General features: G+C 43.7%; 2 protein-coding genes across 2 annotated transcripts; one reads left to right on the forward strand and one right to left on the reverse strand.

The window, feature by feature from the left end:
- Positions 1–16,687: 16,687 nt before the first annotated feature.
- Positions 16,688–88,121, reverse strand: LOC130356050 (RH-like protein). Its single transcript, XM_056557072.1, has 10 exons — positions 87,983–88,121; positions 47,301–47,487; positions 42,665–42,815; positions 40,075–40,228; positions 37,697–37,863; positions 31,858–31,995; positions 28,532–28,659; positions 22,726–22,805; positions 18,571–18,644; positions 16,688–17,899 (listed from the first exon to the last, which is right to left on the reverse strand). Exons 1-10 carry the CDS (start codon positions 88,119–88,121, stop codon positions 17,873–17,875), a joined length of 1,245 nt encoding a protein of 414 aa, XP_056413047.1. The 3' UTR covers positions 16,688–17,872.
- Positions 88,122–109,047: 20,926 nt separating this feature from the next.
- LOC130356049 (uncharacterized) lies at positions 109,048–122,179 on the forward strand. The gene is made up of 2 exons (XM_056557071.1): positions 109,048–109,302; positions 119,089–122,179. Exon 2 carries the CDS (start codon positions 119,094–119,096, stop codon positions 121,323–121,325), a length of 2,232 nt encoding a protein of 743 aa, XP_056413046.1. The 5' UTR covers positions 109,048–109,302; positions 119,089–119,093; the 3' UTR covers positions 121,326–122,179.
- The last annotated feature ends 22,000 nt before the right edge of the window (positions 122,180–144,179 follow it).

Raw genomic sequence — 144,179 nt, forward strand, 5'->3', positions numbered from 1 at the left:
AAGTGAAAACTTAGCCTTAAGGAATCCCATATAGCCTCTCCTGATAGGTATATTGTCAGAGATCTCACAAACATCCACGCTATATACAGGGACTTCTATGCTGACCTGTATGATCTGCCCAGTGTATGTAAGGTAGATGGGGCTGCTTCTCTTTAGAAAGCTGATCCTCCCCGATTGCGACCACTTAGCAAGAGGTCTTAAATAATAGCGATTGTTAAATCTCTCACGTTGAGAAAGGCCCAGGGCCCTGACTGCTTCTTAGCCCTCTATTGGTCTTCCACCTCACTGATCTTTATAATAACATCATGGATAACTCGGTAAATTTTAAACTGCTCACCAAAACTATGGATGATAGGCATCAGACTGTGTTACATTAGTTTGGCATTTTATTCAGTTTAATATTTGAACATTAAAAAAAACAAAGAGCCATACATTGTCATAATTACATGCTTGACATTAACCTTGTTAAAGGGAATTTTGTTGGCTTATCCTTAGATTGGCCATCAATGTTAAAACTCCTAAAAAAAAACTTTTATTATATATTTAAAAAAAATACACTCAACATGGAGGAAAACAAAACTGCAGTAAAAACTTAAAGTAATCAAACATATGGGGGGTGGGTAGCTTTACTAACATAAACACCAGTTTCAAGGTATAATTTTTTTTCAACTTTTTAGCCAGTTTACACACACCAATTACCAATTTTTGCAACTTTTAAAGGGGTACTCCAGTGGAAAACAGATTTGTAAATTAATTAAATAATCTTAATCCTTTTAGTACTTTTTAGCAGCTGTATGCTACAGAGGAAATTCTTTACTTTTTGAATTTCTTTTCTGTCTGACCACAGTGCTCTCTGCTGACACCTCTGTCCGTGTCAGGAACTGTCCAGAGTAGCACAGGTTTGCTATGGGGATTTCCTCCGGCTCTGGGCAGTTCCTGATGCGGGCATCAGGTGTCAGCAGAGAGCACTGTGGACAAGACAAAAAGGAAATAAAAAAAATTAAGATTTTCCTCTGTAGCAAACAGCTGCTAAAAAGTACTGAAAGGATTAAGATTTTTTTAATAGAAGTAATTTACAAATCTTAAAATGAGGTGCAGCTCACAACAGAAGGACCGAGGCAGTTAAAGCTAAAGCCGGACCCCACCGACAACAATAATATAAAATAATGAAAACCTATAGCTTATGCCTCTAGGACCTCACCAATGGTGCATAATGGTGTGGACAAAGATAGATATAACAGCGTTTACTCGGAAATTGTTTTTTAATTCAGATTATAAAATATATAATATAATATATAAATATGTAAAACAGTAACAAAATATCACATTACACTGGCACTATCTAATGAAAATCTCACTGGGCCCTAGTGAGATATCCAAAATATAAAAAAGATATATGAATAAATTGATGTTCTAATGAGTCCATAAATCTGCAGATAAAAAAAATAAAAATAAAATAAATCCGCAAAAGGTGTAGATAGATGTTTGGGTTTATGGCAAAATGAATGTAACATAAAGTCAATTAAAAAGTTGATGAATGGATGATACAGAGTATCTCTCACCACTGCTTCTGGCTTGATGAATTATGATGGATGAGTCACAGCCTTATGTTCCTCGTGTGCCCCAATAGGTGGAGGGGGGCACAAGTTGGTATGTCTCCCTTAGCAGCCCCGTTGGCAGGGGGGCGCAAATGGATGTTGCGTACCGTGAGCTCCGATGGCGGAGGAACATGCAGCAGTTTCAGCTCTGGGGACCTCGTTCGCTGACCGGCTTACTACAGATGGCACTGGTCTGGCACTCCGGCAGGAGTGTCAGTCGGCTCGGGTGCGACAACGTTGAGAGATACTCTGTATCATCCATTCATCAACTTTTTTATTGACTTTATGTTACATTCATTTTGCCACAAACCCAAACATCTTTCTACACCTTTTTTGGATTTATTTAATTTTAATTTTTTTTATCTGCAGATTTATGGACTCATTAGAACATCAATTTATTCATATATCTTTTTTTATATTTTGGATATCTCACTAGGGCCCAGTGAGATTTTCATTAGATAAGTGCCAGTGTAGTGTGATATTTTGTTACTGTTTTACATATTTATATATTATATTATATTATATATTTTATAATCTGAATTAAAAAACAATTTCCGAGTAAACGCTGTTACATCTATCATTGCCCACACCATTATGCACCATTGGTGTTACGCCTAGCGCTCCGGGTCCCCGCTCCTCCCCGGAGCGCTCACGGCGTCTTTCTCCCTGCAGCGCTCCGGTCGGTCCCGCTGACCGGGAGCGCTGCACTGTCTTGGCCGTTGGGGATGCGATTCGCACAGCGGGACGCGCCCGCTCGCGAATCGCATCCCAGGTCACTTACCCGTCCCGGTCCCCTGCTGTCATGTGCTGGCGCGCGCGGCTCCGCTCTCTAGGGCGCGCGCGCGCCAGCTCTCTGAGACTTAAAGGGCCAGTGCACCAATGATTGGTGCCTGGCCCAATTAGCTTAATTGGTTCCCACCTGTTCCCTGGCTATATCTAGTCTCCTTCCTTGCACTCCCTTGCCGGATCTTGTTGCCTTGTGCCAGTGAAAGCGTTTAGTGTGTCCAAAGCCTGTGTCCTGAACTTCTGCTACCCATCCTGACTACGAACCTTGCCGCCTGCCCCCGACCTTCTGCTACGTCTGACCTTGCCTCTGCCTAGTCCTTCTGTCCCACGCCTTCTCAGCAGTCAGCGAGGTAGAGCCGTTGCTAGTGGATACGACCTGGTTGCTACTGCCGCAGCAAGACCATCCCGCTTTGCGGCGGGCTCTGGTGAAAACCAGTAGCCTCTTAGAACCGGTCCACTAGCACGGTCCCCGCCAATCCCTCGCTGACACAGAGGATCCACTACCTGCCAGCCGGAATCGTGACAGTAGATCCGGCCATGGATCCCGCTGAGGTGCCGCTGCCAAGTCTCGCTGACCTTACCACGGTGGTCGCTCAGCAATCGCAGCAGATTGCCCAACAAGGACAGCAGCTGTCGCAGTTGACCGCCACGTTACAGCAACTTCTGCCTCTGCTACAGCAGCAACCATCTCCTCCGCCAGCTCCTGCACCTCCTCCGCAGCGAGTGGCCGCTCCTAGCCTCCGCTTGTCCCTGCCGGACAAATTTGATGGGGACTCCAGACTCTGCCGTGGATTTTTGTCTCAGTGTTCCCTGCATATGGAGATGATGTCGGACTTGTTTCCTTCAGAACGGTCTAAGGTGGCGTTCGTAGTAAGCCTTCTCTCAGGAAAGGCCTTGTCTTGGGCCACACCGCTCTGGGACCGCAATGATCCTGCCACAGTCCAGGCCTTCTTCACTGAACTCCGGAGTGTCTTCGAGGAGCCAGCCCGAGCTTCTTCTGCCGAGACTGCCCTGTTGAACCTGGTCCAGGGTAATTCTTCCGTTGGCGAGTATGCCGTACAATTCCGTACTCTTGCTTCGGAACTATCCTGGAATAACGAGGCTCTCTGCGCGACCTTTAAAAAAGGCCTATCCAGTCGCATCAAGGATGTGCTGGCCGCACGAGAGATTCCTGCCAATCTGCAAGAACTCATCCATCTAGCTACCCGCATTGACATGCGTTTTTCTGAGCGACACCAAGAGCTCCGCCAGGAAAAAGACTTAGATCTCTGGGCACCTCTCCCACAGTATCCGTTGCAATCTACGCCTGGGCCTCCCGCCGAGGAGGCCATGCAAGTGGATAAGTCTCGCCTGACCCAGGAAGAGAGGAATCGCCGCAGGGAAGAAAATCTCTGTCTTTACTGTGCCAGTACCGAGCATTTCTTGGTGGATTGCCCTATCCGTCCTCCACGCCTGGGAAACGCACGCACGCACCCAGCTCACGTGGGTGTGGCGTCTCTTGGTTCCAAGTCTGCTCCTCCACGTCTCACGGTACCCGTGCGGATTTCTTCTTCAGCCAGCTCCTCCCTCTCAGCCGTGGCCTGCTTGGACTCCGGTGCCTCAGGAAATTTTATTTTGGAGTCATTTGTTAATAAATTCAGCATCCCGGTGACCCGTCTCGTCAAGCCGCTCTACATTTCCGCGGTCAACGGAGCCAGATTGGACTGCACCGTGCGTTACCGCACTGAGCCCCTCCTCATGTCTATTGGACCCCACCTTGAGAGGATTGAATTTTTCATTCTCCCCAACTGTACCTCTGAGGTTCTCCTCGGTCTGCCTTGGCTCCGGCTTCATTCCCCCACCATTGATTGGACCACCGGGGAGATCAGGAACTGGGACTCTGCCTGCCACAGGAAGTGCCTCTCCCCCCCTCCCAGTCCCGTCAGGCAAGCCTCTGTGCCACCCCATGGCCCCCGTCCTGGTGTCACACTGCCCCGTGCCAGGTCTCGCCCTCTGCCCTCCCTCCCCATTCCCACTCCTGCTGTACTGCCTGCCGTTGAGGAAACCCTCCATTCTTTCCCGGTGTCCTCATCCCAGGGGAGGCAGTTACTGGACAAAAAGAAGGGGAGACCTAAGGGGGGGGGTACTGTTACGCCTAGCGCTCCGGGTCCCCGCTCCTCCCCGGAGCGCTCACGGCGTCTTTCTCCCTGCAGCGCTCCGGTCGGTCCCGCTGACCGGGAGCGCTGCACTGTCTTGGCCGTTGGGGATGCGATTCGCACAGCGGGACGCGCCCGCTCGCGAATCGCATCCCAGGTCACTTACCCGTCCCGGTCCCCTGCTGTCATGTGCTGGCGCGCGCGGCTCCGCTCTCTAGGGCGCGCGCGCGCCAGCTCTCTGAGACTTAAAGGGCCAGTGCACCAATGATTGGTGCCTGGCCCAATTAGCTTAATTGGTTCCCACCTGTTCCCTGGCTATATCTAGTCTCCTTCCTTGCACTCCCTTGCCGGATCTTGTTGCCTTGTGCCAGTGAAAGCGTTTAGTGTGTCCAAAGCCTGTGTCCTGAACTTCTGCTACCCATCCTGACTACGAACCTTGCCGCCTGCCCCCGACCTTCTGCTACGTCTGACCTTGCCTCTGCCTAGTCCTTCTGTCCCACGCCTTCTCAGCAGTCAGCGAGGTAGAGCCGTTGCTAGTGGATACGACCTGGTTGCTACTGCCGCAGCAAGACCATCCCGCTTTGCGGCGGGCTCTGGTGAAAACCAGTAGCCTCTTAGAACCGGTCCACTAGCACGGTCCCCGCCAATCCCTCGCTGACACAGAGGATCCACTACCTGCCAGCCGGAATCGTGACAATTGGTGAGGTCCTAGAGGCATAAGCTATAGGTTTTCATTAATTTACAAATCTGTTTACCTTTCTGGCACCAGTTGATTTAAAAAAATTAAATTTCCACCGGAGTACCCCTTTTAGCCAGTTTACGCTCACTTTGTGGTGGAGCTCAGAAAAGAGGACATGGCCTCTCACATTTACTATCAGCACATTTAGTATAATTTATGTCAAAGACTGGCATAAATTATAGCTGTAATCTTCCACAGCTCATAACTGGTGTAGATGTCAGACTGGTGGATAAAAATTCACAGATCTGCAAAATTAGCTTTGAGGAATGTGCCTCCTAATAAAATTTGAGCAGCTTGCATTACAATACTCTGCCTTCTGTTATACAACTTTTTTGTACTCACTTCTGTCCATTCTATCAGACTCCAGTCTGAAACAGAGAGGAGGGGGTTACAGAGCAGCCTGCAGTCTTTGGATGACGATACCCAGCACAGCATAGCAGACAAAGGCTAAGTTTCTACTTGTTTTTTTGTCCTTTTTTTTTTGGTTTGGAAAAATTGCCTGAAAAAACGCCAGTGCAATTTCCTGCGTCTGGCGCTTTTTCTGCCGTTCCTTCTGGCGTTTTTCATTTGTGCGGAAATTGCATTTTTGGCCCCTTTGGCATTTTTTTTTTTTTTTTGTACCTAAAAATGTGTTGGGTACCAAAAAAAAGGAAGCAGTAGTGATGGAAAGAAAATGTATTTAACGAACCTTATATTTTTTTATAACAAAATTGTAATACATTTTTAATAAAGTGGGTGTGTTTAACTTTTTTTCTCTCTTTTTTGACATTTCTTAGGTAGTACTACTACTCCCAGCATGGGACACACTGTTCCATGATGGGAGTAGCAGTACCTGTACTAATAGACATATCGCCCGATGCGATCGTCCATAATATAGCAGAGATGTGGAGCAGCTCTATACAGCGCTCGCATCTCTGCTCTCTACTCCGGCCAGTGATCTGAATAGAACATCATTCATATTTTCCACCCAGAGTGGTGATTGGCAGGATGGTTACAGCCAATCACCGCTCTCAGAGGGAAATATGAATGAGTGATGTTCTATTCACATCACTGGAAGAACAAAGTACAGAGCAGAGATGTGAGCGCTGTTCTTTCCTTAACTACAGGTAATACTACTCCTATCATGGAGCATGCTCTGCTCCATGTTGGGAGCTGTAGTTCCTGCAGTTTAGAAAAGATCACAGTGGATGTCACTCCTGAAACCCGCTGTGATCCTCCTGTATAATTTATAGATGCGGCCAGCCGCTCTTCTATGGTGCCCTATACTGACGTATATATACACCTATTCGTATTTCCCACAGAGAGTTGTGATTGTCTGGAACCTTCTGGAAATATGAATGGATATATATACGTCAGTGCAAGGGACCATAGAAGAGAGGCCGGCCGCATCTATACATTATACAGGAGGATTGCAACGGAACCTGGGGAATCTGTAAATTATTGCAGGTACTACTACTCCCATTATGGAACAGTGTGCGTTTCATGCTGGAAATAGTAGTACCACCTAAAAAATAAAGAATAAAAAGTGAAAAACACACACACTACATTTTTATTATTGTCGGCTATATTTTTAGTGCCCTGCCTGCCCACTTAAATTGATCCCTGTTTAACCCCTTAAGGACTCAGGGTTTTTCAGTTTTTGCACTTTCGTTTTTTCCTCCTTACCTTTTAAAAATCATAACCCTTTCAATTTTCCACCTAAAAATCCATATTATGGCTTATTTTTTGCGTCACCAATTCTACTTTGCAGTGACATTAGTCATTTTACCAAAAAATTCACGGCAAAACGGGAAAAAAAATCATTGTGCGGCAAAATCGAAGAAAAAACGCCATTTTGTAACTTTTGGGGGCTTCCGTTTCTATGCAGTGCATATTTCAGTAAAAATTACACCTTATCATTATTCTGTAGGTCCATACGGTTAAAATGATACCCTACTTATATAGGTTTGATTTTGTCGGACTTCTGGAAAAAATCATAACTACATGCAGGAAAATGTATATGTTACGCCGAGCGCTCCGGGTCCCCGCTCCTCCCCGGAGCGCTCGCTTCACTCCCTCCGCTGCAGCGCTCCGGTCACGTCCTCTGACCCGGGGCGCTGCGATCCTGCTGCCAGCCGGGATGCGATTCGCGATGCGGGTAGCGCCCGCTCGCGATGCGCACCCCGGCTCCCCTACCTGACTCGCTCCCCGTCTGTTCTGTCCCGGCGCGCGCGGCCCCGCTCCCTAGGGCGCGCGCGCGCCGGGTCTCTGCGATTTAAAGGGCCACTGCGCCGCTGATTGGCGCAGTGGTTCCAATTAGTGTTTTCACCTGTGCACTTCCCTATATTACCTCACTTCCCTTGCACTCCCTTGCCGGATCTTGTTGCCTTAGTGCCAGTGAAAGCGTTCCTTGTGTGTTCCTTGCCTGTGTTTCCAGACCTTCTGCCGTTGCCCCTGACTACGATCCTTGCTGCCTGCCCCGACCTTCTGCTACGTCCGACCTTGCTTCTGCCTACTCCCTTGTACCGCGCCTATCTTCAGCAGCCAGAGAGGTGAGCCGTTGCTAGTGGATACGACCTGGTCACTACCGCCGCAGCAAGACCATCCCGCTTTGCGGCGGGCTCTGGTGAAAACCAGTAGTGGCTTAGAACCGGTCCACTAGCACGGTCCACGCCAATCCCTCTCTGGCACAGAGGGTCCACTACCTGCCAGCCGGCATCGTGACAGTAGATCCGGCCATGGATCCCGCTGAAGTTCCTCTGCCAGTTGTCGCTGACCTCACCACGGTGGTCGCCCAGCAGTCACAACAGATAGCGCAACAAGGCCAACAGCTGTCTCAACTGACCGTTATGCTACAACAGTTGCTACCACAGCTTCAGCAGTCATCTCCTCCGCCAGCTCCTGCACCTCCTCCGCAGCGAGTGGCCGCTCCTGGGATACGCTTATCCTTGCCGGATAAATTTGATGGGGACTCTAAGTTTTGCCGTGGCTTTCTTTCCCAGTGTTCCCTGCATCTGGAGATGATGTCGGACCTGTTTCCCACTGAAAGGTCTAAGGTGGCTTTCGTAGTCAGTCTTCTGTCCGGAAAAGCCCTGTCATGGGCCACACCGCTCTGGGACCGCAATGACCCCATCACTGCCTCTGTACACTCCTTCTTCTCGGAAATCCGAAGTGTCTTTGAGGAACCTGCCCGAGCCTCTTCTGCTGAGACTGCCCTGTTGAACCTGGTCCAGGGTAATTCTTCCGTTGGCGAGTATGCCGTACAATTCCGTACACTTGCTTCAGAATTGTCCTGGAATAATGAGGCCCTCTGCGCGACCTTCAAAAAAGGCCTATCCAGCAACATTAAAGATGTTCTGGCCGCACGAGAAATTCCTGCTAATCTACATGAACTTATTCACCTAGCCACTCGCATTGACATGCGTTTTTCTGAAAGGCGTCAGGAACTCCGCCAAGATATGGACTCTGTTCGCACGAGGCGTTTCGTCTCCTCGGCTCCTCTCTCCTCTGGTCCCCTGCAATCTGTTCCTGTGCCTCCCGCCGTGGAGGCTATGCAGGTCGACCGGTCTCGCCTGACACCTCAAGAGAGGACACGACGCCGTATGGAGAACCTCTGCCTGTACTGTGCTAGTACCGAACACTTCCTGAGGGATTGTCCTATCCGTCCTCCCCGCCTGGAAAGACGTACGCTGACTCCGCACAAAGGTGAGACAGTCCTTGATGTCTACTCTGCTTCTCCACGTCTTACTGTGCCTGTGCGGATGTCTGCCTCTGCCTTCTCCTTCTCTACTGTGGCCTTCTTGGACTCTGGATCTGCAGGAAATTTTATTTTGGCCTCTCTCGTCAACAGGTTCAACATCCCAGTGACCAGTCTCGCCAGACCCCTCTACATCAATTGTGTAAATAATGAAAGATTGGACTGTACCATACGTTTCCGCACGGAGCCCCTTCTTATGAGCATCGGTTCTCATCATGAGAGGATTGAACTTTTGGTCCTCCCCAATTGCACCTCGGAGATTCTCCTTGGACTTCCCTGGCTTCAACTTCATTCCCCAACCCTGGATTGGTCCACTGGGGAGATCAAGAGTTGGGGGTCCTCTTGTTCCAAGAACTGTCTAAAACCGGTTCCCAGTAACCCTTGCCGTAACTCTGTGGTTCCTCCAGTAACCGGTCTCCCTAAGGCCTATATGGACTTCGCGGATGTTTTCTGCAAAAAACAAGCTGAGACTCTACCTCCTCACAGGCCTTATGATTGCCCTATCGACCTCCTCCCGGGTACTACTCCACCCCGGGGCAGAATTTATCCTCTCTCTGCCCCAGAGACTCTTGCCATGTCCGAATACGTCCAGGAGAATCTAAAAAAGGGCTTTATCCGTAAATCCTCCTCTCCTGCCGGAGCCGGATTTTTCTTTGTGTCCAAAAAAGATGGCTCCCTACGTCCTTGCATTGACTACCGCGGTCTTAATAAAATCACGGTTAAGAACCGCTACCCCTTACCCCTCATCTCTGAACTCTTTGATCGCCTCCAAGGTGCCCACATCTTCACTAAATTGGACTTAAGAGGCGCCTATAACCTCATCCGCATCAGAGAGGGGGACGAGTGGAAAACGGCATTTAACACCAGAGATGGACACTTTGAGTATCTGGTCATGCCCTTTGGACTGTGCAATGCTCCTGCCGTCTTCCAAGACTTTGTCAATGAAATTTTTCGTGATTTGTTATACTCCTGTGTTGTGGTATATCTGGACGATATCCTAATTTTTTCTGCCAATCTAGAAGAACACCGCCAGCATGTCCGTATGGTTCTTCAGAGACTTCGTGACAACCAACTCTATGCCAAAATTGAGAAATGTCTGTTTGAATGCCAATCTCTTCCTTTTCTAGGATATTTGGTCTCTGGCCAGGGACTACAGATGGATCCAGACAAACTCTCTGCCGTCTTAAATTGGCCACGCCCCTCCGGACTCCGTGCTATCCAACGCTTTTTGGGGTTCGCCAATTATTACAGGCAATTTATTCCACATTTTTCTACCATTGTGGCTCCTATCGTGGCTTTAACCAAGAAAAATGCTGATCCCAAGTCCTGGCCTCCTCAAGCAGAAGACTCCTTTAAACGACTCAAGTCTGCCTTTTCTTCGGCTCCCGTGCTCTCCAGACCTGACCCTTCCAAACCCTTCCTATTGGAGGTTGATGCCTCCTCAGTAGGAGCTGGAGCTGTTCTTCTACAAAAAAATCCTTCCGGGCATGCTGTCACTTGTGGTTTTTTCTCTAGGACCTTCTCTCCAGCGGAGAGGAACTACTCCATCGGGGATCGAGAGCTTCTAGCCATTAAATTAGCACTTGAGGAATGGAGGCATCTGCTGGAGGGATCAAGATTTCCTGTTATTATCTACACCGACCACAAGAACCTCTCCTACCTCCAGTCGGCCCAACGGCTGAATCCTCGCCAGGCCCGGTGGTCTCTGTTCTTTGCCCGATTTAATTTTGAGATTCACTTTCGTCCTGCCGATAAGAACATTAGGGCCGATGCTCTCTCTCGTTCCTCGGATGCCTCAGAAGTTGATCTCCCTCCGCAACACATCATTCCACCTGACTGCCTGATCTCCACTTCTCCTGCCTCCATCAGGCAGACTCCTCCAGGAAAGACCTTTGTTTCTCCACGCCAACGCCTCGGAATCCTCAAATGGGGTCACTCCTCCCATCTCGCAGGTCATGCGGGCATCAAGAAATCTGTGCAACTCATCTCCCGCTTCTATTGGTGGCCGACTCTGGAGACGGATGTTGGGGACTTTGTGCGAGCCTGCACTATCTGTGCCCGGGATAAGACTCCTCGCCAGAAGCCCGCTGGTTTTCTTCATCCTCTGCCTGTCCCCGAACAGCCTTGGTCTCTGATTGGTATGGATTTTATTACTGATTTACCCCCTTCCCGTGGCAACACCGTTATTTGGGTGGTCGTTGATCGATTCTCCAAAATGGCACATTTCATCCCTCTTCCTGGTCTTCCTTCTGCGCCTCAGTTGGCTAAACAATTTTTTGTACACATTTTTCGTCTTCACGGGTTGCCTACGCAGATTGTCTCGGATAGAGGGGTCCAATTCGTGTCTAAATTCTGGAGGGCTCTCTGTAAACAACTCAAGATTAAATTAAATTTTTCCTCTGCATATCATCCCCAGTCCAATGGACAAGTAGAAAGAATTAACCAGATCCTGGGTGATTATTTGCGACATTTTGTTTCCTCCCGCCAGGATGACTGGGCAGATCTCCTTCCATGGGCCGAATTTTCGTATAACTTCAGGGTCTCTGAATCTTCCTCCAAATCCCCATTTTTCGTGGTGTACGGCCGTCACCCTCTTCCCCCCCTCCCTACCCCCTTGCCCTCTGGTCTGCCCGCTGTGGATGAAATTTCTCGTGACCTTTCCATTATATGGAGAGAGACCCAAAATTCTCTCTTACAGGCTTCTTCACGCATGAAGAGGTTCGCGGATAAGAAAAGAAGAGCTCCCCCCGTCTTTTCCCCTGGAGACAAGGTATGGCTCTCCGCTAAATATGTCCGCTTCCGTGTCCCTAGCTACAAGTTGGGACCACGCTATCTTGGTCCTTTCAAAATTTTGTGTCAAATTAATCCTGTCTCTTATAAACTTCTTCTTCCTCCTTCTCTTCGTATCCCTAATGCCTTTCACGTCTCTCTTCTCAAACCACTCATCCTCAACCGTTTTTCTCCCAAAACTGTTCCTCCCACTCCTGTTTCCGGCTCCTCGGACGTCTTCTCGGTCAAGGAAATTTTGGCTGCCAAAAAGGTCAGAGGAAAAAATTTTTTTTTAGTAGACTGGGAGGGTTGTGGTCCTGAAGAGAGATCCTGGGAACCTGAGGACAACATCCTTGACAAAAGTCTGCTCCTCAGGTTCTCAGGCTCCAAGAAGAGGGGGAGACCCAAGGGGGGGGGTACTGTTACGCCGAGCGCTCCGGGTCCCCGCTCCTCCCCGGAGCGCTCGCTTCACTCCCTCCGCTGCAGCGCTCCGGTCACGTCCTCTGACCCGGGGCGCTGCGATCCTGCTGCCAGCCGGGATGCGATTCGCGATGCGGGTAGCGCCCGCTCGCGATGCGCACCCCGGCTCCCCTACCTGACTCGCTCCCCGTCTGTTCTGTCCCGGCGCGCGCGGCCCCGCTCCCTAGGGCGCGCGCGCGCCGGGTCTCTGCGATTTAAAGGGCCACTGCGCCGCTGATTGGCGCAGTGGTTCCAATTAGTGTTTTCACCTGTGCACTTCCCTATATTACCTCACTTCCCTTGCACTCCCTTGCCGGATCTTGTTGCCTTAGTGCCAGTGAAAGCGTTCCTTGTGTGTTCCTTGCCTGTGTTTCCAGACCTTCTGCCGTTGCCCCTGACTACGATCCTTGCTGCCTGCCCCGACCTTCTGCTACGTCCGACCTTGCTTCTGCCTACTCCCTTGTACCGCGCCTATCTTCAGCAGCCAGAGAGGTGAGCCGTTGCTAGTGGATACGACCTGGTCACTACCGCCGCAGCAAGACCATCCCGCTTTGCGGCGGGCTCTGGTGAAAACCAGTAGTGGCTTAGAACCGGTCCACTAGCACGGTCCACGCCAATCCCTCTCTGGCACAGAGGGTCCACTACCTGCCAGCCGGCATCGTGACAGTATATGTTTAAAAATGTCATCTTCTGACCCCTATAACTTTTTATTTTTGCACGTACAGGATGGTATGAGGAATAATTTTTTGCACCGTGATCTGAAGTTTTTATCGGTACGGTTTTTGTTTTGATCGGACTTTTTGATCGCTTTTTATTCATTTTTTAATGGTATAAAAAGTGATCAAAAGTATGCTATTTTGGACTCTGGAATTTTTTTGCGCGTACGCCATTGACCGTGCAGTTTAATTAGTGATATAGTTTTAAACTTCGGACATTTACACACGCGGCAATAACACATATGTTTATTTTTTTTTAATTTACACTGTTTTATTTTTTTTATGGGAAAAGGGGGGTGATTCAAACTTTTATTGGGAAGGGGTTAAATGACCTTTATTAACACTTTTTTTAACTTTTTTTTTGCAGTGTTATAGGTTCCACAGGGACCTATAACACTGCACACACTCACTGATCTCTCATGCTGATCACTGGCGTGTATTAACACACCTGGGATCAGCATTATCGGCGCTTGACTGCTCCTGCCTGGATCTCAGGCACGGAGCAGTCAGTCGTCGATTGGACACCGAGGAGGCAGGTAAGGGCCCTCCCGGTGTCCTGTAAGCTGTTAGGGACGTCGCGATTTCACCGCGGTGGTCCCGAACAGCCCGACTGACTAGCCGGGATACTTTCACTTTCACTTTAGAAGCGGTGGTCAGCTTTGACCGCCGCTTCTAAAGGGTTAATACCGCACATTGCCGCGATCGGCGATGTGTGGTATTAGCCGCGGGTCCCAGCCGTTGATGAGCGCCGGAACCGACGCGATGTGATGCGGGGTCGCGCTGCGCTTCATATCGCGGGAGCCGGCGCAGGACGTAAATATACGTCCTGCGTCGTTAAGGGGTTAAAAATGTATAAAAATGTTGTTATAAACTACTGTATCTTTTTTATAAATATTTTTTAATGGTACCCTACGAAAGTTTATTAAAAAAGGTATCTCCATCACTTTTGATCGCTAAAGTCCAAAAGAGAATAAAAACCGCCTGAAAAAATGCCAAAGTTAAAACCCACATGGCGTTTTTCTTGGCGTTTTTTTTTTACTCCCATAGACTTCTATGAGAGAAAAATGCCAGTGGCTCAAAATGCTGCGATTTTGCAAAACTGCCAAGGAGCTGAAAAACGCCAAAAAAGAGTGAAAAAATGCCAAAAGGATTAAAAACGCCAAACTGAAAAACACCAGGTGGCAAAAGAATTTTGCGATTTCTCATTGATTTACAGCTAACATCTGGCCGCAGCGTTTTTTGGCCGAAAAAACGCCATGCGGCAGAATTGTAGAAATGTAGCCTAAGGAGGAAGTGAATGCATAGAGAGTGAGGGCTGGCTCAGTGCTTTCCACAGACATGCCCCTTCCTGAGTAGTGGATGTAAAAATGAGTGAGCAGCAGAACTGAGAGATTTCGGAGCCAAATACAGAACACACAAAACATATAGACACATAAAAAATACATGTAAAGCATTTTCATGACTTAGTGAGTGATATATATGCATTTCTTTTCTGTGATATGACAGGTACGCTTTACGACTGGCATGTAAAAAACCCCATTATCCCCTTAACGATGCAGGACGTAAATGTACGTCATGGTGATGTGGTACATAACGCACCAGGATGTACATTTACGTCCTGAGCATAACCGCGGGCATCGGAGTGATGCCGGCATCATGCGCGGCAACTCCCGGCTGTGCATCGCAGCCAGGGACCCGCCGGTAATGGCGGACACCCGCGATCCCGCGGATGTCCGCCATTAACCCCCCAGATGCCGTGATCAATACCGATCACGGCATCTGCAGGATCGCGGTCACTTAACAGGATGATCGGATCGCTCGCAGCGCTGCCGCGTCCATCCGATCATCCTGCACGGTAGACGGAGGTCCCCTCACCTGCCTCTGCTGTCTTCCGGGAGTCTTCTGCTCTGATCTGCCTTCCCGCAGACCAGAGCAGAAGATGACCGATAACCCTGATCAGTGCTGTGTCCTATACATAGCACTGAACAGGATTAGCAATCGAGTGATTGCTTTAAATAGTCCCCTATGGGGACTATTAAAGTGTAAAAATAAAAGTAAAAAAAGTAGAAAAATAAAGTAAAAAAAATTTAAAAAACCCCCTCCCCCAATAAAAACATAAATTGTCCCATTTTCCCTATTTTACCCCCAAAAAGTGTAAACAAATTATTTTATATACATATTTGGTATCACCGCGTGCGTAAATATCCAAACTATTAAAATAAAATGTAAATGATCGTAAAGAAAAAAAAAGTCCAAAATAGCTGCTTTTTTAAAACATTTTATTCCCAAAAAAATTAATAAAAAATTTAATAAAAGTTTTGTATAAGCAAATATGGTATTAATAAAAAGTACAGATCACGGTGCCAAAAATGAGCCCTCATACCACCGCTTATACGGAAAAATGAAAAAGTTATAGGTCTTCAAAATAGGGGGATTTTAAACGTACTAATTTGGTTAAAAAGTTTGCGATTTTTTTTAAGCGCAACAGTAATAGAAAGTTTTATTATCATGGGTATCATTTTAATCGTATTTACCCAGAGAATAAAAAACACATGTCATTTTTACCATTAATTGTACGGCGTGAAAACAAAACCTTCCAAAATTTGCAAAATTGCGTTTTCTTTTTAATTTCCCCACATAAATAGTGTTTTTTGGTTGCGCCATACATTTTATGATAAAGTGAGTGATGGCATTACAACGGACAACTGATCGCGCAAAAAACAAGCCCTCATACTAGTCTATGGATGAAAATATAAAAGAGTTATGATTTTTTGAAGGGGAGGAGGAAAAAACGAAAACGTAAAAATAAAATTGTCTGAGTCCTTAAGGTCAAAATGGGCTTCGTCCTTAAGGGGTTATATAGAATTTAAAACAAACTGTGTAAAAAAAATAAAAACACTTTATTAACAAGACATTACAACATATTAGTAGTACTACTGTTGCTATTTAGTTATACTTGAGCTTGGCCACAATGTGGTACCATGATTCTGATATGGTAAGTTGTATAGATTTTTTTTTACCAATGGATGCAGGTAAAGTTTATTTGGACTGTCAAGTACAAGCTATACTTTTTTTAAGCAAAAAACACCAATGTGACTAAAAGATTGTTCACACCCTGAAATGAACCTTATTTCTTTTTTCAGATTTAACAAATAAAAATACAGCTGTAGCTGCATTTCCTACAACTGTAACAAAGATGCCATTTTTTTTTTTTTTGCCATCGCCCTATATGAAAATATCCTGGCCAAGACACTCAAAGCACATGCACCATTCATATAGGAACATCCCACATTACAAATGTCACAATTTGGGAATTTTTTTTTTTTCAGACACTGTTAAAGGGTACCTCTCATCAAAAAAACTTTGACATATTATATATTAATGTATGCAGAATAACTTTACAATTGCATGTTATTAAAAAATATGCTTCTTTCTATTTAATTTTCCACTTTGAAGAAATGACCACTAGGGGTCTCCCTACCAGTCATGGCAGCAAGCATTTCAGACTCATGCTGGAGTCCTAAACACTACGAGCTGCCAGTCTGCTTTGTTCACAAAGGAGAACACTCAGAGCTGCCAGCCTGCTTTGTTCACAGCCTGTTTGGCTGTGAACAAAGCAGGCTGGCATCTCTGAGTGTTAAGGACTCCAGCATGAGTCAGAAATGCTTGCTGACAGGACTGATTGGGAAAAATACAATAGAAAGAAGCATATTTTTCATTAACATGCTATTGGAAAGTTATTAAACATTCATTAATCTAAAATATATCAAAAGTTTATTTGATGAGAGGTACCCTTTAACATGACCTATAGGCTGATATTGCCTGTTTTCTAAGGTCAGCAGAGGAGGGGGATATAATGACAGCTCTATTGTACTGTTCGATGCCCAGATAAGTACAGCTAGCTGTACTCTCTGTCTTCCTGGAGACTGTAAAGATCAGACATTTCTCTGAACATATATTGATTTGTTACAGCTGCCATAAAGCACAAACACCCTTCGGCACCTTGTATATAGACTGAACAGAACAGAAGTGTGTGTCTCTAGTATGACAGCCATTAGGGTTGTTTTTTTCCTTTTTTTTTTTTTTTTTTATAAAAACATTAAAGGGGTATTCCAGGATTTTTTTTTTATTTGAATATGCTACAGGAGCTGTAAAGTTAGTGTAGTTCATAATATAGTGTCTGTACCTGTGTGTGACGGTTTTCTCACAAATCTTATGTGAATTTCACCTCAATATTTATTTTTACCAGCATACAAAATGACTGTTGTCTCAGATTTTTCCCAGATTGCAATGCAGCCGAGACCTGACTCACTAGTCAGCTGATGACAGGGAGCCTGTCTGCTTCAATGGGGGAGGGATCGCTTGGTGGGAGAGAGATCAATCTGCAACTAATGCAACAGCTGTAGACACCCTAATTGAAAACCATAGGTCTTTTGAATGGATGCAGCTCACTTATGTTTCAGTGGGTGGGGTGGCTGATGTGTGGGAGGGAGGAAAATGGAATTATGGGATTTTTAGGCAAAAAAGAAAACTCAAAATGGAAATACCAGTTCACATAAAGCTAGCCACAGTGTTATGGTAGCCATTTAGCCCCAAGACAAGCGCAGATCCTGCCAGGTACTTACTAAACTCACCTTATGGTGGATAACCCCTTAAATTAAACATAAAAAAATGTCTCTTCTATACGCACACATTCAGTGATTAAACCTAAATATAAATACATAATACATTTTCATTAATAAACTTATTTGGTAAAAATATTTTCGTTAACCTAAAAATGAATCACAAAAAATGCCTACAAAGTGTATTCCACATTAGAACCCATGTCTCCATGTTATTTTAACTCCAGCAGATGCAATAATGATGATATATTATGAATAGAGATTTAAATAAGTTGATCAGGTAGACAGCTGTCAAATCATCGATTGTCCTTGTCAGATATGAGAGTCCACATGGGGGAACTGCAAGAAAACAATAAAAGTATGGTAGAATTGTTAGGGAATATATATTGTGCACAAAACATAACATATAGAAATAAAAACAAACCCATAATAGCAGTCAACTACATACTGGACTTAACTCCTTAAGGATACAGGCCATTTATGCCTTGAGGGCACAGCCAATTTTAATTTTTGCATTTATGTTTTTCCTCACCTTTTAAGAGCCATATTTTTTTTATTCACATAGAGTCATACGAGGGTTTGTTTTTTGCACAACCAATTGTACTTTGTAATGACACCTTTTATTTTACTCTAAAAATTATTATTAGTGGAGTAAAAAAATTTTTTCAAACTCAGCCCCTAGACGTTTTATCCCCCATTCAGTGGCTGGACCCCCTGCGATCTCCAGCCTGGCACCCCAGCATTCTGAATATTTATGTACAGAATGCCGGTTTTGGGCGGCCGTGGTCGTGACATCACACCCCCTCTATTCATGTCTATGTGAGGGGGTCTGACAGCTGTGGTCGAACGGTGTATAAGATAAAGCTTCCAATATACTTTGTCCCAACCGTATTCTTTACAAACAGTATGGTAGTTCTTGTATTTTGTATTGTGACACAAATAAAACACTAGCTACATTTGTTAATAAAAAAGGATAACCCCTTTAATTAACTACTTCTTTTATAACTTACCACCCAATATGGTTGATCATGAAAGAAATGCCATTTCTTGGGGGGCATCAGTAGCTTACATTTAAGCAGAAGACCTGTATCAGAATAAAATACAAAATAAATTTGTATAATCTAGAAATAAAGTGTATGCATAATGTTGATGGTTAATATATATATATATATATATATATATATATATATATATATATATATGCATAATGTTGATGGCAGATAGCAAAGGACCACATTTGTTTTGAATTTGGAGCAACAAGGCTAGGCTGTAAATTAAAAATAAATAACATATTTCTTTTTGCCGTGTTTAAATTCTGGTTTAGACAAAAGTGTCTATACACATGTAGATTGTAAGGCCTTGTGGCAGGGCCTTCTCTCTCTCTCTATCAGTCTGTCATTTACGATGTGTCACATTTATGGAACAAAGGGCGCTATGAGGGTACGGGCACACATGTATACACAGTGTGTTTCTCGCTGGCAGCATGAAATACACTGTGCATTTTGCTATGAGCAGACACACAGGGCTTCCACACTGTAAGTTTCAGAGGTCGGCCCAGAGCGCCATTGTGGGGTGCAAACTTGCGTCCTATGCAGCTCAGTGTTTTCTCCTCTCCTCAGCTCTCCAAAGAATGCCAAAGATACAGCCGAGGGGAAGGCAGAGCAGGGGTGTGTAACTCTGAGCCCTGACGCACGCAAGTTTGCACACACTTCCTCACACAGCCTTCATTGTACAACAGCCTAGGACGCAAGTTTGCATCTCACATACACACTCCATCAGCTCTGAGCAGCTTCATTGTACAGCAGCTCTGAGGGTGTTAATACAGTGGTGTTCATGTCATTGTGTAAAGGCTGCTCATGGCTCGGAGCTGAGGGAATGTATGCAAACCTGCATCCTAGTACAATAAAGGCTGCTCGGGGCTCAGAGCTGAGGGACAGTGGCTACCGTAGTGAAGTCTGCTTGGGCTGAGGTGCAAACTTGCGTCCTAGTACAATAAAGGCTGCTCAGGGCTCCCAGAACTTCCTCTTAGCCAATCATGGCAGCTGTTCCACTGCCATTCTCTGCCTTTCCTTGGCTAGATCTTTGGCATTCTTTGAAGAGCCAAAAGGGAGAAGTGAACGCAGAGCTGCATAGGACGAAAGTTTGCATCTCACACTGTCATGACTGTGACGCACAAGGCCTCCAAACCTTTCTGCACACACAGGGCTCGGCAGGGACGCCTTGTGTGTCTGCTCATAGCAAAATGTGCAGTGTATTTCTTGCTGCCTGGCGTATTATTAAAATTAAATGACAGTAATATAAGTATCTAAAGAGCATGATATCAGCTCACTCCTGTATGCGCCCGGACTGGATTTGGACAAATCCACATAAAAAGCAAGCAAAAGAGAAGATGTCCAGCGCTGACTCTTGAACAAAAGAACTTCTTTATTGATTAAAAATCATGGTTGCCATGGGATACAACAAGGATTCATGCAGCTGTGTATGACTAAGGCCCTGCGGGCCGAAACGCGTCACGCTGCATGAATCTTTGTTGTATCCCATAGCAACCATGATTTTTAATCAATAAAGAAGTTCCTTTGTTCAAGAGTCAGCGCTGGACATCTTCTCTTTTGCATAGTAATATAAGTAGACTTATTTCGCAGACACAACTTAATGTACCAAGGGGTGTAAAAACTACTCACAGTTGAGATGTTGTCTTCATTCTATGGTTTATTCATTTCTTTAGTCATGGTTCAATACAAGTTTTTTTTTGGCATAGCAATGCCTTTGCTGAAGGTGTTACAGACCCGGACACTATTCTGTCTGAACGCAATATTTGGAGGAAACCTCCACTTATTAATGCGTGATGGGAGGTTCCCCGAAACGTTGTGTCTCAACAATTTTTCACACCCCAAAACATTAATAGAGTGTTTGATAGAACTCTGTCCAAGTGGTTTAACCTCAAAGCACACAATACATTGCTTACGAAGCAGACACGATGTTACACATTTTATTCCATATTTGCCTTTACAGTGGTTTAGACTAAATAAAAATTCTTCCTAGATGAAATATCTTCCCTGAATGAAATATCTTTTGCCTAACTATTGGCTTTCTACATTCCAGATGACAAAAGTCTTTCATTGGTTCGCTAAAATGGTCATTCTTTTTTTCTAATGTGTATATGCAAAATAAACCAGAAGTATCATGCATGACAAGACCTTGTGTTGGTTATTTATGTTGCCCAGACATGTCACTGCTGAGACTCACAAAGATTGTTATTTATAAACCCTGGCTGGTTGCCAAATGGGACCTTTTCGCTGCATAGACTTGTATAGCAAAAAGGTCCGATTTTATTGACAGTCGGGAGTTAGGTGCAGATCTCAGGAGTGAGTGCGATCCAAACTTTTAACATATCTGGGCTTTAGGCAACATGTCAAAAGTTTTAATTTCAATAATAGTAATGCTTTAAAGGGGTACTCCGCCCCTAGAAATCTTATCCCTTATCCAAAGGATAGGTGATAAGATGTCTGAATGCGGGTGTCCCAGCCGCTGGGGACCCCCGGGATCTTGGCTGCAGCACCCTCTGTTATTACTGCACAGAGCAAACTCGCTCTGTGCGTAATGACGGGCAATACAGGGGTTGTAACATCGTGACATCATGGCTCCGCCCCTCGTGAAGTCACGGCCCACCTCCTCAATACAGGTCTATGGAAGGTGGCGTGGTGGCGTCACGCCCCCTCCCATAGACTTCCATTAAGGGGGCGGGCGGTGACGTCACGAGGGGCGTAGCTGTGACATCACGATGCTCCGGCCCCTGTATCACGCATCATTATGCACAGAGCGAGTTTGCTCTGTGCAGTAATGACAGAGGGGTGCTGCAGCCAAGATCCCGGGGGTCCCCAGCAGCGGGACCTGCGATATGACTCTTATCCCCTATCCTTTGGGTAGGGGATAAGATGTCTAGGGGCAGAGTACCCCTTTAAGTTTACTTCATTGGCAGCTATGTCCAAAGTTGCAACCATATTATCTGTTAAGATAAGCCATTTTGACCTCAGATGTGTCAACAATAGGGAGAAGGTGGCTTAAATGAAATAAAATCATACAACCATAAGGCAAATGGCTATGGGAAGAATTTAACATTGATATATGCTGTCTATTTTGCTTTAAAGGGGTACTCCGGGGAACTAAACCCATAGCCCATCCTTTCCCTCTCACCAACCTATTTATCTGTCTAAATATCATTCATTAGCTATATAGAGCAGTTTCTCTCTTTCAGCTGTCACTTACATGTAGGGAGTGAGAGAAAGACTTTCTTATCAGATTCATCTTGTCTTTGTGCAAAGCCCTCACTGAGATTAGCCCCCACCCTCCTGGAATACAAACCCCACGTGATTTCTGTCTTCACTACACCTCCCCTCTCTCTCCCCTCCCTGTGTGAGGATCTTGCCATGAGAAAAACAACCCAGTGTTTGCTGAACACATAACGCTGCTCTTTGCCTGATGTAGATCTAATCACTGACTGCTGCCATTCAGAGCATAGCATGATTTATTGCTGGGGGGGGGGGGGGGGAGGATAGTTTGAAAGAAAATACATTTACAGTGTGTTTTTTTCATCAATACAGCATGCACACAGATAGTAAAAGCAATTGGCTGCCAGCCATTACAGAGAGCTGCACTGACTGCTGGGAGTTGTAGTATGGGCTGCAAGCAAGAAAAAATAATATTCAGGAAGCAACAGGGGCCACAGGAGCTGGCACAATTACATGGATAACTACAGGGGCAAAGGTCAGGTATTGTGGTGGCTTTGAGGCATTTTTATTTTTCTTAACTTCCCCAGAGCACCCCTTTAAATTGTCACACAATTTTAAGCAGCCCACAAACTGCAAAAATTTGCAACTCTTTAAAAAAGTATGCCACTATCACTGACTTTCACACGGTCTCTATTATGTTCTGAATTACATGTGACTTTTCAAGTTTTACTGCAAAAAAGTTGCATTCTGATGTCACACAGGGCATGGCTTGTTTTTAAGCTTAAAGGGGTATTCTGACCAAACACATCTTATCACCTATCCAAAGGTCTGATTGCAAGGGGCCCGCTTCTGCTGATACATTTGCCCTTTAGGTTTTGGCCAAAGACATTAATAGCTAAAGTGTAAAAAATTGTCTAGAATGAATATTCTACTGACCTGTAAGAATTCCACCACCTAGACTTAGTGTCAATGTTAGAAGAATACAACCAACACCAACAAGTGCTTGGAAGCTTGATCTGTAGAAAAAGGGTAGAAGAGCTACCTTACACATCAGTCAACAAACCCCTTCCATTTTGAGTTTTTATTTGAGATTATAGGTCTATGTTTAATAACAGCTCACCCATGTGTAGCAACATACCATAACTCAAAGTTTTTGTTAACATTGGTAATTGTATTGAACACAATGAAATTTGAGGAACTAGATTGAAATATCAGGTTGAAGAAAATAGAAGACCCTGCCTGCAATTCACTGACACAGTTAGATAGCTGGTAGGGCAAAGAGACACATGATACCTTTTATATATCTGTCTGTGCTTTCAAAACATAGAAAAATACTTTTACTCTCTGGTGCCAAGTGTCAAAGAGGTGTTTCCAAATCTCTAAAGTGCTGAGGGCTGGAACCATGGCCACTTTAACAATAGGAGCAATTGGTGCACCTGCATGAGACCCACTAATTTCTTGGCCCACTGACAGCTGCGGCATGGCTTTCAATTTTATCTACGTGCATTAGACACCTTTGTAATTTTAATAAATGTTTTTATCTATTGATATGAAATAAAGACTATATATTTTATGGTACGGTCTTTTCCTTAGTGTTTTTTTTCTCAGTATATAGGCTATATGGAAGTAATAATCTCATTAATTTTAGACATATTTCATTTCATGCGCCGGTCTAAAGTAAACCCCTTCCCACCCAGTGTAGTAAAGGCGTAAATTGTAATACAGTGGTCCCTCAACATACGATGGTAATTCGTTCCAAACGACCCATCGTTTGTCGAATCCATCGTATGTTGAGGGATTCATGCAATGTAAAAAGTGCATCTAATACTCACCTGTCCCCACTGCTCCGGACCGTGTCCTCACCGCTCCCGATGCTGTCCCAGGGGCTCCCGATGCTGTCCCACTGCTCCGGCGTCTTCTTCAGGATCCTCCGGCTTCTTCCGCATCTTCTCCGGTGTCCGGGCCTCGCTTTCTGGTGACGTTATTACGTTGCTGCGCCGGGACGGCGTGCACACGATGTAATAACGCCGCCGGAAAGCGAGGCCCGGACCCCGGAGAAGATGCAGAAGACGCCGGAGGACCGCGAAGTGGACCCGGAGCAGCGGGGATAGGTAAGTGAACCTGTCTAGGATGCTTAAACTGCTATCCGACAGCAGCTTAAGCATTTTGCGCTGTCGGATAGCAGTTAATGCGATGGCCCCGACATATAAAAGCATCGTATGTCGATGCTGACATCGACATGCGATGGCCTCTGAGAGGTCATCGTATGTCGATTTGATCATATGTCGGGGCCATCGCATGTCGTGGGGGTTACTGTACATTTATTGGGGTGGAGTGGCCACGCCCCCTTCAGGCAAAGCCATGACGAGCCCTGTCCTCTTGGTGAACACTGTGCAGATCAAGCAAAATGTAAAAAAGTATTTTGTGCAGAAATGTGTGACATTTTTCAGGCCTTTGTCTGGCACAGACTTAAATAGATGTCCCCCTAAAACTTAAACTAACATTATCACTGTAGGTCCCATACAGTCATGGCCGTAAATGTTGGCACTCCTGACATTTTTCTAGAAAATGAAGTATTTCTCACAGATAAGGATTGCAGTAACACATGTTTTACTATACACATGTTTATTCCCTTTGTGTGTATTGGAACTAAACAAAAAAAGGGAGGAAAAAAAGCAAATTGACATAATGACACACCAAACTCCAAAAATGGGCTGTATAAAATTATTGGCACCTTTCAAAATTGTGGAAAAATTAGATTGTTTCAAGCATGTGATGCTCCTTTAAACTCACCTGGGTCAAGTAACAGGTGGGGGCAATATAAAAATCCCACCTGAAAGCAGATAAAAAGGAGAGGAGTTCACCTAGTCTTTGCATTGTGTGTCTGTGTGTGCCACACTAAGCATGGACAACAGAAAGAGGAGAAGATAACTGTCTGAGAACTTGAGAACCAAAATTGTGGAAAAATATCAACAATATTAAGGTTACAAGTCCATCTCCAGAGATCTAGATTTGCCTTTGTCCACAGTGCGCAACATTATCAAGAAGTTTGCAACCCATGGCATTGTAGCTAATCTCCCTGGGCATGGACGGAAGAGAAAAATTGATGAAAGGTGTCAACGCAGGATAGTACGGATGGTGGATAAGCAGCCCCAAACAAGTTCCAAGGATAGTCAAGCTGTCCTGCAGGCTCAGGGAGCATCAGTGTCAGCACGAACTATTCATCAACATTTAAATGAAATGGCAGGAGACCCAGGAGGATCCCACTGCTGACACAGAGATATAAAAAAGCAAGACTACATTTTGCCAAAATGAACTTGAGTAAGCCAAAATCCTTCTGGGAAAACGTCTTGTGGACAGATGAGACCAAGATAGAGCTTTTTGGTAAAGCACATCATTCTACTGTTTACCGAAAACAGAATGAGGCCTACAAAGAAAAGAACACAGTACCTACAGTTAAATATGGTGGAGGTTCAATGATGTTTTGGGGTTGTTTGCTGCCTCTGGCACTGGGTGCCTTGAATGTGTGCAAGGCATCATGAAATCCGAGGATTGCCAAAGGATTTTGGGTTGTACTGTACAGCACAGTGTCAGAAAATTGGGTTTGCGTCAAAGATCTTGGGTCTTCCAGAAGGGCAATGACCCCAAACATATACATCAAAAAGCACCTAGAAATGGATGACAACAAAGTGCTGGAGAGTTCTGAAGTGGCCAGCAATGAGTTTAGATCTAAATCCCATTGAACACCTGTGGAGAGATCTTAAAATTGCTGTTGGGAAAAGGAGCAGTTTGCAAAGGAGGAGTGGTCCAACATTCTGGCTGAGAGATGTAAGAAGCTTATTGATGGTTATAGGAGGCGACTGATATTAGTTATTTTTTCTAAAGGGTGTGCAACCAAACATTAGGTTAACCCCTTAAAGGAGATGTCCGGTGCTCACTTTTCTTATTTTATCCGTTCCGGGCTGAAAAATAAAAGAAAACACATTTTCTCTTACCTGCCTAGGCTCCCCCGGTGCTTCAGTACAGGTGTTCGGTCCCCGGGCTGTATTCTTCTTACTTCTTGTTAGCCCGACACGTCACACGGAGCTTCAACCTATCACCGGCCGCAGCGATGTCCCGCCTCGGCCAGTGATAGACTGAAGCTCCGTGTGACGTTCCGGGCTAACAGGAAGAAAGAAGAATACAGCCCGGGGACCGAACGCCTGTACCGGAGCACCGGGGGAGCGTAGGCAGGCAAGAGAAAGCTTCTTTTCTTTTTTTTTGCAGCCCGGAACGGATACAATAAGAAACAACCAGTGTGTCTCCAGCTGTTGCAAAAGTACAACTCCCAGCATGCACGGTCTGTCAGTACATGCTGGGAGTTGTAGTTTTGAAACAGCTGGAGGTTTGCCCCCCCCCCCCCATGTGAACGTACAGGGTACATTCACACGGGCAGGCTTACAGTAAGTTTCCTGCTTCAAGTTTGGGCTGCGGCAAATTTTTCACTGCAGCGCAAACTCCTAGCGGGAAACTCACCGTAACACGCCAGTGCGAATGTACCCTAAAAACACTACACTACACTACACTAACACATAATAAAGGGTAAAACACTACATATACATATATACTGTCCCCCCCAATAAAAATGAAAAATGTATTGTATGGCAGTGTTTCCAAAACGGTGCCCCGAGCTGTTGCAAAACAACAACTCCCAGCATTTATGGACAGCCACTGACTGTCAGGCATGCTGGGAATTTAGCAACAGCTGGAGGCACCCTGTTTGGGAATCACTGGCGTAGAATACCCCTATGGCCACCCCTATGCAATCCCTAATTTAGTCCTCAAATGCGCATGGAGCTCTCTCACTTCGGAGCCCTAAGGAAACAGTTTAGGGCCACATATGAGGTATCTCCATACTCGGGAGAAATTGCACTACAAATTTGGGGGGGCTTTTTCTCCTTTTACCCCTTATGAAAAGGAAAAGTTGGGGTCTACACCAGCTTGTTAGTGTAAAAAAATTAAAAAAATTTACACTAACATGCTGGTGTTGCCCCATACTTTTTATTTTCACAAGCATTAAAAGGAAAAAAAGACCCCTAAAATTTGTAACGCAATTTCTCCTGAGTACAGAAATACCCCATACGTGAGCGTAAAATGCTCTGCGGACGCACAACAAGGCTCAGGAATGAGAGCGCACCATGTGCATTTGAGGCCAAAAATGGTGATTTGCACAGGGGTGGCCGATTTTACAGCGGTTCTGACATTAACGCAAAAAAATAAATACCCACATGTGACCCCATTCTGGAAACTACACCCCTCACGTAATATAATAAGGGGTACAATAAGCATTTATGCCCCACAGGGGTCTGGCAGATTTTTGGAACAGTGGTCCGTGAAAATGAAAAATTTAATTTTTCATTTGCACAGCCCACTGTTCCAAAGATCTGTCAAACGCCAGTGGTGTGTAAATACTCACTGCACACCTTATTAAATTCTGTGAGGGGTGTAGTTTCCAAAATAGGGTCACATGTGGGGGGGTCCACTGTTCTGGCACTACAGGGGCTTTGTAATGTGACATGCCCCCCAAAAACCATTTAGGAAAAACTCACTCTCCAAAATCCCACTGACGCTCCTTCCCTTCTGAGCCCTCTACTGCGCCCGCCGAACACTTGACATACACATATGAAGTATTTTCTTACTCGAGAGAAATTGGGCTACACATTTTAGGAAGATTTCTCTCCTTTTACCCCTTGTAAAAATTCAATAACTGGGTCTACAAGAACATGCGAGTGTAAAAAATGAAGATTTTGAATTTTCTCCTTCAATTTGCTGCTATTCCTGTGAAACACCTAAAGGGTTAACAAACCTTTCAAATGTCATTTTGAATACTTTGAGGGGTGCAGTTTTTATAATGGGGTCATTTGTGGAATATTTCTAATAAGAAGGCCCTTCAAATCCACTTCAAAACAGAACTGGTCCCTGAAAAATTTTGATTTTGAAAATTTTGTGAAAAATTGGAAAATTGCTGCTATAATTTGAAGCCCTCTGATGTCTTCCAAAAGTAAAAACATGTCAACTTTATGATGGAAACATAAAGTAGACATATTGTATATGTGAATCAATATATAATTTATTTGGAATATTCATTTTCCTTATAAGCAGAGAGCTTCAAAGTAAAAAAAAATGAAACATTTTAAATGTTTTCATCAAATTTTGGAATTTTTCACCAAGAAATGATTCAAGTATCGACAAAATTTTACCACTAACATAAAGTAGAATATGTCACGAAAAAACAATCTCGGAATCAGAATGAAAGGTAAAAGCATCCAAGAGTTATTAATGTTTAAAGTGACAGTGGTCAGATTTGCAAAAAATGGCCGTGTCCTACAGTGAAAATTGGCTGGGTCCTTAAGGGGTTATGGGTGCCAATAATTTTGTCCAGCCCATTTTTGGAGTTTGGTGTAACATTATGTCCAATTTGCTTTTTTTCCTACTTTTTTTGGTTAAGTTCCAATACACACAAAGGGAATAAACAAGTGTATAACAAAACCTGTGTAACTGCAATCCTTTTCTGTGAGAAATACTTCATTTTCTAGAAAAATTTCAGGGGTGCCAACATTTAAGGCCATGACTGTACATTTGGTTATGGTCTAAAAAACAACCTCTAGTAGTCTGCAGTAGAAACCAATTATTAGAATTGTATTACCCAGAGCTACAAGCAGACACCCACACAATTTTTGCCATTTTTGACTTACATACTTACATTCCTATGCCAAAATCTGCCACTAGGATTATGACTGTATAGGCTATACCTCCAAGAAGTCCCGGCATTCCAAAAGTATAGTGAATTCCACATGTATCATGCACTAATGTGATGAAATTCATTGTATTCTGAAACATAGCATTGTATACAGATTAATAATAAATTACACTCAGCATTATTTTTATTGTGTTTTATACATAGATTAATCATAACATTAAAGAGGTTTTTCAGTAATTACGACTGATCCTTAGATAAACCAACAATATCAGATTAAAGTGTCTCGGGAAACGCCGAGTTTAGAAGCAAATCCCCATAGCAAACATCTTCTAAACTGGGCGTTTCCCGAGACAGGTGTCATCAGAGAGCACTTAAACAGAAAAGAACAACTCAACTTCAGAAGCTCATAAGTATTGAAAAGATTAAGATTTTTTAATAGAAGTAATTTACAAATCTGTTTAACTTTCTGGAGCCAGTTGATATATAAAAAAAAGTTTTTCCTGGAATACCCCTTTAAGTATGAGTCTGACTCCCAGAAGCTTCACCAAACAACTTACTGTAAGGGAAGCATTTCCTATGCACTGGATAGGGGATTAGTGTCTCACCAAGGGGGGGGGGTCTGACTGCTAGGAACCCTGTGATTTCCAGAAGGAGCCCCCTGCTCTCTCCATTGCATGGAGTGATAGACTTCATGCACTGTCTATGGGAGCACCAAAAATACCTGAGTTCTGTAATCGGGAATATATGGCACTCCCATAGACCGTGCATTGAGCGCATGCCATCTACTGCTTCATGCAACGGGGAGAGCCGGGGCTGCATTCCAGAGATCCGACCAGAGGAAGGGGATAACATTTCTCCTCACCTTTTTCTACTTTCAATAGATTATTATAGAAGTAAATCTGTTTACTCAGAACAAACTTGGAGACAAGGATCTGATTAACCTTATTCTAGAAAGAAAAACTGTGTCTGGTGGTCCGTAAGTCTTGAAAGATTGGTCTTGAGAGAAGTCTGCACAAGGACATCCAAAACCTGGAAATAAACTGGACTTCTTGGCCCGAAACTATATGCCATGGATAGGTTTCTGCTAACTGAAATATGGATGTTAATCTCTGCAGAGGAATAAAATGTGCCATCTTCAAAAACATTCTACCAATACCCATAAAAAGATGCATGTTGCCTAGTGTAACAGGGAGCCCAAAAAGGGCCTAATAACTAAAAGAATTGGTCCAGTGAAGACTCCAGAGTTGCAGAAAAGGTGGCACAAAAATCCACTAGGAGAATGGCAAAAACAAATTCACACCTAGTCTAAGATACCCTGAGTATCCCCAATATGTGTAGAATTTTCCGACATGGGTCAGATGTAGTGTTGCTCGCGAATATTCGCAATTCGAATTTTATTCGCGAATATCGCATATTCGCGAATTCGCGAATATTCGCGAATATAGCGCTATATATTCGTAATTACGAATATTCTTTTTTTTTTTTTTTCCACAGTACACATCACAGTGATCACCCCTCTCTGCTTCCAGCTTATGTGGTGTAAGAAGGCTCTAATACTACTGTGTGAGACCGGTGTGCGAATTTTCGCATATGCGAAAATATGCGTACGCTAATTTTTGCATATGCGACTTTTCGCTTATGCTAATTTTTGTATATACAAATTCGCATATGCGAAAATAAAACGAGAATATTACTAATATGCGAATATGACGAATATTCGTCCATATATTCGCGAATATTCGCGAATTCGAATATGGCCTATGCCGCTCAACACTAGTCAGATGCGATGTATGTGAGTACACTGCGCAAGTCCTGTGGTCTGTTCAAAGTGGCGGATTGCTATTACGACCAGGCACAGCAGGAGGCACGCTAGGGTCGGTCATCAGCAGATATGCAGCGTAAAATATGCTGTGGATCAGTTACTTGTGACCCTACCTTTAATAAACAGATTTTTTGTCCAGTCTAAGGAAATTTGATAATACACTGAATCAAACAAGTCTTTGGATTGCCTTATTATCACTGAGGGGCTGGAAGGTGTGAGATGTGTCCTACAGCAGCAGCTGAAGTAGCATCTAGAGCAGCTGCAATACTGCAGGGGGAGGATACGGTCTAGGTAGGACAAGTTGGTCAGAAGGAACTGGATAGTCTCTTGCTGACACTTGTTACATGATTTTATCAGCTAAATAAACATTCACATGCAAAGCAGTCATTTGGTTCCATAACCAATATATATATAAAAGGGGTTGTCTGGCAAAACAAACAACGGTGTATGGTGTCTAAAAGTATAATAAAGCAACCCACTAATATAATGTTATTAGCCATAATGCACAGATGTCTGTGTCTGAGAAGGGGCACAGCAGCATCATTCATTGTGGGGCACAGCAGCATCATTCATTGTGGGGGCACAGCAGCATCATTCATTGTGGGGCACAGCAGCATCATTCATTGTGGGGGCACAGCAGCATCATTCATTGTGGGGCACAGCAGCATCATTCATTGTGGGGCACAGCAGCATCATTCATTGTGGGGCACAGCAGCATCATTCATTGTGGGGGCACAGCAGCATCATTCATTGTGGGGGCACAGTGGCATCATTCATTGTGGGGGCACAGCAGCATCATTCATTGTGGGGGCACAGTGGCATCCTTCATTGTGGGGGCACAGTGGCATCATTCATTGTGGGGGCACAGCGGCATCATTCTTTATGGGGCACAGCGGCATGCCTCATTCATTGTGGGGGCAGAGCAGCATCATTCATTGGGGGGGCACAGCAGCATCATTCCTTGTGGGGGCACAGTGGCATCATTCATTGTGGGGGCACAGCGGCATCATTCATTGTGGGGGCACAGCAGCATCATTCATTGTGGGGGCACAGCGGCATCATTTATTGTGGGACACAGCTGTATTATTTTTAGGGGTACAGTATGAGGCAGTATTATTTTCAGGGGTACAGTAGGCAGCGGTATTACTTTTAAGGGTACAGTATGCAGCAGTGTTATTTTCAGGGGTACAGTAAGCAGCAGTATTATTTTTAGGGGTACAGTATGTGACAATATTCAGAAAATACAGGAAACAGTACATAGCCCTTAGCTCGGACCTTTACCAGTGACAGACCTGGATGAGCGGACCCTCACTAAAATAGTTGAGTACCCCTGATATAGAAGAAGGGTGGAGTCAAAGCTCATGCCAGGAATCAAATCTAAATGTAATTTTTTGTGCCAATTTTTTAATAAAAATCTATTCAAGCATATAGTTGTTCACAAAAAATATGTAACTGTGCAAAAGTAAATTTTCCACTTTGGGAGGAGTATGCCAAACAAAGATCTTACCTGTAAGTATGTGAAACCAATTGTAGAAACCAACCCAGCTAATAAACCTAGGGTCATTGAAATCCATGGATGCTGGACCATATAAGCAATAAATCCAGCAGAAACCCCTCCTGCTAGTATTGCATTTCGGACAATGATCTAAAAAAAACATACAACAGTTACTGTTCGAACTGGGTGTATGTACTTTGATTAAAAAAATGATAATGTTAATGTGTGCCACTACAATCTGATGATGGCTATACATGATATATTATTAGTGGGATGGCCTGACAATGTATATAGCGACCTGTGGAAAAAGATGTTGAGGAAAGAAGGATTAGTCCCGCTGGATTTCAAATCCACCGGGCAGCGGGAAATCCACTGGGGATTCTGCTATGCGCAGACACACAGGGCTACTGTGCCGCAGCCATATGTGTGCAATAAGGTTTGGAGGCAGGCCTGTGCGTTACAGTTATGTCGGCATCCTGTGCACTTCTCCAAACCTTACTGCTGTGAAAAATCACACAGGGCTACCCTGACGCAGTCCTGTTTGAGCAAACAGGGCTGCAGCAGGGTAGATCTGTGTGACTTTTCATAGCAGCATCCCCAGCATATGAGCGTAGGACTACCTGGACGTGTGCCGTCCTCATTGACGGCAATGCAGTCCAGGTGGAATGCTGCCAAAAGAAAGAACATGACAAAAAAGGAGAGAAGTCCTCCGAATGTGCCTAAAATATAACTTTTACTTCAAATATTAAAATATATTAATTCTAATAGGTGTATGGTATTAATGTTGCCGGTTGCAAAATAAAGAGATGATTGATGTGCTGTTATCCAAGAAGTGGCTGAGCCCAGCCAGTCTTCTAGCAGCACTATCACTGGTAAAATACAATATTAGTAACGCCAATATAAATACCACCAATGTGTTTCTATCACCTGTCACGGTGATGTCATCAGGGAGGCAATCTATATGCAGTTATAAAGTAATCGCAACTATCTAGGTACCATGAAGCATACAACAATATTTGTTAAAATTTATTAATATTTGTCAGACGCCATCTCCTCGCTGGAACCTGCGAGAGAGCTGGTAATCCCCGGCTCCCTGCTGTTTGCAGGTGTCTCACGCCGCACTTCTGTTTATCCCCGGAAACCGTGGATCGCAAGTGATCAAAACAGACAGTGGATATATGCCATTCTTTTCTTTACAGGCTATGCTGTGAGCTAAATATACCTGGGACATGATGTGCTATTTCTAAATCCACTGCATATACCTCTTTGCAACACTTGGAAGTGATTTTTTCCTCTCTAGGACCTGATTGCAACTGTGATAACTTTAAACAAATATTGTTGTATGCTTCATGGTACCTAGATAGTTGCGATTACTTGATAACTGCATATAGATTGCCTCCCTGATGACATCACCGTGACAGGTGATAGAAACACATTGGTGGTATTTATATTGGCGTTACTAATATTGTATTTTACCAGTGATAGTGCTGCTAGAAGACTGGCTGGGCTCAGCCACTTCTTGGATAACAGCACATCAATCATCTCTTTATTTTGCCACCGGCAACATTAATACCATACACCTATTAGAATAAATATATTTTAATATTTGAAGTAAAAGTTATATTTTAGGCACATCCGGAGGACATCTCTCCTTTTTTGTCATTTTCATGCTGGACGTTATTTCTGAGTCTATAGTGGTTTATTTAGAACCACCTCATTAATTCTACCTTTTAGTATAAAAGAAAGAACATGACAAAAAAAGGGGGTTAGTGCAGCTTACAATTAACCCCTTAACGACACAGGACGTATATTTACGTCCTGCGCCGGCTCCCGCGATATGAAGCGGGATCGCACCGCGATCCCGCATCATATCGCGTCGGTCCCGGTGCTCATCAACGGCCGGGAGCCGCGGCTAATACCACACATCGCCGATCGCGGCGATGTGCGGTATTAACCCTTTAGAAGCGGCGGTCAAAGCTGACCGCCGCTTCTAAAGCGAAACTGAAAGTGACCCGGCAGCTCAGTCGGGCTGTTCGGGACCGCCGCGATGTCCCGAACAGCTGACCGGACACCGGGAGGGCCCTTACCTGCCTCCTCGGTGTCCGATCGGCGAATGACTGCTCCGTGCCTGAGATCCAGGCAGGAGCAGTTAAGCGCCGATAACACTGATCACAGGCGTGTTAATACACGCCAGTGATCTGTGTAGAAGATCAGTGTGTGCAGTGTTATAGTTCCCTATGGGACCTATAACACTGCAAAAAAAAATGTAAAAAAAAAGTGTTAATAAAGGTCATTTAACCCCTTCCCTAATAAAAGTTTGAATCACCCCCCTTTTCCCATAAAAAAAATAAAACAGTGTAAAAAAAAATAAAAATAAACATATGTGGTATCGCCGCGTGCATAAATGTCCGAACTATAAAAATATATCATTAATTAAACCGCACGGTCAATGGCGTGCGCGCAGAAAAATTCCAAAGTCCAAAAAAGCTTATTTTGGTCACTTTTTATACCATTAAAAAATGAATAAAAAGTGATCAAAAAGTCTGATCAAAAAAAAAATCAAACCGATAAAAACTTCAGATCACGGCGCAAAAAATGAGTCCTCATACCACTCTGTACATGGAAAAATAAAAAAGTTGTAGGGGACAGAAGATGACATTTTTAAACATGTACATTTTCCTGCATGTAGTTATGATTTTTTCCAGAAGTGCGACAAAATCAAACCTATATAAGTAGGGTATCATTTTAACCGTATGGACCTACAGAATAATGATAAGGCATAATTTTTACCGAAATATGCACTGCGTAGAAACGGAAGCCCCCAAAAGTTACAAAATAGCGTTTTTTCTTCGATTTTGTCGCACAATGATTTTTTTTTCCGCTTCGCCGTGCATTTTTGGGTAAAATGACTAATGTCACTGCAAAGTAGAATTGGCGACGCAAAAAATAAGCCATAATATGGATTTTTAGGTGGAAAATTGAAAGGGTTATGATTTTTAAAAGGTAAGGAGGAAAAAACGAAAGTGCAAAAACTGAAAAACCCTGAGTCCTTAAAGGGGTAGTCCAGTGGTGAAAAACGTATTCCCTATCCTAAGGATAGGGGATAGGTTTGAGATCGTGGGGGTCCGACCGCTGGGGCCCCCTGCGATCTCTCTGTACGGTGCCCCGGCTCTCCGCCGAGATAGCGGGTGTCGACCCCCGCACGAGGCGGCGGCCGACACGCCCCCTCAATACATCTCAATGGCAGAGCCGGAGATTGCCGAAGGCAGCGCTTCGGCTCTGCCATAGAGTTGTATTGAGGGGGCGTGTCGGCCGCCGCCTCGTGCGGAGGTCGACACGCCCCCTTCCCGCGGGCTGTCGGGGCTCCGTACAGGAGATCGCAGGGGGCCCCAGCAGTCGGACCCCCCGCGATCTGCAACTTATCCCCTATCCTTAGGATAGGGGATAAGTTGCTCACCACTGAGTCACCACTGGACTACTCCTTTAAGGGGTTAACTACTGTCCGAGGCAAAAGGGCAATCACTTATACCCAAAAGTGAAAAAATTATTCTAAAATTGTATACAAAAATAGCCCGAACCTCAAGGAAAGTAGAATGTATATATTTTTTAAAAAGATATATGGTTCTTAGACCGTGCTTCAAATAAACATATTTTTTATTTTAGTAAAATATAATTTGTATTGCGCAAATTCCCCACACAGGGCCTTTGTGGGAGGAAAAAATTCACTAACAAATATAGCATATATAGCATACAATGTAATAAAATTAATATATATATATAAAATATTAGCCATAAAAAACATGGAGTGGATTGCTGAATCCACCACTGGACGTCCGGATATTAAACAGGCTGTGAATGATGATGTGATATTGATTCAATGTCCATATGAGTTATTGCAATATTGTTTGTATATTACCCGTTCCTGGTGCCAGCTCCTGTGCTGAAAGAACATGTTCATTATAAGGGCACCATAACGTACATGTACATTGTGTGTCCTCTAGGGGTTAAAAACACATGTTCCCAGATTTATAAATCTGCCTGAAACCAAAACTGTCTGGTTTTGCCCATAATAACCAAATCAATGAGCAGGCAGTGATAGGTAAAGGCAGATTGATAAATCTGGGTCCATGGGTTTTTAAAATACAAATACAATGATCCCTCAACTTACAATGGCCTCAACATACAATAGTTTCAACATACAATGGTCTTTCCTGGACCATTAAAACTTGAAACCAGACTCAACATACAATGTTACGGACAGTGCAGATCTGCGAAACATGTTAATGGCTGGAAGAACTGACCAATCAGAATGGGCATTCACTAGAAAAACACTTGTATTACTGAAGCATATACACTGAATTCCTGTCTGGTAGCGCCCCCTACAGTACAGAGAGGTATTAAATGTTCTGTACTACTCTTAACCTATTTTACTGTGGTGACCCACGGTGATGGCGGGACCACTGGGTGTAGCGGTGTAGGTGGATGGGGCAAGATGGTATTAACCCCAGGGGCAAGGTGTTGTTAACCCCTAATGTTCATGATGTCAGAGTGGTTTTTGGGTACCGGAACCACATGAATGGTATCTCCGCTATCCCAATGGCTAGGTAGTGAAAGCAGAGTCCACAACCAAGTTATGATTTAACGGAGGCTTTACTGAGTTAATACAGATGTTATTATCTTCACAGCTTGGCCAGAATCCCAGAGAGGTGGCCAGGAACACAGAAGGACCTCACAGCTTGCTGGGACCAATTATACTTGTAATAGAATTGACTTGAGGCTTGACTGGACTGTAGATAGTGACAGCAGACACAGACTTGGACTTACTGGAATGACTGTAGATTTGAGGCCTTCCAGGTGCTCACACTAGCACTGAGATCTCTGGTGTTTCCTCAGCAGGGAGTATAAGAGCAAAAGAGGTAGAATTGTAATGGCCGCCCCCTTATATACAGGGGGGCTGAGCCAAAACCCATTGGTCAAGCTGCGGGTCATGTGTTAAACTGGTGCCCTCTGGGTAACATGTGACAACATAAACACAACATGTGACATCTCACAGGTCCTTTAGATGACCTCTCACAGATCTTTACATTAATACACTGACTGGAATTCTATTACAATAAATGACAGTATAGTAACAGCAGGGGAGACACTGCAGGAGAGCCCCAGGACACTGAGGGACTCAACCTGACACGGCCTAAGTGTAGTGCAGGAACATGTCCTGTACTGGGACATTACACTACAGTTCCTTTGGACACCAAGTAAGGGCGGCTCCATTTTACTTTTTATAGGTCATTTCGTGTACTGTACCTGACCCAGAAGAAGCTCCTGTCCTCTACATAGACAGTGATTTACAGCTCCCACACAGCTCTTTCTTACTTTTTTATATGTAAGGACTTGCTTTATCTATATTAGTTATCTACTTATTTTTGCTTAATCCTCACTTTTTCCTAATTTTGGATGACATTTTTGTGGCTTCAGAACCAATTACCAGGTTTCCATAGAGTTCTGGTCTCAACATACAATGGTCTCAACGTATAATGGTCATCCTGGAACCAATTAATATTGTAACTTGAGGGACCACTGTATATTAGAACATTTCCACTTATCAAGTGTTTAATACAAAACTGTATTCATCTTTGGTCTCAGAATAACTTAATTTAAATCCCCTTAACAACATTGGACGAAAAAATGTAGATACTGGCGACCTACTTAATCCAGAAGTACTCAGGCCCTTGTTAATGAATGGACCAAAGTCCACTCTGTCACAGAATAGGACATTGCTATTCTAAATGGCATTTGATGGTTTTGGGGACCTGGGTACTGTCATTATACCGTCATTATAACATTTACTTACCATTTTAAATGCTCCCTTCTGGTTCAGGAGTGCTGATACAGAAAATACTGTGACAGTACTGGCAGCCAAACTGAAAAAAGTATTGTAGACCGCGTTTCTTAACTGGGAAGAATCAGTCAGCATTATAGAGTTATATGAAGGCCAGAACATCCACAGAAATAAAGTTCCTGAAGAATTAAGGAAACAGCATTTTATAAAGCAGTCACGGCTGTATAGTATGGGTAAGGTTGTGTTGCTACAGCAGCTGTGTATACACTTATATACATGAATCCCTGTATAGTCCAATTTGTAACCAATACATTCATTTTTATCGAAATGTTCATTAGATATGACTACAGAAATGGATGTTAAATGTGAAAGGTTAGGACAAATAAGTAACACAGTAGCAAATATTTAAAAAAAAATAGATGGACAGAATGGTACTGCTACTGCAAGAATGGCAGAGAAACTTGAAACTTTTGTCAGTAAAAGCTGGAGGCTCCAGAAAAATAAAACAGAGGCACCGTGCATCAATCTTTTTCTGATGTACCACACCTCATAATAAGGCCCCTTTCACACTGCTCCCCGTCGAGAAAAAAGTTTATTTTTTCCTGACTTTAACAGCCGTTCTCATGACAGGGAACAACGGGCAACAACCGGTCCTGGCGGCTCCCATTTACATTTACAGTGTGAAAGAAGCCTAACTCAGATAATACAGTCAAATGAAGTACATGTGTCAAAACACTAATAATAGTGTAACAGCTATAACAGCAGCACCTGGTTACTATAGTAGACTTCTTCAGCATGTCTCTGGACACCTCCAAAATGACTGATAAGTCACTAGTAATGGCCCCTATGGCCATGTAGAGACCCTCCTTCCAATCTTTGCTCCCATGTGCCAGACGTACAGCTTCCCTGTCCATTATGGACTTTGGAGGTGCATGCTATGGTAGTTACCCTTCTACCCCCTTCACTGTGCCTGCACTTCTTGCTTGAACACAGTGTAATGCTATGGAGGAGGCATGGTGATGTGTATCATCACAAGCTCCTCCATAGACAGCCATATTATGGACAGGGAAGAAGTTCAGCCAAGTGCAGCAGATTTTCTGTTGGCAATTCAATGATAAAATCTACAGCAGAAAATCTTCTGCTGAATCCTGCAGCATATATAGCATGAGTGAACATGTGCATTACTTATAGGGTGTCATTTTATTCATTAGAACTGTTTCCAAACATAGTTAATAAAAGGTGGGCAACCCGTTTAACGTTCATTCAAAATATATTTTAAAGGCTTTACTTCAGCTCTTATATGCATGTTATACATGTCAATAGATAATCTACTTCGTTATAATGAATATCAAAATTGAGTACCCAACCACTAGACACCAGGCAATAAAGGTAAGGCTGGGTTCACACCACATTTTTCAAATACGGTAACCTTATACGGTTTTCCGCAAAAAAACGTATACGACCGTATCCGAAACCGTATGCATAGAGAATGCATTGTAAACCGTATTCCAAATGTTGTGTACGGTTGCATCCGTTTTGCCTCGGATACGGTTTTGCCGATTTTTCAACCGTAGGCAAAAACGCTGTTGACCACGTTTTTGCCTCCGGTTGGAAAACCGTATGCGGTTCTTTTAACATTGTTGTCTATGAGAACCGTACACAGAATTTCAGAATACGGTTGCACACATTTTTTCTAATCCGTTTTTGGAGTTGACACATGCGCAGATTGGAATTTCAATAGAACAATAATAACTTTATTAAATTGCTGGAAAACTAATTCCAACAAAATAGCAAAACCGTTGGCAAAAACTGATGCAAACGGATAGAACCGTACGGGAAAAACCGCATACGTTTTAATTTGGAGTCATACGGTTGTATACGGTTGCATACGGTTTTTGCCATACGTTTTTTAGTGGAAAACCGTATGCTGTAACCGTCTTTACACCCGGCACTAGACCCAAGAGAAGCTTTAGGACCCACAACCCCACCAATGGGTGTCAGTCAAAACTATTAATAAAAAGGGTGCGTTCACACAAGTGGATTTTGTTTCAAACTCACAGTGAGTCAATGGGGTCTGCGGCGGATTTTCTGCAGCAAGGATTCCGTTTCCGAAAATGTTCTGCGTACTGCCCGCGGAGAGCCCGCCCTTTTCAAACTCACAGCGGACAATCCGCTGCAAGTTTGTAACCAAATCCGCTGTGGATGCACCCTTATATTAAAAATTGTGTGCATTATACTATACTGAATTCTATTTAAATGTTTTCCCTGTTTTGTGAATCCCATTCCTGCCTAACCATGTGACAGTATTCCATAGATTGACTACAGTAAAGACACTTATAACAAATATTTTAAATTACGACATTACACATGGAGTAATTATGTTCACCTACCCAAAATGGAAAATAGTTCTGATTTTGGTCTAGATTTCTCATTCTCTTCACTAGCTTTGTTTCCTGGTAAAGGTGGTATAATTATCCATGACACAGCAAGTCCAAAATATGCTCCAAAGATATGACCATGCATCATGCTATTATGATTATTCATCTGGAAAGCACCAAGCAAACAAACTTAATAAATCCATCAATTGGTTATAACATATTTAAAGTGCATCTGTCGCATCAAATATACTTGTTAAACTGGAATTGCAGTAGGGGTTAACATAGTATGTAGCAAACTTACCTTCCTTTGGTGATTTGGTGGCATTAGTTTTGTAAAAAAACTACTTTTTTATACCATGTCTGAATGTCAAAGAAGTGTGGCTAGGGAGTCAAGTAAGCCCAGGGGCAGCAATGTCTTTCTCTGCTTATGTCAGTCCCACTTCTCTTGATGATTGGCACACAGGGCTCAGCCGCCAACGGCATGCGCATGCGCTGATATTGTGTATTACAGCACAGTGAGTCATGGTGAGTGAGAGAGCTTTAGAATCATATTGGCGAAGCATGTCTGAGATAACTACATAAGGCCACTGGTGAGCTCAGTTTGTCAATCACCAGAAGGAGCAGGTGTGACGGCAGTGGAGAGAGGCACAATGTGCAGCTAATAGTGCTAGTTATACATATATATATATATATATATATATTGTATATATACACAAAAGATGTGATCAGCCACTGAGCAAGTATTCTCCTGTTTGTCTGCTGATTGCTGGTCCATTTACACAGGCTGTTTATCAGGAATAAGCGTTCCTAGGAATGCTTATTTGCCCGATGATTTGTCTGTGTAAAAGGGCCTTTAGTCTGCTAGTGACTACATTTAGTCTACTTACTGAGAATACAATATATATATATAACTCACAAGGTAAACTGGAATGTTTATAATATGTGCATAGTAATACAGTAAGTCACCAAAGTCCTTGAAAAGAATTGTCACGATTCGGCTTACGGGTTGTGGATCCGCTGTGTCAGCGAGGGATTGGCGTGGACCGTGCTAGTGGACCGGTTCTAAGAGGCTACTGGTTTTCACCAGAGCCCGCCGCAAAGCGGGATGGTCTTGCTGCGGCAGTAGCAACCAGGTCGTATCCACTAGCAACGGCTCAACCTCGCTGACTGCTGAGAAGGCGTGGGACAGAAGGACTAGGCAGAGGCAAGGTCAGACGTAGCAGAAGGTCGGGGGCAGGCGGCAAGGTTCGTAGTCAGGATGGATAGCAGAAGTTCAGGTACACAGGCTTTGGACACACTAAACGCTTTCACTGGCACAAGGCAACAAGATCCGGCAAGGGAGTGCAAGGGAGGAGATCAGATATAGCCAGGGAGCAGATGGAAGCCAATTAAGCTAATTGGGCAAGGCACCAATCATTGGTGCACTGGCCCTTTAAGTCTCAGAGAGCTGGCGCGCGCGCGCCCTAGAGAGCGGAGCCGCGCGCGCCAGCACAAGACAGCAGGGGACCGGGACGGGTAAGTGACCTGGGATGCGATTCGCGAGCGGGCACGTCCCGCTGTGCGAATCGCATCCCCGACGGCCATGACAGTGCAGCGCTCCCGGTCAGCGGGACTGACCGGGGCGCTGCAGGGAGAAAGACGCCGTGAGCGCTCCGGGGAGGAGCGGGGACCCGGAGCGCTAGGCGTAACAAGAATTCTTGCCCAAGTCAAGATCAACTGTTAATAAAGATGTTTTTGTTACGTTATGCGCTCCGGCCGCACATTACCTTGTGAGTTATATATATATATATATATATATATATATTGTATTCTATGCACATATTATAAACACATGGTCCCATTACCTGCTGCTGCCGGCGGGGCTGGGATTCACATCGCGCGATGTCCCCGCATGCGAATCCCAGCCCGTCACTCAGCTGGTGCTTCTCCTGCCTCCACCTCTGCCTCTCTGCTCCAGCGCGCATGTCCTTGTCCCCTGGGGCACGTGCGCACCCCAGGAGCTTTAAGATTTAAAGGGCCAGTGCACCCATTAGTGAAGTAACACCTGTGGCTCATAAATTCTTCCTCCTCCCACATTTCCCTGCCGGATCTTTGTTGCCCTAGTGCCTGAGAGAAAGCGTTCCTGAGAGTTGCCGTGCCGTGTATCACACCCTTTGCACCGTGACCTGACCTTGCTCCTTTGCCACCTGCCTACTGACCACTTGCTATGTTCCTGACTACACTACTGTTCCGCCAGCCCTGACTTTCCGCTATCCTGACCACAAGTTGCTTTATCCCACCTGTGCCTCGAATCTCTTCAGCCGCCTGTGTGGTCGAGCCATGCCAGGAGTAGCAACCTGGGTGCCGCCTGCCACAGCAAATCCATCCCGCTTTGCGGCAGGCTCTGGTGAAAACCAGCGGCACCTTAGACTCCGCTCACTGGCACGGTCCGAGTCATCTACCACACAGGTCCAACAGATCCACTATCGTTTGAGTTCCAGTCTACTGAAACGTGAGTGTTACAGTTTTATCATCCAAAGAAGGAAAACCTTTCAATGATATCTAGAACTGTTTTAATAATATTTAATAATTGTTAAAATATTTTACCATATATAGTACTTACCTTAAGATGTTGTGTCATAATGTATCTGTTTGCAGTAAATACAGGTAATTCCAGTAAAGTCATCACAACCAACTGTACGGGATTCATTTTTCCTAACACAACTCCACATGAGATTAAGACTGGAAAAGTGCTCATTAGTCCTTTTCTTAGGCTGTGAATAAGACACTCTTGTAAGAACAAGGCAAAGACATTCTGTCTTATTACAAAAATAGGCATTAGATATTTTGGTGATATATTATTCTTTAGCGTAAAGTATTAACACTATGGTTATTGTTATGTAGGGTTCAATATACCTCATCTGGAGTCATATGAAAGGGCAGGATGACACAATAGCACACAATAGGTTGTGATAAAGAAGACCTGTGGCTAACCCCTAAAAATGATTTTATAGTCATTAAATAGCACATGTTGCCCCGATCACACAACTTTTACCCTTTTTACCCCTTTTTTATGAGAGTTTATATTTTGTTTAGCAATTCAGGGAATCAGTCAGATTGATGCAAACTTAAAGGGGTTATGCGCTCACATGTTTCAATATTCATGTAGGCCCCCTCCTTGTTTTAAAATGTGTGTCCTGATCTTCCAGTCTGAAACAACACTTACTCAGGGCAGGTGTTAGAGGGGGGCAACCATCCAAAAGGGGGCCCCTTGAACAGCTTACTTCCATACTCACAATACTGCATTTTGCTACAATTTGCGAAAAATCGTGTTAAATTCGCTGCATTTTTGCCATGATTTTGGGAAAATCGTGGCAAAATACAGTAGTGAGAATATAGCCCTAAAGCTGTCCGGGCTGCACAGAGCCCGTAGACAACACACACACATACTTTGGATCTTCTAGGATCTTTGATGACATCATCAGGAGTCCTAGCCAATAGGAGTCATTACAGGTCCTGACAGACACATAGTAAGTCTGTGTTTGCTATCTATAGTTTCTGTACAATAAACATAGAAAAGGAGAAGAAGGTAACAGGGGAAAGCATGGTGAGTGGTGCAATAGGGAGCACTATGCTTTTACTACATATAAATTATATGTACGGCAGGTCAATAGAAATATTCAATTATAGCTCATATTTTGCTGCCTAACTATTGTGAGACCACTAACAAACATTGTGTGGGAGTGGGATTTAATGTTTTAACCCTTAAGGAGACATCCAGGTTTTATTTTTGCATTTTCATTTTTCCTCCTCACTTTCTGAGTCATAACTCTTTTTCAATCCAGAGACCCATATGAGGCTTGTTTTTTGCATGATCAATTGTACTTTTTAATACAACCTTTCATTTGCCATAAAATGTCCGGCACAACCAAAAAAATAAATATTATTTTGTGGGGAAATTAAAAAGAAAACAGCAATTTTGCTACTTTTGAGGGGTTTCACTTTTAAGCAGTGCACTTTACGGTAAAACTGGGAAGGGGCATTACCCAGCAGGCATGACATCATCTGAAGCCATGTGCACCCACACCCTTCAGCACTTCAGATGGCATTTCCTAATTTTTTACTTCTGCCAGGCCAGCAGTAGTTCATAATCTTTGCAAGAGATAGGGGGAAATGTACTCTGGACAAGAAGGGAGACACATAGTGGCAGCTTTTTTTAAACACAAATAAAACCTAGAAAACTTCATTTTTTCTAACAAAGAAAGATATTTTATTCACCATGAGGAGTGCAATAGCAAAAATTTGTTTTAGTGAGAGTGCCCATTTAAAGTTTATTATTTTTATTCTGGCAGCTTGGACATAGTGGATCATTTTTATTTTTATTTTACTGAAGCTCTTCTTCAGGGTTTTTCACACACTCATAACTGGCAGCGGGTTTCCTACTTCAGAAAAACTGATGCCAGTTAAGCTACCATTCATTTCAACATGTCCTCTGGCAGTCTGCAAATCTGCCACTACTGCGGACTGTCCATGTGCCCAGACAATTAAATGGTAGTTACAAACCTGTAAAAGTTCTCTTATGTAGAAAATATTTACTATAGATCCTAAATTTGGGCAGTATGATACGTTTGTGTTATGGTCTTAGATGCTTTTCCCTTCACTAGGATCTCAGGCCGTATTCACATGGTGCGTGATCAGTAACCTAGCCCTATTTATTTTGTATCACAAAACAGAGAAAATCTTTAGAAGCTTTGGTCACGTAATTCAGGGGCCCCATTTTTTTATTTTGCCCATGGCCACACTTAGTCTAAACCCTGCACTTACTCACAGGAACTGCTATAAAATGGCCTGTATGGAGCTCACTCTGTCTCTGTATCAGTCACTTTCTCAGTGCCTCCCCCATCCCCCAGGCCAAGAGGAAGACCACGTGATACTGACAATGGCTGGAGGCCTGGCTTCCTTCTGCATCTCCATGATAAGCCAGGCCCAACATGGTTGGAAGCTACATCCCTGTCTGTGACGTTTTACAGCCACGTGATCTACCCTGCTAGAGGCATCAACACAGAGTATGCATTCACATGCTGGGTTGGGGATTCCGGGGACAATAGGAGAACGCCATTAATCAGAACAGAGTTTCATTGACTGACGGGAAATGTAGTCCCTGGGTAATGTGCAGATCAGGTGTTTTTGTGGGCTTATACAGTAGGGAGTGTGAATGTTTTACATTAAGAGGCATGTATGCTAGCATACACCCCTTGACTGTATAATCCCGCTCATCACCGGATATTCCCTGAATTGTCAGACAAACTATAAACCCACATATCTTATCATTTGGGGAGTTAGCCACAGGTCCTCTATAATACCTTAAGTATGAAGCAATAAAAATTTTTTGCACTTTTGTTTTTTCCTTCTTGCCTTTTACAGGGCCATCTGAGGACTTGTTTTTTTGCACCACCAGTTTGATGCCATTAGTATTTTGTGATTACATAACTCAATTTACAAAATCTATGGCAAAATTAAAAAATAAATATTTATGGTATTTCTACACACTGCACATTTCAGTAAAAATGTTATCTTTTTTCTATAGGTCCATACAATTACAACACCCAATTTATATAGGCATTGTTTTTTTTTTTTTTTTACTACTTTATTAATTATAACTTTTTGTAATTTTGTAAGAAAATTATGCAGAAAATTGTCCTCTTCTGATACCTAGAAAACTTTTATTTTATAATATTTTTTTTCTGGTATATAAAGTGACCAAAAGTCATCAGGTCTGGACATTTTCGCACTCGGTGATACCAAATATGTTTATGTTTATTTTTGTTTACATTACTTTATTAGAAAAATTAGACATTTATTACCTTTTTATTTTTTTATACATTTTATTAACTATTTTTAGTCCCTAAAAGGGACTAGGGGGCTGATACATGCAGTCAGTGGTCAGTGTTATTGGTGCTCCATTAGTATAGGCTGCCTGCACTGTTAGAGCTCTAATCAGACATACTGAAGACGGGTACGTTTCTCCGTCTGTCCTCTCAGCTGATCAGGACCCCGTGATTTTATGGTGGTCCCGACCAGCTCCTTGAAAAAACTTTGATTGTGGCATTTAAAGGGTTAATATAGGACACTGGTCCAATCAGCAATGTCCTACTGCTAGCTGGGACCCACCAGATTCATAAAGTGGTACATACATGTACGTCATGCGTCCTCTAGAGGTAAACGGTCATGTATCACCTAGATTTTTTTTACTGATTAGAAAAAACATATTATATATATGGTTTTAATCTCTTTATATTTTCTGATACTATGAGAGATTTTTCTATGCATGCTCTGTGACCCCTGCAAAGGTCTTTGTGCAGAGAGGAGAATGACATATTGTAATTCTGCCTATGATGATAAGAAAGAGCCAGCTTGAACTTTTTCTCTAAAGAACAGGAAGTGCCAGGCTAATATTATGCCTAGTGTTCACAGTGATAACTGCAGGATTCATAATTTTTTTAATAGATAGTAAGCGAGAAAATAAGAAAAAGTGTCGTCAATAAGCCCAAATGCCCCTTTTTCTGGAAACATTATTCCCTAATGGCAGTGAGCTCTTTCCGCAGGATCATATTTTTCGATACTGGTTTTGGCAACATGACAAAGAGTTCAAGGTATTCATTTGGTCTAATAATTTTCCAGCTCTCAATCTGATCGGGCATCTGTACAGGATATGCTGTAAAAATAAACCCAATCCAAGGAAGCCCACCTTGTATATTACAGGACTTACAGGATCTTCTGCTAACCTCATGGTGACAGTTACCACAGGACACCAATAGAGTTTCATTGAGGTTTATGCTTCAAAAGGTCAAAGCAGTTTTGTTGAATAAGAGGGGCCAACACGATATTAGGCAGGTGATTTTAGACTGCATGTTGAGTCTATGTTTACCTTGCAGAATTACCGAGCAGCAGATGTTTCTTTCGCAGGAATCCCGATTCCTGGGTCCACAGAAATAATAGACATGTCTGTTCTTTGTGTGGAATCTATGAGGCGGTGCATTTCCAAGCGGTCCTAGCGCCCGCCGGAATATTCAAATGCGCAAAATGTCTACCCGTGTTTTCCGGACTGACATTCCGCATGGTATCAACCGTGTGAGCACAGCCTAAGGCTGATTTGTTCAGGATAGATAGTTATAGAATAACTATAGAATAACTGTGTACAAATATATAAACCAACATAAGGAAGACATGAAATAAGTACAAAATGTTGCATAGCATACCTGTTTATGCCAATGGTTTCCATTTCAGTATAGTTCTTAAATATTAAGGTATCTAAAATAATGGCCCACTGCAATCCTATTGCTGCATTTAAAAAGTTGAAAGCAATCCCACTGAATGCAAACATTTTTAAGAATCCGAATAGAAATCCATGTCCAAGGAAAATCAGGACAGTTACATCTTGCAATGCTAAAGATAAAAAATACAACAGAATCAAATGAATAAACAAATAATAGTATGCTTCTTGGGCTGTTACATAGCAAACAGGACAGTACTCTATTTTTTTTTATTGATTTTTGCTTTATTCACAACATTGACAATAAGGAAAAGAAAACAAAGTAAATGATACAGAAGTAGAATAAAAAAATACAAAAAAGATACTACTATTATAACACTTCCCTATTATATTCCTAAACACAGATATTATAGTACAAGAAGAAAAAAAAATACAAAAAAGATACTACTATTATAACACTTCCCTATTATATTCCTAAACACAGATATTATAGTACAAGAAGAAAAGAAAAAAAGGAAACTAAAAGAAAAATAACAAAGAAGAAATTAATATTTGTTCACGTCTGTCTATTTCGCTATATACCAAGGTTACTAGATATTAAAGAAATTCGATCTAAATAAGCCCATTTCTGCCACATTCTTTCAAAACTACTGCTTTTTTCTTCCCAGATTGCTATAAGACCTTCCATTCTATAAGCATATTCGGGGACATTTATCATCGTTGTTTTGGTAAGCGAGTTCTCCAGTCTTTTTTTTTTTTTTTTGCTTTTGGTTTTGCTTATGTGGGCATATTTATCATACTATCACAGGGGGTTGATAAATTTGGCTCACATAAGCAAAAAAAACAATAAATCACTTTTGAATACCATTTTTTTTTAGCACACATAAGCAAAAACCATTAAGGGGGAGATTTCGCAAAACCTGTCCAGAGGAAAAGTTGCTGAGTTGCCCATAGCAACCAATCAGATCGCTTCTTTTATTTTTAACAAAATGAAAGAGGCGATCTGATTGGTTGCTATGGGCAACTGGGCAACTTTTCCTTTGCACAGGTTTTGATAAATGTCCCCCTAAATGACTTAAGAACAACACTTTGTAACACCACCTCCTCTCCTCGGTGACTTTTCTGCTCTAAAATCGCAGTTGTGAAAAAAATGTGCGATATATAAATATTTTTTTCAACCCCTTTTGGACACAGGGATTTTTTTTTATTTTTGCACTTTTGTTTTTTTTCTCCTCACCCAACTAAAAATACTAATGCTTTCAATTTTCCACCTAACATATAAAGCCTTGTTTTTTGCACCACCAATTTTACTTTGTAATGACATTAATAATTGCATCACAAGATCTAATTTTGTGGTACAAAATCGGAAAAAACACCATTTTGTAACTTTTAGGACCCTCCGTTTCTACACAGTGCACTTTTCTGTAAAAATGACACATTCTATGTACCGTATTTATCGGCGTATAACACGCACTTTTTAGGCTAAAATTTTTAGCCTAAAGTCTGTGTGCGTGTTATACGCCGATACACCCCCAGGAAAAACAGGGGGGGAGAGGCCGTCGCTGCCCGCTTCTCTCCCCCTGCCTTTCCTGGGGTCTAGAGCGCTGCTGCCGGCCCTTTTCACCCCCTGGTTATCGGCGCCGCTGCCCGTTCTGTCCCCCTGACTATCGGTGCCGGCGCCGATAGCCAGGGAGAGAGAAGCGGCGCCGACAGCCAGGGGGAGAGAAGGGGCAGCGGCACCCAATGCCGGCGCCGCTGCCCCGTTGCCTCCCCCCATCCCCGGTGGCATAATTACCTGAGTCCGGTCCGCGCTGCTCCGCTGCTCCAGGCCTCTGTCGTGCGTCCCCGGCGTCATTGCTATGCGCTGAACGGCGCGGCGCTCTGACGTCATGCGCCGCGCCGTGCATAGCAATGACGCCGGGGACGCACGACGGAGGCCTGGAGCAGCGGAGCAGCGCGGACCGGACTCAGGTAATTATGCCACCGGGGATGGGGGGAGGCAACGGGGCAGCGGCGCCGGCAATGGGTGCCGCTGCCCCTTCTCTCCCCCTGGCTGTCGGCGCCGCTTCTCTCTCCCTGGCTATCGGCGCCGGCACCGATAGTCAGGGGGACAGAACGGGCAGCGGCGCCGATAACCAGGGGGTGAAAAGGGCTGGCAGCAGCGCTCTAGACCCCAGGAAAGGCAGGGGGAGAGAAGCGGGCAGCGACGGCCTCTCTCCCCCTGCCTTTCCTGGGGGTATATCGGGGTATACACGCGCACACACGCACCCTCATTTTTTCATGGATATTTGGGTAAAAAACTTTTTTTACCCAAATATCCGTGGTAAAATGAGGGTGCGTGTTATAGGCCGGTGCGTGGTATACCCCGATAAATACGGTATTCTGTAGGTCCAAACAATTGAAATGATATCCAATTTAGGCTTCTTTCACACTCCCGTTTCACACTTCTGTCGGGGAACCCAGGGAGTATAGCAGGAGGAAAAACACATGCAAAAACACAAAACACATGCACATGCAACATTTTTTTTCCTCCCGCTACTCCCTTCAAAATACAACAGCCCCTGACAGACCCCATAATAGTAAATGGGATCTATCGGGACCCATTGGTTCTTGTTGTGCCGTTAAGGCAAAAAAAAAAAAAAAAGTGCCTGATGGACGTCTCTGTCAGTGTGAAAGGGGCCTTATATAGGTTTGATTTGTTTTGCTTTTTTCAAAAAATTATAACTATTTATATGAAAATTAGCATGTTTAAAATTGTCCTCTTCTGACCCCTCTAACTTTTTAATTTTTTCGTATACGGGGTGTGTGAGGGCTAATTTTTTCATCACGGGAGTTGTAGTTTACAAACAGCGAGACTCCAGCTGTTGCTAAATTACAAATTATATCTTTCCCAGCTAAAGGCTGTCTGGAAATGATGGGGCTGTAGCTGAGCAACAGCTGGAGGCTCCCTGTTAGGAAAAGCTGGTTTATGAACTTTTTCCCTAAGGGAGGGCACTATAAATGTACTAACCAACTTTCCGGGTTTTTTTCTTATTCTTTCTTATTCTTTCAGGTCCGTTTATGCAGAAGACTTCTTCGGATTTGGTGGACTACGATGAGCCCATAGTTGTGGTGACGGGATGAGCTGGTAAAAAGCTGGTGATGCCCGGAGGGAAAAAAAATGGCGCTCCTGGGCCTAGGCAGTAACAGGCTGGCATTATTTAGGCTGGGGAGGGCCAGTTACAATGCTCCTCGCCCACCCTGGTAACGTCAGGCTGTTGCTGCTTGGTTGGTATCTGGATGAGAATGAAAATACGAATAAGCCCCACATGTTTTTTTTGGATTAATAATTATACAATAAAAAAAAATGTGTGGAGTTCCCCCTATTTTCATTCTCAGCCAGATACCAACTAAACATACACAGCCTGATGTTACCAGGGTGGGCGAGGACCATTGTTACTTGCCTTCCCCAGCCTTAATAACGCCAGCCTGTTACCACCTAGGCCCAGGAACGCCATCTTTGACGCTCCGGGCCTTTTGGTACCGGCTCTTCCCGGCACCCCTGTGGCCGTGGGTACCGGGGAAATAGTTGGGGGTAAGCGCTAGCTGCTTTTGTAGCTAGCGCTAAGCCCTCACTTAGTAATGCATTCTGTCTATAAGACGACTTCCACTACTAAGCTTGTAAAGTAAATTTAAACAAAAAACCCACAACACTTTTTAAAAACTTTTATCTAAAAAAACACTCCCCCAAAAGCCCTGGTTAAAAAAAAATGCTGGTCGTCGACATAGTCCATCAAATCCGAAGTTCTCTGCTTACACGGATCTGAAATGATAAGAAAGACAAACAGAAAATAGGTTAGTACATTTATAGTTCCCTCCTTTAAAGAAAATGCCCATAAACCAGCATTTCCTAACAGGGAGCCTCCAGCTGTTGTTAAACTACAACCCTATCATTTCCAGACAGCATTTGGTTGTCTAGGAAAGATGTAGGTTGTAACTTAGCAACAGTTGAAGTCTCGCTGTTTCTAAACTACAACTCCCATCAGGGAAGTTGTAGTTTAGCAACAGCTGGAGGCTGCCCGATTCTAAACTACAACTCCCATCATGGAAGTTGTAGTTTAGCAACAGCTGGAGGCACCCCATTTCTGAACTACAACTCCCGTCATAGAAGTTGTATTTTAGCAACAGCTGGAGGCACTTCATTCCTAAACTACAACTCCCATCATTGAAGTTGCAGTTTAGCAACAGCTGGAGGCACTCCATTCTTAAACTACAACTCCCGTCATGGAAGTTGTAGTTTAGCAACAGCTAGAGGCAGCCTGATTCTAAACTACAACTCCCATCATGGAAATTGTAGTTTAGCAACAGTTGGAGGCACCCAAATCCTAAACTACAACTCCTGTCACAGAAGTTGTAGTTTAGCAACAGCTGGAGGCACCACATTCCTAAACTACAACTCCCCTCATGGGAGTTGTAGTTTAGCAACAGCTCGAGACACCCCATTCCTAAACTACAACTCCCATCATGGGAGTTGTAGTTTAGCAACAGCTGAAGGCCCAAACTGTTCCCTAGCCCCCCCTAGCTGTTGCAAGGCTGCAACACCCAGCATGCCCTAACAATGAGGACATGCTGGGAGTTGTAGTTGCAATGGCTGGTAGTTGCAAGCGGGTGGCCGGGGAGCGGACCCCCCCCCCCCCCCCAGCTTATTGTCCCCTACCCCCCGCTGCTCTCCTCCCATGTGGAACATCCCCCCCACCGCCAACTATCGTTGCCTCGCTGCTGCCACCTCTCCCAGCAGCCCCTAGTCCACATCTCCCACCCGCCGGCTAGCGGTTACAGGACCAGCATGCACTTTCAATGAGGAGATGCAGGGAGTTGTAGTTGCAACAGCCGGTAGTTGCAGGCAGGTGCCGGGGAGCGGAGCTGGCCGGCTGCAAGGAATATGAAACTGCACTGTAATTTCAAATTTCCCGGCCTGAGCTGTGATTGTTCAAGACTGACCAGCCAATGACAGCTCAGACTGGGCTGGCTTACATTTGCGATGCTTTGGAGGCAGTTGCGACTTTCGCACTTGATAAATCTCTGACCACTGCAAAGGGAAAACTGAAATTTGCTTTGGTAAGCTTTTTTGTAGATTTATGCTTACAGTCAAAAGTCACACAAAAAATTGCTTATGCGCAGATGCGACTTTTTCTGCAACTTTTGTAAGCAAAAAAAGCTCTAAATCCCTTGATAAATTTCCCCCATTGTGTTTTACCGATAATGGTAGAGATGTCCGGGATATCTTTAGACTTCCACAGTGTCGCAATCTTAATGCGAGCATTTGTTAACACATGAAATATAATAGCCCAGCTACATATTGGGAATTTATTCAAGTCCAGAGACTACAGTGCCAGACCTGGTCCCCAGAAAAAATGAAAAGATAGAGTGGTCTGAGGAAAATCAAATATTTCTAACTAGAATGGACATTCCCACCAAATGTGTTTGAAAGTCCCTTTTCCATCTCCGTATCTCACACATAATGGCAATATTTGAGGTTATATAGACAATATTTGGTGAGGCATTTGATGCCATCCTTACGCGAGGGGCCGAGGGTTTGGAGCCAGAAGAGAGAAACTCCACTTTTTATTTTGCAGCTCATACCTTTTTTTTTTTTTTTATTCGATCATGATAGATGTAAAAGTTATTATAATTTTTTTTTTTTTATATTTTGGGTACATATACATTATACTATGGGTTAAATAGAGAATAAACCTACTAGGTTATTGTTGCTGTAAGGATAGAAAATATGAATGTTGTTTAACCCATCATCCCCCAAAGCTATATAGGTCTAAAGTTAGGCATTATGGGAAATAATTTTTTTTTTAAATGTACAAGCATTTCAGAAATGCTTGTTATAGGAAATATACTTTCTAATCCCTCAATTGCCTTCTTTGTTTTGATAATCTAATACCTTTGGTTATGACCCACTAAGACATGCTCAGATATGCTCAGTCTCCTGTTTTCTGACTGGACTGAAAACAGCGGCATACCATGGTTTTCAGTCCGGTCAGAAAAACGGATACGAGTAAAAAATGAACCGACCGGAGTCACTGTTTGACTCCGGTCGGCTCATTCAAATGAATGCGAAGGGGTCCGGGTCCGGATGGGATAGGGGAGAGCCTGGTTTTCACTCCCCCCAGCTGGATCCAGTACACGTATAGCAAAAAGGTGGTGTGAATGCACCCTTATAAGTCTCCACTGTGAATGTAAGCAAGGAGATTGTTGGAAAGTGTGTCTGTTGCCTAGCAACAGCATGGTAACAGTTCAGAGAGGAAATCAGAAAGTGATAAGATCTTTGGGAGAGAAGAACTCCATAAGGATGTAAATTACTTTACTTAGCAACTGCCAATTTTTACTCCTTTACATATACGTATGTTGTACTCATCTGATTTTATCCACTTTTCTTTTTGACACAACCCCTTTAAGACAGTTTTTATTATTGCATTTTGTTCTTTCTTTCTCTTTGCCTTATAAGAGACATCCTGGGAGATTTATCAAAACCTGTGTAGAGTGGTACAGTTTTCCTTAGCAACCAACCAGGCCTTTTTAACCACTTCCCGACCCATAACATACATGGGTCGCGGGCCAGCGGGTTGGGTCCGCGCCATAACTGGGAGATGTCAGCTGCTATCAGTAGCTGACATCTGCCGGTAATGGTGGACATTGGAGACTGCTCCCATGATGTAATCGCGGGGGGGGCTGTGGGTTGCTAGGCAAGCCTGAGGTCTTACCTTGTCCTCAGCGTCTTCCCTAGCTCTGCAATTGCTTAAGGCTCCCTTTGGCAGCCCTTAGCAATCGAGCACAGATTTCATGGATCAATGTAATGCAATAGCATTACATTGATCTGTGTAAGCCATCTAATGATGGCTTATGATAGGCCCTTATGATAGGCCCACAGAGCACACAGATCAATGTGGTTCTATGGAACCACATTGATTTGTATGAGGAATCAAAAGATTCCTTCTAAAAGTCCCCTAATGGGACTAAAAGTGTAAAAAATAAAAAAAGTTTAAAAACCCCTTCCTTATTAAAAGTCCCCCCCTTTTCCCAAATTCCATATAAAAATATATAAACAAAATAAAAATAAACACATGGTATCGCCACGTGCGTAAATGTCCGAACTACAAAACTATATGGTTAATAAAACTGCACAGTCAATGGTGTACACATAAAAAAATACCAAAGTTCAAAATTGCGTATTTTTGGTCATTTTGTATACACTACAAAAATGTATATAAACCGATCAAAAAGTCCCATCAAAACAAAAATGGTACCGATGAAAACTTCAGATCATGGCACAAAAAAATACATTCCCATATACGGAAAAATAAAAGTTATAGGGTTCAGAAGAGGAAATTTTTTACTTCAAATTTTCGTGCATAAAGTTATAATTTTTTTACAGAAGTAAAACCAAATCAAACCTATATAAGTTGAGTATCATTTTAATCGTATGGACCTACAGAATAAAGATGATGTGTCATTTTTACCGATAAGTGCACTGTGTAGAAACGGAAACCCCCAAAATTACAAAATAGTGTATTTAAATTTTTTTTCATTTTAGCCCCACAAATATTTTTTTTCTGGTTTTGTGGAGAAATTATTGATGTCATTACAAAGTACAAAGGTGGTGCAAAAAACAAGCCCTCATATGGGTCTGTAGGTGGAAAATTGAAAGCTTTATGATTTTTAGAAGGCGAGGAGGAAAAAACGAAAGTGAAAAACGAAAAAAACTGTGGTCCTTAAGGGGTTAAAAACCACAGCTCATGGCGCAAAAAACAAACCGCACAAAACAAAAGTTATTCAAGTTAGGTATCATTGGAATTATACTGACCCATAGACCATAGACCCGTATACGGCTGGGGGGAGGGGGGGCGGGGGGGAATCGCGGCGCCCGCACTCAGCCGTATTCGGGAACCGTATTTAATGCATGTCTATGAGCCGACCGGGTGGGAACCGCAGCCGCCGGTTGGCTGCGTTTTCGGGCGTTTGCGGTTTCCCGACCGCAGGCAAAAACGTGGTCGACCGCGTTTTTGCCTACGGTCGGGAAACCGCATACGGCCGAAAACGCAGCCGACCGGAGGCTGCGGTTCACTCCGGTCGGCTCATAGACATGCATTAAATACGGTTCCCGAATACGGCTGAGTGCGGGCGCTGCGATTCCCCCCCCCGCCCCCCTCCCCCAGCCGTACCTGGGAACCGTAAGTACAAAACCTGGTGTGAACCCAGCTTAATACAACTTTGTCAGTTAAAAAATCAAAAAGTTATGGGTCTTAGAAGTTAAGTAGGAAAAAAACCTGAGCCAAAAAAAAAATTTTTTGCTGGGTCATGAAGGGGTTAAAAATTATAGTAGTAATCTAGTTGCTATGAGACTAGGGCTAAACCACTTTTTTTTACCAGTAAATAGAAATGTAATGTATCCTTTGTGGCAACAGCTTTGGCAAGGCCCTTTACTATTCAAGAACACCTGTGCCCATGTGCACAAGGCAAGGTCCATTAAAGGGGTATTCTGGGATCTAAGCTTTTATTCCCTATCATTGTATGTTGGGCTGTGTCTCCAGTGTCGGAAACTTCCGAGTTTCTGAGATTGGAGACGTGACGTAATGCCAAGCCCCCTCCATTCATGTCTATGGGATTTATGGGAGGGTGCGTGATGGCCATTACGCCCCCTCCCATACACATGAATGGAGGGGGCGTGACGTTACGTCACGTCTCCAGTCCAGGAAACCTGAAAGTTTCCGACACTGTAGACGCAGCCAAACATACAATGCGGGTGCTGCAGGGAGATCGCTTAACCCCTTAAGGACCAGAGGATTTTTTGAACATCTGACCACTGCAGCATAACTCTGGGATGCTTTTACTTATGAATTTGATTCCGAGATTCTTTTTTCGTGTCATATTCTACTTTAACATAGTGGTAAATTTTCTTTGATACTTGCATCCTTTCTTGGTGAAAAATTAAAAAATTTCATGAAAATGTAGCATTTTTCTGACTTTGACGCTTTCTGCTTGTAAGGAAAATAGACATACCAAATACATTATATATTGATTCACATATACTATGGGGGATATTTATCAAAGTTGTCTATGTCCCGCATCAATATAGACCAAACTACAGAGGGTTAGTCTGGTCTATTGTGCACCTAATTTATCAAATGGCGCACGGCTCTTGATAAATTCTGTGCACAGACTGCATGATCTATGTTTTAGTCTATATTTAAACCTGCTCCAACATGGTCTGACATTTCGGCGTACTTTCAGCCGATGCGACTTGTCGCTGAAAAGTCGCACTTGATAAATTCAGCACCAATGCATTTTTCAATGCATTTCAGTCTAAAAAAGTCGCAGAAAAGTCGCACATATTTACACTGCGACTTTCTGTGCGACAAATTTAGACAAGAAAAACCAGTCTAAATCCTTTGATAAATCTCCCCCAATATGTCTACTTTATGTTTGCATCATAAAGTTGACATGCTTTTACTTTTGGAAGACATCAGAGGGCTTCAAAGTTCAGCAGCAATTTTCTAATTTCTCACAAAGATTTTCTAAATCGGAATTTTTTAGGGACCAGTTCAGTTTTGAGGTGGATTTGAGGGGCCTTCATATTAGAAATACCACATAAATGACCCCATTATAAAAATTGAACCCCTCAAAGTATGCAAAATGACATTTAGAAAGTTTGTTAACCCTTTAGGTGTTTCACAGGAATAGCAGCAAAGGAGAAAATTAAAAATTTTTACACTAACAAGTTCTTGTAGACCCAGTTTTTGAATTTTTATACGGGGTAAAAGGAGAAAATGCCCCCCAAAATGTGTAACCCAATTTCTCTCGAGTAGGGAGATACCTCATATGTGAACGTAAAATGCTCTGTGGGTGCACTACAAGGCTCAGAAGCAAAGGAGTGACAATGGGATTTTGGAGAGTGAATTTTACTGAAATGGTTTTTGGGGGGCATGTCGCACTCAGGAAGCCCCAATGGTGCCATAACAGCAGAAAAAATAAATAAAACACATGGCATACTATATTGGAAACAACACCCCTCAAGGAACGTAACAAGGGGTACAGTGAGCCTTAACACCCCACAGGTGTTTGACGACTTTTCGGTAAATTCGGATGTGTAAATGAAAATGATAATTTTTTTCATTAAAATGCAGTTTTTTCCCCAAATTTACCACTTTTTACAAGAGGTAATAGGAGAGAATGCCCCCCAAAAGTTGTAACCCCATTTCTTATGGAAATGCCCCATGTGTGGAAGTAAAGAGCTCTGCTGGCACACTACAATGCTCAGAAGAAAAGGAGCCACATTTGGGTGAAATGTCTTTTTTTTTTTTTGGGGGGGGGGGGGGTTCATGTCGCATTTAGGAAACCCCTATGGTGCCATAACAACAAAAAAAAGAACACATGGCATACTATTTTGGAAACTACACCCCTCAAGGCACTTAACAAGGCATACAGTGAGCCTTATCACCTCTCAGGTGTTTGACGACTTTTCGTTAATGTCGGATGTGTAAATTAAAATTTAGCTGACATTTTTTGGGGAGCATGTTGCATTTAGGAAGCCCCTATGGTGCCAGAACAGTAAAAAAAAGCCCCACATGGAACACTATTTTGGAAACAACACCCCTCAATGAACCTAACATGGGTGTACGTGAGCCTTTCCATCCCACAGGTGTTTGACAAATTTCCACTAAAGTTGGACGTGAAAATGAAAAATTTTATTTTTTTCACTAAAATGCTGGTGTTACCCCAAATTTTTCATTTTTACAAGAGGTAATTGGAGAAAAAGCTTCACAAAATTTTTGGTCCCTGCAGATTTCTTCTGAGTATGGAAATACCCCATATGTGGATGTAAAGTGCTCTGCGGGCCAACTACAATGCTCAGAAGAGAAGGAGCACCATTGGGCTTTTGGAGAGATAATTTGTTTGGAATGGAAGTCAGGGGTCATGTGCATTTACAAAGCACCAAGGTAGGAGGACAAAGATTGAACTGGGCACTGCCTAATATTCCTATGTGGCCAGTGTTCATGGGTATTGAAACACAGGGTTTGTGCGGTGGTGCAGCAATGGCAACCAGACATCCATATAACAGCTTGTTAAAAGAAGAGAAAGCCAGTGCACTCACCCATTCTAATGGATTTCTCTTTATTCAGAGTACATAATAGTACAAACGTGATAGTCCTGAACAATATCCCTGTGTGAAAGGTGCAGAGCAGGATGATTAGCAGGCAGGGACGTTTATCGGAGCACGACGGTGCCGTTTCACACCGATGGGCGTTTCTTCAGGCGCCCTCGGTGACGTCATCCTGCTGCAGGTACATGACTTAAATATAGGTGAGTAACCATGGTAACCCGGTATACAAAAGTTTTTAGTACAAACATTTAACCTGTTAAAACACTGTTACCTGCATGCTCATAGGAAGACATTCAATTCATTTCTGTAATTGAAACCCAGGGGACCAACGACATCAAGCCTGCTGATCCACCTGGCTTCCCGACATAGCAATTCTTTTTTTCTGTCTCCACCTCTTGGGTGGGACTTAACGCACTCAATCCCTGCGAATTTGACGCACTTAGCGTCACTCGCATGGACTTGTTCCATATGTGTGATAAATTTAGGCGCTCCTATTTTAGTTTTAAGTGACCTGAAATGTTCTTTTATACGTATCTGTAACTTTCTTTCTGTCTTCCCAACATAAAACATGTAACAGGGGCAGACCATCAAATAAACCACATATTTGGTTTGACATGTTATCAAATCATCAACAACGATGTTTCTGCCTCCTATGTTTATGTTGGGAACTGCCATATTTTGCTCACATATATTGCAGTTGTGACATTTAAAGTTCCCTTTTGGTTGTAACTGTTCTAGCCAGTTTTTTTCTTTTTTATTGCTTACAGTGTCTGAGTCTCTTTTTATTAGATTCCCTATTGTACGGTTCCGACGGTATGTAATAAGTGGACCCTCTTTTGCATTGCTGGCGAGATGCTCATCTTGCTGAAGCATATACCAGTGCTTGGAGATCGCTTTTTTGATAACTGAGTTGAGGGGGGTATTATCAAAGGAGAAGCAAAACCTCTCCTTTTTAACCTCTTTATTCGTTTTGTTATAGAACAACTCATTCTGTGACTTTGTATTTGCCTTTGCATAGGCATTCTCAATGACCTCCACTGGGTACCCTCTCTCCAGCAGTCTATTTTTCAACTCTTCTGCCTATTTGATGTATATCTCTGTGCTACTGTTAATACATTTTAAACGTAGGAACTGGCTGTACGGAATGCTCCTCTTCACATGCAAAGGGTGGGAACTGTCATAGTGAAGAAGAGCATTCCTAGCGGTCTCTTTTTTGAAGCCCATAGTTGTCAGCTGATCTTCAACAACCACAATTTTGGTGTCCAAAAATTCCAGGGAGTTTCCCCCAAAACAGGTGGTGAAAGTCATATTCATGTTTGCATTCAAGAACTGCGCAAACCTAGTGAACAGTGTTTGGTCCCCTTCCCAAACGATGAATACATCATCGACAAAGCACAGAATCAATTTAATGTACCTGATGAATGGATTTTTAGTGGAAAAAATGTATTTCCTTTCAAATATTGACAGGTACAGGTTTGCGAAGGTACAGGAGATGGGCGTACCCATCGCCATACCTTGGCGTTGTCTGTACCACCCATCCTCATATTGGAATACATTATTCTCTAAGATGACTCTAAGCGCTTCAGTCACAAATTCAGAGAACTCAGACATCTTATCTGTTTCGGCAAGGATTTCTCTGATCGCCTCTATACCCGCATCATGAGGAATACGGGTATAGAGGCTTTCATCGTCAATAGGGGCCAATGAATAGGTGTTCTGCCACGCAAAGTCACTCAGAATATTTATGAGATCCCCTGTATCTTTAAGATATGTCGGCATGTATGTGAGCAAGGGGCATAACAGCCAGTCCAAATAAATGGATAAAGATTCAGTCAGCGAGCCGATCCCCGAGACTATTGGTCGCCCCGAGGGTCTGCTCACCAACTTATGAATCTTGGGTAAAATGTACCAGTACGGCTTCTTAGGAGTGGGATTGTATAATTTTGCAGCAGTGGCTTCCGATATCATACCTCTCTCTGTAAATTTCCTCAGCAAACTACATACCTTTTCCTGAACCCTGTACATTGCTACAAAATTAAACAATCCCACTCCTAAGAAGCCATGCTAGTACAGTTTACCCAAGATTCATAGGTCGGTGAGCCGACCCCCAATAGTCTCGGGGATCGGCTCACCGACTGAATCTTTATCCAGTTATTTGGACTGGCTGTTATCCCCCTTGCTCACATACATGCCGACATATCTTAAAGACACAGGGGATCTCATAAATATTCTGAGTGACTTTGCGTAGCAGAACACCTATTCCTTGGCCTCAATTGACGTTGAAAGCCTCTATACCAGTATTCCTCACGATGCGGGTATAGAGGCGATCAGAGAAATCCTTGCCAAAACAGATAAGACGTCTGAGTTCTCTGAATTTGTGACTGAAGCGCTTAGAGTCATCTTAGAGAATAATGTATTCCAATATGAGAATGGGTGGTACAGACAACGCCAAGGTACGGCGATGGGTACTCCCATCTCCTGTACCTTCGTAAACCTGTACCTGTCGATATTTGAAAGGAAATAAATTTTTTCCACTAAAAATCCATTCATCAGGTACATTAAATTGATTCTGCGCTTTGTCGATGATGTATTCATCGTTTGGGAAGGGGATCAAACACTATTCAATAGGCTTCCGCAGTTCTTGAATGCAAACGACATGAATATGACTTTCACCACCTGTTTTAGGGGAGACTCCCTGGAATTTTTGGACACCAAAATTGTGGTTGTTGAAGATCAGCTGACAACTATGGGCTTCAGAGACCGCTAGGAATGCTCTTCTTCACTATGACAGTTCCCACCCTTTGCATGTGAAGAGGAGCATTCCGTACAGCCAGTTCCTACGTTTAAAACGTATTAACAATAGCCCAGAGATACACATCAAACAGGCAGAAGAGTTGAAAAATAGACTGCTGGAGAGAGGGTACCCAGTGGAGGTCATTGAGAATGCCTATGCAAAGGCAAATACAAAGTCACAGAATGAGTTGTTAAATAACAAAACAAATAAAGAGGTTAAAAAGGAGAGGTTTTGCTTCTCCTTTGATAATACCCCCCTCAACTCAGTTATCAAAAAAGCGATCTTCAAGCACTGGTATATGCTTGAGCAAGATGAGCATCTCGCCAGCAATGCAAAAGAGGGTCCACTTATTACATACCGTCGGAACCGTACAATAGGGAATCTAATAAAAAGAGACTCAAACACTGTAAGCAAAAAAAAGAAAAAAACTGGCTAGAACAGTTACAACCAAAAGGGAACTTTAAATGTCTCAACTGCAATATATGTGAGCAAAATATGGCAGTTCCCAACATAAACATAGGAGGCAGAAACATCGTTGTTAATGATTTGATAACATGTCAAACCAAATTTGTGGTTTATTTGATGGTCTGCCCCTGTGGCATGTTTTATGTTGGGAAGACAGAAAGAAAGTTACAGATATGTATAAAAGAACATTTCAGGTCACTTAAAACTAAAATAGGAGCGCCTAAATTTATCACACATATGGAACAAGTCCATGTGAGTGACGCCAAGTTCGTCAAATTCGCAGGGATTGAGTGCGCTAAGTCCCAAGAGGTGGAGACGCCCATCGGCGTGAAACGGCACCGTCGTGCTCCGGTGAACGTCCCTGCCTGCTAATCATCCTGCTCTGCACCTTTCACACGGGGATATTGTTCAGGACTACCACGTTTGTACTATTATGTACTCTGAATAAATAGAAGTCCATTAGAACGGGTGAGTGCACTGGCTTTTTCTTCTTTTAACGAGCTGTTATATGCATTTACAAAGCCCCCATGCTACCATAACAATGGACCCCCACCCCCACATGTGACCCCATTTCGGAAACTACTCCCCTCACGGAATTTAATAAGGGGTACAGTGAGCATTTACACCCTACTGGCGCTTGACAGATCTTTGGAACAGTGGGCTGTGCAAATGAAAAATAACATTTTTCATTTTCATGGACCACTGTTCCAAAAATCTGTTAGACACCTGTGGGGTGTGAATTCTCACTGCCCCCCTTGTTACATTCCGTGAGTGGTGTCTTTCCAAAATGGGGTCACATGTGGGGGAGTCCACTGTTCTGGTACCAGGGGAGCTTTGTAAACGCACATGGCCTTCAATTCCAGACACATTCTCTCTCCAAAAGCTCAATGGTGCTCCTTCTCTTCTGAGCCAATAGTGCCCCAGCAGAGCACTTTACATACACATATGGGGTATTTATATACTCAGAAGGAATGGGGTTACAAAGTTTGGGGGGCTTTTTTCCTATTACCTTGTGAAAATGAAAAATTTGGGATAACACCAGCATTTTAGTGAAACATTTTTCATTTTCCCGTCCAACTTTAGGGAAAATTCTTCAAACACCTGTGGGGTGTTAAAGCTCACTATACCCCTTGTAACATTCCATGAGGAGTGTAGTTTCCAAAATGGGGTCACATGTGTTTTTTTTTTTTTGCATTTATGTCAGAACCGCTGTAATGATCAGCCACCCCTGTGCAAATCACCTGAAATGTACATAGTGCGCTCTCACTCCTGAGCCTTGTTGTGAGCCCGCAGAGCATTTTATGTCCACATATGGAGTATTTCTGTACTCAGAAATTGCAGTACAAATTTTGGGGGCCTTTTTTCCTTTTACCTTTTGTGAAAATGAAAAGTATGGGGCAACACCAGCATGTTAGTGTAAAAAATTTAATTTTTTTACAATAGCATTTTGGAGTAGACCCCAACTTTACCTTTTCATGAGGGGAAAAAGAAGAAAAGCCCACCAAAAATTGTTGGGCAATTTCTCCCGAGTACGGAAATACCCCATATGTGGCCCTAAACTGTTGCCTTGAAATACGACAGGGCTCCAAAGTGAGAGAGCGCCATGCGCATTTGAGGCCTAAATTAGGGATTTGCATGGGACGGACCCGCATGCAAGAATTACACTTGCATCCGATACCAAAATTACCCTATGGCAGTGTTTCCCAAACAGGGTGCCTCCAGCTGTTGCAAAACCCCAAGCAAGCCTCGACAGTCATTGGCTGTCCAGCAATACTGGGAGTTGTTGTTTTGCAACAGCCGTGAGCTCCGTTTTTTTTTTTTTTTTTGGGGGGGGGGGGGGTAACTGTATATGTAGTGTTTTACTATTTATTTTGTGTAATGTAATGTAGTGTAGTGTTTTTAGGGTACATTCACACAGGCAGGGGTTCACAGCGAGTTTTCCACTGGGAGTTTGAACTGCAGCGGAAGATTTGCTGCATCTCAAACTTGCAGCAAGTAAACCCCCACCCGTGTGAATGTACCCTGAACCTTGACATGGGTGGAGGGGGGGGGGGAAATCAAACCTCCAGCTGTTGCAAAGCTACAACTCCCAGCAGGTCCTTTGGCTGTCTGTGCATGCTTGAGGTTGTAGTTATGCAACAGGTAGGGGTACACTGGTTGCAAAACACTGAGAGTTTGTTACTTAACTCAGTGTTTCCCAACCCATGTGCCTCCAGCTGTTGCAAAATTACAAATGCATGGTCAGTCAGTGCATGCTGGGAGTTATAGTTTTGCAACAGCTGGAGGCACACGGGTTGGGAAACACTGAGTTAGGAAACAGACAATGTTTCCCAACCAGTGTGCTTCCAGTTGTTGCAAAACTACAGCTCCCAGCATGCCCAGACAGCTGACGGGCATGTTAAGAGTTGTAGTAATGCAACAACTGGAAGAGAACAGTTTGGAGACCACTTTGTAGTGGTGTCCATAACGCAGCCCTCCAGATGTTGCAAAACTTCAACTCCAAGCATGCACAGGCATGCTGGGAGTTGTAGTTCGGCAACATCTGAAGGGCCAGATGTTGCTGAACTACAACTCACAGCATGCCTGGACAGTCTCGGCATGCTTTGAATTGTAGTTTTGCAACATCCGAGACTATCCAGGCATGCTGGAAGTTTTAGTTCTGGAACATTTGAAGGGCCAGATGCTACAGAACTACAACTCCCAGCATGTTTAGTTTTGCAACATCTGGAAGGGCACAGTTTGGAGGCCACTGCACAATGGTTTCCAAACTGTGGCCCAGATGTTGCAAAACTACAACTCCCAGCATGCCCAGACAACCAAAGGCTGTCTGGGCATGCTGCAAGTTGTCATTTGGCAAGTCCTAGAAGGCAGCAGTGAAGATCACTTACCACTGATCTTCACTGCTGCCTCCACCGCTGCCTCTGCCTCCTTTCTGCTTCTGGTCCCGCCACTGCCTGCCACGATCATCGGTCCCAATGGTCCCCGCACATTTTGGCCCCCCGCCGCCATCTTCCCCCTGCTCTGCCTGGACTTCCAAGGGCGGGCAGAGCGGGGACTTAAACCTTAACCCCCCACCCCCCTGCCCCCAACTTCCATTGGTCGCTCAGTCCTGACTGACCAATGGCAGGGGATAGGAGGAGGTGGCACCTCTGCCACCTCACTCCAATCCTTTAGGACGATCATCCTTAAAGAGTAGCTCCCACCATCCTTTTTTTTTTCTTTCTGTCCCTGCCTATTGCCAATCTATCCCTAACCCCCTCCCTGCTTTTAATTTTTATATTTACTATATTAAAAATGCCTTTTGTCTGCCTGGCAGTGTGCTCACTACCAGGCTGACTTCCCCAGCAGGCACAACGTCACTAATGGGGGGGACTACCGTCCTTAGTTCATCTACACAGGGTGCCTCCAGCTGTTTCACCACTACAACTCCCAGCTTGCCCACATCTATTGGCTGTCAGGGCATGCTGGGAGTTGTAGTATTGAAACGGCTGGAGGCACCCTGTGTAGATAAACTATTAGTTAGTTACATGCAGCGCTAGCCCGTCCCCTCCGTCTCCCTCCCCCCGTGCCATACCCCGTTCCCTCCATCACAACCCCCCCCCCCGCGCATACCCCGTTCCCTCCATCACAAACCCCCCTCCTGCATACCCCGTTCCCTCATTACACTTACTGCAGAGTCCGGCAGCGGGCGTGCAGGGACAGAGGTGGCGACGAGGCGGGAGGAGTGGCCTCCCAGCCAGTGGCCGGGGAGCCAATGCGCTCGCTCCCTGCCTGTCTGATTGACAGACAGGGAGCGAGCGCAGGCTGAATGAAAAAGGACCAATGCCCGGCCGCATCAGTCCTTTTTCAGGCGTGACGTCACGCCAAGCTGCAGCCGGCCACTAGGAGGGAGACCCTTAGTGGCCAGTTTTCAAATGTAAATTAAACCATTTTAATAAAAAAAATAAAAATAAAAGTATATTACAGATATGTTGTAGTACATAAGTACTACAACATATCAAAAAATAAAGTTGGTGACAGTGCCCATTTAAGTACCAGGACGTCAGGGCGTACCTGTACGCCCTTGGTCCTTAAGGGGTTAAAATAATCACTAGGGGTGACTCAGTTCAGCAGCAGAAGCGAATGGGGTGTGCTGCTCCCGTTTACAGTATACATCAGCATCCCGTTTTCTTTTTTTTTTTGCCATTTTTATAAAACGACAAAAGGAAGTGGTTGTCACACTTGTATTAGCAGCTCAGCAAGTATTATTAATCAAAAATGTATAATTTTTTTTATATTCCACAATTTTTATTTTTTATTTCATACAATAGGAATACATCATTACATAACACAAATAAATATACAAGTAAAACATTTGAGAGAGCATGGAAAATAAGCAGCACTCACCACAGACAGCTAGCGACAACTTCTATATTTCTTAGGCGCGCAGTTAAAACATGCAGGTGCAGGGAGACAGGGACGTCGGGGAATCCGGCTGACTGGTCACAGCCGTATCGTGCTTCCGCACTTCGTCAGACCATCAATCGATGGTCTGACGAAGTGCGCAAGCACGATACGGCTGTGACCAGTCATCCGGATTCCCCGGCGTCCCTGTCTCCCTGCACCTGCATGTTTTAACTGCACGCCTAAGAAATAAAGAAGTTGTCGCTAGCTGTCTGTGGTGAGTGCCGCTTATTTTCCATGCTCTCTCAAATGTTTGACTTATGACTCTGTCCTGGCTGAGCACCCCACAAGCAGCGACACACATACACACCTGTTCCACTAAGAGCGAACATCAGGCTGCACGGTTGGCTGTGCCGAACGCTGTTTCTCACTACAAGCAAATATACAAGTAATCCTAAAAAAAAAAAAACTTACCCTCCTACCCCTCCCTTCTCCCACCCACTACCAGCTAAGCTACCTCCTGGCTAAACCAAAAACCTTAATAATAACACTGTTCTTCTCCTGCTCCCTTAGTCCCATCCCCAAAACAGCAGTTTTAATATCAAATGTTATTTTTACTCTCAGTTTCGCCTCTACTGTTTTGTAAACTTCTTCCCAAAAAAAGAATGTAATGCCCACACCATGTGGACCAAGTCTGCTTCTTCCATATCGCATTTTGGACATTTTGAGTCCACTCTTTTTCCTATTCTGTGCAGGAACCCAGGTGTATATGGTATCCTATGTATCAATTTTATCATTGAGATTTTATGGTTCATATTTAGAGACGAATGTACTATATTAGGGAACACCTCTCCCCATTCTCCTCCCTCTATCTGACCTACATCTTGCATCCATTTGACCCTGCTTTTTTGGGGGTTCCTTTCCAAGGAAGATCTAACCAGGCCCTTGTATAATGTACCCAGTACTTTTGTAGAAACAGATCGTAACCCAAATATGTAATCCATTAGTTTGTGTGTTTTTTTTACTTTGAGTTACACATTTATTTAATTTAAGTAAATTTTTAAGTGAAAACATTTTTGTGCACTATCCACTACAACTGAACAGCAAAATTTCAATAGATCTGTGTATAACATAAACATAAGTATTACACTTCGCCAGTCCCTTCAACTTCTGATATTCAAACGTGCAGTTATATGCAGAGGCATCTGTAGGGAATACATATAATATATCCTAATAGGCACTCATTGCACAATCCATTTAAAGTATCCAGGCTTCATGTATGATGCAAATGCAGGTGAAAGGTAACAGTAAAAATGAACGCTCCCTCATCCATCTCTACAGAAGTTTACTTGTTAGTCACTGCAGTTCAGTCACTAGGATATGTACAGTATATGCATCCAGATGGGAGGACTTTCCACATGCAATGTGCATGTATGATACATTGCAGCGTGACTCATTAACACTAATACCAGGTATTAGGTATAATAATTGACTACATCCATCAGGGTAAGGACACACATACACCCTGTTCCAAATTATTATGCAAAGATTAAATATTTAGTTTTTAGTTTAACGCATGGATGGCATTGTGTCTCAGGGCTCTTATGATCACTAAAAACAATCTCGGACACCTGTTATAATTAGATTGCCAAGTGAGCCCAATTTAAGGAAAAACTACTAAAGGTGGGTGTTCCACATTATTAAAGGGGTACTCCGGTGAAAAACTTTTTTTTTTTTTTTAAATCAACTGGTGCCAGAAAGTTAAACAGATATGTAAATTACTTCTATTAAAAAATCTTAATCCTTCCAGTACTTATTAGCTACTGAATACTGCAGCGGAAATTCTTTTCTTTTTGAAACACAGAGCTGTCTGCTGACATCATGAGCACAGTGCTCTCTGCTGACATCTCTGTCCATTTTAGGAACTGTCCAGAACAGCATATGTTTGCTATGGGGATTTCCTTTTACTCTGGACAGTTCCTAAAATGCACAGAGATGTCAGCAGAGAGCACTGTGCTCATGATGTCAGCAGACAGCTCTGTGTTTGAAACGGAAAATCATTTTTACTGTAGTATTCAGCAGCTAATAAGTACAGGAAGGATTAAGATTTTTTAATAGAAGTAATTTACAAATCTGTTTAACTTTCTGGCACCAGTTGATTAAAAAAAAAAGTTTTTCACCGGAGTACCCCTTTAAGCAGAGCACCATTTTTAAGCAATATGGGGAAGAAAAAGGATCTCTGCTGCTGAAAAGAGTGAAATAGTTCAATGCCTTGGCAGAGGTATGAAAACATTAGATATTTCACAAAAACCTAAGTGTGATCATCGCACCATTAGTGGCTGATTCAGAGCACAGACGGGTTTGTGCAGATAAAGGCATATTGAGGAAGATTTCTGCCTTGATTGCCAGATTCATGCATTGGGTCAAGAGAGCAGCTGCTAAAATACCATTACATAGCAGCAAACAGATATTTGAAGCTGCTGGTGCCTCTGGAGTCCCACAGACATCAACTATGCATAAACCTTCTATTCGGCCACCACTAACCAATGCTCACAAGCAGAAATGGCTGCATTGGGCAGAAAAATTACATGAAGACTCATTTTCAAACAGTCCTGTTCACTAATGAGTGCCGTGCAACCCTGGATGTTCCAGATGGATGAAGTAGTGGATGATTGGTGGATGGGCACCCTGTTCCAACAAGGCTGAGACGTCAGCAAGGCGGTGGTGGAGTAATGTTTTGGGCCGGAATCATGGGAGGAGAGCTGGTCGGCCCCTTTAGAGTCTCCGAAGGTATAAAGATGACCTCTGCAAAGTATGTGGAGTTTCTGACCACTTTCTTCCCTGGTAAAGAAGGAAGAACTATGCTTTCCGTAATAAAATCATCTTCATGCATGACAACGCATCATCTCATGCTGCAAAGAATACCTCTGCATCAATGGCTGCTATGGGGATAAAAGGAGAGAAAGTCATGGTGTGGCCTCCATCCTCACCTGACCTCAATCCTATTGAGAACCTTTGGAGCATCCTCAAGCAAAAGATCTATGAGGGTGGGAGGCTGTTTACATATAAGCAGCAGCTCTGCGAGGCTATTCTGACATCCTGCAAACAAATTCAAGCTGAAACTGTCCAAAAACTCACAAGTTCAATGGATGCAAGACTTGTGAAGATGCTATAAAATGTCCTATGCTAAAATGTAACGTGGCCTGTTAAAATGTTTAAAAAGTTAAAATGTTGTTAAAAGTTTGATTGAAATAGCTTTTGATTTCAGTAAATATGCTGCAAACACAACAAATGACAATTTTCAGTTCTTTACAACCTATAAAGTGTTTTGAAACTTACTGTGTGTAATAATTTTGAACAATGGATTGTAAGTTTTTTATGTTTAAAAAAATTATAATACTGTTGTCATTAGGTTTGTTCAATAAAACTGGAATTGTACTCTTAATAGTTGATATCATGAGAATTATGCTGACTGCTATTTACATCAATTATTTAGGTAAATGAGAAAAATATCATTTGCCTAATAATTTGGAACAGGGTGTAGTAGTTACATTTGTGTACCAATCATCTTAATGGGGTGTGCAGAAATCCATGCACTTGCTGCTGAAAAATCTCCAATTCAGAGATATAGAACTGAAATTCAGTCACAGAAATGTCTCCAGCAAAACTTTGCCTCTCATCTTTTTATTATTTTTTTTCTGCCTATATCTGTCATCGTCTTTTTTTTTAAATTTTTTAAAGACATCAGTAAGGACCCTATTACTATAAATGCATAATTTTTCTGTCCATAATGATGACAGTGTTTACAACACGGGGAAATATTAAATTTTTCATGCCACGGAGGACATCATGTTTTCCTTGTCAAATTTAAAGGTTGTCCAGTTAAAAATAATGTATCCCCTATCTACAGGATAGTTGATAAACATCTGATCATGCAGGGTCTGACTGTTGGGACCCTCCTGCGATCTCCAGAAAGGGGCGCTAGTTCTCAGAAAAAGTATGTGTCATTTACATTTATGTCTACGGGAGCACAGGAGATGCCCAAGTACAGCATATGTGCCTCTTTGGCACTCACATAGAAATTAATGTAGTGTGTGTCTTCTACAGCACTCACTCTCCCTGAGACCCAGGGCCCCATTCTGGAGATCAAGGGGGATCCCAACAATCAGATCCACTGTGATCAGATACTTCTCTCCTATCCTGTAGATAAGAGGTAAGTTAATTTTTACTGAACAACCCCTTTAACATTACAATGCCAGTTGGTTAAGAACAATGTTATACAAATGACTTTGGTTTTTATTTTTAATATGATAATTTTTTTTTCAGTTTAACATAGTGTTAACTCAAAACTTTCCAAAATATTACATGTGACAGTTAAGTGTTTACGTAGAATTGAAAATAAAATAGGGAAGCTCGTGTTATCAGTGCTATCCATGCCTCTGCACTCTGCACTGTTGATTTGGATACTGTACCACACCTCTTTCTACTGAATGTCTGGTCAGTAACAAGCTGACTGCATACAGTGCCTCCCAGATCAATGAACATTTTAAATGTAGAACAAAAGTATGCTGTTTTGTAGACATGAATACAGGCCAACACTGTTTAAACAGGGTCAATCACAAACTTGTAGAAAAATCATGTCCATTATTTGTAATGGATATCACTGTATAGTTAGGGTATGACCACGCTATCTGCTACAATTTTCCAGGCTAATACATTCACCGCTGACTCAGTTTCTTAAAAAGCATTCCTCGCAGTCTGTTTGTTTAGTATGTTTTTCTGCTATGCTTTTTAGCAGTAAAAACAACAGCATGCCACATCCCCTTTTACACAAATAGATGTGCGCCCAACTGACAGTGAGTCAAAACAACCCGACCAGCAGATGAATGAGCGTTTTCTTGTACTTCAGCTGTTCGCTAGCCCCATACACAGGGAGATATTGGCCAGTTCAGCTGATAATCACCTTGGGGGAGATTTATCAATGTCTGTGTGAGGTAGAAATCTTTAAACCATGTCAGTGCTTTTTATGTTTTGCATGTCTGTGCAAAATTTATCAACCGTGCGCAAGTTTGTTGAGAAATTTTGCTCAAACATACACATTCCTTCATGTTTCTACCGTCTGACACATTGGTACGTGCACTACTCTGTTTTCTATATTTGCGCAAAATCTGTTGCCTTTGCGCAAAGTTTTAATATCTAAACAAAAAATGTGCAATAGTAAATTAGTGAAAGTCACTGTGCAAATCTTTGCGCAAAAAATACACAAGAAAAAAGGGGTAAACTCAATGATAAATGTCCCCCCTTGTGTATAGAGCCCTTACATTCACATTGACAGGGTGAACTCCACAAGATAATCCACAAGATAATAGGCATGTTGTAAATTTGAGAATTCACAGCATGCATATTTTGTACAGGTTTGTTATGCTACATGTGAATGGGATTATGAAAACCATACCTCCATGCATTGTAAAGAAAACTGCTGCAGAACTTGGCCTTAGGGAAATCCATAAATAAAAATAACCGAATATCTCCCTATCAATATTTATTCCTGTCTATACATAAGCAATCTGATAAAGTTGCATGGATGTGAAAAATGTAAGGTTCCTTAAAAAGAGAAGAATTAGCACAAAAAGGTAGCTATTTAGGTGACATAAGCTATAAATATGTAAACCAACTGAAGCAATGAAAGCTCATGCATTTTAGCCCCAGTATTTCCCCTAGTAGGATTTTGATGAGCAGGTATATAAATGTAACAAAAACTGGGCCAATACCAAATATCAGTATTTACACCATAGAGCTTTATTGAATGTATGTTGACAAGAAAGTACTTGAGAGTACTTAAGAGAGTTTCCAATACAACTAACTATAGTAATATATCTTTTGTTTTTAAAGGAAATGTTCTTTCGGCACACATTTGATAAATTTGACAGGTTTATATCCTGATACCTTTTTTTTATGGTACTGAAAAGCATAGCTAGCTATACTTATCAGCACCACTATACATGTATGTGCAACAGTTTTTTCTTTCACATACTAATAGAATGACACATTTCCATACATTCGCACAGTACGTTTGTAGCTTGTTAAAAAAAAAAATGTAAATAAATGTATATTTAACCCCTTAAGGACCCAGCCATTTTACACCTCAGGACCCGGCCATTTTTTGCAATTCTGACCACTGTCACTTTAAACATTAATAACTCTGGAATGCTTTTAGTTATCATTCTGATTCCGAGATTGTTTTTTCGTGACATATTCTACTTTAACACAGTGGTAAAATTTTGTGGTAACTTGCATCCTTTCTTGGTGAAAAATCCCAACATTTCATGAAAAATTTGAAAATTTTGCATTTTTTTAACTTTGAAGCTCTCTGCTTGTAAGGAAATGGATATTCAAAATAATTTTTTTTTTTATTCACATATACAATATGTCTATTTTATGTTTGCATCATAAAATTTACGTGTTTTTACTTTTGGAAGTCACCAGAGGGCTTCAAAGTTCAGCAGCAATTTTCCAATTTTTCACAAAATTTCCAAACTCAAAATTTTTCATGGACCAGTTCAGGTTTGAAGTGGATTTGAAGGGTCTTCATATTAGAAATACCCCACAAATTACCCCATTATAAAAACTGCACCCCCCAGAGTATTCAAAATGACATTCAGTCCGCGTTTTAACCCTTTAGGTGTTTCACAGGAATAACAGCAAAGTGAAGGAGAAAATTCACAATCTCCATTTTTTACACTCGCATGTTCTTGTAGACCCAATTTTTGAATTTTTACAAGGGGAAAAAGGAGAAAATGTATACTTATATTTGTAGCCCAATTTTTCTCGAGTAAGCACATACCTCATATGTCTATGTAAAGTGTTCGGCGGGCGCAGTAGAGGGCTCAGAAGCGAAGGAGCGACAAGGGGATTTTGGAGAGTACGTTTTTTTGAAATGGTTTTTGGGAGGCATGTTGCATTTAGGAAGCCCCTATGGTGCCAGAACAGCAAAAATCCCCCACATGGCATACCATTTTGGAAACTAGACCCCTTGAGGTACGTAACAAGGAATAAAGTGAGCCTTAATACCCCACAGGGGTTTCACGACTTTTGCATATGTAAAAAAATAAAAATAAAATTTCACTAAAATGTGTGTTTCCCCCCAAATTTCACATTTTTGCAAGGGTTAATAGCAGAAAATACCCCCCAAACATTGTAACCCCATCTCTTCTGAGTATGAAGGTACCCCATAAGTTGACCTGAGGTGTACTATGGGTGAACTACAATGCTCAGAAGAGAAGGAGTCATATTTGGCTTTTTGAGAGCAAATTTTGCTCGGGGGCATGTCGCATTTAGGAAGCCCCTATGGTGCCAGGACAGCAAAAAAAAAAAAACACATGGCATACCATTTTGGAAACTAGACCCCTTGTGGAACGTAACAAGAAATAAAGTGAGCCTTAATACCCCACAGGGGTTTCACGACTTTTGCATACGTAAAAAAAAAAAATCACTAAAATGTGTGTTTCCCCCCAAATTTCACATTTTTACAAGGGTTAATAGCAGAAAATACCCCCCAAAATTTGTAACCACATCTCTTCTGAGTATGGAGGTACCCCATAAGTTGACCTGAAGTGCACTAGGGGAGAACTACAATGCTCAGAAGAGAAGGAGTCATATTTGGCTTTTTGAGAGCAAATTTTGCTCGGAGGGCATGTCGCATTTAGGAAGCCCATATGGTGCCAGGACAGCAAAATAACCCCCACATGGCATACCATTTTGGAAACTAGACCCCTTGAGGAACGTAACAAGGCATAAAATGAGCATTTACCCCCCACTGGTGTCTGTCAAATCTTTGGAACAGTGGGCTGTACAACATTTTTAATTTGCACAGCCCACTGTTCCAAAGATCTGTCAGACACCAGTGGGGTGTAAATTCTCACTGGACCCCTCATTACATTCCGTGAGGGGTCTAGTTTCCGAAATGAGGTCACATGTGGGGTTTTGTTTTTTTTGCGTTTGTCAAAACCGCTGTAACAATCAGCCACCCCTGTGCAAATCACCTCAAATGTACATGGTGCACTCTCCCTTCTGGGCCTTGTTGTGCGCCCCCAGAGCACTTTGCGCCCACATATGGGGTATCTCCGTAGTCGGGAGAAGTTGCATTACAAATTTTGTGGGGCTTTTTTCCCCTTTACCTCTTGTCAAAATGAAAAGTATAGGGCAACACCAGCATGTTAGTGTAAAAAGTTTATTTTTTTACACTAACATGCTGGTGTAGACCCCAACTTCACCTTTTCATAAGGGGTGAAAGGAGAAAAAGACCCCCAAGATTTGTTAGTCAATTTCTCCCGAGTACGACGATACCCCATATGTGGCCCTAAACTGTTGCCTTGAAATACGACAGGGCTCCAAAGTGAGAGAGCGCCATGCGCATTTGAGGCCTGAATTAGGGATTTGCATAGGGGTGGACATAGGGGTATTCTACGCCAGTGATTCCCAAACAGGGTGCCTCCAGCTGTTGCAAAACTCCCAGCATGCCTGGACAGTCAACGGCTGTCTGGCAATACTGGGAGTTGTTGTTTTGCAACAGCTGGAGGCTCCATTTTGGAAAGAGTGGCGAACCAGACGTTTTTCATTTTTATTGGGGAGGGAGGGGGGCTGTGTAGGGGTATGTGTATATGTAGTGTTTTTTACTTTTTATTTTATTTTGTGTTAGTGTAGTGTAGTGTTTTTAGGGTACAGTCACACGGGCGGGGGGATTACAGCGAGTTTGAGCTGCCGCGCAAAATTTGCTGCACCGCAAACTTGCAGCCTGATACTCACTGTAAGCCCCCTGCCCATGTGAGTGTACCCTGTACATTCACAGAGGGGGGGGGGGGGCCTCCAGCTGTTGCAAAACTACTACTCCCAGCATGCCTGAGAATGTTTGGGAGTTGTGGTTTTGCAACAGCTGGAGGCACACGGGTTGGGAAACACTGAGTTAGGAAACAATGTTTCCCAACCAGTGTGCCTCCAGCTGTTGCAAAACCACAACTCCCAAACATTCTCAGGCATGCTGGGAGTAGTAGTTCGGCAACATCTTTAGAGCCAGATGTTGCCGAACTACAACTCCCAGCATGCTTGGAGTTGTAGTTTTGCAACATCTGGAGGACTACAGTTTGCAGACCACTGATACAGTGGTTCCCAATCTGTGCCCTTCCAGATGTTGCAAAACTACAACTCCCAGTATGCCAAAACTGTCCAGGCATGCTGGGAGTTGTAGTTCTGCAACATCTGAAGGGCCAGATGTTACAGAACTACAACTCCCAGCATGCCTGGACAGTAAGGGCATGCTGAGGATGTGTAGTTTTGCAACATCTGGAAGGGCACAGTGGTCTCCAAACTGTGGACCTCCAGATGTTGCAAAACTGCAACTCCCAGCATGCCCAGACGCCAAGGGCTGTCTGGGCATGCTGGGAGTTGTAGTTTACAGGGTCCTATTACAGCAATGCATGTCGCTTTACGGCGACGTGCATTGCTGTAAAGGGCCCGACCGCGGCTGAAGATCTACTCACCTGTCGCCGCTGCCGCCGTCTTCATCGTCTGGATCCTGGTCTTCAGGGACGAGGTAAGTACCGGGGCCGGTCCCCAGCACTCCCCCGTCCCCCGCCGCGTCCTCCGGTCTTCCTCCCGTCCTCTCCGGACTTTCAGGGGCCGGGCAGGGCGGGAGGAAGTAACCGCCCCCCCTCCTGCGATTGGTCGGTTAACTAACCGACAGATCGCAGGGGATCGGAGGAGGTGGCCGGCTTGCCACCTCGCTCCGATACTCCAGCATGGTCCTGGCTGTCTGTGACAGCCGGGATCATGCGAAATTACCGGGCGGTCGGGTCCCAGAGACCCGATCAGCCCGGTATCGCCGCAGATCGCAAGGGCGATTTCCCTTGCGATTTGCGGCGATCGCCGACATGGGGGGCCTACATGGCCCCCCTCGGCGTTTGCCCTGGATGCCTGCTGAAGGATTTCAGCAGGCATCCAGTTCCGATCTCTGCCCGGCGAGCGGCAGAGACCGGAAAACGCCATGACGTATGTATACGTCATGGGTCCTTAAGACCCAGGGTGTGAAGACGTATGCATACGTCATGGGTCCTGAAGAGGTTAAAATGACTTATCCTCCTTTTTTTTTTTTTTTTTTTTTTACCTTTAAGCCCATTTTGGCCTTAAAGGGCTACTCCGATGGAAAACATTTTTTTTAAGATCATCTGCAGAATTGTTAATTACTCCTATTTAAAAAATCTTAATGAATCAGAGCGACAGCTCACCTCCTCCTCCCTGCACCTGTGCGCGGGCCTGATCAGCAGCGTCCCTGACCGAATGTATGCACAAAGAACGAAAATTGTCCAGCACAGGTTTGCAGGTAAAAAATAGCTTCTTCTTTTATTGGGTCAGTTCCGACAGGACAAATATGCAAACCTGTGCTGGACCGTTTTCTTTCTTTATTAAAAAAAATCTTAATCCTTTCAGTACTTATCAGCTGCTGTATGCTCAACAGGAAAATCTGGACTGTTCATACCATTGGATGTTGAGTGTGGTTTCAAATTACAATGGTCCAGAAAAGACCATTGCATGTTGAAACTATTGAATGTTGAGGCCATTGTAAATTGAGGGAACACTGGTGTCACGATTCGGCTTACAGGTTGTGGATCCACTGTGTCAGCGAGGGATTGGTGTGGACCGTGCTGGTGGACCGGTTCTAAGAGGCTACTGGTGTACACCAGAGCCCGCCGCAAAGCGGGATGGTCTTGCTGCGGCAGTAGCAACCAGGTCGTATCCACTAGCAACGGCTCAACCTCGCTGACTGCTGAGAAGGCGTGGGACAGAAGGACTAGGCAGAGGCAAGGTCAGACGTAGCAGAAGGTCGGGGCAGGCGGCAAGGTTCGTAGTCAAAATGGATAGCAGGAGATCAGGTAACACAGGCTTGGACAACACTAAACGCTTTCACTGGCACAAGGCAACAAGATCCGGCAAGGGAGTGCAGGGAAAGTGATGTGATATAGCCAGGGAACAGGTGGAAGCTAATTAAGCTAATTGGGCCAGGCACCAATCATTGGTGCACTGGCCCTTTAAGTCTCAGAGAGCTGGCGCGCGCGCGCGCCCTAGAGAGCGGAGCCGCGCGCGCCAGCAGATGACAGCCGGGGACCGGGACGGGTAAGTGACTTGGGATGCGATTCGCGAGCGGGCGCGTCCCGCTATGCGAATCGCATCCCCGCCGGCAAAGTCAGTGCAGCGCTCCCGGTCAGCGGGTCTGACCGGGGCGCTGCAGGGAGAGAGACGCCGTGAGCGCTCCGGGGAGGAGCAGGGACCCGGAGCGCTCGGCGTAACAGTACCCCCCCCCTTAGGTCTCCCCCTTTTTTTGTCCGACAACTGCTTTACCTGGGGCGAGGACACCGGGAGTGAATGGAGGGTTTCCTCAAAGGCAGGCAGTACAGCAGGAGTGGGAATGGGGAGGGAGGGCAGAGGGTGAAGCTTGGCACGGGGCAGTGTGTCACCAGGACGGGGGCCATGAGGAGGCACTGAGGCTTGCCTGACGGGACTGGGAGGGGGGGGAGAGGCATTTCTTATGGCAAGCAGAGTCCCAGTTCTTGATCTCCCCGGTGGTCCAGTCAAGGGTGGGAGAATGAAGCTGGAGCCATGGCAGACCGAGGAGGACCTCAGAGGTGCAGTTGGGAAGCACGAAAAATTCAATCATTTCGTGATGGGGTCCAATGCACATTAAGAGGGGTTTTGTGCGGTAACGCACAGTGCAATCCAATCTAACTCCGTTGACCGCGGAAATGTAGAGCGGCTTGACGAGATGGGTCACCGGGATGCAGAATTTATTCACCAAAGAATCCAAAATAAAATTCCCAGAGGCACCAGAGTCCAAGCAGGCCACGGCTGAGAGGGAGGAGTTGGGTGAAGGAGAAATCCGCACGGGCACCGTGAGACGTGGAGAAGCAGACTTTGAACCAAGAGACGCCACACCCACGTGAGCTGGGTGCGTGCGTGCGTTTCCTAGACGTGGAGGACGAATAGGGCAATCCACCAAGAAATGCTCGGTACTGGCACAGTACAGACAAAGATTTTCTTCCCTACGGCGATTCCTCTCTTCCTGGGCCAGGCGAGACTGATCCACTTGCATGGCCTCCTCGGCGGGAGGCCCAGGCGTAGATTGCAAAGGATACTGTGGGAGAGGTGCCCAGAGATCTAAGTCTTTTTCCTGGCGGAGCTCCTGATGTCTCTCAGAAAAACGCATGTCAATGCGGGTGGCCAAATGGATAAGTTCTTGCAGGTTGGCAGGAATCTCTCGTGCGGCCAGCACATCCTTGATGTTACTGGATAGGCCTTTTTTAAAGGTCGTGCAGAGAGCCTCGTTATTCCAAGATAATTCGGAAGCAAGAGTACGAAATTGGACGGCGTACTCGCCTACTGAAGAATTACCCTGGACCAGGTTCAGCAGGGCAGTCTCGGCAGAAGAAGCTCGGGCTGGTTCCTCGAAGACACTACGGACTTCAGCGAAGAAAGACTGGACTGTGGCTGTGGCAGGATCATTGCGGTCCCAGAGCGATGTGGCCCAAGACAAGGCCTTTCCTGAAAGAAGGCTCACTACGAACGCCACCTTAGACCGTTCTGTAGGAAACAAGTCCGACAACATCTCCATATGCAGGGAACATTGAGACAAAAATCCACGGCAGAGTCTAGAGTCCCCATCAAATTTGTCCGGCAGGGACAAGCGGAGGCCAGGAGCGGCCACTCGCTGCGGAGGAGGTGCAGGAGCTGGCGGAGGAGATGGTTGCTGCTGTAGCAGAGGCAGAAGTTGCTGTAACATGGCGGTCAACTGCGACAGCTGCTGTCCTTGTTGGGCAATCTGCTGCGATTGCTGAGCGACCACCGTGGGAAGGTCAGCGAGACTTGGCAGCGGCACCTCAGCGGGATCCATGGCCAGATCTACTGTCACGATTCGGCTTACAGGTTGTGGATCCACTGTGTCAGCGAGGGATTGGCGTGGACCGTGCTGGTGGACCAGTTCTAAGAGGCTACTGGTGTACACCAGAGCCCGCCGCAAAGCGGGATGGTCTTGCTGCGGCAGTAGCAACCAGGTCGTATCCACTAGCAACGGCTCAACCTCGCTGACTGCTGAGAAGGCGTGGGACAGAAGGACTAGGCAGAGGCAAGGTCAGACGTAGCAGAAGGTCGGGGCAGGCGGCAAGGTTCGTAGTCAAAATGGATAGCAGGAGATCAGGTAACACAGGCTTGGACAACACTAAACGCTTTCACTGGCACAAGGCAACAAGATCCGGCAAGGGAGTGCAGGGGAAGTGATGTGATATAGCCAGGGAACAGGTGGAAGCTAATTAAGCTAATTGGGCCAGGCACCAATCATTGGTGCACTGGCCCTTTAAGTCTCAGAGAGCTGGCGCGCGCGCGCGCGCCCTAGAGAGCGGAGCCGCGCGCGCCAGCAGATGACAGCCGGGGACCGGGACGGGTAAGTGACTTGGGATGCGATTCGCGAGCGGGCGCGTCCCGCTATGCGAATCGCATCCCCGCCGGCAAAGTCAGTGCAGGGCTCCCGGTCAGCGGGTCTGACCGGGGCGCTGCAGGGAGAGAGACGCCGTGAGTGCTCCGGGGAGGAGCAGGGACCCGGAGCGCTCGGGCGTAACAACTGGTACTTATCAGCTTCTGTATGCTCCACAGAGAGTTATTTTATTTTTTAATTTCCTTTCTGTCTCACCACAGTGTTCTCTGTTGACACCTCTGTCCATGTCAGGAACTGTCTAGAGCAGGAACAAATCCCCATAGCAAACCTGCTCTGGACAGTTCCTGACATGGACAGAGGTGTCAGCAGAGAACACTGTGGTCAGACAGAAAGGAAATTCAAAAAGAAAAGAACTTCTTGTGGAGCATACAACAGCTGATAAGTATCAATGATCTCTCAACTTACAATGGCCTCAACATACAATAGTTTCAACATACAATGGTCTTTTCTGGACCATTGTAACTTGAAACCAGACTCAACATGCAATGCTACGGACAGTCCAGATCTTCCTCTGCAGCATACAAAAGCTGATAACTACTGGAAGGATTAAGATTTGTAAACAGAGGTAATTTACAAATCTGCTTAACTTGATGGCACCAGTTGTTTAAAAAAAAAAAATAATAATAATAATATATATATATATATATATGTATAGTTTTTCACCAGCGTACCCCTTTAAGGACCAGGCTAATTTTCATTTTTACACTTTAGTTTTTTCCTCCTCCCCTTCTAAAAATCATAACACTTAAAATTTTGCACCTACAGACCCATATAAGTGCTTATTGTTTGTGTCACCAATTGTACTTTGTAATGACATCAATCATTTCACCACAAAATGTAAAACGAAACAAAAAAAATATTTATGGGGTACATTTGAAAATAATGCCATTTTGTATATTTAGGCTTCCGTCTCTATGAGTGCACTTTTCGGTAAAAATGTCACATTATCTTTATTCTGTAGGTCCATATGATTACAAGGATACCCCATTTATGTCGATTTTATTTTATTACTTTAAAAAAATTATAACTACATGCACCATAACTAGTATGTTAAAAAATGTTCTATTCTGACCCCTATAACTTTTTTATTTTTCCGCATATGGGGCTATATGAGGGATAATTTTTTGTGGTGTGATCTGTAGTTTTTATCATTACCATTTTTTGTTTTGATGGGACTTTTTGATTGCCTTTTATTTATTTTTTTTATGGTATATGAAGTGACCAAAAATGTGCAATTTTGGACTTTGGTATTTTTTTACGCGTACTCCATCGACTGTGCAGTTAAACTAATGTGGTGTCCCGGTACAGGACCTTGTCCTGTCCCTGTCCTAAGTCCCCTCAGTTAGAGTTCCTCCATTCCACAGGGCTCTCCTGCAGGGCTCACCCCTTGCTCATCTCATATAAGTGTATAAGCATATTGTCAATTATGTATAAAGTTGTGTATAAAGTTGTACAAATGTATAGGACCTTCTTGGTCATGTGATCCTGTCATGTGATGTACCCAGAGTTCTCTGGGTTCGGGACCTACAGGCTTTACAACCAATGGGCTGTAGGCCAGCCTCCTTAGTATATAAGGGGCTGTAGTCTCTAAATTCACTCTTCTCTTTGCTCTTATCTCCCGGATCCAAAGCAAGCACAATCAGCATATCTCAATTCATCGCACCTAGGCCAAAGCCTAAGGAACCTACAGACACTACAAAACCGTGAGTTACCAAGCTCTATCTACAAATTCCTAGTGACTACTATTCAACTCAAAGCATATAATTAGTAGCACAGTGGCCTGCTCAAATCTTAAGACTACTAGTCCCAGCAAAGCCTGTGAGGTATCCTGCATTCCGGTTACCTCAAGAGAAATTGTATAACTGTAAAGACTGTTGCACAAGAATTTTAAGTAAAAGTTCCAGTTATCTCATAAATCCTGCTGTGGACATTCTATTATTTATTTTCCTACCGTTTTTGGGGCGGTTGTCGGCAGGGCCTCATTTGGAAAAAAACCTCACCCTGGCATCACAACAAATTAAGGGTTAATACCGCCAGACCCTGTAACACCATTGCCTCACCTAGTCACCACACTAACCTTATATTTTTATAGTTCGAACATTTACGCACCCAGCAGTACCACATACGATTATGGTTATTTCTGATGACATTATTTAATTTTTTTAAATGGGAAAAGGGGGGGGGGGTGATTCAAACTTTTAATAGGGAAGGGGTTAATTCACTTTTAATAACTCTTTTTTTTATTTTTTTATTTTTTTTACACTTTTAACTTTTTTTCTTTTTTTTAATTCCCCATAGGGGGCTATAACATACAATCTTTTGATTGCATACACTGTTTAATGCTGAGCTTTGGCTCCACATTGATCAGTGATATTGGTGCTCTGCTGCTCTAGCCTGCCATTGCTGGCTGGGGACATCAGAGCACTGATCAGACAGCGTGAGCATGCCTCAAACCCCAGTAACAGGACCAGGGCGGGACCATGGGCTGATATTATGTGAACAGTGCTTAATCCCCTTTAATATATTTAAAGTGGTATTCTAGTAAAGTGGTATTCTAGCAAGTAATTTTTTTACAATGAAGTCAGGGTGCTATAAAAAGAAAAACTATCTCCGTGTGACTGTGTCAATGCGGCTTGCAAGCCATGCCCCCTTCCACAAGCAACACCCCTTCTATTTTTGGCCTGGACTGGATATGAGGACAAGAGCATCATTGTTGGGTTTCCTATACCACAAGGTTTATGTAGAACGACTGAGCAACGCTAGGTTAATGCTGGGCACTGCCGATCGGGCCGATGCCCAGCATTAACCCTTTAGACACCGTGATCAAAACTGAACTAAACTAAAAGTATCCCGGCAACTCAGCGGAGTTGATCGGGACCATTGCGGTAAAACCGCAATGTCCCGATCAGCTGAGAGAACGGCAGGAGGGCCCTTACCTGCCTCCTCACCATCCAATCTGTGATCTACTGCTCCAGGATGCCTCAGCAGGCTAAAGCAGCAGAGCACCGATAATACTGATCAGTGCTATGCTATGGCATAGCATTAATCAGTATATGCAATTATACATTTTTGGTCAATTCATATACCATAAAAAAATTATAAAAAACTATCAAAAAGTCCAATCAAAACAAAAATGGTACCAATAAAAACTTCAGACCACAGTGCAATAAATGGGCCCTCATATAGCCCGGTATGCAGAAAAATAAAAAAGTTATAGGGGTCAGAAGATGACAATTTTAAACATACTAATTTTGGTGCATGTGGCATTTATATGGGTCTGTAGGTGCAAAATTGAAAGTGTTATGATTTTTAGAAGGGGAATAGGAAAAAAGCGAAAATGCAAAACCGAAAATCTGCTCGGTCCTTAAGGCCAAAATAAGCTTAACCCCTTAACCCCTAAATAAGTCCTTAACCCCTAACAACGCAGGACGTATATTTACGTCCTGCGCCGGCTCCCGCGATATATCGTGTCGGTCCCGGCGGCTATCAGTGGCCGGGACCCGCGGCTAATACCGGACATCACCGATCGCCGTGATGCCCAATATTAGCCCTTCAGACGCGGCGATCAAAGTTGATTGCTGCGTCCAAAGTGAAAGTAAGACCTTCCCGGCAGCTCAGTCGTGCTTATCGGGACCACCGTGATGAAACTGCGGTGTCTTGATCAGCTAGGACGTACGAGGAGGGTCCCTTACCTACCTCCTTTGCATTCGATCGGCGATTGATTGCTCCAAGCCTGAGACTTGAGCAATCGACCGCCGATAACACTGATCAATGCAATGATATGGCATAGCATTGATCAGTGCCTGCAATCAATGTAATGCATGTTATAGTCTCCTATGGGGGGCTATAACATTGCAAAAAAAGTGTTTAAAAAATAGTTAATAAATGTGATTTAACCCCTTCCCTAATAAAAGTTTGAATCACCCCTTTTCCCATGTAAAAAAAAAATAAAAAAATGATGTAAATAAAAATAAATATAAACATATGTGGTATTACCGTGTGCTTAAATGTCCGAACTATAAAAATATATTGTTATTCAAACCGCACGGTCAATGGCATACACGTAAAAAAAAATCAAAATTCCAAAATAGAGTATTTTTGGTCACTTTTTACAACATAATAAAAAACGATCAAAAAGTCTGATCAAATCAAAAATGGTACAGATAAAAACTTCAGATCATGGTGCAAAAAAAAATGAGCCCTCATACATCCCCGTATGCCGAAAAATAAAAAAGTTATAGGGGTAAGAAGAGGACATTTTTAAACGTATTCATTTTTGTGCATGTAGTTGTGTTTTTTTCCAGAAGTAAAAAAAAATCAAACCTATATAAGTAGGGTATCATTTTAATCGTTTGGACCTACAGAATAAATATAAGGTGTAATTTTTACAAAAAAATGCACTGTGTAGAAACGGAAGCCCCAAAAGTTACAAAATAGTTTTTTTCCAATTTTGGCGCACAATGATTTTTTTTTTTTATTGTTTCGCCATAGATTTTTGGGTAAAATGATTTATGTCATTACAAAGTAGAATTGGTGGCTCAAAAAAAAAAAATAAGCCTTCATATGAGTCTGCAGGTGCAAAATTGAAAGGGTTATGATTTTTAAAAGGTGAGGAGGAAAAAACTAAATAGGAAAAACCCTGAGTGCTTAAAGGGGTACTCCACTGGAACACTTTTATTTTTAAATCAACTGGTGCCAGAAAGTTAAACAGATTTGCAAATTACTTCTATTAAAAAATCTTAATCCTTCCAGTAATTATCAGCTGCTGTTATGATCCACAGGATGTTCTTTTCTTTTTGAATTTCCTTTCTGCCTGACCACAGTGCTCTTTGCTGACTCCTCTGTCCATTTTAGGAACTGTCTAGAGCAGGATAGGTTTTCTATGGGGATTTGCTCCTACTCTGGACAGTTCCTAAAATGGACAGAGGTGTTAGCAGAGAGCACTGTGGTCAGGCAGAAAGGAATTTAAAAAAGAAAGGATCCTTCCAGTGGACCAAAACAGCAGCTGATAAGTACTGGAAAGATTAAGATCTTTTAATAGAAGTAGTTTACAAAACTGTTTAACTTTCTGGCACCAGTTTATTTAATTTTTTTTTCCAGTGGAGTACCCCTTTAACCCCTTAAGGACTCGGCCCATTTTGGCCTTAAGGACTCAGACAATTAAATTTTTACGTTTTCATTTTTTCCTCCTCGCCTTCTAAAAATCATAACTCTTTTATATTTTCATCCACAGACTAGTATGAGGGCTTGTTTTTTGCGCGACCAGTTGTCCTTTGTAATGACATAACTCATTATATCATAAAATGTATGGCGCAACCAAAAAACACAATTTTTGTGGGGAAATTAAAACGAAAAACGCAATTTTGCTAATTTTGGAAGGTTTTGTTTTCACGCCGTACAATTTATGGTAAAAGTGACATGTGTTCTTTATTCTGAGGGTCAATATGATTAAAATGATACCCATTATTATATACTTTTATATTATTGTTGCGCTTAAAAAAAATCACAAACTTTTTAACCAAATTAGTACGTTTATAATCCCTTTATTTTGATGACCTCTAACTTTTTTATTTTTCCGTATAAGTGGCGGTATGGGGGCTCATTTTTTGCGCCATGATCTGTACTTTTTTTTGATACCACATTTGCATATAAAAAACTTTTAATACATTTTTTATAATTTTTTTTTTAATAAAATGTATTTAAAAAGTAGGAATTTTGGACTTTTTTAATTTTTTTTCGTTCACGCCGTTCACCGTACGGGATCATTAACATTTTATTTTAATAGTTCGGACATTTACCCATGCGGCGATACCAAATATGTCTATAAAAAATGTTTTTTACGCTTTTTGGGGGTAAAATAGGAAAAAACGGACGCTTTACTTTTTTATTGGGGGAGGGGATTTTTCACTTTTTTTTTACTTTTACATTTTTTTACATTTTTTTTTACACTTGAATAGTCCCCATAGGGGACTATTCATAGCAATACCATGATTGCTAATACTGATCTGTTCTATGTATAGGACATAGAACAGATCAGTATTATCGGTCATCTCCTGCTCTGGTCTGCTCGATCACAGACCAGAGCAGGAGATGCCGGGAGCCGCACGGAGGAAGGAGAGGGGACCTCCGTGCGGCGTTAGGAATGATCGGATCCCCGCAGCAGCGCTGCGGGCAATCCGATCGTTCATTTAAATCGCGAACCGCCGCAGATGCCGGGATCTGTATTGATCCCGGCACCTGAGGGGTTAATGGCGGACGCCCGCGAGATCGCTCCGATGCCCACGGTTATGCTTAGGACGTAAATGTACGTCCTGGTGCGTTAAGTACCACCTCACCAGGACGTACATTTACGTCCTACGTCCTTAAGGGGTTAATATGTTATGGGGTTAAAGGGGTACTCCACTGGGAAAAAAAAAACTAACTGGTGCCAGAAAGTTAAACAGATTTGATGATGAATTCTATTTAAAAATCTTAATCCTTCCAGTACTTATCAGCTGCTGTATACTACAGAAGAAGTTATTTTCTTTTTGAATTTATTTCCTGTATAACCACAGTGCTCACTGCTGGCACCTCTGTCTGTGTCAGGAACTGTCCAGAGCAGCAGCAAATCCCTATAGCAAACCTATCCTGCTCTGGACACAGGTGTCAGCAGAGAGCACTGTGGTCAGACAGAAAAGAAATTAAAAAAGAAAAGAACTTCCTCTGTAGTTTAAAGCAGCTCATAAGTACTGGAAGGATTAAGATTTTTAAATAGAATTAATTTACAAATCTATTTAACTTTCTGGCAAGGTACAGTTTGGAAAGTTACAGTTTGATTTTATACCCTAAGAGCTATCCAACTAAGTCTGCAGTTCTTAGCACAAATGGAGCTAACAGATTCCCTTTAAAGGAGTACTCATTCGCAACATAACTTATCCCCTATACAAAGGATAGGGGATAAGTTATAGATCGCTGGGGTTCCAAATGCTGGGGCCTCCTGGGATCTCCTGGACGGGGCCGCGGTAGTCTACAGGAAGTGCAGTTTTGTCCCCAGCGGAAAGCCGTGGCATACACGCCCCCCTCCATGCATCTCTATGGGGTACATGGAGGGGGCGTGTCGGCTGCTGCGTCATGTGTGGACGGATCGCCCTTTTTCCAGCATACTGCCGCAGTCCCATCCAGGAGATCCCGGCGGGCCCCAGCTCTCGGACCCCCCGCGATCTATAACTTATCCCCTATCCTTTGGATAGGGGATAACTTATAGTGCACTACAGATGTCCTTTAAGTAGAACTATCCAGGGTAATTTCCAGATTCACAAAACTCACTGATTACCCATCTGTATTTTTTAATTATCATCTATGTTCTAGAAATTAATAAAAAGAGTCTTAAAGGGGTTCTCCGGTGCTTACACATCTTATCCCCTATCCAAAGGATAAGATGCCTGATCGCCGGAGTCCCGCAGCTGGGGACGCCCGTGATCATGCACACAGCACCTCGTTTGTAATCAGTCCCCAGAGCGTGTTCGCTCCGGGTCTGATTACGGGCGGCTACAGGGCCATCGGCGTGTGACCAACGGGAGAGGGCGTGATAGCTATCACGCCCCCTCCCGTAGGCTTGCAATGAGGGGCGGAGCGTGACGTCACAAGGGGGCGGAGGCGTGATGTCACACGCCGCCGGCCCTGTAGTCGCCCGTAATCAGACCCGGAGCGAACACGCTCCGGGGACTGATTACAAACGGGGTGCCGTGTGCATGATCACAGGCATCCCCAGCTGCGGGTCTCCCGCGATCAGGCATCTTATCCCCTATCCTTTGGATAGGGGATAAGATGTGTGAGCACCGAAGAACCCCTTTAATTTAGCCAGGATAATTTAACCTTTTTGTCCAACTTTATATTTTGCAAACCTGGAGCAGTGTCCATAGCATTAATATATCTACTAATAAAGAAGTGGTGTACAAATATAATTAAGTTATAAAGGCTTCATGGTTTTTATAAACAGGTCCCATTATTATGCACAAAATGTGTTCTTGAATTCTACCTTATAATATAATATAGCATTAGTATATTACAATCTTAGAACACATTTAATAATATAAAGACCCTCTAACTAATGGTTCACTATGCAATGACTGCCAAAAATCAATTTTCGCCTATAAACTAGACATTTAATGAACTTACCACATCAAATCTCTTATTATACCCTATATACTAATTATACACACAAAATGTTGACACATACATAGTATGTAGATGTAAAATGTGGTTTATAATTTTAAAAAACTAAAGATCTGAGTAACCTTAAAACTGTCCAACTATATCTACAGCTGTGTAAAATATCATAGTTGTATCTAGAGTTATACTTACCTGGATATCCTTTCAGACTTTTCTCAAGTTTGTAGCCTTGGGGCAAAACAATCATAAAAACAACTAGAAAGACTGTCTGTAACAAAAGAAGTAACCAAGGCAGACGACCTCTCAAGCTGGCAGGGTATCTTGGTGCCATTTTAAAAGATGTTTTTTTTCCCTCTGCCTAAGCAAGGACACACGAGGAGGATAACGTTGATGGGTGTTAACCAAATGATGTGATGACGTCTTATCTTATGTAGGCTGGGAAACTATCCGAGTGCTGCCATACTTTGTCAGCAACTTAGTTTTCTGAATATCTTGGAAGGAAGATCACTTGAAAAACTGCCATGTTATCTATGAAGGAATACTGTTTGTATCCGAAAATGTAATAAAAAGATTGACATATGCTAATATGCTAGTTCAGACATTAGACATGTCTTGGAATACAAAAGCATTAAAGAGTGCACAATTGGCTAATCATATTGTTTGAACAAAATAAACTCCGCTCAAAAAACATACCTAATGACATGGGACATTAAAGTCACCCATTGGGGCAGTATATGTGTGGTGCCACAGGGGTGCTAGGAATACCTTATACACAGTGCTAGGTTGGAAAAAGCTTCTCCTGGGCCAGACACGGTGAGAAAAGGAACACACCGACATCAGGTTACAGATAACTGTCTTTACTGAGCAGGGTGCAGATGTTGATACACACAGATAGAATGGTGCAGAACAAGGAGGCTGCAGTGTAACCCCTTAATAGCCCTGTTGCCTTGCTGGGACTTGTGGTGCTTTCACCCAATAGATTGATACTAACTTGAGATAGGACTGAAGATTGTTCTAGGGTAGCTAGGGTTCTGTGAAGGTCCTGTAGCTTTCTCCGCTAGGGCATGAACTTCCACCGTGTTGGTGGTCCTTGCAGAGTGACTGGATAAGACTTAAAATGATTTGTTCTGGGCCTTCTCTTAGAGCTTCTCCACAAACCTGACACCTTTACCACATTTGTGCTCAGACTTAGCAATTGCGCTAGACTGGGGCAGCTCCACCCCCCTCTACACTATATGTAGGGGTTCCCATTAGGCATACATGGTCACATGGGTTTGCACTGCTCCTCTCTTAAAGGTACAAAACACACATGAATACACATATAGAAATAGCATATAACATCATAATGCTTATGGAAATATATTAAACCTCTGATAAGGTGCTTGAACATAATAGAAACAATAACCAGTCTCTCAGTGGGCCCAACACCTGTGCCGCAGGCCTGCCCGAGGAAGTCCAAAGCCACAGGTGGGACTCCACATATGTGCCCACTATGCAGACAACTAAAGCACTAACAGTTGGCATTTTAATTGTAAATGCACACTTTTTCTATATAACATTAGTTAAAATAAAAGTGTTGTCATTCGTCCACCATGCATGCAGCGTATGGCCATCCATCCGATGCAGAGCATTGTGAAACAAATGTTGCATATATAAGAGAAGACAAAGTAGACTCAGTACCCAATACAGAAATTGTTGCAGTATACTGGTTACAAATGAGTAAGTTGGAATTATGTTTTTTATTGTTGCACCAAGGTTTACTTGTGATGTGTATCACATGGCCACCACCATGCCTTTCATTATGGTAATAGAACCTGTACTAGTTAACCATGTAAGAGGCTATCCTGGCTTACTGAGAATCTGTCAGCCGTATTTGCTGCTAAAAGCTGCAGACGCTATTGGATAGCTGTTAGGATATAAAATAATTTTTTTTAAATTTGACTATGCTACAGGGGCTGTAAAGTTGGTGTAGTTCATAATATAATGTCTGTGCCTGTGTGTGATGGTTTTCTCACAATTATTCTGTGATTTTCACCCCAATATTTATTTTTACCAGCATACAAAATGACTGTTGTCTGAGATTTTTCCCAGGTTGCAATGCAGCCGAGACGTGACTCACTAGTCAGCTGATGACAGGGAGCCTGTCTGCTTCAATGGGTGGAGTGATTGCTTGGTGGGAGAGAGATCAATCTGCAACTAATGCCACAGCTGCAGGCACCCTGATTGAAAACCACAGGACTTTTGATGGATGCAGCTCATTTATGTTTCAATGGGTGGGGTGGCTGATGTGTGGGAGGGAGGAAAATGGAATTGTGGTATTTGTAGTCAAAAAAAGAAAAGTCAAACAGGACATACCAGTTCACAAAAAGCTAGCCACAGTGTTATGGTAATCTCACAACATAGCCATTTAGCCCCAAGACAAGCACAGATCCTTCCTATGCATGTCCATTACTGTCTGCCAGGTACGTACTAAAATCAACTTATGGTGGATAACCCCTTTAAGTCAATATTTGGTTGCACACCCTTTGGAAAAAAATAACTGAAATCAGTCACTTCCTATAACCATCCATAAGCTTCTTACACCTCTCAGCCAAAATGTTGGACCATTCTTCCTTTGCAAACTGCTACAGGTCTCTCTTATGGGAAGGGCGCCTTTTCCCAACAGCAGAACTTCAGAACTCTCCAGCGCTTTGTTGCCATCCATTTCTAGGTGCTTTTTGATGTATGTTTGGGGTCCTTGTCCTGCTGGAAGACCCAAGATCTCGGACGCAAACTCAGCTTTCTGACACTGGGCTGTACAGTGCGACTCAAAATCCTTTGGTAATCCTCAGATTTCATGAGGCAGCAAAACAACCCCAAATCATAATTGAACCTCCACCATATTTCACTGAAACTACTGTGTTCTTTTCTTTATAGGCCTCATTCTGTTTTCAGTAAACAGTAGAATGATGTGCTTTATCAAAGCTCTATCTTGGTCTCATCTGTCCACAAGACATTTTCCCAAAAGGATTTTGGCTTACTCAAGTTCATTTTGGCAAAATGTAGTCTTGCTTTTTTATGTCTCTCTGTCAGAAGTGGGGTCCTCCTGTGTGTCCTGACATAGCGTTTAATTTCATTTAAATGTCAACGGATAGTTTGTGCTTACTGAGCTTGCAGGACAGCTTGAATATCTTTGGAACTTATTTGGGGCTGCTTATCCACCATCCGGACTATCCTGCATTGACACCTTTCATCAATTTTCTCTTCTGTCCACGCCCAGGGAGATTAGCTACAGTGCAATGGGTTGCAAACTTCTTGATAATGTTGTGCACTGTGGACAAAGGCAAATCTTGATGTCTGGAGATGGACTTGTAACCTTGAGATTGTTGATATTTTCCCACAATTTTTGTTCTCAAGTCCTCAGAAAGTTCTCTTCTCCTCCTTCTGTTGCCCATGCTTAGATTGGCACACACAATGCAAAAACTAAGTGAACTTTTCTCCTTTTTATCTGCTTTCAGGTATGATTTTTTTTTTCATATTGCCCACAACTGTTACTTGCCCCAGGTGTGTTTAAAGTAGCATCACATGCTTGAAACAATCTTATTTATCCACAATTTCGAAAGGGTGCCAATAATTTTGTCCAGACCATTTTTGGAGTTTGGTGTTACATTATGCCCAATTAGCTTTTTTCCTAACTTTTTTGGTTTAGTTCCAATACACACAAAGGAATAAACATGTGTATAGCAAAACATGTGTTACTGCAATCCTTTTCTGTGAGAAATACTTCATTTTCTTGAAAAATTTCCGGGGTGCCAACATTTACGGCCATGACTGTATTTTTAAGCCAAATGTCAAGGAGGAGAGACCAGGCTGCTCTGCTCAAGTAAAATCCAAATAAAGTAAGACCTACAAGGTACCACTGGTAAACTGAAAATATCCAATCCGGCAAATGATTGTGCTAATAGAACTCCCACAACATATTATAGTGTACCACCTCTTTTTCTATTTGTCCATGGCATAACCAATCACACTGAGGTCCCTCCTCCCACTGTGGTCCATCCCAAACATCCCACTATCTACAGAACCACTGCCCTGAACTGGAATCCCCAACCCTTAAATATACACTCCTCCCAGTGTGGTCCATCCCAAACATCCCATTATCTACAGAACCACTGCCCTGCACTGAAATCCCCCACCCTTATATATACACTCCCTCCTTTATCATAGGTGAGACCCGCCTCTCTGCTCCATAGTGGGGGGTCACACCTCCTCACTGGGAGTGGGTCCTGCTTCTTTGCTCCAAGAGAGGATTTCCCCTTCTTACTCAGACCAACATCGCTCATAAACAGAGATCACGCCTCCTGGCTCAGGGTTAAATCCATCCCTCTACCCCCTATCCCTCTATCATGACTCAGAACAGAGTTTCCGCCGCCCTGCCTACCTGCTCAGAGCGGGGATCATGCCTTCTCATGCAGGGCTGACATCACTACTGCCTATATAGGATAAGAAGAATAGATAGCTTAACCCCTTCCCTCTTTGGCGATTTTTCATTTTTGCACTTTTGTTTTTCTCCTCCTCATCTTCTAAAAATCATTACACTTTCAATTTTCACCTAAAAATCCATATGAGCGCTTCTTCTTTGCGCCAACAATTTTACTTTGTAATACCATTAATAATTTCACTACAAAATCTACGTCAAAACCAGAAAAAAATTATTTGTTGGGCAAATAAGAAAAAAAAAAGAAGCTATTTAGTAATTTTTAGCGGCTTCCATTTCTACGCAGTGCAGTTTTCAGTAAACATTGCACCTTATATTTATTCTGTAGGTCCATGCAGTCGCAAGGATACCCAATTTATATAGGTTTGATTTTATTTTATTACAAAAAAATATATATAACTACATGCACTAAAATTAAAACGTTAAAAAATGTCTTCTTCTGACCCCTCTATAACTTTTTTATTTTTCCATATGAGGCGGTATGAGGGCAAATTTTTTGCGCAGTGATCTGAAGTTTTTATAGGTACCATTTTTGTTTTGACCGGACTTTTTGATCCGTTTTGTATAAATTTTTTATGGTATAAAAAGGGACCCAAAAAAACGCTATATTGGACTTTTGAATTTTTTTACGTGTATGCCATTGACCGTGCGGTTTAACCTCTTGGGGATGCAGGGCGTATGCATACACTGTGCATCCCTGATCCTTAAGGACTCAGGGCATACCTGCATTTCCAGGCTCCGTCACTCGCCGGGCGGGGACTGGACAGGGATGCCTGCTGAAATCATAGCTTTTGCAACAGCTGAAGGTACACTGGTTGCAAAACACTGAGTTTGTTACCTAACTCAGTGTTTCCCAACCAGTATGCCTCCAGCTGTTGCAAACTACAACACCCAGCATGCACTGATGGACCGTACATGCTGGGAATTGTAGTCTTGCAACAGCTGGAGGCGCACTGGTTGCGAAACACTGAGTTAAGTAACAAACTCTGTGTTTTGCAACCAGTGTTCCACCAGCTGTTGCATAACTACAACCCCCAGCATGCACGTAAAGCCAAAGAACATGCTGGGAGTTGTAGTTTTGCAACAGCTGGAGGTTTGCTCCCTTCCCCATGTGAATATACAGGGTACAGCAAATTTTCCGCTGCAGCTCAAACTCCTAGCGGGAAACTCGCTGTAAACCCCACCCATGTGAATGTACCCTAAAAACACTACAATATACTACACTAACAAAAAGTAAAAAGTAAAACACTACATATACACATACCTCTACACAGTTACCCCCTCCCCCAATAAAAATGAAAAACTTCTGGTACGGCACTGTTTCCAAAACGGGACTTCCAGCTGTTGCAAAACAACAACTCCCAGTATTGCCGGACAGCGATTGACTGTCCAGGCATACTGGGAGTTTTGCAGCAGCTGGAGGCACCCTGTTTGGGAAACACTGCCGTAGGGTAATTTTAGTGGAGAAGGCAAGTGTAATTATTGCACATATAGAGAAAAGTCAAAGTTGGCTCTGCATGCCAATGTGTAAACCCCTCCAGTTACTACTGCCAACAGGTTCCTATACATACAGCACAGCTTGAGTGAGCCATGAGGAAGCACATGCAGCATGTAGCATGTAACAATTGTCGCTTGCACTTTGTGCTGCAACTGCTTGTTTCTGCTGCTCCATGCAATAAAGAGTTGTTTGTCTTTTGCAACAAGTGAGTGCCGCCCATTCAATGCTACAATTACTGGAATCCTTCAAGTGTAATTCTTACATCCGGGTCCGTCCTTATGAAAATCCCTAATTTAGGCCTCAAATGCACATGGCGCTCTCTCACTTCGGAGCGCTGTCGTATTTCAAGGCAACAGTTTAGGGTCACATATGGGGTATTTCCATACTCGGGAGAAATTGCCTAACACATTTTGGTGGGCTTTTTCTCCTTTTACCCCTTATTGAAAAGGAAAAGTTGGTGTCTACACCAGCATGTTAATGTAAAAAAAATTAAATGTTTTACATTAACATGCTGTTGTTGCCCCATACTTTTCATTGTCACAAGAGGTAAAAGGAAAAAATACCCATTATGTGGATATAAAATGCTCTGCGGGTGTACAACAAGGCTCAGGAGTCAGAGTGCACTATAATGCTGGTGTTACCCTAAATTTTTCATTTTCACAAGGGAAACTGGGAAAAAAGCCCCCCAAAATGTGTAACCTAATTTCTTCTGAGTAAGAACATACCCCATATGTGGATATAAAGTGCTCTGCGGGCGAACTACAATGCTCAGAAGGCTTTTGGAGAGAAAACTTGACCGGAATTGAAGGCCACGTGTGTTTACAAAGCCCCCATGGTGCCAGAACAATGGACACCCACATGTGACCCCATTTTGGAAACTACACCCCTTACGTAATGTAATAAGGGGTACAGTGAGCATTTACGCCCCACAGGTGTCTGACAGATTTTTGGAACAGTGGTCCGTGAAAATGAAAAATGTAATTTTTCATTTGCACAGCCTACTGTTCCAAAGATCTGTCAAATGACAGTGGGGTGTACATGCTCACTGCACCCCTAAATGCACATGGCCCCATCCCATTCCAAACAAATTCTCTCTCCAAAAGCTCAATGGTGCTCCTTCTCTTCTGAGGATTGTAGTGCGCCAGCAGAGCACTTGATGTCAACACATGGGGTATTTTCATACTCTGAATAAATGGGGTTAAACATTTTCGGGATAATTTTCTCCTATTACACCTTGTAAAAATTTTAAATTTGGGGACAAAAACTGCATTTTAGTGAAAAAATGTTTTTTTCATTTATACATCCAACTTTAACCCCTTCAGGACCAAGCCCATTTTGGCCTTAAGGACCAGAGCGTTTTTTGCACATCTGACCACTGTCACTTTAAACATTAATAACTCTGGAATGCTTTTAGTTATCATTCTGATTCCGAGATTGTTTTTTCGTGACATATTCTACTTTAACATGGTGGTAAATTTTTGTGGTAACTTGCATCCTTTCCTTGTGAAAAATCCTAAAATTTGATGAAAAATTTGAAAATTTTGCATTTTTCTAACTTTGAAGCTCTCTGCTTGTAAGGAAAATGTATATTACAAATAAAAAAATTTTTTATTCACCTATGCAATATGTCTACTTTATGTTTGCATCATAAAAGGGATGAGTTTTTACTTTTGGAAGACACCAGAGGGCTTCAAAGTTCAGCAGCAATTTTCCAATTTTTCACAAAATTTTCAAACTCACTATTTTTCAGGGACCAGTTCAGGTTTGAAGTGGATTTGAAGGGTCTTCATATTAGAAATGCCCCACAAAAGACCCCATTATAAAAACTGCACCCCCAAAGTATTCAAAATGACATTCAGTCATCATTTTAACTCTTTAGGTGTTTCACAGGAATAGAAGCAAAGTGAAGGAGAAAATTCACAATCTTCATTTTTTACACTCGCATGTTCTTGTAGACCCAATTTTTTAATTTTTACAAGGGGTAAAAGGAGAAAATGTATACTTATATTTGTAGCCCAATTTCTCTCGAGTAAGCACATACCTCATATGTCTATGTAAAGTGTTCGGCGGGCGCAGTAGAGGGCTCAGAAGGGAAAGAGCGACAAGGGGATTTTGGAGAGTATGTTTTTCTGAAATGGTTTTTGGGGGGCATGTTACATTTAGGAAGCCCCTATGGTGCCAGAACAGCAAAAAACCCTCACATGGCATACCATTTTGGAAACTAGACCCCTTGAGGAACAAAACAAGGAATAAAGTGAGCCTTAATACCCCACAGGTGTTTCACGACTTTTGCATATGTAAAAAATTTTTAATTTTTTTTCACTAAAATGTGTGTTTCCCCCCAAATTTCACATTTTTCCAAGGGTTAATAGCAGAAAATACCCCCCAAAATTTGTAACCCCATCTCTTCTGAGTATGGAGGTACCCCATAAGTTGACCTGAAGTGCACTATGGGCGAACTACAATGCTCAGAAGAGAAGGAGTCATATTTGGCTTTTTCAGAGCAAATTTTGCTCGGGGAGCATGTCGCATTTAGGAAGCCCCTATGGTGCCAGGACAGCACCACATGGCATACCATTTTGGAAACTAGACCCCTTGAGGAACATAACAAGGGGTACAGTGAGCATTTGCCCCCCACTGGTGTCTGTCAGATCTTTGAACCAGTGGGCTGTACAACATTTTTAATTTGCACAGCCCACTGTTCCAAAGATCTGTCAGACACCAGTGGGGTGTAAATTCTCACTGCACCCCTCAGTACATTCCGTGAGGGGTGTCGTTTCCGAAATGGGGTCACATGTGTTTTTTTTTTTTTTTCCGTTTGTCAAAACCGCTGTAACAATCAGCCACCCCTGTGCAAATCACCTCAAATGTACATGGTGCGCTCTCCCTTCTGGGCCTTGCTGTGCGCCCCCAGAGCACTTTGCGCCCACATATGGGGTATCTCCGTAGTTGGGAGAAATTGCGTTACAACTTTTGGGGGGCTTTTTTCCCTTTTAACTCTTGTGAAAATGTAAAGTATAGGGCAACATCAGCATGTTAGTGTAAAAAATTAAAATTTTTTACACTAACATTCTGGTGTAGACCCCAACATTTCCTTTTCATGAAGGGTTAAAGAAGAAAATACCCCCCAAACCTTGTAACGCAATTTCTCCCGAGTACGGCGATACCCCATATGTGACCCTAAACTGTTGCCTTGAAATACGACAGGGCTCTAAATTGAGAATGCCATGTGCATTTGAGGCCTAAATTAGGGATTTGCATAGGGGTGGACATAGGGGTATTCTACGCCAGTGATTCCCAAACAGGGTGCCTCCAGCTGTTGAAAAACTCCCAGCATGCGTGGACAGTCAACGGCTGTCCGGCAATACTGGGAGTTGTTGTTTTTCAACAGCTGGAGGCTCTGCTTTGGAAACAGTGGTGTACCGGACATTCTTATTGGGGGAGGGGGGCTGTGTAGGGGTATGTGTATATGTAGTGTTTTTAACTTTTTATTTTGTGTTGGTGTAGTGTAGTGTTTTTAGGGTACAGTCACATGGGCGGGGGATTACAGCGAGTTTCCCAGCGCAAGATTTGCTGCATCTCAAACTTGCAGCGAGAAAACCCACTGTAAAAGCCTCGCCCATGTGAATGTACCCTGTACATTCACAGGGGGGGGGGGGGGGGGGCACCAGCTGTTGCAAAACCACAACTCCCAGCATGCATGGTCTGTTAGTGCATGCTGGGAGTTATAGTTTTGCAACAGCTGGAGGCACACAGGTTAGGAAACACTGAGTTAGAAACAGACAATGTTTCCCAACCAGTGTGTCTCCAGTTGTTGCAAAACTACAACTCCCAGCATGCCCAGACAGCTGAAGGGCATGCTGGGAGTTGTAGTTCGGCAACATCTGAAGGGCCAGATGTTGCTGAACTAAAACTCCCAGCATGCCTGGACAGTCAGTGCATGCTGGGAGTTGTAGTTTTGCAACAGCTGGAAGAGCACAGATTGGAGACCATTATACAATGGTCTCCAAACTGGGGCCCTCCAGATGTTGCAAAACTACAACTCCCAGCATGTCCAGACAGCCAAAGGCTGTCTAGGCATGCTGGGAGTTGTAGTTTTCAGACTTCTAGAAGCAGCAGTAAAGATCTTCACTGCTGCCTCTGAGGACCATATACTTACCTGCCGGTCCCGTCGCTGCTCGTCCACGTGGCCAGTCCCGCGCTGCTCGTCGGTCCCGCCGCTGCTCCAGGTAAGGCCGCCGGTCCCCCCCCCGTGTTCCCCCACCCATGCCGCGAGCCCCCGCAGCCATCGTCCCCCGTTCTGCCCGACTTCCAGGGGCGGGCAGTGCGGGGGATCTGAACTTTCACCCTAGATCACTGTGATTGGTCCACAGGGACCAATCACAGTGCTCGCTGACCAGGACCATCAATGGATGGTCCTGGGGGTGAAGCAGAAGTTGTCCCCTGCTGGAAACAGCGGGACTTCTGCCAGTTAACGAGTGCGATGCTGCGCATCGCCGGGTTAACTGAATGTCATTTATAAACGTCGGGATGCGCGAACGCACTGCACAACCCGGCGTTTATATATGACATTCTGCGGGAAGGGGTTAATGAAAAGTCGTCAAACACCTGTGGGGTGTTAAGGCTTACTGTCCCCCTTGTTCCGTTCCTTGAGGGGTGTAGTTTCCAAGATAGTATGCCATGTGTTTAATTTTATTGCTGTTCTGGCACCATAGGGGCTTCCTAAATGTTACATGCCCCCAAAACCATTTCAGCAAAATTTGCTTTCCAATAGCCAAATGTGACTCCTTCTCTTCTAAGCATTGTAGTGCGCCAGCAGAGCACTTGGCGTCCACACATGGGGTATTTCCATACAAATTTTGGGGGGCATTTTCTCCTATTGCCGCTTGTAAAATTGTAAAATTTGGGGAAAATCCAGCATTATAGTGAAAAAAAAATTCATTTACACATCCGAGTTTAACGAAAAGTCGTCAAACATCTCTCGGGTGATAAAGGGGTACTCCGGTGGAAAACTTTTTTTTAAATCAACTGGTGCCAGAAAGTTAAACAGATTTGTAAATTACTTCTATTAAAAAATCTTAATCCTTTCAGTACTTATTAGCTGCTGAATACTATAGAGGAAATTATTTTCTTTTTGGACACAGTGCTCTCTGCTGACATCATGACCACAGTGCTCTCTGGTGACATCTCTGTCCATTTTAAAGGGGTACTCCGGTGCTTACACATCTTATCCCCTATCCAAAGGATAGGGGATAAGATGCCTGATCGCGGGAGTCCTGCCGCTGGGGATGCCCGCGATCATGCACGCGGCACCCCGTTTATAATCAGTCCCCGGAGCGTGTTCGCTCCGGGTCTGATTACGCTCGACCGCAGGGCCGGCAGCATGTGACGTCACGCCTCCGCCCCATGTGACGTCATGCTCCACCCCTCAATGCAAGCCTACGGGAGGGGGCGTGATACCTATCACGCCCCCTCCCGTAGGCTTGCATTGAGGGGCAGAGCGTGACATCACACGGGGGTGTGACGTCACACACCGCCGGCTCTGCGGTCGAGCGTAATCAGACCCGGAGCGAACACGCTCCGGGGACTGATTATAAACGGGGTGCCGCGTGCATGATCGCGGGCGTCCCCAGCGGCAGGACTCCCGCGATCAGGCATCTTATCCCCTATCCTTTGGATAGGGGATAAGATGTGTAAGCACCGGAGTACCCCTTTAAAATGGACAGAGATGTCACCAGAGAGCACTGTGGTCATGATGTCAGCAGAGAGCACTGTGCCCAAAAAGAAAATAATTTCCTCTATAGTATTCAGCAGCTAATAAGTACTGAAAGGATTAAGATTTTTTAATAAAAGTAATTTACAAATCTGTTTAACTTTCTGGCACCAGTTGATTTTTAAAAAAAAGTTTTCCACCGGAGTACCCCTTTATCACCCGAGAGATGTTTGACGACTTTTCGGGACTCCCGCAATCAGGCATCTTATCCCCTATCCTTTGGATAGGGGATAAGATGTGTAAGCACCGGAGTACCCCTTTAAGAATTGTCCAGAGTAGGAGAAAATCCCCATAGCAAACATATGCTGCTCTGGACAATTCCTAAAATGGACAGAGATGTCAGCAGAGTGCATGCTCGTGATGTCAGCAGAGAGCAATGTGTTCCAAAAAGAAAATAATTTCCTTTGTAGTATTCAGCTTCCTAAATGCGACATGCCCTGCAAAAATCCCATTGTCGCTCCTTCCCTTCTGAGTCCTCTACTGCGCCCGCAGTGCACTTTACATCCACATATGAGGTATTTCCTTACTCGAGAGAAATTGAGTTACAAATTTTGGGGGGATTTCTCTCCTTTTACCCCTTCTAAAAATTCAAAAAATTAAGGTTTTGAATTTTCTCCTTCACTTTTCTGCTATTCCTGTGAAACACCTAAAGGGATAACAAACTTTCTGAATGTCATTTTAAATACTTTGAGGGATGCAGTTTCTATAGTGGGGTCATTTATGGGGTATTTCTCACAGAAAGGCCCCTCAACACCACTTCAAACTTAACTGGTCCATGAAAAATTCCGATTTTGAATTTTTCGTTAACATTTTGAAAATTGCTGCTATACTTTGAAGCCCACTAATGCCATCAAAAAGTAAAAACATGTCAACTTGATGATGGCAACATAAAGTAGACATATTATATTTGTGAATCAATATATAGTTTATTTGGAATGTCTATTTTCCTTACAAGCAGAAAGGATACAACATTTCCTAAATTTTCATGCAATTTTGGCATTTTTCACCAATAAAGGATGCAAGTAACATTGAAAATTTACCCCTATGTTAAAGTAGAATATGTCACGAAAAAAACAATCTCCAAATCAGAATAAAAGGTAAAAGCATCTCAGAGTTATTAATGCATAAAATGACAGTGGTCAGAATAGCAAAAAGGGCTGAGTCCTTAAAGGAAAACTGTTATATGATCTCTCCTGCACTAACCACAGGTACTGGCGGATAGTGCGGGGGACGCTGATTCATATGATCCCTACCTTGTCCGGATCCGTCCGGCCATTCGCCTGCAATCTTAGTTTTTCTATAAATGCAAATGTGGTTGTAACTAGCACGGGCAGGGTTTTCGGAGCCTAATGGCGCTGTGACTTCAGCTCCACCTGTCTGCAACGCTGCCCGCTTATGAATATACACCCCCCCCTTCCTCCGGCTCTCCCTCTCCCCGCTGCTCCTAACTGGTCTTCACTGCGCATGTGCCGCTTCCTGCGCAGTGAAGACAAGTTAGGAACGGCGGGGAGAGGGAGAACCGGTGGGAGAATGCTTTGGGAGGGGGGGGGGGGGAGTGTGTGTTTGGTGCGTTCACTAAATAACGGTGTGTGATTTCTAATTGGCACAGGAATGATTGGCACAGGAATGATTTCAGCAGTCATCCGGTTCCATTCACCACCCGGTTACTGGTGGTGAACGGAAATGCAGAGGGAGTACAGGTACGAGAGCGTACCTTAAGTACAAGAGCATACTTGTACGTCCTTCGTCCTGGTGAGGTTAAAAGACCCACAATGGGTGCAGTGTCTAATTGTATGCCCTGCGTCCTTAAGGGGTTAACAAATTTAAAATTAGAAAAAATAGAATCACCCTGAACAAAAAAATGCAATTCTGGAATTTGTTATTCTTTTCCATATTTCCCATTCATTATGTGGGATCAATAATGTTATGTTTTAATAGATAATATTGCACATGGAGATACCAAATATGTATATATATTTTTTTTTTACATTTTTATTTGAACAATTGGAAGGGGTGGGAATTTGAATTATTATGGGAGAGGGATTTTTGTATATATTTAAAAAAAAAATTCTCTTAACACTTATTTAGCCTTAGAAAACTTGTATGGGCAATAATTTGATTGCTCATAAAGCTCATTCATTTAACTGGCACTCTACTGCTACAACCTGCATATGGTAGGCAGTAGTTCTGTCATAGCAGCCAGAAAGGCCTAATAAAGGCCTCAGGCTCTGATGACAACAGGTTGGAGGACATACTAAACTGAAAATTGGGATGATGGCATAATTGGCTGCAATGGTCACCACAATCAATAGGTGTCAGTAGTACACTTTTTACACACATTTATGGCAAAGCGGGATGCTCTAAATTGGACAAAGTAAAACGGACAGTAAAAGTCATTCCACTCTATATGTAACTATCCACTTTTTGTGGACCCTCTCACTGCACTCTTTTTCTACCTATTCACTTTCTTTGAACCCATTTCTGATTCACCACATATTAAAGGGGAGCCCCCTACCCCTGTTGATCCAATACAAGCCGTTATCGTTATTGATCATTTATTGGGTGAATGCTGCCGGGACTGGTGTGATCTCAGTTTCGGCAGTTGCAGCGGGACCCTGGCTGTAATTGACAGCCGGGTCCCGTCACTGAAAGTGCAGAGAATGTGATAGTTGATACATGTACGTCATGGGTTGGGTGGGCGGACATGGCGCTGGGCCGTGAGTCAGGTCTGTGTCATAACGGGGAGATATCAAATGCTATCAATGGCAGACATCTGCCAGTGATGACGGCCATCCGAGATTGCTCCGATGTCTGTCATTTAACTGGTTAAATAACGCTATTCCCTGGTGTTTTCCAAACACCCCCCGTGATTACAGACAATGTGTTGCTAGGGGAGCCCGGGAACTTACCTCTGCTCATCGGCCTTCCTGGCTCTGTAATTGCTTAAAGGAAATCTGTCATCAGTGTCACCTACACTAACCTGTTGGTACAGACAGATGGTGTAGGTGACACTAAAGATGACGATACTTACCCTTGTCGTGTTCTGAGCTGTCGTTCTATGGTAATCCTCTTCGGTATCTTCAGCTCCGGGCCTGACTTGGAGCATGGGCAGAGCTTAGTGACATCACCGCTGCTGTTCGTCACTAAGCTCCACCCATGCTCCAATTCGGGCCTGGAGGTGAAGATACAAAGAGGATTGCAAAAGAATGACATCACGGAACAGGACAAGGTAAGTACCGTTGTCATCAGTATCACCTGTACAACCTATCAGTACTGATAGGTTAGTGCATGTGACACCGATGACAGATTTCCTTTAACCCCTTAAGGACTCAGCGTTTTTCCGTTTTTGCATTTTCATTTTTTCCTCTTCACCTTCTAAAAATCATAATGCTTTCAATTTTGCACATAAATTCCATATGAAGGCTTATTTTTTGTGCCACCAATTCTAGTTTGCAGTGACATTAGTCATTTTACCCAAAAATCCACGGCCAAATGGAAAAAAAATTCATTGTGCGACAAAATTGAAGAAAAAATGTCATTTTGTAATTTTGGGGTCTTCCGTTTCAACGCAGTGCATTTTTCAGTCAAAATAACACCTTATCTTTATTCTGTAGGTCCATACGGTTAAAATGATACCCTACTTATAGAGGTTGGATATTGTCATAGATTGGAAAAAAATCATAACTACATGCAGGAAAATTTATATGTTAAAAATTCTCATCTTCTAACCCCTATAACTTTCCGCGTAGGGGCCGGTATGAGAACTAATTTTTTGTGCCGTGTTCTGAAGTTTATATTTTTGTATTGATCGGACTTTTTGATCGCTTTTTATTAATTTTTTCATGATATAAAAAGTGACCAAAAATACGCTATTTTGGAATTTTTTTGCGCGTATGCCATTGACCGTGAGTTTTAATTACAGATATATTTTTATAGTTCTGACATTTCCGCACGCGGTGATACCACATATGTTTATTTTAATTTACACCTTTTTTTTTATGGTAAAAGGGGGTGATTCAAACTTTTATTAGGGAAGGGGTTAAATGACCTTTGTTCACTTTTTTTTTTTACCTTTTTTTTTGCATTGCTATAGCTCCCATAGAAACCTATAGCACTGCACACACTGATCTCTTATGCTGATCCCTGCAAAGCTATAGCTTTGCATGGATCAGCGAGATAGGGACTCGATTGCTCAAGCCTGTAGCTAAGGCTTGGAGCAATCAAACCCCGATAGGACACCGCAGAGACAGGTAAGGAGACCTCCTCTTGCGTCCTAGCTGATCAGAACATCGCGATTTTATCGCAATGTCCCAATCAGCCCGACTGAGCTGCCGGGAAGCGTTTACTTTCACATGCGGCGTTCAACTGTGATTGCCGCGTCTGAAGGGTTAATAGGAGCGCGCGGCACAATGATCGGTGCCGCACGCTGTTAGCCCATGGTCCCGGCTATGAATAGCAGCCGGGACCGACCAGGTGTGATGCAGGGTCACGGCGTGACCCCATTTTAAACACCGGGACCGGGCTCAGGGTGTACAGGTACGCCCTGAGTCCTTAAGAGGTTAAGGCTGGCTTAGCAGCCCTTAGCAATGGAGCCCAGATAAGCCCAAAGCAATCAGGCTCAATTATTTTTCAAATAAAGCACTGTAAAAAAAAAAGACTTACTTTGTATCACGGCGTACCTAATTGTCTGATCTATTAAACTACACTGCTCAAAAAAATAAAGGGAACACTAAGATAACACATCCTAGATCTGAATTAATTAACTAATTAACTAATACTTTTGTCTTTACCTGTATGACCTCTCTACAATGCCTGGCCATGCTCCTGATGAGGTGGCGGATCATCTCCTGAGGGATGTCCTCCCAGACGTGGACTAAGGAATCTGCCAATTCATGGACAGTCTGTGGTGCAATGTGGCGTTGGTGGATGGAGCGAGACATGATGTCCCAGATGTGCTCAATCGGATTCAGGTCTGAGGAACGATCGGGCCAGTCCATAGCATCAATGCCTTCCTCTTGCAGGAACTGCTGACACACTCCAGCCACATGAGGTCTAGCATTGTCTTGCATTAGGAGGAACCCAGGGCCAACCGCACCAGCATATGGTCTCACAAGGGGTCTTAGGATCTCATCTCGGTACCTAATGGCAGTCAGGCTACCTCTGGCAAACACATGGAGGGCTGTGCAGATGCCCAAAGAAATGCCACCCCACACCATTACTGACCCACCGCCAAACCGGTCATGCTGGAGGATGTTGTAGGCAGCAGAACGTTCTCCACGGCGTATCCAGACTCTGTCACATGTGCTCAGTGTGAACCTACTTTCATCTGTGAAGAGCACAGGGCACCAGTGGCGAATTTGCCAATCTTGGTGTTCTCTGGCAAATGCCAAACGTCCTGCACGGTGTTGTAAACACAACCAGCACATGTGGACATTGGACCCTCATACCACCCTCATGGAGTCTGTTGCTGACTGTTTGAGTGGACACATGCACATTTGTGGCCTGCTGGAGGTCATTTTGCAGGGCTCTGGCAGTGCTCCTCCTTGAACAAAGGCAGAGGTAGCGGTCCTGCTGCTGGGTTGTTGCCCTCCTACTAAACAACAAATACCCCCGAGGATTTCAGGGCAATAATATGAGCAACAACTTTTAGGGGTGCCCCCCTAAAAGGGGTTAACCCTAAAAGTAGAAATCCCCCCTTTTTATAAAAACTTTAATGCTTTATGCAGTTCATTAAAATAATTGAAGACAAAAAAACGTGTAAAGTGCTGTTTAAAAACACAGCCTATGCTCAAGTGGATTACTGTGTATGTCCAAATTAGTATTGAGTAACTCTGTAGTAATTAGCACTTGCACGCTTAGTTTAAACTGGCATTTGCGGCTGCTGTTAAAATTTAGGTGCTAGCAATCCGCCACCCCAACGTTTCGTCAGACTACGCTGACTTTATCAAGGGAGTCCGGCTAATGCTGTTAAAATTTAGGTGCTAGCCATCCACCCCCCCGACGTTTCGTGAGACAACGCTGACTTTATCAAGGGAGTCCGGCTGCTGAGTTGTTGCCCTCCTACGGCCTCCTCCACATCTCCTGATGTACTGGCCTGTCTCCAGGTAGCGCCTCCATGCTCTTGACACTACACTGAAAGACACAGCAAACCTTCTTGCCACAGCTCGCATTGATGTGCCATCCTAAATGAGCTGCACTACCTGAGCCACTTGTGTGGGTTGTAGACTCCTTCTCATGCTACCACTAGAGTGAAAGCACTGCCAGCATTCAAAAGTGACCAAAACATCAGCCAGGAAGCATAGGAACTGAGAAGTGGTCTGTGGTCGCCACCTGTACAACCACTCCTTCATGTGTCTTGCTAATTGCCTATAATTTCCACCTGTTTGTTCCATTTGCACAACAGCATGTGAAATTGATTGTCAATCAGTGTTGCTTCCTGAGTGGACAGTGTGATTTCACAGAAGTGTGATTGACTTGGAGTTACATTGTGTTGTTTAAGTGTTACCTTTATTTTTTTTGAGCACTGACTTTTAGTCCCATCACGTCCCAGAAAAAACGTAATAACTAATCAGAAAGTTACATATACAATAACAAAAGTTAGAAACTACAGCTCATGGCTCAAAAAATAAAACCGTAACATACCTCTGTAGTTTGATAAATAAAAGTTATAATTATAGGCCCAGATTTATCAAACTGTGTAAGAGAAAAAGTGGAGTGATTTTTCCATAGCAACCAATCACAGCTCTGCTTTCATTTTACCAGAGCTCGTTAGCTGAGCTCTAAGGCTGCATTCACACCACGATTGCAGCCTACGGTCGCCGGATCCGGCTGGGGGAGGGGAAAACCGGGTGCTCCCGTACCCCAGCCGGACCGGCGCTGAAATCCATTCACTTTAATGAGCCGACCAGAGTCAAACAGTGACTCTGGTCGGCTCATTTCTGCCCCGTATCCGATTTTGTGACCGAACCTAAAACCGTGGTATACTACTAGTTCGGGAGCGTCCGGTTTTCCCTTCCCCAAACTTTTTTTTTTTTTTACCATAAAACAAAACAAAAAATATCCAAGTTTGGTATCATTGGAATCATACTGACCTATAGAATAAAGGTAGCATGTCAGATTTACTCATTGCAGATGTAAGTGAAGCATATTTTACACTTTTTTTTGTGTGCTGGTAATGTGTAGGAGTACAAGATTTTTTAAATGGTCACAGAGCATTTGATACATTTTGTGCAGGTCACATTTTCTGAAATTTCTCTCTTCACATACACCAAAAAGCCAAGCTAAGGGTGCGTTCACACGGCCGTTTTCCCCCGTTCAGTTTAAAAAAGAAACGGATTTTAAAAAAAACTATAGAAATGGCTGATCAAATGGGTATCCGCTTTGAAGCGTTTGTAACCATTTTTAATCCGAAAAATCCGTTTTTTTTATGAAAAAATCAGCCACATACAGACTCCTGCAGCCAGGACTAGTACTACTCCCATCATGGAACAGACTTGTTTCCATGGTGGGAGTAGTAGTTCCTGGCTGCAGGAGTCTGCCGGCGGCTGGAGAGGCTACATTAGTGCTTGTACTACTACCCCCATCATGGAACAGATTCTGTTCCATGATCGGGCTAGTAGTACAGGGGCTGAGGGATTGATCGCACTGGTTCTCACTTCTGAGATCCAATCAGAAGTTATTAAGCAGGGGAGCGGGCGGCATGGTCCGCAACCCTGCGATCACCGATGTATTTTACTTTCATTTCTAAATATCCCACATGGAGCTCTGAATGGCCGGTACTAAGGAGCCAATCAGGGCTCCCTGCAGGGATTTTTAAAATGGACAATGTATATTAAAAGCGCTGTGGGGGGCAAGATATATAGCGCTATATATCTAGCCCCCCAGCGCATTTATAAAGATATAACCCCTGCCAGCGCAAAAATATATATCCCCGCAGTATATATATATATATATATATATATATATGTGTGTGACCCCCGTCTTTATAATTATATACCCCCCGCCAGCGCAATTATCAAAATATACCCCCGCCAGCGCATTTATAATGTAACCCCCGCCTGCGCCTTTATAATGTAACCCCCGCCTGCGCCTTTATAATTATATACCCCCCACCAGCGCAATTATCAATATATACCCCCCGCCAGCGCATTTATGTGACACACCGCCAGCGCATTTATGTGACCCCCCGCTGGCGCATATGTCATTACTGCAGAGCGATGTATGAATAGTATTTTACTGGCAGAGCCTCGCGCCGGCAGCGGCTGATAGAATACTAATCATACATTGCGCTGCAGCCTGCAGGGGCATATTATATAGAAGTGCTGTGGGGGCCAGATATATAGTATTATCTGGCCCCCACAGCACTTCTATATAATATGCCCCTGCAGGCTGCAGGGCAATGTATGAATAGTATTCTATCAGCAGCATCACGCCGGCAGCGGCTGGTGCAATGCTCTGCCAGTAAAATACTATTCATACATCGTGCTGCAGTAATGACATATGCGCTGGCAGGGGGGGGGGGTCACATAAATGCGCTGGCGGGGGGTATATATTGATAATTGCGCTGGCGGGTGTATATAATTATAAAGGTGCAGTTAAAATTATGATGTCCGTGTTTTCTTCCGTTTTTTTCACGGAAGAAAAAAATACTGCATGTGCCGATTTTTTCTTCCGTGAAAAAAATGGAATTGAGTGCAAACGGGTGCACACGGATGTAAACGGATTGTAAAAAAAATCCCATTTACATGAATGGGATTTTTTTTTTTAAATAGTTTTTAATCCGTTTACAATCTGAAAAAACTGAACTGAAACAGGGATAAAAAAAACGGGGACAAACGGCCGTGTGAACTGTGTGGGCTGGTATAGTTTTAGAGACTTTTCAGTGGCTTTGCGCCTTTTCACAAAAAGGCGCAGTTCATATAACCCTTCCATATCATGTCTATTGCCAAAATCAGTGGATTGCAACTCAAAATCAACAGAAATGTGTAAAACAAAAGGCACAAATAAACCTTACTTTCGCCTTTTCTAGACACAAAAAAACTGTCTAAAGACAATGATAAATGTCAGCCTATATGTTAAAAAAAAATAAGCCGATAATAAGTACAACTTGTACCGCAAAATAATAAACCTAAAAAAAAAAAATTTCACTGGAAAAATAAAAAAGTTAGGGACTTGGAAAGTGAGGGGTAGAAGAAAAAAAATGCTTGCTCCTGAAGGGGTTTATTTCTAATCCACTATATCTATTTGTGGAATTCTGATCTATATGGCTCTGTCAGATTCACAAAAGGATTCTTTATGTGATTTTCCTTTTTTGCCACCCTGGTGTCAGTTTTGACAAAACCAGTAAGATTTTATTTGCGTTCACTAAACAACACGTACAAAAAGTAATTTTTGAGGGAAGGAGACGTAATGGAGGCTTATGAGGGGTGATACACAATGCAGATAAAGAATCAGCTCACTAGTAGAAAGAGAAGTGACCGCGCCTCCATAACACAAGTGCGCGCGCCCTCAGTCATAAATACCGCCATTACGTGCGCTTTCACACACAGTCCGTATACCGCTGAGGGAGTGCGTGTATACGGATTGCTCGTCACTTCCTGCTTCCTTCGGCAGGCACTGGCTCCCCTCCTCTTCCTGCCCCCTCCTCCCAGTACTCCCGGGGCTTGTGCACGACACTTCATTCCCGCGCCTTCTCCGCACACAGTCTCCCGCTCGCCCTTCCTGAGCCGCAGACAGTCGGTATACTGCCAGTTCTGAGGCTTCCAGTAAGTTGTATGATCACGTGTTCTCCGGCACATTGTTAGTGGTGTGAGGTGAGGAAGGCGGCAATACCGTGCACACAATGATGGAGACTGGAGACCCCCCTCTTCCCTCAATGTCTCAGCAGTGTATAGGATTATGTATACATTGTTCTACTACTAGGAGGAGGAGTAGAGTGATGTAGCAGTGCTGTTTGTGTGCACACTGTTAAACACCTATATATTGTCATTTTCCTGATGCCTCCATTTATCCATAAAGTATCAGATTTATCAAACTTTGTGTAAAGGCACAGTGGAGTAGTTGCCAATAGCAACTAATCAGATTGCTTCAAAAATAAAAGGTTTCTATTGGCAACTGCTCCACTGTTCCTTTGCAATGTTTCGATCCCACCTATATTTCCTATTCTGAAGTTTTATCCAGCCCCCCCCCCCCATATAGAAAGGGACGAGGCTAAAAAATAAACCTCTTATGGAACTGATATCCCTTGTTCTATTATAGAAGCAAAGTAGATGGTACCAAAGTAGATGCTGCGTACCATATCAACACACATCTAACAGGGGGGCCGCAGCGATTAGCCTGCATTGGCGATTGCTGCTCAAAGCTATTAGTCTTTTAAATTGAGGACCTAAACCCAGTAAAATATTGTGGGGTCCCAGGGGCTTCTTTGTTCGTGACATCATGCAATGTCCCCTCCATTCATGTCTATGGGAGGGGGTGTGACATCTAGTACACAGCCCTCATGCCCCCTCCCCTAGACATAAATGGAGGGGGCCCTCCCAATAGACTTGAACGGTGATGGTCGCCCATCATCCAGCACAGAGCGAAGTTCGTTCTGTGCATCAGATTAAGGGGTCCCATGACGGATTTGGATAGGGAATAAAATGTTTAAGAATGGAGTACCCCTTTACCATTTATTTATTTGTTTATTTTTTTAAACTATTTTTTAGTTCCAATAGGAGACCATGACATGCAATCTTTGGGTTATACCATAGCACAGGATTGATCAGTGTTTTTGGCTCTCCATTACTACAGGCTCCGTCCGTCCTTTCAGTTGATAAAGGCACTGCGATTTTGCTGTGATGGTCCCGATCAGCTCACTAACTGGCATTCGATTTAGATGATGGGAGATGTCCGGATTTAGTGGTTAAAATCCTCCCCCTTTTCCCATTTTTCAAATAAAATGTGAATAAACATGTTTGGTATCACCGCTTGCACAAATGTCCAAATGTTTAAGGCTATGTTCTAGGGATCGACCGATATCGTTTTTTTAGGGCCGATACCGATAATCGGTGGAGGTTAGGGCCGATAGCCGATAACTTATACCGATATTCCGGTATAAGTTATCGGCTATTTATCCCCCCGTGACACCGCTGCAGATCATTGATTTAAAGCGGGCGCTTTAAATCAATGCACTGCTGTGGCTTTTGCGGTGCCATAGGCCGCTGCCGCCGCCACCATCCGCTTTTCTCCCCCTACCTTTCAGGGTGGTCCGGGCCATCCTTCCTTCCTGTAGTGTCCGGCGGCATTCCGGGTGGAGGGTGAACCGGTCCTGGCTGTCCTTCTTCTCCGGGGGTCATCTTCTTCACTCCGGGCAGTCTCCGGCCTAGTACGCTGCATAGACGCCGCTGCGCAGTGACGCACCTGATGTCACGGCATAGCGGCGTCTATGCAGCGAACGAGGCCGGAGCCTGCCCGGAGTGGAGAAGATGACCCCCGGAGAAGGATAGCCCGGACCGGTTCACCCTCCACCCGGAATGCCGCCGGACACTACAGGAAGGAAGGATGGATGGCCCGGACCACCCCCATTACGGGTAAGTTTAATTTTTTTTATTGACTCGGAGGGTGGGGGAGGGGGTATAGCGGTATGGGCAAAAATCCATACCGGTATACCGCCCAGCACTACGGTGGGGGGTGCGATGCGGTGCGGGGGGCGGTCGTGGTGCAGCGGGGGGGGGGTGCGGGGGCGGGGCATTATCGGCTTATCAGCAAGGTAATTGCCGATATCGATAATGCCCAAAATCGTGATTATCGGCTGATAATATCGGCCATACCGATAATCGGTCGATCCCTACTATGTTCACATGGAATTCTGCATGAATTTATAGCCAATACACTTCAATCGGATTCCACTGTCCCATTTATACAGCAGAATTTCTTATTGGCTATAAATTCATATTGAATTTCCATGCAGAATTCAGTGCAGAAATTCTGGCATGTGAACATAGCCTAACTCTTAGATGACACAGGGCAGACATGTATGCACTGTTGTTTGGGTGTATGAAACGTGCTTACATACCTGGTAAGTCCCAGCTGCTATTACCTTGTTTAATGATACCCTTAAACATGTTGCTGCTCTGCTATCTATACTGTTCAGTGCTATGCATATGGCACAGCGCTGATCAATATTATCGGTGATCTTCTGCTCTGTTCTGATCGATCTCAGCCACGGCAGGAGCAAGGTGAAAGGACCTCCGTCCGCCATGCCGGATAATCGGATCGCAGGTCCGGTGCTCACAGTCATGGTGGCGCGTAAATGTACGTCATGGTCCGTTAAGTACCACGGCACCATGACGTACATTTACGTCCATTGTCGTTAAGGGGTACTTCGCCCCTAAACATCTTATCCCCTTTCCAAAGTATAAGAGATAAGATGTTTGATCGCAGGGGTCCCGCCACTGGACCCCCCCCATCTCTGCTGCGGCACCCCAGTAATCCAGTGCACAGAGCAAACTTCGCTCCATGCCTGATGACTAGCAATGTGACGCCAGAGTCTTGGTACGCCCCCTCCCATAGTCTTGCATTGAGGGGGTGTGATGTCACACGGGGGGCATGGCTGTGACGTCACAAGGAGTATCCCTTTAAGAGGTCCTATCTTCTTGCCTGTATTAATGGTGCGCTGGAGCACTGATAACACTGAACAATGCTAAAAAGTGGTGAATCGAACGTAAAAAAAAAAAAAAAATTGGAAGAAGGCAATTCCATAATAAAAGTTTAAATCACCCCACAAATGAAATAATGTTAACAAAAATGAACATATGTGGTATTGCAATGTGCGGAAATGTCCAAACTATTAAAATACAGCATGAACATAAAAAATATAGCCTTGCTAGAATTGCAGATTTTAAGACGCTTCATGTACCAGAATTTTTTTTAAAGTGATTAAAAATTCCCATCAAAATATAAATGGCACAGATGAAAACAGATCACATCGCAAAAAATGAGCCCTCAAACACCCCCTTATACGTAAAATTTGAAGTTTTAAGGGTGAGAAGAGGACAATTTTGAAGTGTAAAAATTTTTTGTTTAAAAAAAAAAAAAAAGGGGGGGGGAGCAAGTTCAGGTGGCTGCTCTCTACACCCTTTTAGCGCTGAGTGACACCTCTCTCCCTATTCACAAATGACGAAAAGCACATTACTAGGCCAGAGAGCAGAGCAGAGAGCAGCCATTTCCTTCTAAGGCTACATTCACATTAGATGTCCTGTTGCATCAGTTTTTGCAAAAAAAAAAAAAAAAGGGGTTTTAAAAACTTATATTTAACGCTTTCTTGCAATGAAGTTCAAATTGGGGTGGGAAGGGGTGGTTTTGCATGTGCAAGAAAAAATGTATCCCAAAAACAGCATGCCACTGTAGACTAGGGATCGACCGATATCGTTTTTTTAGGGCCGATACCGATAATCGGTGGAGGTTAGGGCCGATAACTTATACCGGAATATCGGTTTAAGTTATCGGCTATTTATCCCCCCGCTACACCGCTGCAGATCATTGATTTAAAGCGGGCGCTTTAAATCAATGCACTGCAGTGGCTTTTGCGGTGCCATAGGCCGCCGCCGCCACCACCAGCTTCTCTCCCCCTACCTGTCAGGGTGGTCCGGGCCATCCTTCCTTCCTGTAGTGTCCGGCGGCATTCCGGGTGGAGGGTGAACCGGTCCGGGCTGTCCTTCTCCGGGGGTCATCTTCTCCACTCCGGGCAGGCTCCAGCCTAGTAACACAGCATAGATGCCGCTGCGCAGTGACGCCAGTGCACAGCGACGCACCTGACGTCACGGCGTAGCGGCGTCTATGCAGCGTACTAGGCCGGAGCCTGCCCGGAGTGGAGAAGATGACCCCCGGAGAAGGACAGCCCGGACCGGTTCACCCTCCACCCAGAATGCCGCCGGACACTACAGGAATTATGGATGGCCCGGACCACCCCCATTACGGGTAAGTTCATTTTTTTTTATTGACTCGGAGGGGGGGGGGGGGAGGGGGAGGGGCTCGACCGGTATAGCGGTATGGGCAAAAATCCATACCGGTATACCGCCCAGCACTACGTTGGGTGGTGCGGTGCAGTGGGTCGGGGGGGGGGGGGGGCGGGGCACTATCGGCAAGGTAATTGCAGATACTGATAATGCCCAAAATCGTGATTATCGGCCGATAATATCGGCCATACCGATAATCGGTCGATCCCTACTGTAGACCCTTCCGTTTTTTCATTGACTTCAAAATAAAATAAATAAAGTGTACGGCTTGTTGTAGTAGACTGCAGTTTTGAGTACCGTAAAAAGAAAAAAAAAAAATGCACAACCATACACAACCAAAAAGGTACACAACCGGATACTTCTTGTTGCATATGTTATTGCATGGAAAGTCTATGTATATGGTTTTCTACACAGTTGTATACGGGTTTTCTATACAAAACCGTATAAGTGAAGTGTATAGCAAAATAGTGATTTGAATGCACCCTTACTGGGATAGGCCACCTAAACTGGATGCTCCTATCGTTAAATGTTCTCCGGTGGAAAACAATGTGTTTTTTTTTTTAAATCAACTGGTGCCAGAAAGTTGAACAGATTTGTAAATTGCTACTATTAAAAAATCTTAAACCTTCCAGTATTTAACAGCTGCTGTATGCTCCACGGGAAGTTCTTTTCTTTTTTGAATTTCTTTTCTGTCTGACGACAGTGCTTTCTGCTGACACCTCTGTCCTTGTCTGGAACTGTCAAGAGCAAGGGCAAATCCCCATAGCAAACATATTCTATTCTGGACAGTTCCTGACATGGACAGAGGTGTCAGCAGAGAGCACTGTGGTCAGATGGAAAATACATTTAATAAGAAAAGAACTTCTTCTGTAGCATGGAAGGATTAAGATTTTTACATAGAAGTAATTTACAAATCTGCTTAACTTAAAGGACATCTTTAGCGTGATTAACACTTATCCCCTATCCACAGGATAGGGGATAAGTGTTTAATCGCGGGGGGTCCGACTGCTGGGATCTCCTGTACGGGGCCGCGGCTGTCCCTTGCAGGGGGCTTGCCGGCCGCAGCATGACGTTGCAGCCGGCACGCCTCCTCCATACATCTCTATGGAAGAGGCGGGGAGGCAGCGTTCGTGCCTCCCTGTCTCCCCCATAGAACTGTATGGGGATGGGGAGGAGACGGGGCGTCATCGTCGACCTCTTAGGGAGATTGAGGGGGGTCCCAGCGGTCGGGCCCCCGCAATCAAACACTTATCCCCTGTCCTGTGGATAGGGGATAAGTGTCATACCGCTGCAGTTGTCCTTTAACCCCTTAAGGACGCAGGACGTAAATGTACGTCCTGGTGAGGTGGTACTTAACGCACCAGGACGTACATTTACGTCCTAAGCATAACCGCGGGCATCGGAGCGATGCCCGTGTCATGCGCGGCTGATCCCGGCTGCTGATCGCAGCCAGGGACCCGCCGGCAATGGCCGACGCCCGCGATCTCGCGGGCGTCCGCCATTAACCCCTCAGGTGCCGGGATCAATACAGATCCCGGCATCTGCGGCAGTTCGCGATTAAAACGATCGATCGGATCGCCCGCAGCGCTGCTGCGGGGATCCGATCATTCATAACGCCGCACGGAGGTCCCCTCACCTTCCTCCGTGCGGCTCCCGGCGTCTCCTGCTCTGGTCTGTGATCGAGCAGACCAGAGCAGGAGATGACCGATAATACTGATCTGTTCTATGTCCTATACATAGAACAGATCAGTATTAGCAATCATGGTATTGCTATGAATAGTCCCCTATGGGAACTATTCAAGTGTAAAAAAAAATGTAAAAAAATGTAAAAGTAAAAAAAAAAGTGAAAAATCCCCTCCCCCAATAAAAAAGTAAAACGTCCATTTTTTTCTATTTTACCCCCAAAAAGCGTGAAAATTTTTTTTATAGACATATTTGGTATCGCCGCGTGCGTAAATGTCCGAACTATTAAAATAAAATGTTAATGATCCCGTACGGTGAACGGCGTGAACGAAAAAAAATTAAAAAAGTCCAAAATTCCTACTTTTTTTATACATTTTATTAAAAAAAAAATTATAAAAAATGTATTAAGTTTTTTATATACAAATGTGGTATCAAAAAAAAGTACAGATCATGGCGCAAAAAATAAGCCCCCATACCGCCGCTTATACGGAAAAATAAAAAAGTTATAGGTCATCAAAATAAAGGGATTATAAACGTACTAATTTGGTTAAAAAGTTTGTGATTTTTTTTAAGCGCAACAATAATATAAAAGTATATAATAATGGGTATCATTTTAATCATATTGACCCTCAGAATAAAGAACACATGTCATTTTTACCAGAAATTGTACGGCGTGAAAACAAAACCTTCCAAAATTAGCAAAATTGCGTTTTTCGTTTTAATTTCCCCACAAAAATAGTGTTTTTTGGTTGCGCCATACATTTTATGATATAATGAGTGATGTCATTACAAAGGACAACTGGTCGCGCAAAAAACAAGCCCTCATACTAGTCTGTGGATGAAAATATAAAAGAGTTATGATTTTTAGAAGGGGAGGAGGAAAAAATGAAAACGTAAAAATTAAATTGTCTGAGTCCTTAAGGCCAAAATGGGCTGAGTCCTTAAGGGGTTAAAAAAGAAAAAATTTGTTTTCCACCAGAGTTCCCCTTTAAAGGGGTTGTTCAGGATACGCATGGAAAATGCCCGATTGTAGTCACTACCTGACTACATCAAAGTCATTGGATTGAATGTGATCTATAGATGGATACATGTTAGCCGAAGGAGCCACAAATGTGATGTGAAAGCATCCTTAGGGAAGATTCGCATGCAACGGGTCTGCATCATATTTTACACTGCGCATCCGCTGATGACTGACCCTAGAGCATGCCTCCTGCTTTGCCTGCTCGTGGCAGCAATCCACCACTAGAAGCAGACTTCCATGTTCGTGGCCGCCCCCACTTGACATCATGCCCGCCCCCTCAACGAAAGTCTGTGGGAAGGGGGCGCGACCGCTCACGGCCCCTTCCCATAGACTTTCGTTGAGGGGGCAGTCATGACGTCACGAGGGGGCGGCCTCAAACACGGAAGTCCGCACACAGCGTTCGGAGTAATAAACTCCCGGACGCTGCGAGTGAAGCTCCGGAAGGCAGGGAAGCGGCGAACCCCTTTAAACAACACAATGTAACTCCAAATCAATCACACTTCTGTGAAATCACACTGTCCACTCAGGAAGCAACACTGATTGACAATCATTTTCACATTCTGTTGTGCAAATGGAACAGACAACAGGTGGAAATGATAGGCAATCAGCAAGACACCCCCAATAAAGGAGTGGTTCTGCAGGTGGTTACCACGGGCCACTTCTCAGTTCCTATGCTTTCCTGGCTGATGGTCACTTCTGAATGCTGGCGGTGCTTTCACTCTAGTGGTAGCATGAGAAGGAGTCTACAACCCACACAAGTGGCTCAGGTAGTACAGCTCATCCAGGATGGCACATCAATGCGAGCTGTGGCAAGAAGGTTTGCTGTGTCTTTCAGTGTAGTGTCCAAAGCATGGAAGCGCTACCAGGAGACAGAACAGTACATCAGGAGACATGCTGGAGGCTGTAGGAGGGCAACAACCCAGCAGCAGGACTGCTGCTACCTCTGCCTTTTGTGCAAGGAGGAGCAGGATGAGCACTGCCAGAGCCCTGCAAAATTACCTCAAGCAGGCCACAAATGTGCATGTGTCCACTCAAACAGTCAGAAACAGACTCCATGAGGGTGGTGTGAGGGCCTGACATCCACAGGTGGGATTTGTGCTTACAGCCCAACACTGTGCAGGACATTTGGCATTTGCCAGAGAACACCAAGATTGGCAAATTCGCCACTGGTGCTCTGTGTTCTTCACATATGAAAGCAGGTTCACACTGAGCACAAGTGACAGAGTCTGGACATGCCGTGGAGAACGTTCTGCTGCCTGCAACATCCTCCAGCATGACCTGTTTGGCGGTGGGTCAGTAATGGTGTGGGGTGGCATTTCTTTGGGGGGCAGCACAGCCCTCCATGTGCTTGCCAGAGGTAGCCTGACTGCCATTAGGTACTGAGTTGAGATCCTCAGACCCCTTGTGAGACCATATGCTGGTGCGGTTGTCCTGGGTTCATCCTAATGTAAGACAATGCTAGACCTCATGTGGCTGGAGTGTCAGCAGTTTCTGCAAGAGGAAGTCATTGATGCTATGGATTGGCCCGCCCGTTCCCCAGACCTGAATCCGATTGAGCACATCTGGGACATCATGCCTCGCTCAATCCACCAAGGGTACGTTGCACCACAGACTGTCCAGGAGAATGCCCAGGCGTTGTAACGAGGTCATACGGGCACGTGGAGGCCACACATACTACTGAGCCTCATTTTGACTTATTTTAAGGACATTACATCAAAGTTGGATGGATCAGTCTGTAGTGTGGTTTTCCACTTTGATTTTGAGTGTGACACCATATCCAGACCTCCATGGGTTGATAAATTTGATTTCCATTGATCATTTTTGTGTGATTTTGTTGTCAGCACATTCATCTATGTAAAGACTAAAGTATTTCATACGATTAGTTAATTCATTTTCATCTAGGATATGTTATCATAGTGTTCCCTTTATTTTTTTGAGCAGTGCATGTTTTTTACCGAGCCAGAATAAAAATATAAAATTGCGCAATAATTTTTGGCATTCACAATACAGTAAATCTGACATGCTTACTTTATTCTATGGGTCAGTACAATTCTTCTAATGATACAAATCGATAATTTTTGCTTTTGTTTTATGGTTAAAAAGATGTACAGTAAAGCACATGCGGGGAGGGAGAGGAGACACTCTCAGACACGGGGGTATACAACAGGAGGCTACTAGTTTTCACATGATGGAGACGCTTTTCCGGCCGAGGTACACCGGAATAAAAAATCTGTTCATTGCCATGTTCTGACCTCTTATAACTTTTTTGTTTTTTCACCTTCGGGTTTAAGTGTTTATTTTTTGTGCCATGAGCTGTAGTTTTAGTACAGTACCACTATTGCAAATATTTGACTTTTTGATAAAGTCGCCAATCTACCGAGCACCAGGAAGGACTGGTAAGACCCTGTCCTTCCACAGCCACTTATGGGCAGCCCGTGATTATATTGCAGAGCTACCAATGTTTCCCAGAGACACCAGGGATTACCGGCATTTAATGTTTAAATGCCATGATCGCTGTTGATCACAGCATTTAACCATTTAAATGATGTACATTGGAGACATCTTCTGCCAGTTCTGCATCTGCTGGTTATGATGCGGATCCGACTCTTCAGTCCGTGCCATATTTCCCTCACTCAACCACTGGCATACATGTAACTCATGGGCTGGAAAGGGGTTAACCCCAAAGATGCCGTGATCAGTGCCAATCACAGGTTTTGATAAATCTCCCTGTGTCCCTACAGTTTGGCAGCCACTGGGAAAATGCATATTGTCAAGCCTTTATTATTAAACTTTTTTTTACAGCAAGGTATATACATGTATTCTGCTAATTTTTTTTCTTTATTTCACAGGTAAAATGCCATCTTGTGTTGTGCAGGGCTGTTTTTCTGGAGGGAGACGAAAGGAGGAAGGGGTCATATTGCATGTGTTCCCAAAAGAAAGGGAGATGGTAAAAAGATGGCTTATAGAAACTGGCCAAGACTTTGGTGATATTGAAGCCTTTACTGATAAAATTATTGAAGGAAAAAAGTATGACACATATAGAATGTGTTCAAAACATTTTAGAGAGTACTGTTACATTCCATCTGAAGGTTTCCGAAAAAGTTTGCGTAAAGATGCAATACCCACAGTCTTTGATCCCCCATCAACCTCTAATGAGACTTGCATTCTATTGCCATCTGGCAAGAGGAAAAGAATGGATGAGGAAAATGAGGGTTCAATACCAGAGTATCAATTTGCTCATGGAGAGATTTGCCCCACGTGTGGACATGTCTTTGAAGAGAAACCCAAGACAGAAGAGAAAGGTATAGTAACTGAACCTATGGGAAGAAAACTGCGCTCAACACAAACTGATCCTAGATGGGGAAAGAGAACCATGTCAACGGAAACAAAGTTTAAAAAATACCACAAAAAAGTCCAGTGTCGACGACTTTCTGAAAAAAAGTTAAAGAAATTGTCTCTACTTAGTACTTCTGCTAAACATCAGTTGATTGGGACCTTAACGGACAGTGAGGACAGTCTCGACAGTGAAATAGATAATGACTCTGACAGCAGCGGTGAAAGCCCAAAGCATGAATTTAATTCATCTTTTCAACGTACTTTACAACCTCGTAATAATCCCACAAAAATGGAAGTATCACATACTGATCGACTCGATCTAAAACTCCGTGCAGAAGAGACGCACTCCATATGTACTGATCCAGTAAAGGACCGCAAATTTATAGTTTTTGAAAGCTGCCTAGATGAACTAATCCTTTCAATGCCATGCAGAGGAGAGCAAGGCTGTGATAGACCAATTGTTAAAATATGGAAAGAAATAATTGGTACTTTTATAACTGTTCATGTTTCTTGTGGAAATCACAGCTATAAACTGTGGGAAAGTCAGCCACAAACTGGTGGAATACCAGTAGGCAATCTATTGCTATCGTCTGCTGTTTTGTTTAGTGGATTAACCTATGTGAAAGTCAGACACCTTTTCTACATTTTGGGACTTCTGTGCATAGATAAGCCAACATACTTAAAAAACCAAACTAATCATCTATTTCCAGCCATCAGTAATAAATGGACTTTAGAACAAACTGCTATTATAGACAACCTAAAGAAAAGTCCACTCTGTCTGGCTGGAGATGGCCAGTTTGATCGTCCAGGACACTTAGCTAAACATGGCATCTACACAGTGCTGGATGTCAACAGCAAAAAAGTTGTCTCTTTTCACGTTGAGCAACTTTCTGCTGGAAATTCTGTTTCTGGTTTAAAATCTGAAGCTTGCAAACAAGTTCTTAGAAGTCTTCTAAGAAAGCAATTAAACATAAAAATTGTATGTACAGAAAGACAGTTAGGCATTCGTAAAATGATTAAAGCACACTTTCCTTCAGTAATACATCAATATGATATCTGGCAGCTGTCAAAATCAATTGGCAACAAACTGGCCAAAGCTAGTCGGAAAAAAGACTGTGAAGAACTAGCCAAGTGGGTTGGTGCTGCTAGAAACCATCTGTGGTGGAGTGCAAGTACCTGCAATGAGGACCTTTCTCTTCTAACTGAGAAATGGAACTCTATCTTATTTCACCTTGTTAATAAACATTCATGGGAAGGGAGTGAAAGTTACAATAGCTGTAGCCATGAACCAGTGGTTACATCTACATTGGGTCCAAAGAAATGGCTTGAGGAAGGCAGCAAAGTTCATGAAGAAGTAAAAGAAGTTGTCTTGAACAGGAACTTGCAGAAAGATCTATTGCATTTGTCATGTTTTTCTCATAGCAGGGAGTTAGAGGTCTTCCGCAGTGCCATTAGAAAATACCGGCCTAAAAAAACCCACCTTTTAACAGATGGTATAACTGCACGCACACAACTTGCCACACTTTATCACAACCATAATGTATACAGGGTACAAGAACAAGTGAGAACGGCTTCAGAAGAATATTCATTAGGAACAACTCTTTACAAAGCTCAGAGACAAAAGCTTGTTAAAGCATTATATAAGCCTTCAAACCAACAGTTTCTGTTTCCAATAATGTCAGAGATTATACAGATGGCCCCTAAAAATCGTGATATTAACAGAGAGCCTAAAAAAAGAATAAGGTACTGAGAAGGTTGAGTATGCTGACTAATACTTTGAAGACCTTTCCAGTTTAAACACTGGTTTTAATATTGCCACTGTGACTGTATATTTGACGGCAAAAATGAGAAAAACCTAAAAAAAACGAAACAAAATCTCATTATAGGTATCAAGGAGCACTTAAAAATGTATATTCAAATGAGGTTTTCATATGTTGAATAAATGGCATACATTTTTTTATTTGGTCTGAAAATTCTGTAAGTAAAACAAATTTTAAGCAGAAGTTTACGATCATTTTTTTTCTTTTTTCTAATAAACCTATATTATTTAAGCTGGGTTCACACAGTGTAAAATGAGGGAGAGGAGGCAGCAAAATGTATGAGAAGCTAAAGTTTTCTTTTTATAATGTACTCAATTAACATCTGTGGAAAGGGTGCTGTTGGTGCACGTATTGTCACAGATTTATCTATATTCCTGAAACCTAAACTGTCTGTTTTCCCCCCAGGACATCTAATCACATCTCCAACCAATAACTGTTTTACAACTCACGTAAATGTGTGTGTGAGTAGGGACTATGACGTGAATTCAAGAGCTTAACTTGCATAATATACTACAGGAGACTGCTGCTATTAGCACCCTGCAATTACTGTCGATGACCACCATCAACAATCACACTGATTTCAGTGCTTCCACATCTTATCATTAGATTGCTTATACTGATCTTGCCATTGCAGAGCACCAACCATTTAGATTGTTGCTTTGCTAGTAGAGCCTGTCTGTGGCATTTTACCCCAAGGCAGGCATAGAGGCCCCTTGCTTTCATGGAAGCTTAAAAGCACACCACAACCATATTGTGGAGGTGCCTATCTGGTACTCAGCAGGCACGGCATCTGTCTTTGAACCTCTTAAAGGGAATCAATCATCAGATTTTACCCTATATAACGCTTGGCAAAGCGTTATATAGGGTAAAATCTTTATTTTCACCATTCCCGGGGGATGCTCCTGCCCCCAGGGATGGTGAAGATATGAAGTTATCAACTAGTCACCGCCGCAGCCGTAAGTAGTCCCCTGGGCGGGGAGCTCTTCTCGCCTACTCCCGTTCTTCAGCCGACAGCGACGCCCCCTCCGCTTGATTGATGGGCAGCGTCATCGCTCTGCTTTGTCTGTTCAGTGAGCGGAACAATGACGCGGCCCATCAATCAAGCGGAGGGGGTGTCGCTGGAGGCAGGAGCGTCCCCCGGGGATGGTGAGGACAACACTTTTACCCTATATAACTCTTTACCAAGCATTATATAGGGTAAAATCTGATGATTGGTTCCCTTTAAATGTCGCAATTGCTATTGTAGCACTAAAGTGGTTAAAAACTCAACATCAGCAATCACGCTCCTGCGCTCGCTTTATAGACTTGCTATACTACTGTGAGACATGTACAACATGTCCTTAAAGAGTACTTGTCAAATGTAAAAATGTTATGTTAGTCAGTACCCAATCCTGCTCATGTACATATAAATGTGTCTAGTACCTATATTTCTCTCACAAATACCTTGTTTTTACCTTCTTTTTTGTCAGTTGGTATTTCATCCTGTGCTGTGAAGACGGTATGTCCATCTCTTGCCCTCACTCTGCATGACTAATCTTAAGTCTGCTGTGCTGGGTCTGTTCACCTAATCACTGCAGGCTGCTCTGTACGAACCTCCTCTCTGTGAGCACAGGAGATTGCCAGTCCCACCATTACTTACTGGACTTTGTCCCAGCCTGTGCTTCAGCTGGGAAAATATGATGCTACAGCTAGATAGGATTATATTCTGGATGATATGGGGGCCCTTTTTAGTGTTTTTTTTATTTTTATAAATAAGCCATGAACCTTTTAAGGATGAAGGGCGAACAGGTACGCCCTTGTGTCCTGGTACTAAAGGACCAAGGGCGTACCTGTACTCTCTGAATCCTTAAGTAGCCTCACACTCGCTGTTCATGCCTGGCAGCAGTGATCCTGCAGCTGCATGGCATTTAAAGCGTACTTGTCAGATCACTCAAAAAAAAAAAAAAAACAGTTATATGTTGCTCAGTATCTCATCCTGATCATGTACATGTACTTTTTTATGTGTCTGTGACCTACATTTCTCTCAGAATTAGCTTTATTTCTGAAATACCTTAATTTTGTCCACCAGAAGCAAGGGTACGGGTACTGTGATAACCACTCCCCCTCCTCCCCCTCCCTCACTCTCCTCAGTCCAGTGCTTCACAACCAGGGTGTCTCCAGCTGTTGCAAAACTACAGCTCCCAGCATGCCCACACATCATTTGGCTGTGCAGGCATGCTGGGAGTTTTAGTTTTGCAACAGCTGGAGGCATATGATTGTAGTCCCCCTTTATTACACACACGCTGGCTTCATATATTCTTACACATACACATTAGATATACACACTGATATACACTCATCCACATACATGCAGCGACACTTACTTTTTCATCTGCAATGCAAAGTGTTTCTGCCTCGCTCACACAGCAGACATCAGTGAGAGCCTGGCAGCAGTCTTTCTGCCCCTCGCTTTCTCTTCACGAGTCTGCAGTGTGTACAGCCCCTCCAACATCCAGGACAGAGCAGTGTACACAGAAGGATTGAATGCATTCCAGAAGGCAGGGGGGGGGGGGGGGGGGCAGTTCTTTGACTGGCTTTTTCAGTATGAAATACTGAAAATTTTCTAATGAAAGCAATTGCAAAATCTATTGGTTTTGCATGCTTTACAACATATCAAGTTTTTATATCTGACAGTGCCTATTTAACCCTTTAGACGCTGTGATCAATGCCGATCACAGCATCTAATGTGAAAGTTGATGATGCCGGCAGCTAAGTGGAGCTCACAGAACCCCAGGGACGTGAGGATGGTCCCCTTATCTGCCGCCCGATCACCGATTCAATTATGTAGCCTGGCTTAGCCAGGCTATATCAGTGGATCGCTGATCTTACTGTGTAATGTGTAATACGCATAGCATAATACAGTAAATGCAATCTAATGATTGCAAATAAAAGTCCCCTATGGGAACTTTATATGCAATCTAATGATTGCATATAAAAGTCTCCTATGGGAACTTTAAAAGTGTAAAATAAAAAAAATGTTAAAAAAAGTTTCTAAAATAACATTAAAAAAAACTCCCCTAATAAAAAAAATCAAATCCCCCTAATTTTACCATTTTAAAAACAAAAAAAAAACTAATGAACATAACATAAACGTCCTTGGATTATAATTTTTATTTTTTTTAATTAGATGTAAAATAAAGTAGAAGAAAATTTAATGTTTTGCCAAGATGTACAATGTATAAAAAGTTTTGAATCTGACAGTGCCCATGTGCTGCCAAGCGGTTTGTCATGTGTCACCAAGGGGTTAACAGAACACATTTGGATTTTTAAAAATTTCGCTTTTTATACCTATTATACTTCTGTTTTTATTCTCTTTAATTTACACTGTGAATCCAGCTTTAAAGAAAACCTGTCACTAGTGTCACCTGCACTAACCTGTCAGTACCGACAGGTAGTGCAGGTGATACTGAAGACCACGGTACTTACCTTGGCCCGTTCCGTGCAGGGGATCTCCGGTAATCTTGTCCCTTAGTTTCAGTTCCGGGCACCTGGCTTCGGGCATGGGCAGAGCTTAGTGACATCACTGCTGCTGCTCTCTGCTGGGTCCCGCTGCTAGAGAACAGCAGCGGTGACATCACTAAGCTCCGCCTGTTCCCCAAGTCGGGCCCGGAGCTGAAGCTCGCAGACAAGATTACCGGAGATCCCCTGCCCTGAACTGGACAAGGTAAGTACCGTTGTCTTCAATGTCACCTGCACTACCTGTCGGCACCTGTCTCTGCCTTGATTGATAGACGTGTACTGTTAACTGCTGCTAGATGATCCCTGTACATCAATCAATTATGGCTAAGAGTGAGGAGGTGTGGCCCTTGCACTGCCTTTTCTGACACTTAAGCTTTAAACATGATCTAGGGCTGAGAGATTCCTTTTATGAACAGATTTCCTTTCAAACTTGCAGCATGTTTCCCACTTTGCGTTTGAAAGAGACGGGCTGCTGTAGCAATTTTTCGGCAGCGGAGACTCTGCTGCAGACCCCACTGAAGTCAATAGGGTCTGCAGTGGATTCTCTACAGTGGAGACGCTGCTGAAAATCTGCTGCAGAGAGCCCGCCCCTTTCAAACGTGCAGCGAGCACCCTGCGAGTTTGAAATGAAATCAACTTGTGTAAATGCTCTCATAGGGTATGTTTACACTGTGTAATTTGTAGCAGAATTTCACGTGAATATCCCACTCAGAAATTCCGGTGCAGCAGAGTCCTGTTGTTGCACATGGTGGAATTTTCGCCACAGCTGTTTCTGCTGTGGAAATCCTGATTTTGGCGTTTACATTATCATGGAACCGTTTCAGTGTTTCTGCAGAGGTTTGTAATTTTTAATAAACATTTTAAAATACTGAACAAAGTAGTAGTAGAAGCCCTTTGTGGTGAATATTTGTCAGTAAAAATTTGTGGAAAGGATATCTTAATAAACTACATGGAAAAAAATATTCACTTGAAAATGTGGAACTGCCATTGTTGTAGACGTAACTTGTAGCTTCTGGACCCCAATCCAAAATCTACAACAGGACCCCATGTCTACTATGTGCCATTTTTAATGCTGATCTCTTATATTGCAAATGTGGCTTGGGGGGCCCCGGTTGCGACTGCTACCTCTGCACCTCATATAGTTACGCCCCTGGCCAGTGCTGTGTTTTCTAGTGCCACTAATCACACTGCCTTCAGCTGTTTTTTTTCTTTCCAATTACTATGAAAAGCTGGTATTATAAAATTAAAAAAAAAAAAATCAGACTACTGTGCTCAATTAAGTTGCATTGATTCCAGCTTTAGCTGTTTTTAGACCACTGTACAATGAATAGTTCAAAAAATATATATTTTCACCAAAAAGCCACTGCAGTAAAGCTACTGCCAGGTGAGGTGAATCATCGGTTGTTTCATGACCATGACACTTCTCAAGGAATGTAAAATATTAGATAGCAAGTGAACAGTCATATCATTTATTTTTTTAAACAGGAAAAATGGTCGAGCTAAAGGATCTCAGTAAGGTCATGTTTACACGGCGTAAAAGTACGTGGAATCTCCGCATGGAAACCTGTGGAAAATCTGGACATTTAAAAGTTCTGATGGGCGCTAGGACCGCTTAGAAACTTGCAGTCTCATAGACGGCAATGGATTTCGAAACAAAATCTGCAAAAAAGAATAGACAAGTCTATTCTATTTGAAGACTCTTGGATTGGGATTTCCGCAGCAGAAACATCTGATCTGAATAAATTCCACTGTGTGGACAGAGCAGCAGAATCCCATTAAAATCAGCAGCTGAATGTCCGTGTGGAATATTCTGGCAGAATTTTGCATGGACATTCCACTGTGTGAACATACCCTTAGGCAGGGTTTCCATTTGACAGTTTTTTTTTTTTTTTTTAAATTGCCACTGCAGTTTTTGAGCCAAAGCCAGTAGTGTATTTAAAAGGAACGGAAAATAAAAAAGGAAGGACTTATACTTCTCCTCCATCGTGTATCCACTTCTGACTTTGGCTAAAAAACTGCAGGGGCAGTTTTCCAAAAAAAACATTGCCAAAGGGAAACTCCGCCTTACTTTGATAAATTGAGATGGGGTAATGAAAGCTGAAAGGGAATCTGTCAGCTCTATGACAGACATTTATCAAGCGATTTAGTACATTTTTTTTTACTAAAAATGTCGCACCTGCGACTACGCGATTTTTCGTGCGACATTTTGACTGGAAAGCGAGAAAAAAAAGTTTTCCAAAACTTAACTACGTAGTAATAATTTTAAAATGGACTACGGGTAGTCTGGTATTTATTAACTGCGACAGTCACACCTGCGCAACAAGGTTAAAAATTGACTACATTTACTCCAGCTCAAACATGGAGCAGAGAAAGCTACTATCAAAGTAAAAAAGGAAAAATTGCTTACGTGAAAGAAAATTATCAACAGGCTGAAACCAGTTGATAAATAAGTCACACATAAGCAAAAAAGTTAAGAAAAAAGTACTAAAAGAAGGAATACATAAGCAAACATTGATAAATGTCCCTCTATATGCTCAGAGCTCAATTGTCAAGGAGGCAGTGCTGTGCTGTAGCATGCGTGCCTGCCCTGCCCTAAGTGATACACAACTTTGTGCTGAAATCCAAGCACTGTATATGTCAAGCAAAAAGCCATACCTTCAACATGGAAACAAGGCTAAGTAACAGGATAAAGCATGTGCTCTTGACTCATGAGTCAAAATTTACAGGTAGTGGCAGTCATGGGCCTGGGCCAGTACAAGAAGTAGCAGCCATGTTTCCAGGCCCACCATAATTGGTAGCATAAGAAAGCCGACATCTCCTCCAGGGTACTTGTTGGTTCAGAGGATACAGCCATTGTAGATTAGTTGGCTCATATTCTGACACTGATTTAGAGCCAGGTGTTAGTGGATTGCTCCTCTATGGTTATTTGGCACAGTAAAAGCCTTTTTGTCCTTTCCATTTAATCATATCTGTCTTTGCTACCCCCTCTTAGTGGAGCCTCACACAAAAGCAGACAACGCCTAAGGTGCTAAGGACAGGGATGAGGAGGAGTTGTGTGAGGACAGTCCTCTTTGGGGGTGGAAACCGTAAATGAGACGTATAGTTGTCAGGGGGACTGATGGTGGGCATAGTGATAGTGGCAGCCATGGTGAGAGGACAAGGAGCCCATGAGACCTTAGAACAGACTCAGGAGTGGCAGGTATGATGAGGAGGAGGACAAAGATGATGGTGTGGTTTTGGATAGAAAAGGGGAGCCAGATAAAGATAAGGAGTGGTCATGGTGGCACTGGCAGTGATAAAGAGTGGAGGTAGGACTGAACATCTGAAAAACGGCAAATGACTGCTAGAGATAAGCGACGTTACAGTGATTCAGTTTGTCACAAACTTCTTGGCTCGGCAGTTGCTGACTTTAGCCTGCATGAATTAGTTCAGGTGCTCCGGTGGGCTGGAAAAGGTGGATACAGTCCTAGGAGAGAGTCTCCAGCGCACCGGAGCACCTGAAAGCTGAACTAATTTATGCAGGCTAAAGTTAGCAACTGCCGAGCCGAGAAGTTTGTGACAAATCAAATAACTAACTTTGCTCATCTCTAATGGCTGCTTTATTTGTAGGCTTCATAAAAATGCCTGCCAGAGAAGGAGAACGGTCAGGTGGTGGTGTATATACAAGCTCTGTATAGTACACCAATGTGTTCTCAAAACTTTCCAGAATGTGAACAAAACCTTGCTACTGCAGCTCCCAATCCCTGTTATTTGTCTAGTAGCCAAGGCTCATCAGAAGAAAGTACAGTCTCTGTGTTGTCATCTAGTTATCCATGCACAAATCAATATCCCACAAACAGTAGGCAACATCATCTAGGCTGAATTCACACCTGGCCAGGTTGTTGGTGCTGCCATTGTCAAACAATCTGCTTGAATTCCCTGCCTTTAGGCAACTAATTGGGTGCTCCCAGCCTAGGTGGCATATACCCAGTCTCCATTTCTTTAAAAAGCTGCAACAAGGCCAGGTATCAGTGACACCTCTATGATTTTGCTAATCTGGTTCAACTTTAGACACCTACCACATATCCTCAACAGAAACCTTATGCTGAAAGGGCTGTAGGATACGCACTGTGAGTGAACACCATCGTCATGGCTGGCACTAACAAGTGTAGTTGCAGCTGTTCAGAAAGACATAACAAAGTACAGTGTCTGCGTTCCTGTGTTTCAGAGTTCTGGTATTGCGAACATGACAGTGGTTGTCAGCGCATGTCTGCGATTGTTCTTGTGGTGAGCTCGCTGGTAGCAGATGTGGTGACAAGTATAAGATCCGCAGCTGTACCGTAGTGAGTGTTCGGCTCCCCAACCAACAGATTATTGTGAAAATAGAAGTTATGGTACTGTATAACACTCACGAGTATCTGGTAGTCGGTGTGTCTGTATCTGCTCCGCTGCCGTGGTCTCAGGCTGGCTTCACTGCCATGGTCACAGGCTGGCTTCTCAAACTTGGACAGGCGCTGCCGATTCACACTGATGTCAGGCCGTCTTCATGGAGGGGGAGTGCGCAAACAGGGATTGATTCAGACTTTCTCCAAAGTCAGTTACTAGTTGCAAACCAATAGATCAATTAATGTATGTAAAGTATCCTGTAGTCTGTGTGCATCAGATGCGTTTCAAGCCAGCTTGGCTCTTCTTCAGTGATATATGGCTTGAGTACAAGACTTCAGGACATATATAGTATCCAGATAATTGGTAAATGTTAAATAAGTAATGGATCACTGTATATTGGCAATTTTGGTGGCTCAGGGGTAAAAACTGGCACTGGAATGTCAGTAGTTCTGGCATTACATAAAAAGGAAAATGCAAGGATATGGAATGTTTAAAAATAGGGATAAGAAGAGCATGCATAGCAATAACCTGGAGGACACAAAATCCAAGAGGGAAAATAACTAAATATGTAAATGTGGTATACAGTCTAGATATGGTACCAAGTATGCCAACAGATATGGTAAATATAGGTGTAAAAGAGCTTTCTGAGATATGTTCGAAGAAATATGATGTCCTATCATAAAGTATAAGTAGGCATTTGTAGAATGAGTTCAAAATTTGACAATAAAATCTATAAATATATAAATATGATGAATATAATGCATATCTAAGTGTATGATTAGAACGCAGGTATAAGTACAAGATTAGATGATGGAACCCATAGATATATAAATATAGCAAATTTGTATATAGGAATATTCTCAAAGTATAACAGGTCAAGGGGTAATTATTAAAATGTATATGAAAAATGTATGTAAAAGTAATAATATATATTAATGTAAAAATATAAAAAGCATATAAGATTGTGTGAGAATAAAAATACAATATTATTATACATGTTAAAAAGCCAAATATTTCTAAGTCTGCGTTCAGACTTGAAGGTGCCAATGTGTCAAACTCGTAAATCATCTTGCTTCCTCCCCATGACCTCTTACGGATATGTTCCTCTCCAATCTTTCTTGATGTGTTTCTTGATCTTTTTTCTCTCTCTGTATGAAGTATTCACCTCTCTTTTTATAAAGTCAGGAAACAAAAGAGAGATAAGCACTTCATACAGAGAGAGAAAAAAGAAACTGAGGAAGGAAGAACAACTAAAATTATTCTACCCTACAATAATCAACATAAACAAGTAGAACAAATTTTATATCAAGACAGGAGGCATGCGCATTATGCATGTTCTTTAATGCAATGAACAGCAGCAAAACATTAAAACGTTTTTTCAATAGGTAACAAGAAAGCTTTTTAGGTACACAGGTGTACAGTTACAGGTATAGACAACCAAATGAATGTATAGGCTAGTTGATATAAGGTCCTGCATAACTGAAATATCCCTCTTTCTTTGCTGCTAATGCAGATATCAGATGAGTATTCCAATGCTACATTTATTTTTTCTCATATAACTTTATCATATATTTTCCTCGTATTTCCATATTATTATCCTTGCTAATACTTACTTCTAATTATTATTATTATATTCTGCGTATTTTCCACTTATCAATTTTCATATTCTTATTTCATTTCCATGTTTCTCCCTATTACTGTTCTAATTATTAGCAGCATTATTTGTCTTTATTTTTCATTATCTATCATATTATCATATTTTTACCCGCTCCGCTCACCCTATACTTTTCCTTTTACCGACCTCTGTTTTCGCGCCTCCATCTTCTGGTGACGCAGCTGTTTTTCTCCCCTCCCACTCTCGCGATATCTCGGCTCTGTTGGTGATCAGCGAAGCCGCTCCCACCCTTCACCTCAGACGCGAAGAACAGCCATTCCTGTCAGCTTCTCCTCACAGCTCCGATTACATTCACGCCCATTAGTATTCTCTGCCTGCCTCCCGGTATCTTTTTCAGGACATTGTCACAGAGCCTTCTGTGATTGTTATTATAGTTCAGGCTCTATTCCAACTGTCTCAGTATATACAATATATCTTACTGACCTATTCTATTAAATAATGTTATTATTAATTAATTACCATTATTAGTTTTACATATATATATATATATATATTCGATATATTAATTTATTTTTATTAAATATACATATTTCATCATGTCCACTGACCATAATTTACCTAAAGATACTAAATATCTGGCTGGCGACCAGATTCAGGACTTAGTTGACAGTTCTGTATCTAGTTCAGTACAATCTGCCATATCTAATGCCATGGCATCAATGCAAGACTCTATCACTAAGTCTGTATTTATGGCTATGTCACACTTCTAAGCTAAATTACATTCCCAAGAACGCCTCAGGGTCATGCTAAAAAGAGGATTAACAATTCTGATTACCCTAATCCCTCCAAACAAAGACTGACAATATGGAGGTGGATCAGGAAAAAGATTTAGGGTCGCACCCCTCTTGCAGCCATATGTCACGTGCCTCAAATTCACACGCATTACCCTCTACCTGGGAGGAAGTACACAAAAAACGGGATCATAAATCCTCTAAAGGATGTAAACCTAATTCTTTTGAAGAACAATCAGATGAGGCTTCCGTAGAGGAATTGGAAAATTCCGACTGATGACCCATCTTTTGACCCTTTGATTGTTTCATAAGATAGTGACTCTTCTCATAATGGCCCTAATGAGGAGTCTTCTATTTTAGATGCTGCAGGCCTACCATTTTTTGATCCTGCTCACATTAGGCATCCCTGTTCTGGGGAATGGCTACCATCCTCTCAAGTGGATCAGTTTATTTGCTACTGGATCAAGAAAGGGCTAGATAGAGAGGCCCATAACAAATTAAGGGCGGAATGCCCTAGACCTACCTTAACCGGCAATGCAGCCCAAACACAGTAATTAGATCCTATCCTAACTAAATATTTACAAAAATCTGGGAAAAACCCTAAAAATGGAATCGATTGTTCCTTTAAGGCATGCCAGGACAAGGTTCTGGGCCCCTTAACAAAACTTTTGGAATTGTCCCATAGATGCACATACCCATAGATACACATACCCTTAGGGGTTGGGCCCATAGGGCTATATGCATTTTTGGTAATGCAAACGAAGCCATTTGCACTGAACGACACAGGTCAATCCTCATGAAGCAGGATCCACAGCTGACACATCTGGCTCCAAATGAACCTACTGATTCCACCAACGGTCTCCTTTTTGGCGACCAATTTATTAAAGAAATATGTAAATATGTAGGTTTATTTTTGTCGCTTGACAGCGCAAACTTCTCTCAAAAAAGTTTTCTCTAACAGAATTTTTGGAAAAGCTGGGGAAGATTTCCCAGTCGAACCCCTCCTCATTATGACAGGGTATCATTCCCACCACCCAACCCCCACCCTTCTTTTCCTACTGAGGACGCCCTTGGAGGACACACGGACAGCGCACTTCATCCTGTTCAAGACCACCTACAGGTAAGTTATCCTCCTCCACTAGAGCCTAAATACTGTCTGGGGTTACCAAATAGATTTTATTTGTCCTCCAATTCAAATATTAACCCCTCATCCAATCCAATTTTCCAAAGAGGATTGTTTCCTGATAAACTCAGAAATCATGGAACTATGTTCCAAAAATTCTATTATTCAAGTCCCATTGGATTCACCAGGTTTCATAAGCAATCTCTTCCTGGTCAAAAAGAAAGATGGCGGTCACAGACCAATCATCAACTTAAAGATTCTGAACAACTATGTTCATTATCGCCATTTCAAGATGGAAGGTGTTCATCTTCTAAAAGACCTTTTTGTTACCAGAAGACTGGTTAATAAAAATCGATCTCAAAGGCGCTTACATGACAGTTCCCATTCATCCACTGTCACAACATTATATCCAATTCATTTGGAACGATTTGAAATGGCAATTCACTTGCCTTCCATTCGTAATCTCTTCAGCCCCTTGGTGCTTCACCAAACTAATGAAGCCAATAGTTGCCTCCCTTCGGTCTCGGGGACTTCGTCTGATAATCTTTTTAGATGACATTCTCATCATGGCTACATCTTATTGTCTCCTTCTTCACATGAACTGGACTATTTCTCTTCTCTCCAACTTAGGCGTCCTAATAAATCAGGAGAAATCTATCCTTTCCCCTTCAAAAGAAGTGGAATTCCTGGGTTTTCTTGTAAATACCCATACAGCTTTGTTGAGCCTTCCCGTCAAAAAGCTGAGGACCATACAGAAAGAAATCAGATCTCAACAAAGATCTTATTTCACAACGTTCCATAGCCAGAATTCTACGTCTCCTCTCAGCCTCCATTCAGGCAATTTTTCCAGCACCGCTACATTACAGGGCCCTTCAGCGCCTGAAAATCCTTCATCTAAGAGAAGGTCTGGGTTACTCAGAAAAAAATTCAACTTTCATCAGATGTCAGAGAAGAACTCAATTGGTGGCTTAAACATATCCAAGAATGGAATGGCAAGACCATCTTCAATTCCAATCCGGACCTAATTCTGGAATCAGATGCAAGTCTTTAAGGTTGGGGAGCTTGTTGCGGTTCCCTCTCTACTGGAGGCAAATGGTCCCAATCGGAATCCCAACTCCACATCAACTGTTTGGAACTCTTGGCGGGCTTATTTGCTCTGAAAAGTTTTGTCACTGATTTTTCCCACGGTTGCATTCTCTTACGCTTGGACAACATCTCGACAGTCCACTACATAAATTGTTTAGGTGGAACCAAATAAGAAACTTTAGCCAACATTGCCAAAGATCTTTGGCACTTTTGTTTGGAGAAAAATATCCTGAAAGCCGAATATCTTCCAGGTCTCTCCAACACAGTGGCAGATTGGAATTCTCGATATCTAATCGATTCCAGCGACTGGATAGTGGACACTCAGATTTTCCAACAACTCAATACTCTTTAGGGTCCTCTTCACTTAGACCTCTACGCATCCCATCTCAATCATCAACTTCCTCTATTCTTCAGTTGGTGACCCGATCCAGAAGCATCAGGTGTGGATGCCATTCTCCAATCCTGGCCAAGAGAAACTCTATGCATTTCCTCCATTTGTTCTCATCCCCACAGTCCTCCTTCAAGTCATCATTCAGAAAGCAACGATTGTTTTGATAACCCCTTGGTGGTCGACCCAATCCTGGTTTCCTCCAAATTCTGGAAATGTTGATAGACTTCCCGAGACTCCTACCTCATAATCCAAATCTCCTATTGGATCCACTTCAGAATCCTCATCCTCTCATCCTATCTCACCACCTCCCTCTGATCGCTTGGCTAATTTCGGGTCAATCACAATTTCAACTAGAAACATCTTATCAACCTGCCGATCTGCCATATCTTTCTATCATGAACCTATTGATTCCCTTCCAATACGACAACATCCTTTAATCCGTAAACTTCTTAAAGGCATTCGTTTTCAGAGACCACCTTTACCTAAATATACATCTACTTGGGATGTTAATCTCTTATTAGAACTTTTTTCTTCTTGGAATGATAATGATTCTCTATCCTTGAAACTTTTATCTTAACTACTCTTCTCTGTTTAATGTCTATAAAAAGAGTCTCTGATGTACATTCCTTTTCATATTCATAGACGCACTAAAACTAATTTACATGAGGTATTCTACCCTTCATTTCCTCATCATGACAAACTATGTGTTGTCCCCTTGCTTGAAATCCTACGAATCAAAAACACAATCCTTAAGACATACCTCCTCTTCTCAACTTCTCATGTCTTACTGTAAACCTCACCGTCCTGTCTCCCCTGCCACTCTTGCCAGATCATTTGTGAATCAGGAAAAAATCCCTTGCATTGGCGCTGCTCTCTAGCAATCACTTTCAGGCATCAGCCAGTAATATGTATCAAAAATTATTTTATTGACACATTAAAAACAATAAAATATAATGGACAGTGAAGCAAAAACGTGTTTCGGGAGTAAGTTCTCCCTTTTTCAATTGCAAGAAAAGGCTAACAGCCTTTTTCTACCTAGACTGTTCATCTAGGAATGCTCGGACCTGACACCCATGATGTGGTGGTGCACCATCTTGCTGGAAAAACTCAGGGAATGTGCCAGGTCCGAGCATGCCTAGATGAACAGTTTCCTGGAAAGTGGATTGGTCGTCGTGGGCCAGTTGAATGGCCCCCAAAGTCTCCCAATCTGACCCCCTTAGACTTTTATCTTTGGGGTCATCTGAAGGCAATTGTCTATGCTGTGAAGATACGAGATGTGCAGCACCTGAAACTACGGATACTGGAAGCCTGTGCTAGCATTTCTCCTGCGGTGTTGCTATCAGTGTGTGAAGAGGGGGAGAAGAGGGTTGCATTGACAATCCAACACACTGGGCAGCACATTGAACACATTTTATAAGTGATCAGAAACTTGTAAATAACTCATGAAAGAATAAAGTTACATTAAAACCAAGCACATCATTGTTTTTCTTGTGAAATTCCCAATAAGTTTGATGTGTCACATGACCCTCTTCCTATTGAAAAAACAAAAGTTGGATTCAAAATGTCGGACTTCAAAATGTCGGACTTTAAAATGGCCGCCATGGTCACCACCCATCTTGAAAAGTTTACCCCCTCACATATACTGATGTGCCACAAACAGGAAGTTAATATCACCAACCATTCCCATTTTATTAACGTGTATTCATATAAATGGTCCACCCTGTACAGTGATCCATTACTTGTTTTACTATTTACCAATTATCTAGACACTTGTTTTACCATTTACCAATTATCTAGACACTATGGCCCTCATTTACTAAGAGTGGAGTGTAGGTTTCTTTGTGGGTTTTAATTCCCTACAAGTTATTTTCCACGGTATTTACTAAGGTTTCCCCACATTTTCCACTTTCCCTACACTTTGCTTTTTTTACACATGCTCTGATCTGTAGGGTTCTCCTCAGCTCAGATCCACCTCATTTTATGTGGAAACCTTAGTAAATATTTAGTTTTTTTGTGAAAATGTCGGGAACATGTCCCTTTTTGGAGACCACGCCCCTTTCCCTGGCGGCCAAGCCCCTTTTTCGGGTTTTCTTAGCAAAATGGAGAGTTAGTGATTTTTTTTTCAATTCTGGTGCAAATTCTGGCGCAGACAGAATTTATGGCGCAATGCAACAGAATCTGGCGCAATGGAACAGAATCTGGTGCACAACCCGACAAAACAAAACATGTCGGGTTTGCAATAGTAAATGAGGATATATATATATATATATATATATATATATATATATCAATCTTGTTAAGCAGCACATCCACCCAGCAAATCAACATAACAGGTGCATGCCATCATCGGGTTCCTGGTCAGGGAATCCAACTTAAATCCAAAAGAAAAGATAGCAGCACACAAAGGCTTCCATAAGGTGCAGGTTTATTGTGTCCTCACAACATCTGGTGTGACGTCTCCTTTCTCAAACATAGTGAATGAATCAAGAGGGGGTGTTTATATAGCCCCTTTACAGTGTACGATCATATAATCAATCAAATACAAAATTTATCATATACGCACATCAAAATGTCATACATATATGAAAACCATTACAAGTGCAAATTATTAATAAAGTGCCAATATTAAGAGGAACCATGTTCCATAAAGTGCTAGTGCAAAGTGTAAAGATTAAAAACAAAGTTAATTAATGCTATGTTAATCACGCCAGGGGCGGACACTCACCACTGTACCCGTATAACAATACATGAGTAGACACGTTAGCGTGGGTGAAATAATACTGCGCAGACGCCGGGTAAAAGACTTGCGTCTACATCAGGAGGAGAACGGATCGCCACAGCCAACCAGAAGCTGGCATCTCGGTTACCATGGTGTTGATGTCACTCTTGTGCTTGCACATGCGCCCAAATCTTTTTGTGCTCATCTGCGCCATCTTATTTTCAAGCATCGGCATTGCTTGCAGGTTAAGACTCGTAGGACTACAGGATTTCTCTTTTGCAGCGCCTCCTAGTGTCCGCACACAGGTAGGTCTCCATCTTGCAGCACACTTAGGTGCCCAGCCGGGTCACCAGTGTGCCAGCTCTCAGGGCTCCCACCTTATCGGTCCCCAGTTCGGGGGAGGTATCGCTGTTCTTGTCCTGGTCCCGATCTGAGACTCCTGCAGCCGAACTCAACACCAAGGTGGGCAAATAGGTGACTGATCCGACTCCATCCTGACTGCAACATTTTATTAAAAGAAAACATATGTGGGTCAGTGTCAAGGTGATCCCCCGTAATCTGACAGATACCTAAAATAAAGGTAGAAAAACAGTTGTCAGTATTTTCAACCATGTTACTCACTCACTATGTCACTACATACACTGGCCGATCATGCACCAGAGCTACCGACAACATCTTGGCGATTCACTTAAACATTTTAGGATGGGTTTTAAATTCTACATTCAAGCCTTTCGGCTCGAGTGTATCCAAAGTATGTATCCATTTTTGTTCTAATTTTTTAAAGCACAACTGTCTATCTCCACCTCTTGATAGTGGAGGTACCTGATCAATAATCATGACCCTGAGATCTTTTTCTTTATGCTTCATATCCACAAAATGTTTTGATACTGGTAAGTCCTGTCTGCCCTTACGAATACTGTACCTATGTTGGTTTAAGCGGGTGCGTAAATCATAGGTGGTCTCCTTTACGTATAGTAATTTGCAAGGGCAGCACAGGACATATGCAATGTAGTCAGAGCTACATGTTAAATAGTATTTAATGGGATAAACCATCTTAGTACCAGGATGTATGAATTCCGAACCTTTTTGTAAATATTTGCACATCATACAGGAACAACATGGGTAACACCCATTTGCTCTTTGTAAATATTTGCACATCATACAGGAACAACATGGGTAACACCCCTTTGCTCTCACTGTCAGGAATTTTTGTGTCGACCTAGGTTTTATAGAAATGTCCGTTTTGACTAAGCGGTCTTTTAGATTAGGAGCCCTCCTCTATGACATTAAGGGGGGAAGTTGGAAGGCAGAAATATGTGGGAACCTGTCTTTTATCAGGTGTCAGTGTTTACGCACCACTTGAGCAATCTTGTTTGAATTATTATTGAACGTGGTTACAAATGGTAGCCTCTCCATCTTGCCAATATTGCTCAAGGTGCGCATATCACCCCTATTTTTTACCTTCTCAACAATTTGCCTGAATTGTCTGGTCATTTTTTCCAAGGCCTTATCAAGTTTTTCATCTGTGTCAGTAATTCTTTGTGCCCGTAGCATCTGACTAAAAGGCGATGATTCAATCATGGCACGTGGATGACCACTCTCAAAACGTAATAATGTATTATAGTCCATTGGTTTGGAAAATAAATCAGTGGTCAATCCATTTGCCATGACTGAAACATCTAAGAATTGAACAGTTTTTTCTGAGTATGTCAGGGTATACTGTATGTCTGGATCCACAAAGTTAAGAAAAAAATGAAACGATTTCAACTCTTCCTAACCACCTACCCAAATGAGGAAGATGTCGTCAATGTATCTCCACCACCCCAGGACATGCCTGAAGTGGTGGGATACAGAGACGACATCCTCCTCAAGGTGGGCCATAAAGATGTTTGTGTAAGTGGGGGCCACATTACTCCCCATGGCCACACCCCTACGCTGTAAGTAAATCGATTTGTTAAAGTAATTATTCTCCAAAACAATTTCATGCAGAGATATTACAAATGCTACTTGATCTGACTGACATCCATTTTTCACCATCGCACTTACCGGCTGTATACCTCGGGCATGTGGTATTAAAGTGTATAACAAAACAACGTCAATGGAGGCGACAAGTGCCCCAGGGGCGACAAGATACTTAGGAAATATGCAATCAATACCCCGTCATATGTAAGAGACACTACCAATTTTTTGTCCAAAATTAGGCCCCTGCATATACCCCCTGGGGCACTTGTCGCCTTGACCCAGTTTTTTAAAAGGAGAGAAATCACCTAAAATTTGTAACCCTATTTCTCTTGAGTAAGGAAATATCTCATATGCCCGTGGTGCCGCGGCATTTTGCAGTGATTTTTTTTTCTTTCTTTTTTTTAAAATGTCCCGCCCCAGCCTAACGGCGCAAGAGGGAAGAGAAGTCTGCGTGCGCACAGCGCACACAGCGTCCCCCTGCGTCTCCTGCGTCCCCCTCCTGCGTCTCCTGTGTCCCCCTCCTCCATCTCCTGCATCCCCCTCCTCCGTCTCCTGCATCCCCTGCGTCTCCTCCGTCCCATGCGTCTCCTTCTGTCCCCCTCTCCCTTGCGGCGCAGTGAGACGAACATGGTGCTCTGGGGCGGAACGAGCTGCATCTGCGCCGGACTCCCGTGCCTGCCGTGGAAGCTGCACAGGCCGGCTTGCTTAAGGTACCGTACCCTTTCCACCCCTCTGTTACCCCTTCTCAGCCCTGTCCAAACCCCCCCCACCGTCACCCAGGTCCACCCTCTACCCCCCCGTCACTCATTTCCACCCCCCCTGTCATCCATGTCCGCCTTGTCCACCTCCCTGTCCATCCCTATTACCCATGTCCACCCTCCCTGTCACCCATGTCCACCCACCCTGTCACCCATTTCCACCCCCCCTGTCACCCATGTCCACCCCCCTGTCACCCAGGTCCACCCTCTACCCAACCTGTCACTCATGTCCACCCCCCTGTCATCCATGTCCACCTGGTCCACCTCTCTGTCCATCCCTATCACCCATGTCCACCCTCCCTGTCACCAATGTCCACCCTCCCTGTCACCCATGTCCACCACCATCACCCATGTCCACCCCCCTGTCACCCATGTGTACCCCCCCTGTCACCCGTGTCCACCCCCCCTGTCACCCATGTCCACCCCCCTGTCACCCATGTCCACCCCCCCTGTCACCCATGTCCACCCTCTCTGTGACCCATGTCCACCCCTCCTGTCACCCATGTCCACCCCCCTGTCACCCATGTCCACCCCACCCTGTCACCCATGTCCCCCCTCCCTGTCACCCATGTCCACCCTCCCTTGTCACCCATGTCAACACCACCCCTGTCACCCATGTCCACCCTCCCAGTCACCCATGTCCACCCCCTGCCACTCATGTCCACCCTCCCTGTCACCCATGTCCACCCTCCCTGTCACCCATCTCCACCCCCCCTGTCACCCATGTTCGCACCTCCTGTCACCCATGTCCACACACCCCCCTGTCACCCATGTCCACACCCCCTGTCACCCATGTCCACCCATGTTCACCTTCCTGTCACCCATGTCCACCACCCTTCACTCATGTCCACCCTCCTATCATCCCCGTCACCCATGTCCACCCCCCCTCTTACCCATGTCCACCCCCCCTCTTACCCATGTCCACCCTTCTGTCATCCATGTCTGCCTTGTCCACTCCCCTTTTTCATCCCTGTCACTCATGTTTACCCCCCTTCTACGCCCGTAGTCTACCCTGTCACCCATGTCCACCCTCCTGTTCACCCATCTGTCCCTTTGTCATCCCAGTCCACCCCTCTCTGTCACTCCTGTCCCTCTTTTACCCCCTTGTCACCCTTGTCCACCCCTTTGACCCCCTTGTCTCCCATGTCCACCCTTCTGTCATCCATGTCCACCGACCATCCAACCCTCTGTCACCCCTGTCACCCATGTACAGCCTCCATTGTCCACCCCTCTGACCACATCCTTGTCACCCATGTCCACCCCCTATTCACCCCTCTGTCACCCCTGTCCACCCCTCTGTCACCCCTATGCTCCCTTCACCCATGTTCACTCTTCTACACCCATCTGTCACCCTTGTACACTTCTCCACACAACTCTGTCACCCATGTACACTCCTCTTCACCCATCTGTCACCCATGTACACTCCTCTATACCCCTCTGTCACCCATGTACACTCCTCTATACCCCTCTGTCACCCATGTACACTCCTCTATACCCCTCTTTCACCCATGTACACTCTTCTACACCCCACTTTCACCCATGTACACTCCTCTATACCCCTCTTTCACCCATGTACACTTCTCTACACCCATCTGTCACCCATGTACACTTCTCTACACCCCTCTGTCACCCATGTAAACTCCTCTACACCCCTCTGTCACCCATGTACACTACTCTACACCCCTCTGTCACCCATCTGTCACCCATGTACACTCCTCTATACCCCTCTGTCACCCATGTACACTCCTCTACACCCCTCTGTCACCCATGTACACTCCTCTATACCCCTTCTTCACACCTCTGTCACCCATGTACACCCGTCAGTCACCCATGGACACTCCTCTATACCCCTCTGTCACCCATGTGAACTCCTCTACACCCCTCTGTCACCCATGTACACTCCTCTACACCCATCTTTCACCCATGTACACACCTCTACACACCTCTGTCACCCATGTACACTTCTCTACACCCCTCTGTCACCCATATACACTCCTCTATACCCCTCTGTCACCCATGTACACTCCTCTATACCCCTCTGTCACCCATGTACACTCCTCTACACCCATGTACACTCCTCTATACCCCTTTTTCACCCCTCTGTCACCCATGTACACTTCTCTACACCCCTCTGTCACCCATGTACACTCCTCTACACCGTCAGTCATCCATGGACACTCCTCTATGCCCCTCTGTCACCCATGTGAACTCCTCTACACCCCTCTGTCACCCATGTACACTCCTCTACACCCCTCTGTCACCCATGTACACTTCTCTATACCCCTCTGTCACCCATGTACACTCCTCTATACCCCTCTGTCACCCATGTACACTCCTCTACACCCATCTTTCACCCACGTACACTCCTCTACACCCCTCTGTCACCCATGTACACTCTTCTACACCCCTCTGTCACCCATGTACACTCTTCTACACCCCTCTGTCACCCATGTACACTCTTTTACACCCATCTGTCACCCTTGTACACCAGTCCCTACACCCCTCTGTACACTCCTCTACACCCCTCTGTCACCCATATACACCCATCTATCACCCATGTACACTCCTCTAAATCCCTCTTTCATCCATGTACACTCCTTTACACCCCTCTGTCACCCATAAACACTCCTCTATACCCATCTGTCACCCATGTACACTCAACTACACCCTTCTGTCACCCATGTACACCCATCTGTCATCAATGTACTTTTCTACACCCCTCTGTCCACTCCTCTACACTCCTCTGTCCACTCCTCTACACCCCTCTGTCACACATGTACACTCCTCTATACCCCTCTGTCACCCATGTACACTCCTCTATACCCCTCTTTCACCCATGTACACTTCTCTACACCCTTCTGTCACCCATGTACACCCATCTGTCACCCATGTACACTCCTCTACACCCCTCTGTCACCCATGTACACTCCTCTATACCCCTCTATAACCCATGTACACTCCTCTATACCCCACTTTCACCTATCTGTCACCCATGTACACTTCTCTACACCCCTCTGTCACCCATGTACACTCCTCTACATCCTTCTGTCACCCATGTACACTCCTCTACACCCGTCTGTCACCCATGTACACTCCTCTATACCCCTCTGTCACCCATGTACACTCCTCTACACCCCTCTGTACACTCCTCTACACCCCTCTGTCACCCATGTACACTCTTCTACACCCCTCTGTCACCCATGTTCACTCTTCTACACCCATCTGTCACCCTTGTACACCAGTCCCTACACCCCTCTGTACACTCCTACACCCCTCTGTCACCCATATACACCCATCTATCACCCATGTACACTCCTCTAAACCCCTCTTTCATCCATGTACACTCCTCTACACCCCTCTGTCACCCATAACACTCCTCTATACCCATCTGTCACCCATGTACACCCATCTGTCACCCATGTACACTTTTCTACACCCCCCTGTCCACTCCTCTACACCCCTCTGTCACCCATGTACATTCCTCTGTACCCCTCTTTCACCCATGTACACCCATCTGTCACCCATGCACACTCCTCTACACCCCTCTGTCACCCATGTACACTCCTCTATACCCCTCTGTCACCCATGTACACTCCTCTATACCCCTCTTTCACCCATCTGTCACCCATGTACACCTCTACACCCCTCTGTCACCAATGTACACTTCTCTACACCCCTCTGTCACCCATGTACACTCCTCTACACCCGTCTGTCACCCATGTACACTCCTCTACACCCCTCTGTCACCCATGTACACTCCTCTACACCCGTCTGTCACCCATGTACACGCCTCTGTACCCCTCTGTCACCCATATACACTCCTCTACACCCCTCTGTCACCCATGTACACTCCTCTACACCCCTCTGTCACCCATGTACACTCCTCTATACCCCTCTGTCACCCATGTACACTACTCTACACCCATCTGTCACCCATGTACACTCCTCTACACCCCTCTGTCACCCATGTACACTCTTCTACACCCCTCTGTACACTCCTCTACACCCCTCTGTCACCCATGTACACTCCTCTACACCCATCTCACCCATGTACACTCCTCTACACCCCTCTGTCACCCATGTACACTCCTCTATACCCCTCTGTCACCCATGTACACTCCTCTATACCCCTCTTTCACCCATCTGTCACCCATGTACACTTCTCTACACCCCTCTGTCACCCATGTACACTCCTCTACACCCGTCTGTCACCTATGTACACTCCTCTATATCCCTCTGTCACCCATGTACACTCCTATACACCCCTCTGTCACCCATGTACACTCCTCTACACCCCTCTGTCACCCATGTAAACTCCTCTACACCCATCTGTCACCCTTGTACACCAGACCCTACACCCCCCTGTCACTCATATACAGCAATCTATCACCCATGTACACTCCTCTAAACCCCTCTTTCATCCATGTACACTCTTCTACACCCCTCTGTCACCCATAAACACTACTCTATACCCAT

The sequence above is a fragment of the Hyla sarda genome, chromosome 2, assembly GCF_029499605.1.
Source record: "Hyla sarda isolate aHylSar1 chromosome 2, aHylSar1.hap1, whole genome shotgun sequence".
In the NCBI taxonomy this organism is placed as follows: domain Eukaryota; kingdom Metazoa; phylum Chordata; class Amphibia; order Anura; family Hylidae; genus Hyla; species Hyla sarda.

Excerpts from the sequence above, each read along its gene's own strand:
- LOC130356050 (XM_056557072.1), bottom strand. The coding sequence starts at position 88,121 with ATGGCACCAAGATACCCTGCCAGCTTGAGAGGTCGTCTGCCTTGGTTA. Across the intron at positions 37,864-40,074 it reads AGAACTATTTTCCATTTTGG|GAACTTTATTTCTGTGGATG; the intron begins GTAGGTGAACAT and ends TTAATTCTTCAG. Across the intron at positions 17,900-18,570 it reads ATGATCAACCATATTGGGTG|TTCCCCCATGTGGACTCTCA; the intron begins GTAAGTTATAAA and ends GTTTTCTTGCAG.
- LOC130356049 (XM_056557071.1), top strand. The coding sequence starts at position 119,094 with ATGCCATCTTGTGTTGTGCAGGGCTGTTTTTCTGGAGGGAGACGAAAG.